The following is a 144179-nucleotide window of genomic DNA, read 5'->3' on the forward strand; positions in this document are numbered from 1 at the left end:
AGCAGAAATTGCTGCTGCTAAAGCTAGACATGCTATTGAGGGGAAAAATAATGTTTTACATAGAGACTTCATGAATAACGTTAACTATGAGTCCTGCTGATTTGTTGAGCAATGCTGCGTTTCCATCAGCTAATCTAATTACGCAAAGCCTTCTGTATTAGAATCAGCCAAATCACAACAATCACATTTCAAATGCACACGATGTGTTTATAACTCTCGTGAGACATGCTGTCCACTCCATTAAAAATAACAACCTTTGTAGTTATGCATGCTAAAGTATCAGTAATCAAATCTCATGCTTCATGGTGTAAGATGATCACTAGAAGTGTCAGGAAGAAATTATTCCCCTAAGAGATAGCACAGCAAAATATGTTTGTTGCCTTTGAATCATCCCATGTTGTCAGTAACAGCATACTTGCGTGTTAGATCATCATTCCAACAATTTGTTATAGCAAATTCTATAATCTGATGTTCTGCAAATCAATCAATTCAAGACAACCAAGATATAAATCTGCTTTCCTCACAAAGTAACCAGCCCTAAACTTTGAAGCAGCGAGGAATGCACATCTGGCTCCAGAACAGGTTTTGAAGGATGTACTTATAGAAATGGCTAAATCAAAACTCCTGATCTAAAATCTCCGCTGGTTTGTGGGCACCAAGATTTGGCTCTGAAATATGCTGCTTGCGGCTGATCTCTCTCCATGCAATCTAAGTTTTCTGTAACACTTTAAAGCTGCCCAAGAAAAGCACAAAACCCTCCAGGGCAACTATATTGGAGCAATTTGAACTTGTATGGATGAATTAATTTGTGTCCACTGCTCTTGTGATGGTTTCTAGGGAAATTAAATGCAGCAGAACTGACTGGCCCCGTACAGCAGCTGGAACTGGCGAGGGGAAGGACTGCTGGCCCTGTGGCGTACTTCACACCTCGCATTAGCCTCGTTTGCCACCAATGGGCTTTCGGTAACTGCAAGAGGGGAGAGATGATCTGTAGTTGATGGGATCCTTCCCAACAGATGAAGACAGCAATAACAAAGATGCATGATTTTTGTCGCCCAAACACGGATGCTAGTTTCTGGTGCCATCTGTGCATTAATCCTACTGTAAGTCTGGTATCTTAAATTACTCAAAGAATATTTCTGGAAGAAGAGATACAGAGCATTGGCTCTTTGGTAGATCCATCCCAGAGCTTTAGAAATTACCCTCACAGAACTGTCAAATGTCTTAAAATTAAAATAAATTGCTTATTCCTGGAAATGCCTTCAGAAGCAGCATTTTATCATCAAACTGGCACTTCTTGCTCAAGCTGGCTGCTGTTCAAAATCGCCTTGGCACCAGAGCCCTGGCCAGGCTGCAGTTTCAAATCACCTGGCACCAGCAACCTAGAAAGTGTCCTTTGAGATAAACGACCTCCGTGTAAAATAGTGGCATAAAACTGGACGATAAAATGTTTTCCCTTAGAGAAATAACTCTGATACTGTGAAGTGTCACAATTTCTCCCCCTCCCCTCCTGCCGGCTCCCCACAACCTGCCTGAGACCCCTCTCCTCACAGGAGAGACCTCTTGTGGGGCCGAAGGCTCCCTGCCCTCAGGACAAAGGTACCAAAGGTGCCGGCCCCCTGGTGCTGTCCTGCTCACGTGTGGCAGAGAAGCCCTGGGACTTGGCTGTCAGAAGATGGCAGAGGGGCTTCCTTCTGTCCCAGCTGTCCAACAAAACGCACCCTGCACTTGGCTCTTGTCAACCCCCCCAGCCCTGCAGCAAGGGGAAATCCTCTCATCCCTTCTAGATTCCGGCTCTGGAGTGTGGGCTAACGTGCATTCTGCTGTCTTGCCTGCAGTTTTAAATTCTTTGGCTGCAAGGAAAAGGAGAAAAATCACAGGTTTTGTATCCCAACCAAATGAGCAGACGTCACCCGGATTATAAAGCATTAAGAAGCTGTTATGCAGGGACCTGTCGCATTGGCTCATTTTCACTCTTTTTAAGATCTCACAAAGACTAAGCTTGTTCTCAGGAGCTCTTTGGAAACCCAGAAAAGCCAGCAAGGGCTGGAAACAAACGACAACAACAACAAAAAAGGACAGATGCAGGAGGGTTTGTCTATTCTGAGACACCGGTGTCCTCAGTTCTGGCTGCTGGCACACGAACTGATGCTGTGGGCACTCGCAGGCTCTGCAGGGGCCGTGGAGCAGCCAGCACATTTTACACACAGCTCTCAAAGAAGCCTTGTACAATAGGTGACAATAAATAACATCATCCTTCGGGGGGAACAGCCAACAAAAGCCAGGGCTTCCACATTCAATTCCCAAGTACGGGTACAGGTGCCAGACACGTAATCATTCCCAGGAGCTGTGGGCACACAGGGTTTCTGGAAGCACAGCCACTCGGGTCAGTGCAGCATGGCTTCACACCCCCAGCCCCGAGCCCTGCTCTGCTGGCACCGCTGCTGCCATCCCGGGGCTGGGCACGGCGGGGGGGACCGCAGAGCCTTCGTCAGCCCACCCACGCTAGCCAGAGCTAGCAGTTATGTTGTTGATACAAAATACCTTTTGATTAATGGTTAGAGAAAGGAAAACTCTAACATATGTTGTTCTCTGTATAAATTCCTGAGTGTGTCAGGTTTATAGTGCATCTGGCCAGGACAGGGGGTACAAAGATGTATTCCTTCTACTATGCCCCATCCCCTCCCCATTTCAGCCTGAGGCCCCCCAGTCATTCTGCCTATAACACTCATCAGACTCAGAAGACATCTAAGCCTGTTTTGCCCCTCAGATGCAGCCAGGACATCAGAAAGCCCTGCGACAAAGGCAGGCTCAGCAGACCAAGCAGTGCATCTGCAGCAGAGCCGGGGGCTGCCCGGCCAAGGCCCCGCAGGCAGCAGCGGGTGGGGATGTCAGAAGAGGTTCTGGTTTCCCTCCTCCTGGAGGGACACCTCCGCTCCACTGGGGAGGGCTGGAAAAGGCCCAACCTGCACATGGGACTGGGCACACAAGTGATGCAAGGTGCTGCCACCCTCTGTTCTGTGGGCACCTGTCCCAAGTGGGTCTTGTGGGAAGACACAGGGAGACTGCCACACGTGGATGGAGGTGACCAGGTCTTCTCGTCCCTGGTTAAGACAGCTCAGACAACAGGGAGAGCTCAGCACCTCACCAGTACTCATACTTTCTCAGACATTTTCCAGAAGTCTTTTATTGTAACACCAGCTCCCATGGCATTCTCACAGAGGTACTTCTCCCTGGAAAGGGGCTTACATACCAAAAGGCTTTTTTTTTTTTTTTTTTTTTTTTTTTTAAATAATATATATATATATATTCTAATGAATCAGGGGGTCTAATAAAAGCTATTACCCCTCTCTGGTAATTTTATCTCAGTTATAAATAAGTCATTGGGCCAGATTCTCAGCTGGTATAAATTTTGGGTTGCTGAAGCAAAGCCCAATGGAGTTGCACCAATCTGGGCTATTGTCTGTAATGCAGATGAATAGAGGAACAGGACTCTGAACCACCTAGCTGTAGCCAAACCACAATTTCAGGCACTTCCTTGCCAGCTCCTTGTGCCTGGGGCCATAGATCACAAAGTCACAATACAGACCAGAAAAAAAGCCTGAATCTACGGACAGCCCACACATTTTAAGTTTTGAACAAATCCGTATAATAATGAACAGAAGCAGCCTGAGGAGGAACAAAGAATGAGCAATATCCATTAGCAGTGAAAAATTCAAATACACAACAAAGTTAGGACCAAAAAGATCCTGCCCATTCCCTGGGGAAACAGCATTTATCAGCAAACTTCCAGAAATGGTGCTTCAGAGATCCACATGCCCTTTCTGTAAGGCAGAAGCCCTGTTAAACTGCTCAGCCTAAGAGAATAGAAACAAAAGCCAGTGAAAATGAGGGGATAGAAGTAAAGCCAAACAGCAAACACACACATACTCAAGCTACAGCCTAGAGAGAATAAAATAAAGGCCTGTATCAACCCCTAACATGTTCCACTATGCGCGATTGCTCTGCCAGGGCCCATTAACAACTCATAACAGTAAGCCAGCACCCACAGAAAGAATTATATTTTCATATCAAACAACACAACCAACCCATAAGAGGAAGTCTCCTCTCTGGGGCTGCATGCCTTGTTGACCGTGGGACTGCAGCAGGGGGTGAGACCAGAACAGACCTAGGAGCAACTACAGCGGAGCTCAAGGGCTCATTGAGAGAGGTAGCAGCCTCTACCAGCACGCTAATTCTGACCCAGCAGGCTATTTCTTCACTTAACTAAAGCTTTTTCCTGGGTGTTTTCTAGAACTATCCTTTCTGATGGTGCAGTTTAGCATCTTGTTCAGCATCTCTAGTTCTTGTCCAGAGGGGTCCTGAACATCAGTATTTGTACAGAGGTTTGAATGCCTCCGAATTTGGGATCCTTGCAGCAGATGCTCTCTCTTGAGGACTGAGCCAGGGTAAGATCTCTGTCAGAAGAGAAGCCAGTGAATTCATGTTTATGGTGAATTGCCCTGTGCAGGCTGAATTCACATTAGCTTGTCACAGACACTTCATTACTCATGGCTGGGCTAGGGGCCCACCAAACAGTTGAGGAGTTGCTGGCCTTTAGTAAGGCCATTAAAAAGGAACAGTACTAATAAATTCTCCTGTTGTTATGCTTCGAGAGAGCCCAAAGGTTAAATGTACTGGGAATCTTCCTCCTTCTCTGACCAAGGATCCTCCAGATCACGATGGACACTGGAAGAGAACTGATGGAAGGAGCCTGCCAACTAGGCGGTGCCTTTCTAGGGAATGCTGACAAAAGTAATGATCAATTTGCTCAGTTTTTCTGTGAAACGTTAAGGTTGTTGTAGAGTATAAAAGCAATGGGACAGTGAAGGCAGTGACTTTGAAAGGCATTTACTTAAAAAATCTTGTTAATTCTAGAAAAAAATGGGTTTTATTCACACCACCTAAACTCATTGCAGAAAACCAAGGTACTACCATCAGACTGATCTCTGGCTAAGTGGTGGCAATAACAAACACATTTTAAGAACAGGAAGTCCAGCAGCCCTAGGCAAATGCTCTAGTATCCTGGCTACTCTCATTTGTTTAACATCACCTCAGCATTCAAACCTCCTCCATCTGGCTTTAAAGTGGGAGCTACCTGTGCAGTCACAAGGCCTTTGATCTAGAGGTAAATGAAGGTTTACTTTATTCCAGACCGCTTCTGGCCAGTGCTGCAGAAGACAGAGGTCTCCCCAAGCAGCATGGCTGGTAGGAGAGGGGCAGCTGTAATGGTCAACAAGAGCTGAGCTCAAATGCTAAGAAGCAGGGTTACTCTGCCAGGGAGCACGTAGACAGCTTTTATTGTAGCACTGAATTATAAAAAGGTCAGTCTTCCTGAAAGTGGCTGGGGATGGAAGCAGGCCAGCCTGCAGACTTGTGCAGTAATGGGCATGCCTGGAAAAGGGCCAGAAACATCCACTGTGGCCACTCAAACCACAACACATGCGTTAGAAGCACAGGGGACCAAGAGGTTCCCATGCTCCTCCGAATGCCGATCGTAGTGATTTATAAGCTGGCCTCTGCTGTGGTGGTCACTGCTTACTGACTGCACTGATTCAATATCACAGAATGGCCTGTATATCTTGTTGCATCTCAGTTTTTTTCTCCCCTTTCTTTTTTTCAAGGAAAGGAAAGAGGTAAAAAATAGAGATAAGACCATAGGCACTACTAGCCATTTCACCATAGATTTGTATCACCTAACAGAGCTCACACCTTTTATTCTCAGAGCTCTGATCTGCACTCCTCTCCGAAAGCAGTCAATTTGTGTAGCAGTTAATCTTTATCACACTCATTGCTGCTCATACATTTTAAAATCTAATTCAAAAAAAAAAAACACCAGCCAATTACAGATATCCCGTGGGCAAGAATACTCCAGACAATTTCTGCACATTGTTTTACAAGCTAGTCTGCAGGTCTACATTAAAATAAACAACCTATGGAAAAAAATATCTTAGAAGTACGTTGATTTATGAAAAACTCATCCCAGATATAAGCCAGATAGAGGGGTCTTTCTAATCTAGAACTAAGACAGAGAGAAGAGGTGTGGAGCTGAGATACACTTCTTTGCAAGCACACTGCTCAGAGGAGCCGAGCGCTTTCAAAGTTTGAGCTCAGCCCCAGATCAATATGCCCTGTTTCTCAGTGGTACTGAGATCACAGCTCTCTCACCACGAATCCCACCCCACCTGCTGCAGTTTCCCAGACTCTTTCACAATGCCCAGGCCACATTCCCTCCCATTTTTGATCTTTGCACATCATTTACTGACTTTGTTGGGAGACCAAGTTCAAGGAAAAAAAAGCAAACATCTTTAAATAGCCTCTTGCTGTACATCAATTTGTTGTTTAGAAAAAAAAAAAAAAAAAAAGAGCTACCAGTCTGGACTGTGTTATTAGAGGATGGAAATCACAGCAGAAGTACAGCTCTGTGCCAGAAGTAATTCCTGTCTAAAAAACGCAAACACAACCAAAGGTAGCAATTTCTGGCAAGCAGCATGGACTTTGCAAATACTGTACGAGGCAGAGAATTTGCTCTAGGCAAATTTCTAGGCATTTACACATCCTGGGTATAGCACTTACGAACATTTGACCACAAATGTGCCTATACTCACTATAGCATTCAGCTTAATTCAGCTGGGTTCACACACTTGCTTTGCGAATGCCCTGTGTTTTGGTGCACAGAGCCTCGTTTTGACAGCTGCAGGTGTATCAGGTACATCAGATGCATCTTTAGAAATATAACTGCACAGACTGGAATAGCCTAATTTCAAGCTTAGTTGCATTCCTAAACTGCATATTTTGATCCAAAGTCTTACCCAATATACATTTGTACCATTTTTCGTCAACTACCACTAAGGGCTTGCCAAGTCTGTAGCAAAACCTGCTTAGTCTTAGAAGAGAAACAAGCACACATTGCAACAGACAGTGATGAGCTTAAATTGGATTTGGCGAGCTTAAATTTGAGATAATTGTATTTCCTTTTTTTTTTTTTTTTTTTGTATGCAAAGTGATCAGTATGGACGTTGGCATCTGTCTTCATTTTTAATCTGTTTAAAACTTTATTGGCACGTTCATATGAGGTAAGTAAATATTTTTTTCATGAGCCTATAAAACATCATTAGTTTATTTTTTCGTCCTGTCAGCTTGGATAAGTATCTCATGGTGCCTGTACATCTTCATGAGGATTTTATTATTTATTTTGATTTAGACTAAACTAAAACGAAGACCTGTCCCAAAGCCCTGGGCTTCTCTGACAGTCTTTAAAATATACAGCAATAAAAGTGAATTAGCAGGCTCTCAGTGGCTTCCAGATGGCAATGCACTGGTAACAGCAGAGAAGTCACCAGAGCATTAGCCCGCCCCATTCCTGCCCCAGCACTGCAGCAGACATCTTCTGCATCTCTCCCGCCCCAGCGCCGAAGGGCTGGAGGGCAGCAGGCATGGGGTGGCACAAATGGCACCCTGCTGTCAGCACAGTACCCTGCCCACACTCAAATGCCAGAAGGGAACATTGCCTTTGCAGACTACTGCTCAACTGTGCAATTTTTGAGAAACAATAGCTCCAGGACAGTTCATTTTGCATTTTAACCGCATAGAGGCGTTAGCACAGTAAGTTGGACAATGAATTAGCAACACAATGATTGCCTTACTCTAGCTAAACTACATTAATTCTCCCCATGGATTATGTTGATGTGAATTAAAACCACCAAGTACACAGCTTATCCCAGATTTGAGGAGAGAAGGGTCTGCACTAGGAGAATCAGGAAACATGAGCACAGATCTGTCGTAGGTTCATTCTCCATTCTCCAGCTGATGAAGCACAAATGCTTCTACAGAGGACAGTCCTGGCTCGGGACTCTTCATTGTAAATCTCATCTTCCATACAACTGAAATAACCTAAACCATTTCCTTTCAGCTTTGTAAACTGGGCAAAAGGGATAAATTGTTTTCTTTGAATTAATCAAATGCCAGGAGAACCAGTGATAGAGGAGAATGTTGTCTGCATGAGAAAGTGACACAACTTTACCAGTGCAGACCCAATTAATGTCCCTGTCATCCAAAAAGAAATCTGCCAACAGGCACCCAGAAATTGTTTCTGCTGCTGTAACCTACATAAAAAACTCAGAATACAGTACTAGCTGCTACAGTATAAAAATAAGGCAATTTTCATTTGCAAACAGGTGAAAAATTTATTTTTGTGCTTGAAAGCAGCCATAGTGTCTATGACTGAGGTGACTAGCTTTGCTAGCCACACATAGATGGCAGTGCTATGGATTAGAGCAGCATGATGGTGAGACGTAGGTTTGATCTATTACAATTTGTAGCTAAATAAGTTTTCTAAAGTCAGGTTTCCACTCCACCCAGGTGATTTGTTCTTTTGCATCTATGGCAAACACATTATTCATCCCTATTGAGTACAAGATTTACCTCACCTACTTAAAGACTTCCCTGCCCTGCCATAGCCTTTATCTCCTTCCTCACACAGCACACTGGAAAATGCTCTTTTACAGGAACTACTGCTCCCTCTGCGCAAAGAAAAGTCATGCAGAAGAATCCAGAAAAGAAAAAAGGGTTCTCCCTCTTCACCCTAGGAGGTCCTGAAGTGAAAGGGAAGACCCTCTATTTTACCTTCTGTGAAGTCAAGCAATACGCATCAATGAGATCAACAGGTAACGTAACTCAGTATAATCTAAAAGGTTCACTCCTGCTGCCACTGTTACTGAAGCAGGGAGAAGTCTGCTCTGAACATTAAGCCTGGCTAGTTAAATAGTTTTCCATGTTTGATTTCCTTCCCTAAAGAATCTCACTTCTCAAGAAAAAGCATCTCTGCCTCCTTTTCTGCCCACAAAAGCAACTTGCTGATGCCCCAAGTCCACTGCCCAGCCAGGCCCATTCCCCCAGCACCTGCACACAGCACCCTCCCCTGCATTTATCCCCTCTCCTTGTGCCCCAGCTGCCTGCTGCTGATTACAGCACATCACAGGTGTGAGTGCCCATATGGCTGCAGAGTGGGACACAAGGGGGTTGCTGCAGGGAAGGTTTCCATTTTGATGCATTGTGACCTGCAGCCCTCACCCCGGTGCTGTGTGCAGCGTGCCCTGAGGGACCGGCTCTCTGCCAACATCCATGCCCAGGACGGTGGTGGGGGGTCCCCACCTTGTGCAGCTGCCTCCCTGCCAGGGCTGGGGAGGTTCAGCAGCTGCAGGGGGACACCCTCACACCAGGGCAGGGGCCTGAGGCTCCCTCCCCTGCAGTGGAATACCTCTGGGCAGCCCCGTGTGGTTCTGGTGCCAGATGGTGGTGAAGCAGGGAGCTATAACAAGCTCTGCGGTTTCCTTTTACCACTCTATTCACCCTGATTTCTCCACAGCATCCTGGAATCTAAGAGCATCAAACGCGCAAGCCACCACCGCAGTTTGGAAAAGCATAAGTAAATATAACTCAGTTGTACCAATAAAATTGAAAACAGAGAAATGACATAAAAGAATGTACATTATTTTAAATTGCAATTTTTTATATGTTCACTTTTATTGCCTCAGCCTTTAAAATAAATCCAGGACCTGGTTTACTTTAATAAAAGTTTAATTTTGCATCTTGGTTTCAGTTCTGTACTCTTAATTTACTTTGTGACCAGCCTTCTGACAGGAAAGGAGCTCGAGCAGCTGGGAAGTTTTACAGGCAGGTTCTACCCAAGTCACAGTAATACTGTGGTTAAGAGCAAATTCAATTGCAGCTTCCACTATATAGGAATTTTTGTTGGTGTTGTTTTTGGTTATTGTTTTGTATTTCCATACATATTGTTTTCAAAAAGCAGCGAAGGCTGAAATGGAGCAGTCTTTCAGATCCATGTGAGCATGTGCCACCAAAATTTCACAATCACACATTTCAAAGTCAACAGAAGTGGACTACAAAAGAGGTATATTAAAAACCAAAGCAGAAATACATCACACACAAACAACATAGCACGGCAGGAGCCTCCTGCTTTCAGTAGACCAGGCAAAATTTAGATTCTTTTATTAAAAAAAAAAAAAAAAACTTCTTCCAAAAATCACCAAGCAATTTCAGAGCACAAGTAGTAATTTCTCCACAGGAGAGAAACTGCTTTCCTCAAGCTCATCACCAACCTAAAGGCAAGTGCCAGGAACACAACAGCAGCCCTCTTTCTCGCCCAGCAGCCTGTGGCTGGGCACTGCCACACACCCTGCCTGGGCCCACAGCACCACCCCACTACCAGGCACCAGATTTGGGGCACTCTTGTGGTGCCAGGGGGATATTTTAGCAGGGACCCACTGCCATGCTCAGTCCCCTCAGCCCTCTGCTGCATGGGAACAGGGATTTCATGCTTGTCTGGAGCCACGTGTGAAACAAGAGCCAGAGCTGGGAAACAACCACCAACGTGCAGATACACCACAGGGGAAGGCACCGGGCACCCACGCTTTCTGAATCCCCATTTCCTCACACACTGCCACTGCCGCAAGGGGACACCTGGCTCTGCCAAGCAGGGCAGGGGCTCCCCAGCCTCTACAGGCCAGTCCCTGGGTGGCACAGCTCGTGTGGGGACCTGATGTGCCTGTCCCCAGCCCCCTCGCCCCAAGGCTCCCCTCAGGCCACCATGTTTGGCCACGGCAGCCATTACACATCTCTCCCTTCACGCCTCCCCCTCTCTGCAGCCCACACTGGGCACCCGCTCCAAGCCCTCACCTTAGTAACAGCAAACGTTTAGAAAACGTGTTTTTTTGTTTGTTTGTTTGTTTTTTAAAAAAAGACATTAAAATAATTTTTGTCCTCACAAGCGCAGCTTTCTTATCATGAGGGAGCCCCTGCCCGCTCTGCTGTGCCACGCTGCTCTGGAGAGTGCCTCAGGACTGCAGCCCCACCACAGCCCTCGCACCTGGGGTGGGGCCGTGAGGGAGCAACGGGTGCAGGTGTGCAGGGCCCAGCCTGCAGCCCCCTCCCGCCCTGTGAGGAGGGCAGGTGAGGCTTGCTTGGGCAAGCCTGGGAGGGAAGCACCAAAATACAGCTAGACAGAGCAAAGAGGGTCCACTTGGAATAAAGCTGACAAACATTTTCAGCTGTAGGGAATGAAAGTAGTCCTCATGAGGTGTTTCACTAAGCTCTCTCTGTTAAATGTCCACCACAGACCAGCCTTTGGCCTATGTTTCAAAAACCCTGGGCTGTCTCTTCATGTTCTCTTCATAGGATGCCCTAGTCAGCCTCACAGGGCTACACGGTGCCATTTTGTTTCTGAGGAGTTTGTTTGCAAGGCCATAAGCAAAGCTTGTCCCTTACACTTGGGGCAGAAGTGTACCCCAGAAGATTGGTTCACCTCACACAGCACCCACACCACACACAGAGCTTTCCTCACAGGGGCTGGTGGATGTAGGCAACGTTGTTTCTGGACAGTGTTTCCTGCTCTAGCTTGTTGTTAAGGAAATTTGCTTTTAATTTCAACAGTGAAAACTCAGGCTTTAGCTGAAGATCTTGCTGATTGCAAGTGTCTCTGCAATTGTGTTACTCATTACCAATGCATTATTCATTACAAGGTTTGCTACCCCACCACTCACAGCTGTTTCAACTTTACTTTGGGCTGCCTGGCCTACAGCTGTAGCGTATCAGCATGTGTTTTTAAAACAAACAGAACAACAACAAAAATCTAAAGCAAAGCTTTTGCTTTTCTATTTTTTTTTGGAGGAGTAGATAAAAATCAGTCTATCTGTTCTGTGACAGGTATAAGGATAGATTTGGGCATAGCAAAGGAAAAATTGTGCTTAGAGATGAGTTGGAAGGACCCAAAGCACTGTAGGAGGCTGTCCTGCTCAGCTATGCAAGCGCTCAGCTGTGAACACCTGAGTGCTGACTGCTCAAGCCCAGATACGTAGCGGTGTTTTACAAGAGCTACCAGAAAGAACAGGAAATAATGTCGTGTTTTATGCATGTCCACAGAGCAGCGCACAGTTCTATGAATGGAGAGATAGTGATTTCTTCTCACCAGGCTCAAAAAACTACTAAGTTGTAACTAAGTCAGCAGATTTGTTACCATCCTAAATTTATTGTTTCTCTATAGCAACCAGGTCCCTACTGCTTGGCTGTTGCTGCCAGATGTTCATTTCAAGGCAATTTAGCCATAGACACAAGACACTGTCTTTGCACTGCCTTCATTCTGTTTTCTCCGTTAGTAATTCTCTTGCTTCCTGGTCACTATTTCATGAGTAATAAGTCCTGCAACAGACAGGCAAAGCTGTACAAAGAAGTTTTTATTAAGCGTGCTGATGGACTGTGCTGCCTGCTGAAACTTTACAGATGGAAAGCCTTTATGCTCCAGGTTGCAATGCTAACCTTCATACCACACAAAAGCTCTTCTCGAAAACCTTTCTCCACCTCCTCTGGTGCAGCAGTCACTCATCTCCTCCACCTAAAACTGTAAACCCTGCTTCTTTAACCACATGCTGGGTAACAACATGGAAGATCTCCATACCTGTAAAGCTTGCATAACTTTTCATCATAACGGCTAGGACTCCATTAACACACATACAGAATCAGCTTATTGCTGTCTTCTTCCAGTGTCTTTTCTCTCTCCCCAACCTCTTTTCACAGCTTGTTCTTGTCCCCTGTAGTCTGCTTTAATGCTATGCTAAAGGGATCTGCCCTCTGAAGGAGAAGACTTTCAACTAAGATCCTTCCAAAGCACTTCTGCACATTTAAACCAAGCTCTAATACAGCTTCAAGGAAACCAGTTAGCTTCCGTATTAGTCCTATGCAGAACTAAAATTGAGGACTTGGTCATAGTATAGTTACAAGCATAAACAAAGACAGGCAAAATGACTATTTATTGAAAACATCTTGGAACAAAAAAGCTAACTGGAAGAACAGTGCTATTCTGTATCTCCTGAAACAGCAGTAAAGAACAGATTGCACTGTGGCTGACTCACTCATTAAAGTATTTTAAGGGTTCAAGAAGAACCGCAAAGCAGAGCACACTGACCTTCTGAAGGGATGTATAACAACTAACATTCATTTTTCTACCAGACAGATTTTCTTGTATTACCAAAGGCTGAGCTAACATTTCAGCTTTTATCTTGCCAACACAAAATAAAAGTTGCTGTTTTTCACAAAAGCATCTAGGAACTTAATACATTGAGACTTCTACCCTATTGAAGTTTTGCTGAAGCCTTTCCTTTCACAAAGCTCAAAATCTTTGGTTGGGAACAAAAGTAGAAAAAAGAGGAGTAAACTAAGCAGTAAAAAGATTGTATTTACTTTTACTTTCTTAGGAAACTTGGCTAAACACAGATTTCTGTCATAGGCAAGTCAAGGAAAAAAAAAGCTTTGAATATATTTAGGACTATGCTCTAGATCTGTAACATGGTCAGTATCACACACAATTCTTGTCAACAAATGTCATTCTAAACCTGAGGTTTTCATGCAGCATTCAGCTCACCCATGTCTTCCTTACATTTGCTTTCTAACATTAGCCAGATTTACTCCCCTTAATGACTGGCTTTTATTGCCTCATCTCCACATGTATTTACCCAGCTGCTATGTATTTGCTAGGTGAGCATGTGTATCACTTCATGTTTCAGAAGGGCTTTTAACCCTTGCCTCTGGGCAGCCAGGATTTCCTGTTCAGCAGCAGTAATAGAGTGAAACAGGAAATACTCATGGCTGCTGCCACTGGGTGGAAGGAAAAAAGGTCAACTGCTGTATTTGTACCTTCTCATTACTCCCATATCCTCAGACCTGTGGCTATTCAGGATTGCTGTTCAACCATTTATCAATGCCACAATCAATAATCAATTTATGACTAATTAAATTAGTCCAATTGTCCTGCCTGTGCACAGATCTATCCAAGTCAACTTTTCATCTTTTCAATATTTGCAGAACTTCACTCGAGTACATTACATCAATGCCATTCATTGTCTTTAAACTGCTTTGAACATTTACTTTACTGAACAAGCACTGAGTGGTACGATAGCAACACCCAATGCCCACACACTCAGTGTCTGTGTTATCCATGGGAATAGAGCCAAGCCCTTCCAGTAGCCTGAAATAGGAATACTTTTATCAAGACCTTGTCTTGAGTCTGTGTCCATTTTGTATTTTCCTCTGTAGTAGTAAGCCAAGTGATATTGAAATGAAGTGCAAAATTTGGAAAGTCATTTGTCATTCTTCATCATTAGAAAAATAAGGTATTTAAAATGATTTTTTAAAGGAATTTTAAACCTTTTTTTTTTTTTTTTTCTTTTTTCTAATTTGAAGTCCTAGAAGCAGCAGCAGCTTACATCTCACATGATAAGGTACATCATGGGGTTTTGTCCATAATCTTCTTGCATACATGTAGCTTCATTGCTGTGACCAGCACTTCCATTTTTATCCTTTAGAAGGCTACTAAGAGATATTTTACAGTACTACAATAAATACATTCATTTAAAAGCTGTTAAATCCCAACACTTTCACCATTAAAATAGAAATAGATGGGATGCTCCTCAAATAGGAATATCACACTGGAGTTTCTGAACTGTCAATTGAAATAAATTTCGCTTTATTCTGAATCAAAATTAAACATTTATAAAGCTTCCCATAAAAAAAAGTTCAATACTTTGTTTTTCACACACACCCCCAAACAACTCCATAAGTGAGACATTTCTCAGCATTTCAGTAAAGGTTCCTCTTATTGCAACTTGCACTAGTAAATACAATACTTTAAATCTTACTTGCAGGATTCATATATTTTTGAAACCAAGTTGTTAATTTCAAACTGACAGCACTGATATTTTTCAGAAACAGTATTGCAAATATTTTTAAATTATCTCTGACCACCATGTCAGACCTTAAAGCTGAATGTGAACAGAGCAAACATTTGACAATTCTGCTCTGCATGAAGAGCCTAACAGTAATTGATGGCTTTCCCTAAAGGTAACATGAACTGAGAATCAGTAGTGGGACTACAAAACCCCATAAACAACAAGCCTTTAATATCTACACAGCTGCCAGTTCAGGTCCAACTTTTATAAAACTTAAATGAAGAGAACACCAATGGGATCTGAATGTCATCCTGAGACAAGTATATCAGCATCTAAGATCTCCTTCGTATTAAGTCTGTCTAGACCGAAATAACAAATGCTGCATTTTATGCTGCTAATAAGAGGAAAACATGTCATGAAAGCATTTAATTTGTAAGTTTTTTTCCTTCCTGTGAGCAAGGACACTGGAAATTTCAGATAATATTGAGAAATTTTTATAGTTCTACAAATGAAACCATGTCATTAAGACTCCTGTCCCCTGCATACTACGTCTTACAATTTTTGAATAATGCGCATTGAATAAACTGCATTAACACAAAACAACTCAACCGATCTTTCAAGCAAGATGCAACTTCCACCCGTTTTAGCTCAAAGGGCATACAAATTTTATAGCAACAATGCAGATAACTGAGAAATCTCTCTTCTGCATTTGTAGACACAGCACTTTCAAACAGATTCCAGGACCTTTACCAAGTAGTTTTTAAATCATTTATGCACACAACAGAAGGAAACCTAATACCTTTTCAATAGTTTAACACAACAGGTAGGGTAAGATGAGGTATGCTCCTGTATCATATTGACAGAGCACTGGAAGGTGGCTTTGTTGCTCAAACAAGAAAAAACAAGGAAGAGAAATTTCTGAACTGTGTAGGCTAAGGTGTTCAAGTGTTGTTTTACCCTTTCTTCGCTGAAATCTTCTCACATGCCTATTTTGGAACACAAAAGTAGTGCTTCTATTAGCATATATTTAAAAATTCATCCTCCTTTCTCTCAAAAGGTGCCCAAACCTTCCTAGTATTATTCCTTAGGAAATAGTTTACCACCAAATTAAAACAAACCAAAGATGACAAGCTCGGTGAATATACTTGTTCAGCTTCAGCACAAAAACACATACTGGTTTAGGCCCATTTTCCTTTTATTAATAATATAAGGTTCTATAATCTCTTAACATTACAACTGAAAGTTTTACAGTTAATCTCACACTAAAGTGACAAACACTGTTTGGCTTTATTTGCAGAAAGTTGAATTACAACCTCGATAAACATACATTTCCAAGATTGAGAAATGACTTGTGTTTTCTGGATTTCAGTGCTCATGTATCCCTGCCTTTGAAGCTGGTTTCAGTTAATTAAAATTGATATGGAAGAACTATTTGGCCTGGCCTCTGTTCACAGCTGTAAGGCAAAGATGACATCTCTAATGCAACCACTATACTGTAAGTCAAGTCAAGAAGAGACAAGTTTTTCTTAGACTAAGACGTAGACCCTGTGGCAATTTTTAATTTATTTTCTTCTATGATACCCCCCTCAAAACTTTTAGAAAGCTCTCTCCAGTAAAAATACATTTAGTGGTCACACTATACTCACTCTGCACTTTCTTCCTTCCAAGGGAACAGACGCTGTGTAATAGAAAGTCATGATAATCTTAATTAAAACTGCTTGTAACTTACATATAGCCAAAATAGTCAACCAAAGAAGTGTTATGCCAAGATACCCTTCTGATCTGCACAGATCAAGCTCCATCTCTGAACAGGCTGCAGCTAAGGGAAACTAAGTCTTCATAAACAAAGAGAGGATTAAGAAAGAAATAGTGGAAGACTACTAGTACTAGAAGAGGGAAGATTTCTTTTAAACAGGCTCTCGAACTTGCATTACACTTCCCTGTTTTCATTAGATATTTAAATGTGAAAGAATTGAAGACCATCAGTAATACATGCATTTCAACCATGATTTCACGAAACTCAGACTAGTTTCTAAGATAGAAAAAATATTTAGGAAGACAACTATCAGGTGGCCATTAGAAAAAAAAAAAAGTGTCTGTTACACTCATAGTCAATCTTTCCCTCAGAGCTATGCAGTGACATAGCTTTGGGACCCTTATAACCTGTTATTTCACCTTCCCGTAGGACAATTGATGTGCAGTAAAAATCTTTACTGCATTTTAAATCACTTCAGCAGCCAGTGGCTATTTAAGGATTGGAAATAGAAAGCATAAAGAGGTTTTGCCTGTGTAACTTCAATAAAACAAGGGATGGGGAAGCCATAGTCAAAGTTAAGAGTCAGGGAGGAAGTTGTAGAGCTGTATAGTACTTCAAGTCAAAATCTAAAGACAGGTATTACTGCACTATATGGACTTGTTCTAATTATATTTGTGCTGTCATTCTGCAAAAAGGCTTCACACACTTTCCTTCAAAATTGATTCTTCATAGTTAAACAAACACTTTCATTGAGGCACATAATAAAACACCCTTCATATTTACCAGCTCCTTGAAAGGTTTCTATTTGAGAGTGATACTAGTCATCTGCAAGAGTCCAGCTGTGGCCAAGTAGCCACCACTGTGCAGCACGTGAGATGAGGAATTCCCCTGCATAAACATGTACAGATTCACTTTGCTGAGACACTTTGAGTATGAAACAATTAAGGAACACTTAACCACAGTGCGAAAAGTCAGTTTTCTAAAACAGACTACACCCATTGTTTTGGTTGCTGCTGAAATATGAACTCTATGGGCCGAGAACAAAAATACAAAAGACTAGGTCATGTTGAAATGTTGTGAAACAGCATTAGAAATAAAGCTAGCCGCATTACTAACATCACACTAACATCTCATTTTATGACCTGCAGATCATAAAAAAAGTTTCCTTTAGTATGTTGACAGCATACATTTTAAAGTGATGTTTTGCATATTCATCGGCTTTTGATCATTTTAACTACAGAATTGAAATTGATCTTCAAACAAGTCCAAAGTTTTGTCTGATATGCAGTACTTTGAGCATTTTATACTCTTTTTGGTGTATTACCAAGTTTGAGAGCTAATTAGACAGTATCCTGAAGTAGTTTAAAAATAAATGTGCAATTTCATCTTTTTCTTCTTGTTAAGGGCAGTACTAAAAAAAAGGTGTCCAAACTGACACTACAGAGCTGTGAAGCAGTTGGCTAGAGAGACCTTGTGTCCTCAAAGGATAGTCCTTATTTTTTTCTATCCTATGCAGTAATTATCAAAAAGTTTGATAACTTGCTTTAAGAAAAGAACCCACCTTAAAAATGGATCATGAGTATTGACAAATACTTTTAGTTTGTTTTACGGATTAAGACTCAAGTTTCAATGTAAAAATGCTTACATACCGTACTGATCAAGAAAATATCTCATTTTTGTAGTTAAATGGACAATTATAGTTGTTGCTACTAGTGAAGTAGATAAATGATTCATCAAGGCCATAGGAAATTGTACAAAACTAAAAAGGGAAACCTCACTTTTAGGATGACAGTATGTTGTCCACTTTAGTTTTATTAAACGGTTGAGACTGTTTCAAAAGACAGTGCTGGGCAGTTTCACTTGAAAAGCCAAAATTATTATTATTATTTTTTTACTGAAAAAGATATTTTGCATCTCTGCAAAACAAACAAAAACAGAAGCAAACCCATACACACTAGGACTGTAGTACAGATGAAAGCAAAGTTTTGTAACAAACCTGTTTTCAACATACAGTGAGAAATGTCCTTTGTACAAAACTTATAGTGACTAACCTACGATTAATTTAAGATTATCCCAGCAATGCAAATACAACTCAGAACAGCTCAATTGTTTATGATTTTCCAATAATATTAAGGTGGGAAACTACTGAGTTTTCAGAAGTGTTTTGACTTGCATTGTGTTTTTTTTGATCAAAATCTACATTTGTGCTTTAAGTTTTTGCTGGTTACAGGTCTGTTACATACCTAATCCTTCAGCACAGAGACGTACTCCTTGATGTAATCTCATCTGTCTCCTAGCAGCTTTCCTGTAGCAAGAGGCTGGGCTGAGCAGCTGCTTCTGTAGAAAACACTGTTGTCAGTCTTTGTTCTTGCAGGGGATGCTTTAGTAAGAAACAGCTGGCTGTATCCAGCATTGAAAATACCATCAGCTGTGTTGCCTAAACCAAACTTGGAAAACCAAATTTGCATTTCCTGGTTGGTAACATACTTTGTGCCCACCTGGTTGTTTAAGAGTTTAAGACCATTGTAAGTAAAAATCCATAAACATTAACAGTGATGTTTACACTTTATTGGGGGGAGGGGGTGGCAAAATCAGTGTAAGATACTAGTTTTAAAGTTTAGGCTATGTTATATTTGATTACTGGGATATCAGTACAATGAAAGTCGCGGAATTTCAACAGTAATTTTGAAGAAGTTTTAGTACATCATATTGTGCAGGGTTTTATAAAAGATTCTTGTTTCCAAAGATGTTATTGGGGTCCACATATTCTTTAACAGATCTCAGCATTCCCAGGCCAACATCAGAGATGCTCTCCTTCATCCAGCGCTTCCGCAATTTGCCTACTGGAAAAACAAAAACAAAGCGTTTCAATATATGGCAGGATTCTAGGAGCCAATCAATCTTGTGACCATGAATGAATAAACACTGTGTGATAAATGCTTTTATTCAAAAATGAGAAATGTTTTGCTTTATTTGATTTATTGAGCCCACCAGACTATCAAGCTCATTAAGCTCAGCATACTCCCAGAGGAAGACTGTGTTCCACACTGTCTACTTTCTTTAGAAACTATGAAATTTAGATGAAGCTTAGGCTGAAATTACATGTTCTATTAAAATAGCAACTTGGCAGTAAGTCTTGAAAAGCTACCAAACTAATCTTTTGAAGTAGAAAACCAAAGATGAGATTGCTAAAAAGAAGAACCCTCATGCCTCTCAACTGCTTTAAAGTAAGAATGTTCTCAAAAATCAGGAACAACCTTAAAACAGCATTGGTTTAAATAATCAAAATTTATTTTCTGAAGAGAAGGCCTAAAGTCTAGTTTTCAGACAACAGAATATCTTATTTTATTCCAAAACTTCTACACGGGCTGGCACTCGCACATGCTATCACACAAAAGCTTACTTTCCATGTTAAAAATGTATATTCACAACACACAGCAATTACAAAGCAAAGCTGAAGCACTAGCCATTTAAGAACTCATTTCACTAAATTCCCACAATAGTTCTGTTAAATGGCCAAGTGTTCATATACTAATTAACCAAGTCATCAACTCTGATTTAACAGATCATGCAAAATAAAGGCCATTCTTTCATTAAACACAGTATAGCATTTAGCTTGTCAGCCTAAACCACAATCCATTTATCAGTATGATGTGATATAGTAAAGGTTTGAGAGGCAGATGCTTTAAGAATATCTGAAGCTAAATTCAAGCCATCTTTTGTGCCCTGTTCTCAGGGTAACCATCAAACTGTCATCAGAATAATAAATTACAGGGACACCTCTGGAGAGCAGAGTATATTTGTTTATACCTTAAGGGATGAGCTAGTTACAACGCCAACTGAAAAAGCAAATAACGTGAGAAAGAGTGAAATTTGCAGTTTAGTAAGAAAACAACTACTACCAGCATACATGTCAAGAGCAAAGATCATAACCGAAGGACAAAAGCATTTTTCATGCAATAGGAACTGTGGCTGTATTTTGAAGCTTGGCTCAGAAAATATCCCCATCTGTAAGAAAAACATCTCTACAATTAGACTGACCAAGTTGATGCAGTTGCATTTTATCTGGGAATACTCTGATTCTAATACTACCAACACGCACAAAAAATAAACCACCACACCCATACATATACAAACAACCAGAGATAGATGGATGGGGTCTGACCATCACCTCAAGTCACTTACACTGGCTCATACACAGGCAGCTGAAGAACAGTCATTACCATTCTCAACTGTTATCTGTAATATAGTTTCAGTGAATGTGTCCTGTGGTTATGGATGTAATTGTCCTGAAAAGACTGCAAACAACTGCTCCAACAAGATGGAGCACATTAGAATCACAGCAGGATGCCCAACAGCTAGCATGCCTGCCTCTTTTACACCTCCAGTAATAATGCAATTCCACAAGGAACTGAACTACTGTCTGAGCAGCACCAAACAGTCGTTGCATATTTAATGAAGTCGCTCACCAAGTGCTGGAAAACAGAAGGTGCTTGGAGTGCATCATTAGTTCTGTCAAAGTGATAATTTACACATCTATCTTGTCAAATTTTCTATGGTTTATACTTTTGCAATAATAAATCTAACATACATTTGATTAGTGAACTGGAAAGAAAAAAAAAAAGCTGTACTACAGTTACCAGTGGTCCTTCACAAACATGTTCAATGAGAAGATTTTAACCCCTTGATAACAGCAGGTTGAGCCCCTGCTCCTAATATTCTTACCACTAAGATATATGTGGATTTTTCAGCTACTCCAAGTTCTTGTACCAGAATTAAAAAATAATCTGAAAAGCAAAATTGCTTCAGCTTTTATGTAATTGGATGGACCTGCTTAGAAAACAGACTGAATGAAAGAACAGATTTGTGCAGATGACAGTAATACAAAGAAAAACATCATAGCTTGTTTCACTTCAGGTTCGTTCTGCCTTTTGAATATTCTTTTCCTCCTCCGTTGAAGGATAGATACAGTTAAGTAATTCTAAGAAGCAAAATCACTTAACTCCACTCTAAGCCTTGCCAGAGAACGGCTTTGGGCTCAAAGAAGATACAACCTCTCCAATAATAAAAGGTCTCAGTTAAGCCTGATTTTTCCATGGACTAGATAAAACCTTTCAGTTTCTACCTACAGAAAGTAGACCATTTAGTTTTAAGGCCTGGATGATGCCATTTATCTAGAACTGACAGGAGACAAAATTCACATGATTTTATATGCTACATCACAACGGAATTAGTAAGGTTCTCAAATCAGCGTAACATTGTGCAGGCACTGTAAACTGAGCATACAAGTTACTCAGCTATATACACCATTATACACACAATATTTGTTGAAGCAACTGGCAACATATAAAGTCTTACATACTTCCATCTTTTTCTTCTGAAGACACCTAATTTGGCATCTTAATTACCCAAAATGAATTATGACAAAGTTAGTTTTCAAGTTTTAAGCCTATAAAGTACTCTGTTCCTGAGGTGTGCTACACAGACAGCCACCCCATAAAACATTAATTGCTAGGAAGCCAGAAAGTGTGTTAAGTAGGCAACAGGACTGAGACAAGCCAAATTCAATGTAAAGCCTAGCTTGTATTACATAGAGTGCAAACACCCTAGCATGACAAAGAATCCACTTCAAACAAATCAAGTACCTCGGACCAGAAAGTCAACAAGTTTGTTCAGTAGCAGCTTGAAAAAGACAGTCCACGACCTATTTTTGCAGTTAATTTTCAGGTTTTATTATCATTATGGTCCATACATGAAACAAACATGTAATCTGAAAAAAATAAATTATTGTCCAGCCCATAGCTGGTTTTATTAGAGAAGTTGTTCATGCTTTTAGGAAATAAAATGCCCCTTGGTGAAGTGAAGCCACGTACTGCTCCCATAGAAGTACTAACATTACATTCTCTGCCAAAAATGAGTTTCCTATGTGCATGAGTTTTTAAAGAGAAGTGCATTAGATGGACAGCACATACCTGCTGGCCACAAAGGAAGCTAAAATGGGAGAAAAGCTCTACTGGCTCATAAAGGCTATGCTTGTTTGTCTTTGAAGATGCATCTGGATGGCTGCAAAAAATCTGGCTGTGAGTGGAGCTAGCAAACAGCAGGCAGCAATCAGTTTTCTCACTTTAGGAAAATCAAGTACATGAACACACAAATGGTCTTCTAAAGGAAGTTTTAGTGTAGCTGATGGATCCCAGGAATAACTCTACCCCTCGTGCAGATGAAATTTATAGCAGTGTGTGGTCCCAGAGGAAATAGGCTCTAGGGCCATGAGCAGTGCCACTAGGCTTCCTCTGCTCCAGTCCTTCCAACTTAAAGAGGCTGTTAGTGGAAAACAATAGCTCCGCAGAAGGAGAAACAGTAACATAGGTCATAAGAAGGACGAGGCTCTTCCAGCTGTTGAATGCTCTTCCTGAAGCTGGTTGTCTCTATGGGAAGCATCTTTCCTCTCCTAGAAGTTGCTTAACAGGTTATTACTCTTCCAGAGAGAGCTCTGGAAGAGAGCTGAGAAAGGTCAGTGCATTAATCTAATACTTCAGTAGAAATGGAGTACATTGCACCAGCATACTTGGAGTATGCTACATAATTAACACTTCCCATCACTGTCCAACATCTGGCACACTTTCACACGATGCCTGAACAACTCAAGTTCTTTCAAGTTCTGTGCTGAAGAATCAGAAAGCCTTTGTGTTTATTTGGTGAAAAGGAGCACTGAAAATAACAATACCATTTAGACTTTCTACAGACTACGGAAGAAAATACAACTGATTATACTATTTCATGATAGTGTTACTTCAGGTCTGACAATTGTCAGAATTTAAGCTTCTCATTCTAATTAACAAGTAAGCTCTTAATTTATAAAATGACGGTATGGTCAGTCTCCAGAGCTTAACTTAAAGCTAAGAGGATTTTTTTCATGTGTAAAGAAAAGAAGGCTGTGTCCAATTCCACCCTCCTGCCCCCCAAGGAAGTTTTATAATTGCAGATTTTGTAGTTTGTGTGGATTACTGTGCTATACGCCTTCAGCCATGGCCTCTTAATGATACCAAAGAATTGCAATGTCAAACATGCAACTGAAGGCACATCAGTTTTACCACTTTTTTTTTCGCCTAAATTTTTCTACATAAACTGCCAGGAAATTGATAGTATACCTAAACCTGTGGAGCCTGAGCTATATTAACCTCTATTCTAGTCAATCTGTCTAGAAAGTGGAAGAAAATTAGTTCTATTATGTTAAGTATCTAAATGGAGTCATTTTGCTCAAACCCACAAACTGATAATTGTTTCCTTACGTAACCAGTTGTTAGTTAGAACATTCCCCTCAATGGAAACAATCTATTTTTATTTTTACAGAAGTGCTTAGATTGGTAATACAGAAGGAATCAAGCCCAAATCCAGATAGCTCCCTTCAGATGGCATACTCCAAAGCAAATACTATATATATATAAATATTATCTATATAATATTTATAAACCAGTCCTACCTAGTTATTATTTCCTCAACATGTTATTTTATATGTACAAAAAAAGCATACATTTTATTAAAACAGGGATTCAAGAATGCAAGGAGTGACATCATATGGGCAGTCAGTCTTAGGACTTGCCATTAGAAAAATTGTTTACCTAAACTTAAACTTGTATCTACATTAGGTTGTCATTTCTAATGCTGCATTGAAAATGCTGAGTTTTAGGTGCTAACTGACTCTAGCAACCTGTACATACAGGACTTTCAAGTCTAAGGACGCTCATTGGCCAGAAAAATGAAAGGATTAAAGCTGTGTTCAAAGACGTACATAATCACTTCCTAAGTGCATGGCATAGTAAAGGCAAGGTGAAAACCACAGTCAAGACTGTAAAAACTTATGTGGGAAAAGAAAATAAGAAATGATACAACTTATACATCTAATACCTTTCAAAAATGTTTTAGTTAATGGCATATTATGCCATAGCATTGGCTAAAAGAGACAAAGAAAGCATAAGAAACCACTTCAAAGTCACATTAAAAACTCCTTTAAAACCTGTAAAAAAAAATTCAGCAGTTTGTTCACAAAAAACTAGCAAGAAACAGACCTACAACATTTAGACAAGATTGCTGGGATCGTGAAAAATCTGATAACCTGCTCTACAAGGGATCAATTCCTGATGCACTGGAGTATGGCTAAGTTTCCCCAGCATAAGAAATGTTTGCTTGGTCAGCTACTTATTTTGGGTGCATTTTTATAGCAACGCACGCGCCTTAGATTGCTCATAAATGCAAGTTCTGTACATTACATAATCCAGAAACACTAAGTGGAAAAAAAACAATTCTGACATTTAGTGATTAGATGTAAATATTTGAAAGTCAAGAGTGAGGAAGTTAATCAAGTCATTGTTTCTTTTTTGAAAAGAAAAAGGTCATTTTTAAATTGCAGCATAATAGAAATAATATTCAGATATTATCCAGAAGTCTGGATTCTCCACCCCAAAATACAGGTTATTGTTATATTGAAAGGGCAAGTTCATTACACTAATGTGTATGTCTGGCTTCACTAGAATGACTTGTGTCCCTAAGATGCTTGCTTTAAGAGGCTGGTATGGATACACTTCTGCGATTTCTTTACAGGAATGTTCTTCCACTTACATATTGCGAAGTGTGATCTGAAGTGTAATCCATTAACAAATTGCAGTTATGCTTCTTTTAAGTTTTAAACCTCAAAAGGTATCATGGAGGGGATCAGGAAATACTCTCAGAGCATTGCTAACTGAGTCCTGCCTAGAAGCTAGGATATTTTTCATTAGCTTGGGGGAGGAGGGGAAGAGAAGAGCTATTGGGATTAATTTTCTGAAGTTAATCCTTATAAAATTAAGAGCATCACTATTTTAGTTTTCATTACACAACAGCTACCATGGGTATCCTGCAGTTAGTACTTTTCCAGATGTAAAGTAATTTAGAGCTTTACACATCTCAAGCTGTCATATATGACCACTTCTTCACTCAGAGTGGATGAAGATTGACTTAAGCAGGCTTTGTATTTCCTATAGCCTCAAGTCCCAGACTACATCTGTTTTCTTTGATACACAAAACCAGAGTTAAAATAGCTCCATTTATCACAGCATGATTGTAGGCAGACAAACCAGCCTGTCTGTTTCCAGATAGTGAAAACAACTGTTATTAATCACAATTACAAGACAAATACTAAAAGAAATTGCACCACTATTTTCTTTTACCCCACACAATAGACTGGCCTTAGCAGTGCTAGGAATGACAAGGCCTGAAGGTCAGTAAATAAAATTGATACCATTAGGCTAATTTTCAGCAGCACATATACAAAGAACAGGGTAAAAAATGGATCTTGTGTATCATACACCACCTTGCACTGCCAGAAAAAAGACACTTAAAGCAGAAAATATTTATCAAGAATTAGGCAGTCATGTATCCAACACAAGTATGAGAAGTCTGATAGAAACCAAATTTTCTGAATCTGTGGAGCCAAAAAGTAAGTATGTAAGTGTGTGAAAATGCTACAGAAGTATTTTTTTTGTTGTTGCTCGACATGCTGTAAACAAGATTTCATATGGTGAGGGCAAATACATCCAATCGTGACAAGCTACAGCTGCTTCTGAGTTAACGGATGAAATGCTAGTCACAGTAAATCATGGCTGCCACAGCAGGAGAGAGCACACTAGTAGATCATGAGGGCAATTCCACATCCATGTGTGAGAACTGACCAGTCCACCAGAATAACATTAAAAAAATCAGTGGACAATAAAAGCATATTAGAAAAAATATTGAAACCATTTCCACTCGTGTTATCACTTATCTACATGTCTTCCAATATCCTGATATTGCTGAAGCAGACAATTGCAATTTCTATCACAAAGATGTATGCCTGAACACAGACCTAGATTTAAGTTTCAAGCCCAGGAAATCAGCAACATGTTTTAAAACATTGCTCCTACAAAATTTTGATTTAAATTTTACACCATTAGAATTCTTCCCTCTGCTCTTATTTCTGTGGTCAGGCAATGCCAAGACAGTTGAGAGAAGAAATGTATTTTAAACTGAATAATTTGAAGAAGTTAGCTACACAAATCAAACCAAATTTAAAACAAATCTTCCTGACACTTGAGTTTATATCATTATATAGGGCACATGCAATCAAAATTATTAGGCTACCTGAATATGTGGAAGAAACCTATTTAAATTATCAGGGTAACACTTATACATGGCATTGGTTCTTAACATTATTATTGGTTCTTAACATTTAACTATTTAAAGTGCAAAAATAGTTTGCAAAGAGACTAACTTATGACAAATTGTTTCCAAACCACAAGAGAAGAAACCAAATAATCAGAAGTTAGCAGACAGGAAGACAGTACTGTCAATACTTGCATAACATCGATTATGCAACAGATAGTAACCTACAACATAGTCCAGTTAAAGTCTCCAACTCTTTTAGGCAGATACTTTCACTAAATGCTCTGGAAATAGGGCTACCAGTGTTCATCTAGCCACAGGGGACATTAAATTGCTTCTCTTAGAATTATGAAACTGGTATTCTAGTCTACACAAGTGAATGTGCCTTTGTTTGCACAAGGTTCAGTAGAAGCTTATTACTACCGTTTCAGGTTCTCAGACAGTCTTTAGACTTCATATCAAAGGTTGGCATTCATATATATACACCATATTGTGTGACTGGACATCAAGCAAACTGGGTCTAGTGACATTTCCCCTAAAAGTCTTTTAAAGGAATAGAAAGTTCCTTGAAAGACTTACAAAATATTTTTCCAGTAATTTCAATTCATATCTGTGAAATATTTTTCAAAATTCTATTGAAAAGTGTTTGATGTACTCGTGAATATTTACCAGTATAGAAAAAATTAACATTAGACTGAGAACAAGAACAATACCTCCATGATGATGTGACAAACTTCCTCCATTGGCAAGTATTTCTTCTCTAGCAGCCCTCTAGATGTGAAAGATAAGGTATTCAACATTAAATGCACAAGACATTTGGTTTTAGTGAAATGCTTGCTATGGTACTCATTTGAACAGGTATATGAAAAAATTCAGAAACATTTAGGGTACACACTAAAGGTGAACACTTTAGTTTAAGTCTGCATATATTAATATAAGTAGGGATTTTCAAAACAAATATTACTAAAACCAAGACATTTCAAAGCACATCTGTTAGAATAAAGCTATTTTTCCAGAATGGAATCACTTTCCCCTTGCCAAAATGAAAATAATCTAGTGGGCTGGGGAGCTCATCCAGAAGACGGGTATGTGCCTACTGAAAAGAAACCTAAAAAAGAGAAAAGTTTGAAAACAAAAATCCCCAGTGTGACTGAAGTTCTTTATTCAGGCTAGAGTTTAGACCAAGATTTTCAAGATTTTGGGGTCACAACTGACTACTCTGCTGCGTGTAAAGCTTTTGGCAGAAAGCAAAATTTAAATTTTTATGTTGATGAAGAAATATTCAAATACTTTCAAGCTAAAACACTCATCTTGCAGTCTTTCTACTACTTGGTGCACTGTTGAGGTGTACCTAACTAATGATCAAAGCTTTATTAACAGACTTTTGTGATCTTTCCTGCAAAATTCTGTTAACTTGGCCAAAGGGTCTGGCATATGCTAGAGAACATCAGCTTCAACCCTCCCCCTTAACTGTTGTTCTCGTATACATTACCTCAATTTCTTCATAGACATGAATAGGATCACTAATTCCTCTGTAGTTAAAGGCAAAGTAGAAGTAGACACATGCACCCGCATCGTAAGTCTGTGTGACCCTGTTGAAGAGAACTGTATTACAAACAAAACTTTATGGTATTAATCCAACCCCTATGTCTTACTACACAATCCATAATGTTACTCATTTTATTTTAAAAGGTAGCTTTTTTTGTTTGTTTGTTTTAAGAGTTTTGTTTCCTTTTTGCTCCTACCTCATAGGAGCAAATCTGAATCAAGGCTATCACTTTCAAAGAGCTGAAGCTCTTAAATTAATCCTGGTTTGCTTGTAGGCACCAGAGAGTAAAGTGTAAGTGTCAAGACTAATAAAGTGCCACTATTCCCTTGAAATAAGTACTCTTATATGTAACCTACTTGCAGGTTAAAGAGAAAGGTCACGATCAGTAGTGTTTCTACTATCACTAATAGATGCACTTTAAAATATCTAAGTAGCAAGTTTAACAACTTCTTCTGTAGTTCTGTTACTAATAAAAGATCCAGAAAAAGTGAATATTTAAGTTGTTGAATAGCTTACCTGCAGGTGGAAAAGGGAGCAAACTGAACACCCTTCTCTTTGCATTCTCTTACTATCCTTTCCTTTACATTCCTACAGAGGTCTAAAACTCTGCAAAAGAAAGCACATTAAAATATAAAATCTTAATACATGATTTTATACCACTTCCTAAAGAAAAATGTAACTTCAACATTGGTAAACCTTATACCTTTAAAAAAAAATCTAACAAAAAGAAAACTGCCGCATTCTAAAACTAGTTTTAACCACTTCATATTTTATTCTAAGAATAAAGCAGTCCTCCATCAAGACTTCACCAGCATACCGCTCCTGAATAGCGAATCTACTCTGAAGTACAGCAAGGAATGAAGGCTCTTTTCCATAAGGAATAGAAGGCAAAAAGAATTCAGCAGGAAATACAGGTTGCCCATTTCTTTCTTTATTTTCTCAGCAAAATAGCCTCAAACGTAGCTCACAAACACAACAACCCATAGTAGAAAGCTTGCAAATTGTAAGACCTTGTATACTTGGCTAACACCATAGCTTTAATATGTTGCAAGGCAAGAACTAGAGACTCCAGCTATACTCTGCCAGCTTGAAACATTATAGTCTTAATATGGTAGTGAGCCATTAAAGCTTGTCATAAGCCATATTTATTTTGCTTTTAGTGATTTGTCTTTCCCTCCCCACCTCAGCAGACCTGCCAGGTACATTCAAAGCACTAGAGCAATTTAAAGAAAGCATTTTTCAAATTGCTATTTCTTTAGTATCGTATTCTCCCACAAAGGTCTGCAACACTATCCATCCTGTGCAGTTCAGATTTTTAAACATTTATTGCAGATTTAAAGCTACTTTTCCAGCTGACAGGAGTAATATATATGAGAAATTTATCCGTTTAGTGGATGAGCAAGTCAAGCTAAATATTTTATTCAAGTATCTTCAACCAGTCAGGCAGAGTAACTGACTGATTTGTGGAAAACTGCATAGCTCTTATGAGTCAAAGTAGAAAAAAGTTTTGAAAGCAGTTGCTTTGGTAAGCACAATTTAAGAAAAGCATTTGAAATTTTTACAAAAAAACTCATTCTCTCAGGTAAAACCAAAATAAACTGGTAACTAACCAGTTAACATACTTCAAGATCTATAAAGCTAAACCAAAATAAACAGCAATTTTGCTTTAAAAATCAACCTCTTCAAATCTCTCCTACCCACTGGCTTACCAGCTTACATCACACTTTCCATAAATTCTACTTTACATCAAAAAATGTCAAGTTTAACTTAAAATCAGTTCAGATCCTGGTTTAAGAGGTTTCTGGCTTACCAAATGGACAGAAGCGACCAAAATCATTTTCTATGTTAAATTTTGCTATGGTCAAGAGTTTCTCAGCTACAGGTAACAGATAAAGTAACTTTTGCTCAGGATTAAGATATTTATACCAAGTTTATCTTTTTTGTTCTTTCATTTCCCTGCATTTCTGGGTTGAAAAACAACTTTTAAACATATCTAAATATTCTTGTGAGCTTCATTATAAACTTTTCTGCTTGAAATACACTGCTGATCCCATACATGCGGCTGCTTACCCCACAATACTGCTATTGAAACCATTACCCGACTTAGAAAGCTGGGCAATTTCAAGTCCTGGATTTGTTACAGTAAGTTAACCTAAACAAAAATATTACTGAATGCTTTCCTACATTGTATTTAGAAAACTGAGACATAATTTACCAGCAGCTTTAGCAAAAGCACAGCTGCAAGATTTGAGGCACATCAGGGAGCCTCTAATACACATAAGGCCTAAATTAAATTAAGTTTCCTCATGAGCAAGCATGAGTTAGGAATAATTTGAATGAAATCAGGTACAAGGTTTTAAGCAACTCTGAAGAATAGTCAGTTTACCTATCCCAAGGAACAGATGTCTCAAATGATTCTCCTATTACATAGTAATCCAGGCCCAGGTCCTAATAAATACAGAAAGGAAATTATCAGTAACATTCAGCACCAACATCTGGGATTCCAGTGTAGGCTACACAGCTAGCAGTTGAGCAACTTGAGATAGAACTGAATGAGAACAACACAGAAAGACGATTTAGTAAAAACAGCCATCTGTCCTAGTGACATTAGTTTATAGTTATGGATGTAGAGCAGATCTTCCAAGACACAGACAACAAACATTTTGATGTCATGGCTATAAGAAGACAGCTTGCCAGAGTGTCAGTACACTTGCACTAATCAAATATTTGCACCACTAGCATCAATCCAAGGGCTGCACTGTTCTAACCAGCAACATAACTAAATTTCAAATAAATATTTTCTATTAAGTTCTAGGTATGAAGAAAAAAGACAAGAAATAGTCTGCCCGTTTTACCTATAGCCTGCTGAAATAAAAAGAAATTAAGAGCCTGCTGAAATAAAAAGAAATTAAGTGATTTGTCCCAAACTATACAAGCCAAGTAAAAAGTAGCACTCAGGATATATATAGCATTCCGAAAAAATCTCTTAAATCCACTAAGACTGAAGTTCATAAAAACAGCTGCAGCAGTTCAGACTAAGATCCATTTGTCCTGGAATTCTGATTCAAACCATGACCATAAGTGTATGTCCAAAGAGAAAGAACTGAGAGTATGTGCATATTTTGAGTATTCTCCCAGGCTCAGATTACTTTCAACCTGTAGATTTTTAAGTCTGATCTGGTTTATTTAGCTGCTGCCAGTAGATCCTCCTTCAAACTCGTTTTTTTTCTAACCTGTATCGGTAACTATTTTCTTAAGTGTTCAAATTAATGCTTTTAAGGTATTTTGCCGACAAAATTCTATGACATGGAAAAGATACAATCCTCTGGTGACAAGTTTAAGAGATCATTCAAGGCAACCTAAATACAGAATTCAGAGAGGATCTTCAAAAAGACATGTTTGGGTGTGTTTGTTTGTTTGTTTTGCGTTTTTTTTTTTATTATTATTAAATTAATATAAGTTTCAGCAGGAAGGCAAGAGGTGACCTACCCGAATGTAAGCAATGACAAATGTCAGCATATATCCTCTCTGTCCATTATCTTCTCCAGCTGCCAAGCCACTGCAATTAAAGAATTTAATTAAACTTTCCAGCAGAGTATACACAGGTTTCCAAAAATAATTAGAAAAAAAATATACTTTGATTATAAAAAAATATGTGCAAGTTTAGCTGTTTCTAAATTGTGTTACAATAGCCAATAGTCATAGCATCTCTGTAAATAAAATCATGTTTTCCACACTTTGAGATGTTCATAAAGAAGAAAGTTGGGCAGAACAAGAAACAAATCAGTGAAAAAAGTCAATTCTCATAGGAATAACTTCATAGTTTAGTCATTCATTAGGCAACATCCTCCAGACTGTTCCTTTCTACCAGCTCAGCGAAGATGTCAAAACTAAGCTGAGGCCTTCAAACATCACAAAAAAACACAAAGGAAACAGACATAGTACATCCCAGATGTTCCTGTAAATGAACGTTTGTTCAAACTGTTTCTAAGTGCATGTTGGATTTGTGCACCTGTGTTCTTACATAATAGCAAGACTACTGGCTTAAGATCCCAAAAGTTTGTGTGATGGGTGGATGAAAAGGATTGAGCCCTAAAAACAAAAAGGAAGCCCTATTTTCACTAACCTACCAAATTAAGAGCATTATGAAAGTCTTTTTCGTTTGCTTTTAAGTACTGGCTTTTTAGAACAAGAAAGGGCAGTATATCTAAACTGTCTTCCTAGAAGTTCCTAGGAATCTGACATGTAGGGACATCCAGACAACTTTAAGGAAGATAAAACATTTGCCTTTTAGACACAAAACTAGAAAGTTAAACCATTAAACAACTAATAGTCTGAAATAGTGTAGCACAGACAGCACCCTCTAACAAGCCTTTAACAGCCAAATTTCCATCCCTTACCAGTACTTTGTCTTGAATTACCCAAATACAAGAGAACTTGTAGTTGAAGCCTCTTCTTGCACACATTAAAACTGAAGTGCCCTTTAAAATGAAGGGCAATGTTTTGTCACTGAAAGGTGACAAAACAGGCTCACATTTCATGTGAGGAAGCAAGCTGCTCACGTGAAATCCCATTTTTTTTAAAGTGGAAAATTCAAAGCACAAATTTCAGAAGTTATAGCCTTGAATTGGATTTGACATATTTTTGAGAAGCTGAGACTAATACAAGCAATAACTTTCTTAAAAAGAAAATCGTGCATTTTTGATATATCACCTTTAATGATAGTTTTCATCACTGTTGTAATCAAAGCAGATAAGCAGAAACTCAGCCTACTGCTACAGCGAAGTATTTTCTGTTCCTTTGTAAGAACAGAAAACAGCCTGTAGGACACAGAAAATCAGCACATTCCTGTAACTACATGAATGCGTCTTTTAAACAAGCTTTGTGTATTCATTTGCTCACATCAGCCATGCAAAGACTTAAGTCCTAATACCCTTATGATTTTGTCTTTCTATCCTCCATTTAAAAATATATAATCTAGTTGTGCAAAGCATATAGCCTCCAGGCCCGTAAGCAATTACAAGGGGTAGTTTCCATTCTAGTAACATCAATTCTGTACTTAGTCAAATACTCATTTTGATGTAGTATATAGACAGCTGAAGTTTTTCTTTAAAGCTACCTATTAAGAATTAACACAAGACTTATTTATCAAAGTGAACACTCAGTACCTCATCAATTATTCCCACTTCAAACTAGTAAATTGAGAACAGATCTACACAGTAATTGCAACAAAAATGGTAACCTTGTTTTCTCCTGGACAGTTAACTCTCAGTTTCATGTGAAAAAAAATCTTTGAAAAGCATACCCAAACTTGGTGGCAATGTCATAGACTTGTTTTTCATGCTGAAGAACCTTCTCTCTGTCACCCTCGAAGAGCAAGGTAGCTACACACAGTATGTTGGGATCAAATCCTTTAAACTGCAAAGAAAAAATCATTGCATTATGTCATAGCTTTCGTGGTAGAATGCAATCAACAAGTTTTTGCTTTTCAAATACACAGTGTACCCTCTGGTTGGTAGGTGTAACTAAGAGGAAAGACTAGGGAAAAACATCTTTCAAAAAATCACCCTAAAAGCAAGTAAGTTTTTTCTTTACAGGACAAATATTTACAAGCCCACTGAAGTAATCTGTCACATTTTTTTCCTCCTGTCAAAAAAAAAAAAAAGGCAAGATAGACAACAGCTGTCTATCTACTCCTGAAGAAAGAACAGCTCATAAATGATTTGAGCAGTAAGGAGACATTTATATTCTATCAACTATTCCTTTATTAAAGCATGCGGATGACCATGACAACAACGTCACTGCTCTCAAAACAGTTGTATTAGTGGTGTACCACAGAAAATCTCTAAGCTTGGGCAAGTCCTACTGAGTGAAAATAACTTTTAAACTCATGGCAGGGAGCATAGCCCAGTGAAAATTAGAAAACAAAAGTTGTAACAGTAATGTAGTCAGAATGCCTGTTTGGCTTTCTTTCAGTAAAAAGTTGAAAAAGCAAGAGCCAAATCTGGAGGTGACACTAGTTAAAAGCATCCAAGTTAGAATTTCTAAAAATGATCCTACCACCCCAGGAAAACACCATGAACACAAATATGAAACTACACATCTTCCTAGGCAAAGAATCTGTCTCATTCATTAGTCCTACAAAGCCAGCATAGCTAACATAATTAGAAAGAAATACTGCTACTACAGTGATAAACTCAAATCCCAGGAACAGAAGTCTATTAAAATGCCATTCACTGTCCTTTCTCATTCTAGAACTATTTGTATTTCATCTAGAGTGAATCCTTCCTTCTGTTCTACTGTCTCAACTGTAATGCTCAGGAAGCACCTTACAGTTCTCTTGAAGAGGCACCAGAGGAACTAGCTACAGCATGATCTGGTAAACACAAACAATACCTAAAGCATTTGTTTATCAGTGAGGAGTCGCCAGCAATATGAAGGAATAAACCGGAAAGACTCTGTCCCTATTCTTGTAAGTGGTATCTGTTAAACAACTCTTCCATTCAATAAAAAGAATAGTGTTAGTCTAATGCGTTCTGTATTCTGATGTTTACTTTTCTTTAAGCTTAACTTAAAGTACTAGAGCCAACGTAATCAATGGTATATTCAAGCAAGAAACCAAGACACATGACAGAATCTTCATATGGCAAGAGATCTCAGAGGTTGCCACTATCCATGAGTCACAACGTGAATTAGGAGGAGCAATTCATAGATGAAGTGAATACGTGAAAATTTGAGTACCTTGGTCCCAGTACACCTGCCATATCAATCTCACAGTCATTAAAAATGCTTTCTCTACTCCCAGCTGGGAGTATCACTGTGCTATATAGTACTATATAATACTGTACCCAACTGGGAGAATCTCTGAAGTGCAAGTTGCTTACACACATCAGGAGACTGAGCCCTAGCTCCAGATGTGTCACCAGCTTGGAGCCTCTGTCAGTATTACATAGCATTTCTCTCATTTCTTGAAATGTTCTTTTCTACTTGCAGAGCTGGAAGGACTGGAATTGCAGTGGACTGTAAGCTGGCTAAATTGGTTCCAGTCTCGCTCTGTCACTGCCTTACTGTTAAGGCAAGACACACTAACCTCATCTACACATGTGAAAGGTGAAAACATCTGTGAGAATCTCTCATGGAGTAACTCCTCAAACAGAATATTATTTTGGATTAAACCACCCTGAGATTCTCTAACTAATCCTACAATCTGTTAGACAAACTCAGAGCTGCATGAGACGAAATACCCACAGTCTTGAATTCTAAGGATAGCATGCAAAGTTCCAAGCAGTATTAAACCCTAAAACAGTTACCTTTGTGATGTAGAATTTTTTCAGTCCATCCAAAAATGATGTAAAAATGGAAGCAACTTGTGGTTTAAGAGCATGACCTTTGGCAAGAAGTAGAAAAAAATGTGTTAAGATTATCAGTGCTCTTAAAATCCTAACTTCAAGGAACCAAAAAAAATAGCTTGACACATAAAATTGCAAGAATTATTTGGAGCACTATCACAATCAAAGGGACCTTTCTCTTTAGAAGATTTGGGAAAAGGTTTTTTTATTAATTTTTGAGAGGCATACATACAACTGCGCACAAATATTCCATTTGACACTTTAATTAAGGCTGTCGTAGTTTAGATCTTCACAAGTATATTGCACATGGAAAATTTTGAAAGAACACTTCATTAGTTTTATACTATAAAACTAAGCAAAACCACTGACCTTTTTAAAGTTATGCCAAAACCACTGAAACCAATAGCCAAAAAATGGTGCAAGTTAAAGAGTTAAGCAGTTTTTTCCTTAATGGTTATGTCACTTGCACAAAATTTTCTACATAAAGCTAGTAATTGCTTCCTTAATCACATACGGAGAACTAAAATTACCAGGATATATAAATGGTGTCTTGGAGTCTGTTAAATTAACATCTCTGCCTCAGGACTGGATTTAATTGAGATGAAAGCCTTTTACTGTTTGTTCCATTGTTTTCAGTCACAAGCAACTTCTGAACTCCCATTACTGCTTCATTTTTACAGTCTTGCATCTGGCCTACACGCTGTGAGCCCAATTCATAAAAAAAGTTATGCACCATTTACACGATACTTCCTTCTAAAATACTTCACGAAGTATTTCCTCCTGAATAAAGCATGAACTTCAGTAATTCATTTGCCTCCTTCCCTCTTCTGTAAAGAGGTACTCTCCTTGCAGATATGAGAAAACGCCAAGGAATAGGCCTCCAAGTACACTTAAGTGAGGATACAAAAGCAGCAGATAACACAAGGACATTAATTTATTAAACCACAATCTGTAAAAACTAGTGGAGTTAAGCCTACTTAAGAAAACCACAAGAAAAACTCCTCTTTTTCACCTTTTGCAGATGATTGTATAAGCTGCAACATCAGATCAAAGCCAAAGAAAAGATCTACTTATCTAGGGTTGGATTTAAAGCTTATAATTGGTCAAGTTTTCTCCCAAATAAAAATAAAGAACTGCATCTGCCTTCTGTTGTACACGTTTGTGAGAGAGTACAACACAGTGATGACCAAAGCAAGATGCAATGCTTGCTGGGCTCTCAGGTGTTAGAGATACTAACTTAGTTCAAAAAACAAAGCTCAGCTTTCTCATCTCCAGATTAATGCCATTTAAAGTCAAGATTCATTACTGAGGCTTTTCTTCAAACCAGGTATCAGATTCTGACTTGTTCTTGTAGTATTAACATATAGGTTTTCAAGGTCAATCACAATTCATTTTTTCATCTTCTGTGAATAATCAAAATCGCATGGTCTTAGCAAGTGCTTCGAGTCCTATGAAGTACTAGTTGTGTGTTGTGCAACTTTAGGTTCTCTTGAAGAGTGCCCTGAGCCAGAACACATCTCTTGCCAAAGTTTCTACCGTTAAAATGACAGCTTTCCATAAGAAGGGTTCAAAAATGATTGATTTTCATGTCTGACGTTGTCCTATTTATGTAATGTCTAGGTTTAGTAATACTCCAGTAGCTTTACTGACTTTCTATACTTTCTATATTTAAAAAATAAAAAAGCCAACAGCTTAATTCTGTTTGCATACAGTTATGGTATTTACCACGTCTGAACTTTTTTAAAAACAAAAGCCAGACAGCTCATTTTTGACGTGTCATTGCCTCACCCCCACCCAAAACAATCACTACCACATTAGAATATTTTCAAAATAAACTGCTACTTCTCAGGAATCTGTACACAGACTGTGATGCTCTTAGGAAATTTACATCAACCAATTTACCTTCAAAGTAAGATGCCTGCATTCCGAATCTCCCCTGCACTCTGATACCTGACTACTTGTTAATATTCTTCACAACCAAATGTTTCAAGGACTATATTTACAAAACTATCATTTCCACGCCTTCAATAGCAAAAGAGAGGCAGTGCCTCCAGTTTTTCAAAATTCCCAGAAGACTACATGCTGTTAAATGGAAAGGTTGCAAAAAATCTTACACATCTATATGCAGAGCAAAGCTCTTTACTGACTATTGTAGTTGACAGCGTTTTTCCAGAGGCAAAGACAGATTTCTGTTTCTGAAAGTACGTATTACAGTACTACCTGGAATTTGAACGTAGGGATCGTTGCCTTTGTTGTCTGGTTTTGAGCAAAAGAATTCCCAGATGATACAAACTTCAAATACTAAGATAATCAAAGCTCTTGGGAACAGGTATCCATCTGAGAAAATCTACCTACTTACCAAACTGGAACTGTGCATTGTCAACAAGGCGAATTGATGCAGGAGCACATCTCTTGGAGGCAGAGTTAGGGGCGTTGGAGGAAGGAAGAATAAAAGATTTATGAACAGGTATGCCAAAAATCATGACAGTGACATTTTCATTTAAAAAGAGCATAGAAGAAGCAAACTTAACATCAGAGACCTATGGCCATTATCATCATTGAAAATTGGTGATGATAAACTTGTTTTCATTTGAGAAGCAACATCTATTAGGCATGTCTAAACATATCGCATAGAGAATTTTCAGTTTACACTCAAGGCAACACAGGCACAGTCCCATGATCTTTAACCTTCAAGTACTGAATGTTTTTCTATAAAGTAGCCATATTGCCATAATGCACTAAAGATACCATATTTGATAAGAGTATTGAGCTTAAAAATCCATTGAAAAGAGACTAACTGTTGTGCCTTAGCCCCAGTATGCAGTTAAGTACCACACAGCTGCTCACTCACTTTCCTCCAGTGGGGTGGAGGAAGAGAACCAGAAAGGCAGAAGTGAGAAAACTTACAGGTTGAGATAAAGGCAGATGAACAGGTAAAAGGGAAAAAAATAAAAATGAAAACAAGTAATGCAAAAGCAATTACTCACCACCAACCAACCAATGCCCAGCTAGTTCCCAAGCAATGGTAACTCCTGAGAAAATTCCCTCAGCTTTATTGCTGAGCTTGACATCATTTGGTATGGAATCTTTCTTTGGTTGATTTGGTCCAACCATACCAGTTGCATTACCTACAAACTTTTTGCCCACCCCCTAACTACTAGGGGAACAGAGTAGTAAATGTAGAAAGCCTCGTCACTGCATAAACACTGTTCAGCAACAGATAAAACCTTAGCGTGTATCACTGTTTTGGTCACAAATCCAAACAGAGCATCATATGGGCTGCTACAATGAAAATAACCACCCAGACCTGGTACACTAACATTCTGTCATCAGATCACAATTAAAATCCATGCCTGGGTCCAATCTAGTCTATGCACTACACAGAAGTCTGAAAAACAGTAAGAATAGCTGTCTTCTGCTAAGCAAGCTTCTAGGTCATACACATGCTTATAACATGCCATCTATGATGGCTGTGTCCAGTCATGTAGTGAAATATATAGCTAGAGGAATACGACAAAGCATGGATTTTAGGCTAGCCTCAACCTAATCACAAAGATATAGAAGTATTCCTCTATCACTTAATCTGATGCATGTTCACCCTCTATTACATTGACGATGTACATTTTGTCACACAACAGGAAAAAGGGCAGAAGGAAAAAATAAAATAATATCTCACCAGGCAGGTTGACAGAAAAAGGCTGAATGAGTGGTTCTAATGACAGCAACCCAGTATACAACCTGCAGGTAGCTTTTTCTTACATAAAAATAGAGTAATAAATACAAAAAATAGCTTTTCTGTTAGAGATCTTTGTAATTGCTAAAAAGATTGATGTGAGCAGCACCAAAAGAAAAGAATAAGTAGTTCAGGCTTTAGAAAGCAGTGAAACAGAAGTAGCAACAGAAGCTTAGAAATGGAACAATGTAAGCGGCTAATATTGTGTTTTTTTTTCCTCTTCTAAACCCATAGTTAGGGAATAGACACTAGTTCCCTAATTGACTTAAAATGTTGATCAGCCATTCAATTAAGCATTCCCAAACAGTCTGCTTAGATACCTTTAATAGGAAGAACAAGCACTAGCAGTAGAAGCATGTGACAGAAGAACTGGCAAGTGCTGCTGACTAGCATATACATGTCATTCACATACCGGTTTGAACATCTGGCTTGGAACATTAAGTCATTAATTTAGACCCATCACTGGAAAAATGTAAAGCTGTATTTAGTTTGGCATTAATTAAAACATTTCTGAAATTACTTCCCCAATTCAGGATATACAGTCCTCCTTTCACAGAAGTGATTTGGTATGTTTTGCACAGTGCCAAGGAAAGTTAGCCTAGGATGATAAAGAAAGAAGCTAGCCAGTGTAAGATTTGCTTGGAAGCAGAGCCATCAGGAAAAACATTACAATTTGTATACCCGTGTCCAAGTTCTGTTACTTGAAATCCACTTCCCTGTTGTCTGATCATGCTACTCAGAAGGCTCTACCTAAATACTAAGACATAAGTACAATTCCACCTTAAAACATCCAGCTCACCCAAATACATTTCTGTGCTTCAGGTAGTGCTTTCTACCCCCTGCAAACACAGGTCACATCCTTCCACTGCATGACTTTTGTTCCTTTTCACTTTAGAACCATGAATTCAACTGTCCTTTACTTGTATGCTGCAACTGAATTCCTCTAAATACTGGTCACTTTCTACATAGCCTTAAATGACTCTCAGGATAAAACTCTCCTTTGAGGGAGATAGAGAGCCAAAATCTCTGTGCTGAGATATGCTAACAACTCCCACTTTTTTTAAAAGAAGCCATCAGAAGGCATATCCACAATTTGGCTAAGAATGCCAAGCAAATGATGGTCATGATCAATCATCCATCGCATCATTTCCAAAAGCCTCATTGGCCATATATACTTATGAGGTTCATATCCTCTTAACTCCTTTCCAGTAATTGATAATTAAGACTAGAGCATCAGCATACTCCTAGCCCTAGATCCTGGACTAGGTTAGAACCAGCATTCTTGCATGAATTCAGCATAAAGCTTCTCCTTACCTGCTTTGCCACTTCCCTCAAGCAGGCCACCCCTCGTTCAAAGTTGGGGAAGACCACAGAGCCATACTTCTGGTATTCAGGGAGTGGGCGAATCTTTATTGTAACTTCAGTGACCACTCCCAACGTTCCTTCAGAAAAAAAGGAAAACTCAGTAGTAAAGTCCTGCAGGATAGAATTCTTGCAAATCACACAACTCAACCAGTGTTTACCATAGCGTTATAAAGTACCGTAAGTCAGAAAAATTCAAAATTTCAGTATTCAAAAAATATTCAAAAAGTATTGAAAAATCCAAAATTCAAAAATTCAGTACTGCAGTCGTAAGCAATTTATTCCTGACAATTTACATGGTGAATTCTTACAAAACCCCTCTAACTCATGATGTGTACAGTAGATGTGTACAGTAACTCCACAGATCTGTTTTAAGCACTTTTCAGAGTTGCGTAACTTCAGTCCTAAAAAAGTCTCAATGTATCATCCTAACACAAAAATTCACGCCTGCAGAATGCCACCCATAGACACACCAGAAGCGACAGCATTACATATATTCAAACCATCAAGCCATTACAGAAAATGAATTCAGATGCACTTATCACAGAATTCTCCAGGCTGGAAGAGACCTCAAGGTCATCGAGTCCAACCTCTGACCCAACGCCAACAGCCCTCCACTAAACCATATCCCTAAGCTCTACATCTAAACGTCTTTTGAAGACTTCCAGGGATGGTGACTCCATCACTTCCCTGGGCAGCCTGTTCCAGTGCCTCACAACCCTTTCAGTGAAGAAGTTCTTCCTAACATCTAACCTAAAACTCCCCTGGCTCAACTTAAGCCCATTCCCCCTCGTCCTGTCACCAGGCACGTGGGAGAACAGGCCAACCCCCACCTCGCTACAGCCTCCCTTGAGGTACCTAAAAAGAGCGATAAGGTCACCCCTGAGAGCGATAAGGTCACCCCTTATGTGAAGTTACTGAGTTTATACCTTCAGATCCCATAATGAAGTGATGGATATCAGGTCCTGTTGACATGCGAGGTACTTGACAGTTTTTTTCAACTATTCCTCTGGGAGTTACCATTTTTATATGAATCACCTGTTTAAACAATATACAATAACTATACATACCAGCATTAAGTACAGATTTTTCTGTATAATATTTATTTTCTATCAAGCATGACATGCATTTTATACAGTTCAGTTCTGCAGACTTCATACTTTCTGTAGGCAGCCCCAAAAGAACTTTCGGAATAACCTCAGGACTGTTACAATTATCTCTAATGCAGCATGGTTTGCCCACACAACAGATTGCTCCAAGTTCTATGCCAAATCCAATCAATTGTTGGCCACAAGCAGACAGTACCAGTTAAGGCTGTTTTGTTTCTCAGTGTAGACAGTGCTCACCATGAATACTAGCGTTTAAATTCAGAACACGCACAATACTTCAGAGAGGAAAAAAGAGATGGCTTGCAGCAGAAGAAATGTTATTTCTTGCTTAAGTTTTGCTTTAGAACTGTTGCTTGATAAAGCTAATTTAATTTAGTCATCAGCTGATACAGAAATACTTCTACTAGGAAGAAATAAAACAGTGAAATACTCTGTCAATATTAAGTCTTCAGTAAGACTCATACATATTTAAGATTTTGTTTTTATTCTGTACTAATTTCTTTCCAAAAAAATCCTTCTTTGGTGCAGGTGAAGCTTTCAACTACAGTAAAATTACTGCATTTCAAACAGTGGCACTAAAAATTTCAGGCACATGTACCTAAGTAATTTTCATCCTGTTCTGTTCAAGAATTTTGTTATATGCATTTTATGAACTGGTGATTCTGTAACAAGTGGATTTTAGGCAGCTTATATAACACACTATTTCTAGATGTAAGATTTTCTCAGAAAGTAAACACCTCCCTAAAACTTCTCACTGTGACATCAGGAAATTCCTGAACGTTTCTGAATCAACTTTCAAACCTATTTCCTCCTAATGAAAATTTCAGAAGCTACATTTTAGTCTGAAGTTATGCTCTTGTGATAGAAAAGCCTTCTGCTTCACATCTCCCAGTCCAAGAAAAACAACACCAGACAGCAACACTTCAGGCAGTAGGGTACAGATGATACTTAACAAGTGCTAGCAGTTTTAGTTCAACAAGACCTACTGAATAAAAACTACTTATTTGCTGCCAAGCTCATTCGCTGATAGTCAAGTGTTTGTTCTGTGCACAGAACAGATGTGTTTGTGAACTACAAGATGATGAAAAAGCCTGAGGTGATAAAGATACAACTCAAGAAAGTGTGCTGCAGGAAAGGGAAGGGAGAAATAGCTAAGAAAGGGCTATTATGAGAAGAGCTAGAAGTTCAAAGCAAGGAGGCAGGATTTGACTTCGGTATACTCACTAAAAAGTATGTTTTTAATTCAAAATGCTTTAGGAAACAATTTACCTGGGTTAATATGAAGATGAACCATTTTAATGCTTAAAATAGATTTAAGAGTAGAATAATGCCATTCCCAGTCCCTTGCTTCCTTCCTCATTGCCCCCATATACCGTGCAGTGGGATTACAATTCACTGTTGTGTGCACACAGGATCAATTAGATCAGTGTGCTGGTTTGAAGAAAAACAATCTACAAGCCTATGGAAGTGGGAAGGCAGATCAAACTAGCTTGCTGTCAACATGTAGTGATTCCACCAGACAACTTCAAGAAAGCACAACAGGTAGGAGAGAGCGTGCACCTTTTGAAACAACCCTACAAATTTAACAGAATTATTACACTGGATTAATAGAAAGCATCAAAAAAGTGGAAGAAGGCCGCAAGGACAGGATAAGACAACACAATTCCTGAAGTTAGTCAGTGAGTACCAAAATGAAAACTGTATCACTTGTTAACAGACTTGCAGTTTATTCTTCCTTCTCCCTCTCACTTCATGTCATTACATAAATTAAACCACCAATCAAAAGAATAATTAATTAGAACAAGTATTAAAAATATTTACCAGATCTTCAATGTTTCCATAGATGTTTTTTTTCATGCCTGATGCTCGTGTTGCTACCCATCCTCCTAGTGAACTGAACTCCATGGAGTCTGGTTCATGGCCTGTACAGAAGCCACTTTCACCAAGCTAAAGAAAGTAAAAATACGTTCTACAGAGCTTGCATTAGCTTAATATTGAATATTTTAGGTTTATTTTATTTAAAAAAGCAAATATCCTGATAACACACACAATTATTCTGGCACAAATTTTGCATTTCATTTATATATCAAAGACAAATTGATTCTGCTTCTCCTGTGTATATGTTGTGCTATATATCAACCTATAATACTCCTCCCCCATATTTTAAAACTAAGACCTCTATTGTTTGTAAGAAGGTGAGAATTCAGATACATACAGAAAAAAATTATAACTAAGTAACTGCCAACTTTGCACAAATGCTGCCAATAAATAAGGCACTTAATCTCTTGTTCTTTCCATTCTAATGTGATATGCAGCAGGTCTGCAGAAAATGTGAGCAAATTGCCTGTACTTAATTCTCTCAAGGAGTGATGTGTTTTAATATACAGCCATCTGGTTGGGCTTCCTGTATGCAATGCTGTCAACTATTTGTGAGGCAGATCATGCATTCCTGTACATTAAGTAGTCACTTGTTTCTCATTTTTCTGTATTAGCTTGGCTTTGCCATCTGCACAGCACCTGAGGTTGATTGGATGCCCTTCGAATTGCAATACCAAAGCTGTTGGACAGAAAGAATTAAAGACCCAGCACTTTCACGTTAAGTGATAACTGTGTTAGTGTTTGAGATGATCAATTTGCAGTGGGCAACTGAAATACCCACATCCAACTAGATACCACATAATGTGGGTTATTAACTATGTTCTGTAGCACAACGTGATTCTAACTTTAGTGACTGTTTATGTCTATGTAATGGCTACGTGACTCATCTAGCTTGTGGTCCTTTCTCTTACTGGAAGAGCTTGTGACTTTAAGTGCTTCCTGATGACGTTAGGGAAGTGCTGAAGCCTTGTCATACCCGCAGAGGACAAGAAATTTGCTTCACTCACAGCTTACAGATTTCTACAAGTTGTACAAACATAAGCACAGCAAGAGACCATGTTTTTGAATACTTGTAACTGACTGGGCATGCACAAAGCAGTAGATCCAAACACTGTGAATAGTGTTGTATAAAATAGGACGTGCTACAGACAGAATAGAGCAGAGATTGTGTTATATACTTTTCAGATGAAAGAGATAGCCAGCATGGCCTGCTTATCCACAATTTGTATATACTAGCCTTTCCTATCGAATCACAATAGGATTCATAATACTCCTTACCAAAATAAATAAAAATAATATATATTGTTCTATCTTTATTATCCTTTTGTCACCTTTGATTCTTTCCTGTTGGCTATTAATCCACATCCTATTATTCTGAGAAAAGCAAGCAATTCAAGGCTCCTCGATAGAGTCCACTACAATATCTGGAATTATGAATCTATCTTCTCATCTCACATAAAATGGCGTCTTAATCACATGACTATCACATGTAATTTTAGCTAGTGTAGTGATCATTTATTTTGAATGCCCCATTCAAAAACAGCCTAATTTTTCATCAGTGTCTGTTATTTGTTTAGAATTCAGCTCCTGATTTTAGTTAGTGTTGTAAGGTTCAAAATAACTGTTAGTGAGGAAGCCTACTAAGGAAGATCAGCACCCAAAAAAAAAGTGTGGTGGCTTTTAACCTGTATGATTTTCACAGCACAGTTTCTAGATAATGCCGGTAAATTCAGTTATGAAAACTGAAGTTGGATTTTTTTTTCCTTGTATGCTCACCAAAATTTCATGTCAGTACTATCTCCTAGAAGACAAGGAGGAACAGAACTAAGATGCTTTACTCCTGCTGCTAATACAGTCCAACCTTAAAGTAAAATTCATTTTACTCTTGCATTTACTGTTACTCCAGCAGGGACTCATGAGAATTACACATTCCACCTACCTGCCACCAGAACTCAATTTCTTCCCTCCAAGCCTTGCCTGTTTCATATACCTGTACTTACCACATGTTCATAGTATTGACCTTTGAGGTTTTTTTGTTTGTTTGTTTTTTGTTGTTTTGTGTTTTTTCTTTTTTTTTTTTTTTTTTACCCTACTCATCTCTATCTTGCTTATGCTGCCCTCATGTGAAAATCCCTCTGTACTCTAGTTAACACTAGCAAGCTGCAAAACAGTCTTTCAAGCAGTTCCCTTTGCTGCACTGTCCAAATGAATATGTGCATTCTGTCTGTATTTCAGTGGAAGTCTGCACTGGCATTAATCACAGTACTCAAATTGTACTACACAAAACAAGCACGTGTCACACCTGGCAACCACTAGAGTGTATCCAAGGTCTGAAGTAGAAAGCATAGTGACAATTCATAGGATGTAACAACTTAGCGTACATGTATTTTACAGCTATATCTAAAAGAAAAATTGTTATTTAAAAATGTGTATCAAACAGCATCCGATGTGGTTCTTAACTATGCACATAATGTTCATAACCATGTATGTAATGCAGCAATTTAGACAAGATATGAGGAACAACAAAGAATGTTATGGAGAAATACTAAATGCTTGACAAGTTAAAAAATACCTGTTTTTCCAAATCTTGTCCAACAATGCCAGCTTCCACACACGCTGTTAAGTTTTTCTCATCTATCCAGAGAATCCGATTCTGTTGGAAAGCCAATCAAAAGTAAGAATATATTAACATGACAACATAGAAATGAAAATAATAGTATGTGTACTATGTACTATGTCTGTCTTCCTGAATAAAGCTAATATCACTCATTTTCAACAACAATTACTATCTGAAGGACCACAAGAGCCACACGTTTACATTTATATATACTACCATATACTAAGTGTAGATATTACACATTCACACAGTGACTTGGTAGGAAAACTGCTGGCAGTTTGGTTATTCAACTTCAGTATCTTTCAGAAGCCTTAATTATTATACAGAACTTAAGCCTTGACTTGTTGACAAAAAAATACATCAAGCTTCATTAGCCAAAACAACACTGTCCAACCTTCTTCAGATTTCTGGATACAGTTCTTCTACAGTCATTTATGCAGTTTCCATTTAGTACAGTTAAAAACTCACTATTTCTTAACGCTTATAGTATTTATGCTTTGAACTACGTGCTGCGTGTTGCATTAGAACTGTCTACTGCAGCAGAAGACTGCTGATTCACCTTTTACTCAAAGACAGATTTTGTTTTTATATGTATGCCCAAATTGACGTCAGATGAGAAGTTTATTATTGAAATCAACAAATTTCATGACAATGAAGAGATACAGGGAGCTCCTGCAAGTGCTCCAAATCACTTCTATGGCACTTGTATAATTTTGCATTATTATATTACATAGAAGGAGAACAGCTCTAGCTTCAGTTTGCCTTGCTTTCTGAAGTGGCAAATTTTGTAGTCCAGCTTAAACTATGAACAATTAACTTTAAAACAATTATTTCCCCTCAATAGCCAGCTGTTTTTACTCAGAAAACACTTTCAGTTTCAACATGGACTACTTAACTGATCTGAGATGCTATATAAACGAGATTTTATGCAACACAGACCCTACATGTAAGACAAAGATAACCATTAACTGCGTATTAAAACAGTAAAATTTGTCTGATCAACTTAATTGCCCTGGGAGTGCTTTCCACCCTAGTTTCTTTATTTTCACTCCACATCAATGACCACAAAAATTGCTTGGCAGCATTATTCAAGAAGCATTCAAAAAAGCGGTCTGTTTCCTGACCTGATATATATAATTACATGTCTAGCCAACACAAAAGGACGATAGCAGGAGTTTAGTACATTCCTTTCCCACCCCCAAACCAGACATTAGTCAAAGCTGTGGGCGATGAGTCAGTAAGTTCAAACAAAGGCCTGAACCAATATTGTACTCCGGATTTCACCCCATAGGCGCATGAAGAGTTTCCTTCAATGCACAACTGCCTTGTAGAAGAAAAGTCACTTTGTAGCCAGAAACACTCAGAAGCTACTAACTTAACTTCATGGAATAAACAGAGAAAAGGGAGCCAAAACCCAGGTACTACCTTCAAGGACAAAGGAGTTAATAAGCATTGCAGGTGCTAGGAAACAGTACAGAATTACATTAAAAGATACAGAGCTGCTTCTGAAGCATCTCATTACTATGTAACCATGAAATAACCACAAAATGGTCATTTTATAACTACAAAGGTTCTTTATAAAGGAAAGCGGAGTACTAGGACTAAATTTTACAAAACTTAATTTCTGGAATGCCATAGAACTTCATGTTCTTGCGATGCTATCTACACAAAACCCACCTTTTTATTTTATTTCTTAAAAAAGTTAATACTGCAGGTTGACTTATAGATATTACACCATCTTATCAGCCTTCACTGTTGAAGTATATTTTTAGGTCTGTAAAAAACAGTATAATTTTCAAGAACAAACAGCTTCCTCCTAGACTTTCACTTAATTCAGACAATTCTGATATAGAAAAATAGCACCTTCTTCTGATTTTGATTTAAGGAAAGCTGCCGTAAGAAGGTTCAACAGTAGGATTTTTTTTTCTTACTCTAAGTAAGAAGTAAGGTCATATAAAGTACAGGGCTAGCTTAAACAAAATATCACTGTAACTGAAGGAGCACTAATTTAATCATACATGGTACAAGTTAATACTTCCATCGTATATTTGTTCTTCAACAAAGAAAGAAATTTCAACTATTTTTTTCCCCCTAGAAGAGAGACATACCATTTGTGATGTATCCAGTGAGATAATTGTTCTTTTTTCTTCTTCAGGGCATTCAAGGGCACTAGAGACACTTGTTCCTCCTGAAAATATGCAAGGCATATTGCAATTGAAAAATTCACAGGTAACCTTTTCCCCACATACCCATCCTTCTCTCCCTCATTTGTAACATCGAGCTTAATAAAATAAGATCACTGAAATTACCCGTTTGAAGCTAATGATTAATATTCTAAAGCTATCCTGGTCAATTGAGAGTTTCACAAAATCAAGGCAACACTAGCAAACAGAAGGCTTTAACAGCACTTGATAACAAGCCATGAAATTGTGACCATCTCATCTGCTGCTCTAAAGCCTGGAGCAGAATTTACAAGCAGGGAGGGATAAGAAATGAAACCACCCAAGAAAGAGATAGCCGTTTCTATGTATTCTTCTGAGAGCACTACAAAGGGCACTACAGCCCACTTTCTAGGTGGAAGTGAAGAGGTCTACTTAATTTAGGAATGCAAGACTTACCTGAAAGCAAGAAACAAACTGGAAGAGTGTAACTATAAATATGGATGAATAAAAACAAATACCAAACTTTTCTGGCGGTTTCTAGTGCATCTTCATTGCATGTTGCAGAACAGCGTCCAAGAAGCCTTTGGCTTCTCAAAGACTTCAAATGCCATAAGAAAAAAGAGACTAGAACACTACAGAGAAGAACAAGCAGTGGCAAGTACAGAGATGATGCCAGCTAATAAAACACCAGTACTCTTCAGGTGCAGCAAGACACGTCATCTTTGTTTCCAATAATAGGAAAGACGATATTTTAATACCAACCCCTACAATAGCTTCAGAAGTTGACCGTAGTTAAATATACCAGATTGGACAAAACCTGAAGATCTTCCTGTATCCCGGTCAGTGAACATGAGCTAGTCAATGTTGCTGCTCTCACCTATACTCATTTACTGGTACCAAAGATGATTTGTAGCAGTCATACAGCTCTCCAAGTGTATCTGGCAAGCGTTTTAGGGAGAAACAAGCATCATATCAAACTAATGGAGCTGAAATGACATGTTTATATTCTCAAATAGTAAACATCCTTCCTAAATGGGCCTGCAGCACAAGCACAAAGGCACAGACTTATCACACAGAATTCTTAACAAAACACTTCTTACAGAAATAAGCTTGCGAGAGCCAACATCCCATGTTACCTGCTGTCCAAGTCAAAAACAGGTAACTCACACTACCTCTGCAGGTTTAGAGGAAAAACCATGCACAATTAATAAAGTGAACTTCCTCAGAAATTATTTAGACTGAGAAAGACCCAGATTATACAGGCTTTTGCTTATGTTCTACAAAACCCAGAACGTTTCCTGAAAACTCCTTACAAGAGAAACATCTACTCTAACTTCCAAGTTGATCAGTGTCTAAAAGGAAATTAGAATTATGGTTCACGATTTTGCAAAATCGCGTCTGACAACTATCCTCCACGGACCTATGAGATTCAACAATACACTGCACTCTGATGAACAAACTAATTTACAGGTGTTTTTGGGAACAGAGCACAAGAAATGTATCCAAAAAATACCTTCAACATAAAAGACTTGCAAGCACAGAGGTAGATTTTAACCTCTTATGATCTCTCCTCTTGCACCCCTAATATTCATGGTTTTTACACTTCTACTAACTTGTGCTAAACTAAATAGATCAGCTTTTAATGCTGCAAGATAAGAAAATTGACAGCACTCAATGTACTAATAGATCTAACTTTTGAACTATAGATACAATATATTACTAAAACCACAGATTTAATTGAACTGCAGTAGAATACTTTTGCACTGGTGATGTTAAACAGATCTGAGATTTAGTAATACTTACCACCAAATGGTATTATGCAGAGATTATGTTTACATGCTAATTCCACAATTTTAACAACGTCTTCATGGCAAACTAAAAACAAATAACAAACAGTTAAAAAGAGGATTTGTGCTTCTTACTGTTGCTTAAAAATCAGAGTCTAGATACTTAGCAGCTCCTTTTCTGACACCAGAAAGGAAAACATTTCAAAGATTTAGACACTAAAGGGATGGACCAAAAATTAGCAAAGCTCTACAGTAAATGTAGACGTTCCGTTTCAGAAGTAGACCTACTGGTCAAATTTACTTTTTCAGAATGTATTGTACATCAGGTCAAGGGTAGAAGCAGACACGCATGTGCACAGGGAAGGAGAAGGACCATCAAATAAAGATCAGCTGCTACATGCACTTGAATTTTTGCAAACAGCAGAGAATAAGCAGACCTGACTGCATAGGCTTACAAACTCTGGCCATACAGATCAGCTCTAAACCAATATAGTCATTTTACTTCATTTGCTTTCAGAGCTGCACAAAATAAAGTGGAGTGGTAATGAACACTGTTCATAGTCACCAACGCTGTCATGTCAGTAACTGTCCTCAAATATTCAGAAGCATCTTATAGCGTCTCTTTTTATCCTTCCCATGCAATTTTGTTTTCCTAAATAAAGTATGAAAACTGAGCTAAGACTGATCTTGGGGTCTCTAATACAGTGCAGCTATTGAAATTTCAGAAAATAATAAAAGGAAAAAAAAAAAAAAAGTTGGATTCATACAGCTTAGGTACTTAGACCTGATGCCTTTTTCATTAGCTACTGAAGAACAGCACATGGAAAGTAGGTCCCAGTGACCTGAGAAATATGACTTGCAAATAGAAAATTCACACAAGTGAGCACAAAGTTTTATCAGTTTAAATATTTGTCTTCTACTAGATAAAATCAAGCATTATTTTCTGCTACATGTTCTTACCTACAACAGCATTAGTGATTATTCTATTTAAAATGGGTCTAGCCCGTACTCAGATTGCACTGCCATTTCTTCAAGTCAATGCTCCTTTGTAAAGTGTTCTGATTGGAGTTACAGGTGTCATACTTTTTTAATTACTTCTGAAGAACTGCATGTCATAAGACCAAATTCTTTACTACAAACATTTTACTACCTTCATATCATCACGTTCTCCTTTAGAAACAAGATTTAGGCTGTCATTTAGACAACTGTTCTTGCTGCACACACAAGTTCACAATATGCTGTGGTTACTCAAGTCAAAAATTCAGCCTTCATCTGAAACTTCAACTATATTTAATAACGAATTCAACTTCCTCATGAAGTGAATCCTTTAGGCTCTCTGAAGACGAGTGAAGTCAATGAACAAAGATAGCTTCCCCATGACAAGAAAGCACAAGAATTCATAAACAGTTAAGAAGGAAGAAGAAAAAAATAGTTAAGCTTACCAGGCCATACAACTATATCAGGAATTCGCTTAAACATTCCTTCCCTGAGAACAAATATCTCATGTAGGCAGTGACCTGAAATACAAACAGTAAGTTAACAAGTTGAAACAGGAAGCATCTGAAGTACACTTATATAAATGAAGTTCTCTTACCATGAGCTCTGAATACCCTATCTTCTGCATCCTGTGAATATGAGATATTAGTGGCTCTAAGATCCTGAAGAAATTCTTCATTTACAATGGATGGAGGTACATCATTAACATTTAAGGATGCCTATGATACAAGAAGACATGTTCATTAAGGGTAGGCTCCCTATTATCACATTTCTGTACAAAATAAAAAAATAAAAACAGTTTGCCACTAACTGATACCAAAATGTAGCTATTTAAGATTAGAAATACAGAAGTTCTTTTCCTCGTCTTCAGCCATTGATCCCATTTGTCCTGCTTGGTATTCAGCTGACTAGATGCACACAAAGTTTTATTCCAGTAGTGCATTCTTACCCTTTTTCTTCCTAACAGATTTGGGGAAATGAACTAGCTTATGAGGGCATTTTAGACAAAATACTTTGTTTTACAGAATTCAAGAAAAACAACTGCCTGAATAGGACTAAAGACTCTCCTGTTGAGAAAGGATAAGGTCAAAATTCCTTTTTGAACATAAATTCCTCCTACAATACAGAGAAATACATACTAAAGCCACCATATACTATCCAGATTCCAGTACTTCCAGTTCTGTTTCTACCAACCTACTTCCCCTCCTTCTGTCACATACCAGAAATTTAAGTGTGATTGATCTAATATAACAGGAATGCTTTAAGCAGACCTCACACATCAGCAAGACTTCATAAAATCCTAGTGCAATCATTAACATGCAGGTGTTTTCAGAAAACCTCTAGATAGAGGTCCTGATCAGCTCCTTGGAAAAAAAAAGTTTTTCAGCCTTTCACATATAAAAATATATATTATTATTATATATAAATATATCCACACATCCAAGTTTCCTTTCCTGGAATAGAGAGTTTCACTCCTCTTTGTTCTGCATATAGCCTCCAGAAGTGCTCATACTTTTTGCCAACATGTAACTGGTGGCTTGCTAAAATAAAAGCTTAGAAGATAGCACCAGTTACCAAGCTAACAGTGAGAGGGGAAAAAAAAGATTATAGTCTCACATCTGCCAGTGTGGCAGTCTGTTCTGAACGGGATGGGTCACAGAGCAGTGAGATCTGAAGAAACGACAATTTAACCTTCACAAGGAGAATTTTCAAGTAATGAGATGCATAGGTTGCCTACCAGGGTCCACCTCAGAAGAAAGTACATAAGGTTACACAGAAATTAAGAGTACTTATAGGGATCACTTAGGAAAGAATATTTGCATTAGTTAGGTTCATGTCTGATGGCTCACGAAGCCTCAGGGGCACAAAATGATAGCCAAGTCTTTGTTTTAACATTCTTCATACGGGGCACATGACCTAATGAAAATACAGTTTTAATAATGATTTACTTCTGGGAAAAGAGAGAGGTGCTGTTTTGAGTGGCTTTTTAAGGGTGATAATATACTTGAATTAAGGTGTCAGACATCTGAGGAAAGGGTTTTATCTGAGAAAAAGGCTTTTCCCTCCAACCTATTCACACTGTCACCTACAAATATAGAAGCTAGTGATTGTGCTGTTCAGGTGAGAGGCATGCAGCTCTTAAGAGATCATGATTTTAGGGGCCAGTCAGAATAAACACAGGGGAAGTCAGGTCTTGGATTGCTGCTCTTAGCTCCTGCTAGTCTGCTATTAATGCAGATTCACGCAGCACTGCTTACTAACCCAAGGAGCAGAACTCTTAACAAACTTGGAAAACATGAGAAACAAACCAATATGAAATGAACAAAGACCTTTAAGCCGCTTTGGTAAAGAAAATCCCTGCTAGCTCTGTTTACATTTTCTAGTTTAAACTTGTTTCTTCATGGATTTTTGTAGACAGAACCATTTTGTTTCGTTTCAAGTTGAACATCAAATGCTGGAATATCTCGGTTTTCAACAGGAGGAAGATGAACTACTTAAAGCTATTGCATTTCCCCATGGATAACTAGGTACCTTGATTTTTCCTTTTTTTGCAAGCATTCTAGTCCTCTAATTTTTCACCTTCAAGACTGAAAATTTAATATTCATATAAATCCTATGCAGAATGCCAGGCAAAAATAATTTTATTTATTCTTATGGGACTGAGATATTTTAAAGATTTATACACTTAACGGCTTGACAGGAAATCTACGTGAACCAGGTCTAAACTGCTGTATGTAATAAGCCTAGACTGAAAAGGAAAAAATGTCATCTCGCCTTGAGCATCAGAAAAGCAAGTACATTTACTACTGTTAATTACAACAGAAAGGTTGCATGCAACAGGGAACCCTGCAGTCCTACTGCACAGAGGCAGGAAGAGTTGAGACAGAAAGACATATGGGCCAAGAGATCCTTTTCCTGCTGTTGTTCCTATACCTGAGCTCCTTTATGCTCTGATGACAATAGATGGTGAGAACCAGTACAGTATGACAACCTGAAATATAAACCAGGAGCTATCAGAAAGACATGAAAATGGGACCTGCAGTAGTACCTGAGCATAGCTATGAGAAGTTAGATACGAGAAGTCCAGATACACACTGCTGGCAGGTATCCTGTGAACTAGCTCTTCAGGATGTGTTGTAGAATCAAGATAATATTCAAGAATCTGCCCTAGTCCCCCAGTTCTGCTTATTCTGTATCTTCTATACATGTAGGAAGGGAACAACTGCCCTCAGGACCACTGGTCACAGTGAATTAAAGCAATTTTGCTCCGAGCACCTGCCAGTCAAGACCAACCTCAGTCAAGGAAAACAATCCCATCAAGACAAACATTTCTGAAATATATTGTCACATGGGAAGACCTCAAGTCATAACAGATGAAAGAATGGCTTGACTAGCAGAAGACTGAAGTGCTCAAGTTTTCAGGCCCAATGAGATGACCTGCTTCAGGGAAAACAAAATCTTGAACTCAAGTTACTCAAGTAATGGCTAAAAAAACGTTACTGAAGCAGTATCACTGCAGTCACTGTGCAGTCATCATACAAGCATACAGCACAGCCTGCTTCCCATGCTGCTTAGGCAGTTACCGAGTCAGAAGCCTGCAGCCTCAAAGGAATTCTTCCTAAAATGACCTCACTCCAAGTTGAGTTATTCTTTTTGAAAAGCATAATATGTATACTTCAGAAAACCCAGAATATTCTGATTTTTTTTTTAAACATTCAGTTCAATCTTAGGTATTCTGGTAGTCAGTTTTCAGCATCCAGATGTGGAAAAATATTACTGTCAAATAAGAACTTGGATAACATTAAATACACTAAAAACACCATACAATTGAATGTTACTGTATCTTCCACCTTTGTCATCACAAAGGGTGATTACAGTTGCATAAACAATAATTCCATCTAGGCTAACAGTTTCTACAATCTTGAAAAGCAGCCTACAAACAAGAACTAAAACCTCTCTGTGTAGGAGACATTTAGTCCAATTAAAGTACTACCAGTTGATGTAGGATGACAAGTCAAGCTAAATCACTGAAAGTTTCATGTAATATTTCTACACCAAACAGCAACTCTGAAGCGTTACAATACACTATTTAAATAAATTATATAGGAGGCAATCTTCAGGACGAACAGCTGAATCATCTTTAACAATCTGTTTTTGACAATCACCACAATTAACGTTCAAAGGAACTGGTTCAGCTATTTACTTACTCTAGAGGTAGTTTTGTGCTCCAGACTTGCTCCAAAGGTTTTTTCTATCCATTCCTTAAAAGTAGGTAATACCATACCACCTAATCTGTACCTGAAAATTCAATATTACACAGGGTCATTTTCAATTAAAAGAATGTATGTCAGATACACTTCTTTTGATTCTACATAAGCACAAATACTAAGTTAGATGAAAAAATGGATTTAAAGAAGTCTGCAAAGCTTCTGCTCATTTAGTTTTCATGCAACTGCGTATTTTTATTTATGTTCTATACTTCACACAAAAATCAAAGAAAATGTCAACAACTTAGAAATTATGTTCCTTTGTGATATTTGGGAATTGTAGCATGTGGCTTTTCAGACATTCCACCCCGCCCATCTTCATTTTTAAGAAAGATCTCCCAGTAATGTAGAAAAGTGTCATAGTTTACAAATCAGTTACAGACAGAGGGCATGTATGTACAGACACATTGCAATGTAAACCAAAGCAACCTCAGACACACAAACCCAGCTCAATATACCTTAGAATGGTTTCAAGAAAAACAGAGTCAAAGGTTCCTCTCTCATCCTCAAAATGCATCAAAACCCATCAAGTGCCATGAATGTGTCTGTCACAACCCCTCGGCAAGAGCTTAGCCATGTGACAGATGAAGAGTTAGTTACAAGACAAGAGACAGAGGAGCTGTTTATAGTCATGCATATCAAATGAAAGAACAAGTGAGGCTGGGCCCATACTCAAACCCTAGTGAGGTAGCAACTTAATTGCATACATCTGCACACCTTGTCCATGTTTACGATATATGCACAAGCACTCTCTGAAAAAAGGAAAACAAAGCCCCTCCTTTTGTATGAAGAGTTTTCAGCAGTTGACTATCCTATAGTATATAACATCACTGCATTAGGCCCCATGGATCTTTCCTCCAGGATTATTTAATTACCATGACTATCCAGTTATGACCTTGTCCTTCTCAGCTACAATTAAGTCACCAATTGTGCGAGGAGAACAATTCCTTTTGTTTCCTCATCTTAACTACCTTCCAGCTCACCTCGTTGGGATAAACAAACAAACAAAAAAGTATTCCTAGAGATGAAAGGCTACAACTATATCTTAATTCAGCTGGACTCTTCAGCTTGGAAGACTATTTTCTGTGATCCCTCCTGTGACTGCTGTTATGTATCATCATATCCATATAGAACAGGTAAGTGAATTCTGTAGACAGAAAAGCACAACAAGCAACAAATGTATACGACAAAAGTTTAACGTAAATTGTGAGTCTGCAGTGGTACAGAGCACTTTGTCTCAGCTTGGCGTTTCTTCTCTAGACATAGTTTTTGGTGTTGCCCACCTATTGCTACAACTAGCTTACAAAGGTAATCTTACCTTTAATTTGTCCTTGAGTAAGTTCAAACAGAAATCTAACAACTAACTCAAGACAGACAAAAGTCCCAGGAGAGAGAGTGTTAGTGAATTTACTGCACAAAACACAATTACGATTTGTTACTCAGGGGTAAGCTTTGTACATATGTTGATTGTGCAAGAAGTCCCTGAAAACACAAAACAAAAAGACACCTTACTTTCCTCCCTGGAAAAACAGGTTTATTTGTTCAGACAAGTATCTTCTACCTCTGCTGAGATAGTAGAGCCAGTAATAAAGATCATTTGACAGGTAGATAAGCATGGTCTATTGGGACAGTCAGCACAACTTCCATAAAGAAAATTCCTGTTTCACTAACCCCTCGAGCTCTATGACCACGTGAAAAGAAAGTGAATAATGGGGATGCAGTGAACACACTCCTCTGGATTTCCACAGGGGTTCTACCTCAATTGCTACTAAAGAAAATACATTGCTACAGAACTGAAGGAAAGGTTCTTCTTCAGGCTGAAGGGTCAGGGCTTATTGAGCCCTGAGTCCAAGAGAGACTCAGGAGTGCAACTAGCTACACACTGGCCACACACTGGTCCAGTTTATATAATTCCTGCATCAGTGATCTGGAACGAACAGTGGACTCTCCAAACAGGTGAATGATACTAAGGTCTTTCACGTAGACATAGCACACTGATGGTATTTTTAAAGTTCCAAGCTCCTTCCTAACTGAGCAGACAAATGAAGAATGATGAGCTGTGATGTAACCACAAGAACAAAAAAATAAACAAATAAAGTGTTACATGCATATTTTGCTGAACTAGACTAGTAGTCAGTACAGGAAAAAAAAAAATCAAGGCATCTTCATTTATACATCATCAAGGCAGGTATGAGAAACAAGACAGATTATTTTTTTACACTGATCTGCAGAACCCTGGTGCATCCCCATCTTGAGTGTTGTGCACATTTTTGGCTCTGCATTTCCAAAAATATGTCAAAGAGCTGGAGAAGTTTCAGAGAACAGCCACTGTAAAGACCAAAGGGCCTTACAAGCACAGACTAGAAAGGGCCCAGGACTCCTCACAGCATGGAAGGAAGGTAGAGGAGGGGATACAACTGAGTCTTGTGCAAACAGCAAGAGTAGATACTAAAAGGCATCTCCAACGTAATCTTCACAGATGCTACTGGATTAAAATCGCAATTGATCACCAGAAGCCAGGCTCCTATTCTTTCTTTAAACAGCCCCACCTTTCTTTCACCACTGAGAGGAACTACTCCATGAAAACTACACTGGTGGGGGCCAACAAGGCCTTTCTAATACTTTCTCATACAGTTAGAGAAAATGCAGGTGGGGGAAAAAAACACCATTCTCCCCTACACCTAGCCCTACACCTTTACCTCTTTCAAATCACCCTGATAAATTCTTCCTCTGCAGCGTAACCTACCCCAGATAAACTGAAGATATCAGATGAAAGCATGACTGACAGAGTAACAAGGGCTAGAATCCTGGCAAAAGGAGAGATCGCCACGATCTCCCTGAATAGCATACAGTGAACTCATGCCTTAGTTAAGGCTTTGCATTTTAACCTGGGCCTGAAAATTAAGAGATTCAGCATTAGTATTCAACACCAGAGATAGATTTTTGCAGCAATTCAAACTAGCTAATGCTAGTTTACAGAAACTCAAAGAACAAGGAGGAGCTTTTCTGAAGGACAGTACCCTAGCAAACTTATTGATCTTCCTTATCATTATCATCATTATTTTTACTCTTACTGAAAGCATATTTATTATTTTTTTAAACTAAAAAGACTGCAAGACTCCTTTCCTTTCAGGCAAAAGGGAATAATAAGATACCAGGTGACAGACTTAAAATACACTGGAATAAAGTAAAGAGATCTTGAAGTAGAATTAATGCTGTATTTACTGAAATGGATATTTCTCAGAAAAACAAACCTGCTCTATAAAGGGCTAGCAGGCAATAGATCAAAAATGTATGCTGCCACCACAAAACACACAGCTGTAGAGGAATTTTTGTTTTTAAAACTAGGAGGATGGAGTAGCTCCATGCACAAAGTTTAAGAAACCTAAAACAAATCAAAAGTTAAAGTAAAATAACTTGCTGACTTTCATGAGATTCTCAAAACTGGCACAACTCCACAGAACTGCTGCATGTTTTCCTAAATCTTTAGGTGGTGGTGCAGATTCTTGGTCTGATTACACTCCTCCAGGGGAAGTTTCACTGCTGCGTGTAAAATTCAGTAAACCTGTTAAATGCAGAACTAATGACCTATTCTATGAGATAGAGGAAGCTTTCTGTTGCTTTCAGCTTAACTGAACAGTGCAGTTTTTAACCTCTTTTCAAAAAAAAAAATAATAATAATTTACTACATTAAATATTTTACTCCAGTGATATAAGTTTCCAGCTTACCTTTTCCCTGTAAATTCTGCTTGACCCTTCTTATTGAATATGAATTTTGAGTCATTATATCCCCATCCATTCCACTTCAGAAGTTCTTGCCTTAAAGGAGAAAAAATATTTATATAAATAAGAGTGTTAGCATACTGACAATGATCAGTGATGACTATTTCAAAAAACAAACAAACAAAAAAAAACTGCAACTCAAAGAAACCTCTGCCTCAAGGCAGTTTTAATTCCAGCTTTACATGCAAGGTAACTGGGTGCTGATCAATTACCAAGGGCATTCATTACAGAGATAACACTAACATGTGCTGCTGACGTACTACAGGTGCTGTAATTAGACTTGCCTTAATCAAAGCCCATTTTCTTCAAACTGCCTGTACACATGGCCTTTAAGGAATCAAATGGAAGAAAACACGCACACTTAGTACAGCTGTTTGAAACCGACATTTCAACAAGCCTTTGACAAGCTTAGCACTTCTTAAGCAAGCTTTACAGGGAACTTCAAGTACTTCGTAACTGATACGTTTTTGTCAAACAGCCAGTGCACGTTGCTCCTACATGCTGAGGAATTGACTAAAATTGCAGCCAAATTAAACTGTTTGATGAAACAGTGTCTAGGACTGCAGTCTTTGTCAAGGCAAGATTTCTCCCTCTGGTGACTGAATGGAGTATTTCTATACACCCGACCTCTTTGGTTTATCAAATTATGTAAAGTCAGAACAGACTTGATATTAATAAACCAAATTTGACAAAGGCTTATGCAGCTTCTCCCTATTTTTGAAGGGTGGCTCCTTCAAGGCAGTGCTGCTAAGCTGCTAAGTGTGATACATGGAACAGGGCAGAGAAAGCAGCAACAAAGCTAAAGATGATCAGACAGATCAAGACACAAAGGACCAGGCTCTAAAGGAATGCCAACATATGATAAACCAAATAAGTGCAGCTTTGAAACTACCACCAGTCCTGATGTCTGTATGGACAGACACCTCTCCCCAAATTCAGGGGAGGCACTATTAGGGCCCTGAGCAGAGATCCACGTAGGAGCTCTTTCTGCTAAGCTGACTTTGTTCCCTGTTCCTTGCCCTTCCTGCAGCCCTGCTTTCCTAGGTTGGTGTTAAAGCACCTGGTGCTTTCATCAGGTTTTAAAATACCAAACGGAGGTTAAGAAGTCAAATTTTGTAAGTTTTCAGGATCAACTATTCCTGAATGAAATAAGCATATAATGGTTTCCTCTGAAAGACAACACAACTCGTTAGTGGTGTGTTGAGAGTAATTACATAAAACTAACACAACAGTTAACATGTTTGCAAAACAGCAGGTTCTGAAACATCTCAGCTACCTCCTACCACAAGGTCGGGCATTCCCCCCGACATAATGGACGGCTTTGTACCACCTCACAGGTAAACACAATAGGAAGTTCATTGCAAACATCTAATTTTTACATTCGGTGCTATACCAAGCAATTCCGAGGTTTCTGTTTGGAGGCAGCAAGGGCTGTTTTGTACTGAGTCATCTGGCATTTATTTCCTCCTTTGATCCATCACACCAGGGAGCACTGCCAATCTGGGAACCGCTATCTGATTTACGTATAGTGGTTCCTAGCACCTCACGCCTACGCTGCACGGAGTTAGAGGAAATACTGCATGTGGCTTCCTAAAGAAGAAGCCTACAAAACCAGAATATAAAAGGAAAGTGTCTGATTACTCAGCTCCAATTCATAAATGACAGGGCCTCTGGTAAGCAACATGGCCTCTCTCTAACACTTGTCATTATTCTTGTTTTAAACTCAGTGCTGCTAAGCTTTATATCGTGCCCAAGCTGTCTCATTTAAAGATGACAGCTTTCCTGTTCAGGTACATTGACTTCAACAAAAAGTCAAGCTCATTAACCCTACTTTTGTCTTTGACATATATGGACTATTTTAGCCAGAAGTGTTAGAAAGTGACCCGTTCTTCCTTGCCTTCTAACTTTGAAATGATAATTTCAGTACAGAAATGGATGAAGTGCTCAACATGTCAAAAGCAAGCTTTGGTTTACATTTTTGGTATTGTATATACACACTTACATATTACACACACATAATATATGTGTAAAATAAGTAATGATATTGCCTGAAAGGAAAAAACCTGAAAGAAAAAAGTTACCATGGAAACAGTGACAACAGGAGCAAGTGTTGCGGAAACAACTTGCTTAGGTTAACTGAATTTAAACATTCCACTTTCATTACAATGGGCAGCATTGAAATACTAGTTTGACTCCATGTAATAAGAATTTATATATATTTACATTTTAACAGCAACGTCTTTTCAACAAATAAAATATCTCTTCGCTTTTCTGAAGAACTGCCTATTGAATAACCACAGAGACGCGAGGCAAGAAGCTGTGCAGACCACAGCACACACAATAAATAAAATAAAGGCGTTGAAAAATCGCACAGAAGCCCACGAGGTGGCAGCCTTCCCCCAGCCGGGGCAGGCTGAATCCTCCAGACCCAAGCATTTGAACTAAAACATCTGCCAGCCCTCTCCAAATCTCATGTTTTAGTGACAGGCACTATGACTGCTTGAAAATGTTTTCCTTTCCCTAGAAAGCTTAAGCAGCAGCACAGGGCCTCCAGCAGGTACAGAAGCTGAGCATCCAAAAGTTTAATTCCCATGGAAATTACAACATTGATGCAATCTTTTAGTAGTTCCAAATTCATGCCATAATTATACACCAAATAATTACACACACAATGCAGAGAACTGACAGTCGAGGAGTTTTTACTTTTAAAAGAAAAAATATCACCAACAGTTATTATAGCCTTTTATCTTCCAGGGTAGGTTTAAAACACGTTGATAACATCAGAAGCAGGCATTTTTTCCACTTATGGTGAAGTTACAAGATTATGTTCAGTGAAATACTGGAACCAAGTTAAAGTAATCAATGAATTTTACTTCAGTAGCAGCAGGTGATTTAATGAAGAATGCCAATGCCGAACTTGTTATACAGATACGCTGTCCAAGCACACAAACCTCAACAGAACTCCCTCGGCCTTCTACCAAAGAACTTGAAGATCTGGTGCTTTCTGTTCCAAACTGAAACAGGCTACTTTGCTAAATGGGCAATGATCATTTCTCTTATTTTCTTCAGTGCAGCCATCCTACAGCAGTATGGAAGACGGTGCCATCCAACCCATCAATGCAACTCGGCGGGAGCAGAGCCAAAACGCCCACAGTGATTTCCCCACAATACCCACCAGGGTTTTCAATTCAATCATTAGGTGACGCCTTGCCTTTAAGCACCACTCCTATTGTGCTGCCCAAGAGCCAGCAGATCTTGGGAACAGGACTGAAGCAGCAGCTGGAAGGGCTCGCACGGGCTGCTTGCCTCACGTCGCCACACGAACGCACACGTCCTCCTGGCTGTGGTGCTCTTGCGAGGCCGGGAGCAGGTGTGTGGTGTTACAGTGCTGTGTAAGGAGTTGCAAGGCAGGACGTTACCCAAACAGCAACTCAAGGCTCACCTCAGCTGGACTTCCGGCTACCAACTCGGAACACCTACAGGAGAGGGTTCTGAACCTCCTGAGGTGACCGCATAAGGTTGCCCTCCCTCTGCTGTGGGGCACGGGCCTGTGTGGGTCACACAGGCACACCTCTCAACCACTACGCCGGCAAGCCGCTCCAGAGAGCTTCTGGAGACAGCAGTAAATTAGGATTAGGTGTCTGGAAATTATGAAAGGGAACGTAGCCCAAGGAACCACTTCAAGAACTGCTTTGTGAAAGCATTATTTATCCGGAGAAGAATGACAGGCTGCAGGCAGGGAATATCTGCTGTGCTCGTCATACTTCTGCCCTCTCACCGAGCCTTCCCCTGCAGCAAACCAGAAGTAGCCACTCTCAAGTCAAATAAAATGCCTGTTTTTATAAATTGAGAAACACTGAGGTTCTGCAGCCTGCACTCCAGATAAACCCCTGCACTTGCACATACACATAATACAGCTGCTATTCTGTTTGCTAAATACCTGGTACAGCAACATGAACCTGGGTTCACATTTACAGTAGTTTAGATCTACCATAAGCTGAAACTGTAGACAAAATTTTAGGCATAAAAGACTTGAAGGAACCAGGTACTCCAGAGTAGTGTTGTGTGTTTTTTTTTTTATTTGTTTAAAACTGTTCTGACCAAAAAAAAGGAGATACTAGCCTCAACTACTTCATTACTCCACATTTCACCATGTTTTAATTAGCAAAGCCCCAAGGAACAAGGAAATTGGTGTTTCTCCACTGTTCTCTTGTAGAAAGCTTATGTCGTTTAGTGAATTAAGTGAATTAATCTTTAATCAGTATGAAGAAAGTCAAGATATTATGCCTATACTACTCAGTACGCACTTAGCCAAATGATGATTCTTATGCAAGGGACTACCTTAAAGGAGCTATTTCTATTCCATATACATGTACTACTTCAGTCAATACCAGTTTCATATTTATCTTTCAAGGGACTGCTCTACTGCAAAAATACGTGCACATGGCTACTTCCAGGCAGTAAAGGAATAACCACTTAAACGCTTTTCAAACAAATGAACAGTATGCTGTTTATTTTTTCAAGTAAAACAAACTCAGATCCTGGACAAGACTGTTTTATCCATCACATAGAGGATTTTTAGCATGCTCTATAGCAAATGCATCAGATAACCACTAAAGAATACTTTTTGGCCTATACAATCAACCCAGAAGGCTTGCATACAAGAACAACTTTTGGATGTAACAAGGCCATGGAGACATCCATCAAGCTTGTCCACCACATTGAACCGACAACTGATTTTTAGTATTTCACATTATTTATTCTCTACTAAGATGTATAGCAACATTACAGTAAATTCCTGTTGACTGCAACTCTTACACACACGGCAGATGTCTTTAGTTTACTCCTGGTCAAAGTAGTTTCTAGGAAGTCAAAGTAATTATTGTTGTCTATTGTGTCAGCAAAGACTGTTCTACTCAACTTACGCAAATCTTAGGTTTAACTACATAGCTATGTACATTCAATTTCTTGTACAGGAGTTCAGACCTCAGTAGATATCAAGAAGTTGATCTACAAAATTCTGCTTTTCAGAAGTAGCTACTTATTTTCCCATAATAATCTATATTGTACTTTAATATGTTGAGCATGTTTTACACTTTTATTTGCATGTTTTTTCTAGTAAAATTTAACCAATTAATACATTCACTTTGGTTTACTTGATATAATAACTATTCTGTTGGATCTTTTGATTTTTAAATTAATTCAATCCTGACATTTCTTACATGCCATCTGCTCAAAGACATGACTACTTAGATAACAGATAGCAGTTGAAGGCAAATGCAACTTCATATGCAACAGCAAATGACATCTTTAATCAGGCTAGTGTTTCCGTGAGAGAATCAGATTACCTTATCTGTTCCTATACTTCAAGCAATAACCTTAACAAGCAATTACCTGCTTTGATGTAATCACAAAAGCCTCCTGTGAACTGCCACACCTTCCTCAATGCAACAGGCTTGTGCACTTTGATTTAAGACTCTAGAGGGATCAGCCCTTTCCTTCTTTGCCTAAAGTTTCCACTACCTTAAGCTCAGAAGCCAGCTATGTTAGGATTTAGCTTAATGTCAAGTTTTGCTTAAAAAACACTGTTTCCTAAAAAGCTAGTGCCATTACAAACACGTAACAAGTCACATATGGAATCTAACCTTTCAAACAAAATTTTGATGCTGCTTACTGAACTTCAGATACCTACAGAAGAAAAGCTGAATCTAAGAAACATTCCCTCGACTCCCCAGACTTCCTTCAACCTCTGTTGCTAACCTTACACTTTGGTGTTATCAGTCTCAAATCTAAATAGATTTGAGTCTTCAGTCTCCAATCTAAATAGACCATGAATTTAGCTCAGAATAAAAACTGTTATACAAGAAGTCTTTAGAAGTTTTAAAGTACTCATAAGAGCATAGATGTGTATTCCTGTGAATACCAGGAATTCCTCTTTACCAACTGCAGTGAACTATCCTAAGGAATGCAGTAACCATGAAATCACAAATCAAGCCCTTCATTCAGGGTAGGTTTCATAGAACAGCACTTACAGATGAACTAGAATAATGCACGTTTACCTCATCAATTATAAACTAGCATTTGCACTAGACATCATTTAAATTTACATGACACAAAAAGCATACTGCAAAGAAGTGTCTCAGTATTGTTGATGATATGATCCCTCTTTGAAGTTACTTGTTAAGAAGCATCTTTATACATTGATTCACGTTCTGCTTGGCATTGTCATTACTGTTATCAGCAAGAATTGCAGAAGTCTAGATAAAGGCATGTTGATGTTAACAAGTTACCTTGAGCAGCCTGGGTTTTAACTTGCTAAAGGGCAGATGGCTGCCTGTACGTTCACCCCTTGGCTTATTCTAGTTAACAGTGTGCCTGTAACAACCATAAGAGAGCCACAAACCTCTCTTCATCACACCGGAGAAAAGCTTCCCCACTAAGAGATGGGAAAGTCAGTGCTTTTTTTGCTCCATTTGCTAAATTTTTAGCATAAGTCTCACCAGGAAAATGGACTTAGCAGTCACCAAAAGTCAACAGTATAACGTAAAGTTTTGAAAAAACACTTAAGGAAGAATTCTTTTCCAATTCAAGATTTTATTAATTTTTTTAGTAGGCCCATCAACTTTTTAAAGCTTAGACACACAGCAATTTATAACTGTGACCCCCACTTTTCACTGCAGCACTGAATTAATAAAATTCAAACCAGGAATGGTACAAAGAAGTAACATCTCTCCACTCTTGCTGTGCATAAGGCTCTCCACTCATACAGCACACTTACAGTGCATCCTTCCTTCAAGAGGATGCTCCTCTAAGCATAATGTAGCTTATATTTTCTGATTTTTTTTCCTTTTGATAATAGTAATTTTATAAAATAAGAAGCATGCTGTAATCTTTAAACACATCAACTTGCAAACATATTGGTTTGCCTTCACGGGCATTTTTATTTTGAAGCAGGGACAATTAGGTGAACACCCACAGAAACTCAGATACTCTCCTTCCTATCCTCACTGGTGATGAAAAATGGCTGGGTAAGGTCCTTATCAGCATGGTCTTCAGACTGTCAACAAGAAAGCAGTGTTTCTACAGGTCAGTGTCTAGTGACTACAGGATAAGTATCAGAACAGTTTTTTTTAGTCATAGCAAGTTTTCTACTTTGCAGAAGAAATACAACACAAGGAGAGTGTTGTATATAGATCTGGTGTAAGTGTCTGTCAAAAGCTTTGACTATTTCAAACACTACAGGAAAGATGCAACCGGCCTAAAGAACACAGAGAATTTTGATTAAGGTACCTAGGCTGAAGCTTTGCTAGGAAAAATTAAACTGATAGCTCAAAAAGAGGTAGAAAAGCTGAAGCATCATAGGCAGATTTAATAGGAGACCACAGGAAGAAAGCATCTGGGTTTGGATTGTCGTAATATTGCTTAAAGACACACAGCATCACTGTACCATCTCTAGGTCAGTTATGCTTACCAGATTTTTCAGTCGAGCTTTTCAGTAACTTATGAAAACATTGTCTTCAGGATATTCCTAACACAGGATGTCACATTAGTTTCTGAAATTCTCATTATTCTTCTCCTGAGACGTAGGAAAAGTAGCTGCCAAGTTCAATATTGTGTCTCTCTCAAGTTGCAATTATGCAAAGATATACACTTAAGCCCTATTAAACTGAATAGACTGCAAAAAAATATATATTAATTCGATATCAATATAAAATTTGGTACATATTAACTTGTTTCAAGCCTAAAGGTAACTTACAACTTGGTGCAATAATTGCACACTTGGGAAGTGTGAATATCCATACAGACCAAATATTTTCCAGAAGCAGTTCACAAGTTTCAAGCTTTATTTTAAACAGTTTCAGGACCTTTTAACCTGCTTGAAGACCTAAAGACACAACTCTGACAAAGTTAAAGTACTTAGGTGTCTTCTGTTATTTGAAAGATCAGCTTCACTGGGGTCTAGACACCTTTGAATTGAAATAAAGAAGCGTTTCCAGAGCATGTCAAGCACAGAACATGGCACAATCCCTTTTCAGTAAAATATAATTAACCAAAGAACCCAACCTCCTTAGACTTGGTTTTACACTTCAAAGACCTATTGTATTTAACTGGCTTATCTTCTGCATGCTCCATTGCTCAGTACTCACAGCCTGAAATGCAAGTTCAGCTATTAACCTTTCAGGTCTAACACATTTTCTACAGCTTGTATACACTCAAACAAGTGCTCTAGCACTCAAGTTTCTTTATGCCTGATCACCACCTCAAAACCCCCGCAGGAGCTCCAGGCCTAGCCTCTTACACCCGACACATGACCTCAGAGGTCAGGCTGTCTCCCTGCCTGATTCTCCAAGCTTTCATTTAAGAGGTGCTTTTTTGTTGTTGTTATCAGTTTTGCTTAGGGACTTATATCAGTGTATATTCAAACAAGGACTGTTAATTATACTTTTGCCAAATATTTCTGTCCATACAAAGAACTCTGGAAAAAATTTCATTGCATCCATCATAGCCCCTAGCCTTATACAAGTGTCTTTGCACTACCCAAGTAAAACTACCACACAGGTAAAAGTGAGCTTACCTAAATGCTGAGAGAGTCCAGTACTAAACCTCTCACTAACTGAACAAAGCTAATAAGCTGATTTTAAAAAATTCCTTACTTTCAGCAAGCTTCAGGTATTTGTTATAGTCAGTCTGTAGCATTCTTCAATTCCATCCCAGTAATTTACCTTCTCATTCAAGCAAGAGCACCTTTGTTAGAATTTAATGTTTTTAAGGTGAACAACTTCAGAAACCATGTTATTTTTTCAACATAGTTTAACTTCCATCTTGAAATCTTACCCTATCCCTCCCACGTCCTCTCAACTCCCTTATCAGCCTTCAATTTATAAGGCCTCACAGACCTTCCCACCTGTCCATGGATATTCCAGACCCCCTAGACCTTCTCCATCTTCACCAAGTAATCTCAGCCACCAAGACAGCCACTCAGACCCACCTATAACTGACAAGAATTCTGGCCCAGTACGTTCCCGATCTTCTGAATGGGTCAGCCAGCTCCGGATCAGCTGGAAGTCGCTGGAACAGGACTCTGGCATTCATCACTTACCACCTCCGAATCACTACAGGCAACAGAATCATCTCCACCCTATCCCTACCCTCCCATCACTCACTTCAAAACTCATTATCTTGAAATAAAAACTCCACCTAGATCCTCATACCCAAGCTAATATTTAAGTATCACAAACTTTTTAACACCTACCACCTGAAATACGTTTCAGCTAGATCTCATATTCAGAGTGAACACCTAAAAATAAGAGGTACAGATCCTGCAAGGTTCTATTTCCATACATACAAAAAATGCTGAGCTCTAGATATATCAAGACAGCTGCACCTATGATGGGCATCAAACTTTCTAGCAGCTTCTTTACACCCTCACAACAAAGCATCCTGCAGTTGTTTCACTTTGATCATAAATTCCTTGAAGCAACATAACATTACTAATCTAGAACAAGTTGTATGGTGCAGAAATATCAGTTCTTCACGTTCCTACAGTGAATAGCAGTATGGGAGGCCAACGTCCTTAACTTGTAGAAGAAGTACAGGTGTAAGGTCACCATGCCTGCGTTTCCACAAAAGAAGCTATCTTTAGGGTCATATGCATCTTCACAAAAGCATGTTTCTGCCGCTCTTCAAGGATGCAGGAACTGGCTGTAGAAATTACATGAGAATTCATTTAAAGTAAATCCATTAGAACTAGCTAAACTGGCATTTTTCAGAAACAATGATTTCTTCCTAAGCTCAAACCAAAGAAAAACTCGACCTGGAATCCAACGATTTTGGCACAACCCATTTCTCTTGGTGAGCAGTGCTCTTGATGCATCTCCTGCAAGAACATCAAATCCCCTCAGCAGGAGGGGATATCAAAGGCTTTCAAACTTTGTCATAGGCATGAAGTCAAATGTTACATCCCAGTTGTCTCAAAGCAGCAAGCTCAGCTTGGGCCACTAATGATCTGTTAAAATAATTCAGATCACCCCTTGATCTTTGATCCCTTGATCAAAGCTTGCTTGAGAAAAGAGGTTCATAGCAAATCATGGGCTGAAGGGATTTTCCTCAAAGGAACATCAACTCTCTTACCCGCTGCTTGCCCTGCCTGCCTCCTGACCACCTCCATAGGCTACCGGAGCAGACCAGTGCCTGCGCACAGCCTGATGGAGAGGAACAGGTTGGCTACAACCCAGACCGAAGATGCTCCTGTGGGACTGCAAGCCAACACGTGCACAGGAAATCCACATCTGAAAACGGGGAAATCGTGAAATAAACACGAGACCATCCTGAGAGGCGAGCCTCACCATGGCAAGTTACACGCACCTGTACCACGGTTACGGTGCCGTGGTACTCAACTTACCAGCGAAATGAACCCCAGAGCTGCCGTTCGCCCTGCCGTGAGCCGAGCTGCTGGGCTCCCAGGTGCCACCGGGCACGCAAGGCGCTCGCAGCCCAAACTTCGGGCAGGGCCGGCACACGCCGGGTCTCCAGCCGGGCTCACAGGGCCCCTTCGCCGCCCGCCCCCCGCGGAGCCCCCCGCGCCCCCGCCCCGCCGCCCGCAGCGGGCAGCCCGCGGCTCGCCGCCCGCACCCACCGCTTCTTGGGGATGGAGCCGGCGGCCGGCCCGGCGGGGCCGCCCTGCGCCTTGCAGGGGCTGGGGGACAGCGCGGCGCGGCCCGAGCCCCGCAGGTGCCCGGAGATGATGCGCAGCCGCCGCCGGGCGGAGGACGGGGACCCGCCGCCGCTTCCCGCCGCCTCCGCCGCCATGGCGCTTCCGTGTTGTGCCGCCGAGCGCTGCCGGGTGAGGGGTCAGGCGGGCGGAAGGCGCCGAGCCCCGCTCCCCGCCGAGCCCGGGGGCCGGGGGCGGCCCGCGGGGTCCCCGCCAGGCTCCTCCCGGCAGCCCCGCGCCGGGTGCCCGCTCCCCGCAGCGGGGATCGCCTCAGCTCGTTACGAAACGCTCCGTGGTGGCGTTGGCGTGGGTGGGGTGCCGAAGGCGCTGGTTAGTGGGGTGACAGGGCGCTGCCTCCTGCGTACTCCCCTCAGCTTACAGGTGCCTTGCTGACAGGGGCAGGGAGCCCGCGCCTCAGCACCTCTATCTGCGCTGAGCACCAACAGCTAAAACTGCGAGATAGGGCTTCAGTATGTGCATGTGTCAGGCTGCTTTCCAATAGCAGTGAAAATGAAGAGCAGAATGAAGTCACCCCCATCAGCTTTAAGGACAGACAGCACACCTGCTACCAGAGACGGCTCCGGTGTGACCAGACCCGCGCAGGGCAATGCAGGGGTGGGCTGGCGACCTGCTCAGAGTAACTCCAACTTCGTGAAGTGCCATACCTTGCACAGTTGAGGCCTACTTTGTTATCACACACAACCTACTTTCGTGATGAGCTTTTGCAGGTTGATGGCACCAGTCAGCTTTATGGAAATCTTGAAGTGGAACACTGCTATCTGTGTGATTATTAATACTTTCATAATGATCTTTTGCCTATCACTGCTGGTTTATTTGCTCATTCCTTCCTCGTGCACCCCTATGCTTGTTCTGTCGTGTATATGAAATAAAATCACATGAAAATTCATAAAACTCTTACCTTATCCTCTTTCAAATCCCTTTCAAGGACCTATTTCTCCCTTGATAGTTCGGTGTGATACCTTTCCATTAGCTAAGTAACTAGCAGAAAGTTCTCTAGGGAGCAGCAACTAGCAGAAAGTTCTCTGGGGAGCAGTATGTAGTGCACAAGCAGAGAGACTTTGGTTCAGTTCCCTACTTCACATGCAATATCGGTGTCTCTTTGAGTCATAGCTCTCCATAAAGAAACCAGGGATAACAGTATCTCCCTGCAGAAATTGACCAGAAGATAAATACACTAAGGTCTGTGTGACAGTATAGGATCAACCACTGTAAGGCCTTCTGATTGAAAGCTGTACATAAAAGCCAGGTATTGTTACTATTTGTTTTGCTTTTATTCTCACCATGGCTAATTCATCTCACACCTTTTGTGTACTTTGACTGGAAAATGGCCTGTAATTTTCCTGGGGCAGGAATTGCACTAGTTGCAATGTGGTCTCAGCTTTAGGTTAGGTTTCTGGTATTACTGCGATACAAACAGCTGTTCCGGCAGTTTGATAGTTTGGTTATGGAGTTAAATTTCCCCCTGTGAGTAATTTGTATACTACTTTCTGAATTAACTCATGCATATCTGCATTTAACTATCTGCTGCTGTGGAGGCAGTCTTTAGGGAACAAACACGGATCTCTCGACTGAGTTTTCATTCACATTGTTCACTGAAGTGCTGGATATAGCTGGAGGGATTTTAAGTCACTGTTATCTAAACCATTCCACATTGTGGAAGGTTGGCAGACAGATATTACGTTCATTGTAGTAGGCTTCAGATTTTGCTAGGCTCTTTCTCTGCATTGCACTCATTGGTAAGGAACAATCATTTGTAACGGGCTCATTTATTTGATCCTAATCATAGGAGGTTGCAAGTTAAAAATAGAATCTAGTATCTGATGAGAAACATTTATCACTACCTCAGAACCTGACTCTCCAAAAAGTTCCCTATTAGTTTTCAGTGTGCGCACCTGGAGATTTAACTGAGGGCAGTAAGGGCATGATACTGTGGTTCTTAAGCCAGAGACAACCCTTCCAGAGAATGGAGGTATAGCTAAAGGACACCTCAGTTCTGTGCAAGAGACGGGTCTTTTCTTACTGTGAGAATAAAGAGTTCCTGGCAGCACTGTGAGTGCATTCCTCAGCTCCCTTTTGGAGGACGGCAATCTTCATGAAAAGGAGTAGGAACATAATGTGTTGGCAGATCATGAGCCTGCTCTTTCTCACCATTTGCCTGAAGCGAACCACTGACGTATTTTCCCAAAAAAATGTCTAATTGGTTTGTATAAAGTCTAACTGATCAGTAGAAGTGCTAAAAAGAAAACTTAGCCAGCACAACAATGTTGAAAGTAATGTAATTGTGCCAACAAAGGGAAATACAATTTCAGTAAAAAATCCAGCAGATCTACAGGGTGGAAGTTTGAAGCCTGCTAATTGTTGCCAAGCCAAAGCATCAGGATTTACTGTTCCGTGAGCTTTCTTTCCCACACACCTGAGTGAATCTAAAAGTGTGAGTGGGATGCAAACTGCATTGCAAAAGCAATGAGAAAAGCAACCTAAAGAATCCTCTGTTTTCTAGAAAACACTCTGAGCTTTAACTTTTAATTGCCAAGATTTCAGCAGGTGAAGAGCAAAAATCATGGAGCAGTTTACAAACAGATTACAAACAGTAACTTCAGTTTACAAACTTCAGTTTACAAACAGATAAACTTTAATTTAAAAGACTTGAATGACCAAGAAAAATGTTGACAATACCCAAGGAAAAAGCTATGTGAGTACAAGGGGTACTAACAGACCTCACTGGCCCTGACCAGCCTCACTTTGCCTGTTTAGGAAAATCCCTAAAATGAAAATGATTAGGTAATGGCAGAATATCAGGGGGAAATATCACACATGCTTTATCTGTTCTGATTCTTCCAGTTGTCTGTTTGTGGCCCGCATCAGAGATGCAATACTCTGCAGGATGGACTGTGGTCTGAAGCAGCACGGGGATTCTTCAGTCCTTATCCCTGACAGGTTTTTAAATGTTAGCTTAAATATTTCATGTAATGCCATCAGTAAAATGCCATTTTTCTCCTAGATACACTAACTGAAAAATACCATTTTGAATCAACTTCCAAAGGAACACCGCTACATTTTTCTGTACGTTGTTTGGAATGACTATACCCTAATTAAAATGATCTTTCTTAGTTCTTTAGTGTACAGCAAAAGTAAGGGATCTCTTCATAACAGATAAGCAGGACATGAACAGAGCAAAAGAACTTTTTTTTCAAGATTCATTTTGTGGAGCTACTTGCAAAGTTAAAACAGAAAAAAACGCCTACTGGAATAAGGTGTGTTTTAGAGGTTTCTTTCTCCAGTCCAATTCAGATGTGATTGACACTAATGTATGAGGAACACCTTTTTGTTCTGTATTTCTACAACCTTGTACAATAAGCCAGCACCTACAGAAAAGGTGGGGTTTTGGCTGTCCTAGGAACAGGATGGGTGTGGAACATCCACAACTGAATCATGAGCTCAAAAGAGGCTTATGAGGCAAGAGATGGAGTAAAAGGGCATAAGCCTTTGAGCTCCCCTCTGGATTAGTCATTTTATTCACCAGAAATGAAGAAAGTTTACACCTGTTGATGAACATGTCATTCAACACCAAGTCATTCATGCCCTGGGAGGAGCATTGTTAATATTTTAATGAGCCCATAAGTTTTTCTGAAAGGAAACAATTTGTCCAAGATTTATTAGGTTTTGTGCCATTTTTACAGTCAACAGAGAGCCTGAGGGAAAGGCAAAGCATCCATCCACCCATCCATCTACTACCAGCTTATGACAAGAGGAGGCTCAGGTGGCTGAACAGCCTAGAAACATGTCTGTATTTGAACAAGAGCTGATCATTGAGAAGCAAGTGTTAAGTCCTTATCAATGATATATTAAAAAATGCATATTGTGAAACTGCTGCAACTTCACTAAGTCCTCCGTTATGACCCAGGGCAGAGTTAGTAACAGTATACTGTTGTTATACATATTTGAATAATATATCTGGATCTATTTTGTGTATATTGTATTTTGCACACAAGAAAAATCCTTGCTAAATAATTAAATATATGCGTGGATGAGTTCATGCATCAATTGTTTCAAGGCAGGCCATTGCAAACGGAATTAGAGACATTTCTACTATGTTAGCTTCTGGTAGTAAATCCAGCTAAACACCACTGGTAACAAGAGTGGCAGATAAGTTTGTAAGTTTACATGCGCTGGAAGTTCCCAATGAATTCTTATTTCACTTTCTTCATTCTACTGTAATGACAGTCCTGATAGCATCCAGATAACTGAAGAGAATAAGGGCAAACTTCCTAGAAAACTGTGTGGAGATGTGTATCCCTGCCCCGTTTCAACCCTTCCACAATGCGTGTCAAAAGCCTGTCAAAAGAAAATGCTTTTGTATTTGTTTACTGAGGCAATTCAGTAAAACCAAACATAGTTACCATGTACGGCTTCCTGTGGCTTTGTTGGTAAAAGTAAGCATAATTTGACATTTACAGACGTTTAGCTCTCAAGGTGTGCATCCCAAAGAAGCTCAAGTGTGGTTTCCATGCTCTTTTTTATTGCCCCAAGACTTTCTCTCCTTCTCCTTCCTTAACAGAGCTGTCAATTAAAGTGAAATGCAACTGCCCAGCATGACAAGGGAGCCTCTATGGAAACTATTTGCCTCCTCTATGCTTTCTTGGCTGTTGCAGCTCTCGTACACCTGCATTTCATCTTGTGACTTCATTTAGTAACTTTTCTCAGTTCCCTTTATTTGCTTCCAGAACATCCATTTTTCATTCCAGCTTTACGCCCTTTTTTGGAAGAGTCTGACAGGAAGTGTGAAAATCCATTTTTGAGAATGAGCATTTCATAGCTTATGAATTTCTCCTGAATAGAGTTGGCATTAATTCATAAAATGATGAGTCTCTCCTCATTCAAGTAGTTGTTTGTGTTTGGAAAGGAAATATGCCTTCCTTCCTGTGTTTTTCTAAAACGTATTGCTTTGTTAGCAGACAGTTGAGAAATGTTCCAGAGAAAGGTAGAATTGATGCAGGAGAAACTGGACGTAGTGCACACTAACCATGTTCAACAATGTGCCCTGACCATCCTGTATCCTGGCACTCTCCTGTCACCTACATTCTGAGGAGTATGGACTGTGAGATAACTCAGGATACAGCTGGGATCACACCTTTAGGGGAGACACTGGAAGCTAGGTTGCATTATAGCACTTTGTTAAATAATCCACTCTAAGTATGCAGTTGGATGCACTAAAATTCTCTCAATCTGCTACAATTTCTCAGAACTTCCAAAAAAGAGAAATTGCCTAATAACGGCACATACTTAATTCTGTATCTCCTTTGCTTATATCCCTAAGCATACTGTTGTTCCAAAAAAACATTGTTTTACCTCCTCAGGCTATGCAGCATACAAACTGTACTGTGGAAGGGAATGTTGTGTATGTTTTAAATAGAAAGTCAATTCTCATGTATCTTTTTGAGAAGTCTGTAGGTATGACAAAAGCTCTACTATGCCTGGGTGAGAAATAACACCTCAGGAAGAGGAGAAATACAAGGGTATAGAAAGGGCTGATGGTGCTGGAATGCAATTTAAGTCTGTTGGATTTTTACTTGTTTAATTAAAATACAAAAAAAAGTGCTGATGGAAAGTCTAGTATATTTGTGCAGCTCTTGACTGAGTCTTAGCACAGAATTCTGTACTGTAGAAAATTAACATTTGCCAGATAACTGTAAAAATTTTTGACATATTTCAGTTAAAGATACAACACTTAACTGTTGTGGCTAACTCAAAAAAAAAAAAAAAAAGGCAATGAAAACACTTCCTAGATCAGATAGTAAGGGAGCTAAACAAACAAGTCAGCTACTGCAAATCCAAATTCAGAGTTTAATGAGAAGGAACAATTTCTTCTAGTGTCTATTACATTTTAAGACAATTACCTGAGTGTGCTCTAGGGAATACCAAGGTATACAACATCAGACACACAATTAAGCAGTGTAATTGTGTAAACACCATATTTGGGACAGGAGAAGTGTTTGAATACACCATGCAAAAACTACTCCCAAATGGAGGCTGATGAGTAATCATGTGAGTCTTTAAAATAAAATAAAATAAAATAAAATAAAATAAAATAAAATAAAATAAAATAAATTATGTTAGCTGTATTTGAATTAAGTGTTTGATTCTGTCAGGGTTCCCTTCACATAATTCACAAAAAGTTTTAGCCACTTTCCACTTTTTATGTGAGACAATTGATATTTTCTCCCTCTGCTTAAAATCCAAGTTTTTTCCATGATCTTTATGGAAAGAGATATCAAAGGAGAATTAAGCATCTGCAGCTTAGAATAAGAGAAAACTGTTAACATCGTCTCAATATTATCTATATTCTTCTCATATGCTCCTATATTTCTCCATAATTATCTCCCACACAATAGTACAATTGTCCTATAAAGGTAGTTACTAATGGAAAGTTAAGCTTTTATAACTAATAAAAAATAATGTTATTAAACATGTGAATTTCACAGTGCACCTTGTGAAAATTGTAAGGACAGAATACTACTACCCTGAAGCCTCTGCATTTGTTCTTACAGATGTAAGCACCCATATCCTTTTATACTTCAGATCCATAGTCTTTCAACACACAGCTGGGAGCAAATATAATCCCTGCCATTAAGGTCTGCTGCAGTGCTAGGGGCATGGGTAAAGCTGTGTCCTAACATCCTATAGTAGATTTGCAGTTTATGCAGTGAGCTATATGCACTCTTATCCATACAGCCACAATTATCCTAACCCACTGTAGCTGTATACATATATATACATATACATATATACTGCAAAGTATCCTGCAATGTCATATCTTCCCTCAGTGTTCATGCAGTAATTTCCTGTCCAGCCTTCTTTCTAGATTAACCCAGTTTATTTTTGCATTGCTACATCAGAGATGTAGCAACACAAATTTCTCTTATTCTATTTTCCTGGTAAATCAAAGATGCTTTCCCAGCATGCACTAACTAGATATAGGGGAATAATACATTTTCTGTTCATTTTTAGAGACATACTTCAGGACTATAATTTTAAAAACATATTCAAGAATATATGCAAAAGATGATGAGAGTCGATCAGGCAAGTCAGGAAGAGTGTGTATGGAAACAGGTGGTAGCACTGGGCATCTAATGGTCTCTCTTCATGTGCTGTCCCAAGAGTGGATCAAGAGGACCTGGAGGCACAAAGCTGCAAACAAGGAACCTAACCACAGCTGGTGAGTGCAGTCCACAGCATGGTGTTGCACTTGTGGCAAACCACAGCAGAGAGAGGGAATTTCCTAGTTTACATTCAGATACATTATCATTATACCAGTAGCGTACCATTTGACTTTTGCTTTGAGCAGAAATACACAGCATTCACACCTTATTTTCATCCTGCTTTTCCTGGACTTGTATCCAAGCTCTTCAGTTTTGCCCTATCTGAGGAACAAAAACAAGGAGGAGGAGACAGGCTGAAATAGTAATAATGAGATCAAGAAGTAAATCAAGTTCCTCCTATGAAACAAAACAGATGTTGATTCAACCATAATTTAGACTGGGGAGTGAAGGGCAGCTGAACAGAACATTTGTATGAGTGAAAGCAACATTGCTGCTCAGAGGCAAATCTGCTGCAGTTTTTAAAATACACTTTTAGCATCAGAGATGCTAGTGAAAAGAGATGATTTTCGGGATTTTGCAAATTACAGCACAGTATATTAAGAGGAATGAGTGGCAATTTATCTGAATATGCTAGGCTATAAACTGAAGCTGTTCAGCAGCTGCTCCACAGGCAGTGAAATTGTCTTTGTGATGACAGTGAGAGCCTCCTGGAGAAGGGCAGGGTGGACATTCATGGGTAGGAACCATTAAAAAGCATCATTACCTATAAGTAAGCAAGTGCTGCTAAAGCATACTGAACCATATGAGCCACTAAGGCAGTCTGGAAGGCCATCTCCCTTTCACTTTAGGAATTATTGAGTATTTGTTGGTTTAACTTTAAAAATTTTTATTTAGTTCCTTACTATAATGTGATTTTAATTCTTCTGCATATTGTAGAAATTTAATTAAGTATATAAAATTAAAGCATAGCTTCAACTTGTACTGTTGAATGTGCACCAGCAGGACACCTTAAACACTCTTACTGCTGCTGCTTTGCCAGACCTGAGGACTCCAGTCTCAGGCACTGTCAAGCCAATGCTGTTCACCAGTGCTTTGTTTCAACAGAGAAATGTGGTGCATACAAGGGATAACAAAGGCAGCTCCTTTTTCTGAAGAACACAAAATAGATTAAGCTGGTCTCAGCTGAAAAGGATGCCATCAATTTAGACAGCAGCCTGCTCTTTCAGCTGAAAACATGGGAAATGGAGCAGCACAAATGGGTGAACTGCTTGATTCTCCAAAATATTTGTGAGATAATTAATCTCTACTGCTTTCTCTGTGTGATAGGGGACCAGCTTACTGCTCCATTACATGCAATGATATCGTTGAAGAAGGTAGGCACTTTCAAATGAGTAAGAAAAAACAGAATTTATTTTCTCTGTAACACAATGCTCTTTGTATGTTGAGAAGTTGAAAAACAAACTGTCCTTGTGTGCATGGCTCCGCAGCGCAGGAAGCTTAGGGGCAAAGGAACAACTGGAAAACAGAAAGTGGGGGTAAAGAAAGCAGTGCCAAACTTAGAGGGAGAAAGTACTACTGTAAATATACCTAATGACTAGGCATAAAAAGAAGTACTGAGTGACTCCTCGTGTTCTTGTGAGCTGGAAGCAGCTTGGTGAGAAACCTCAGGGCAATCATTCCCAAGCCTGCTGGAACAGGGCCTGTTAAGACTCCAGGATAATAGTGTTGGCTCCCCTACTGGAGCACTCCCTCCTGGCTAATGTATGGATTAGTTGGAAGAGGGCAGTTAAGGATAATGGTACAGCCCTGAGACTGAGGGAGGAATAAAATCGTGATAATAAATTCAGCCGAGGGAGAGTTAGAAAACTGAAACATTTATCAAGATGATTGTCTTGCTGTGACAATAGCAGGACTTGCCCTGGATATCATGACATGAAGCAGCTTGGGCAAGAGCATTAAAACTGCCCTAAAACATCAAATCTTAGCTGGAATGGAGAGAGAGAGACTTCTGGTACACAGGACAGCAAGACACCACTGATATGCCTATTCTTGAGTCACTAATCCGAATTTTTCTTATGTGCTTATGGCTAGAGAACATTGCAGTCATTCCTCCAATAAGATGTTTAGATTTCCTCATGTACTGCTCAGTACGTCACTCAAACTCTCCAACAAAAGGATCCCTGCTGAAAGCACTGCTTTGTCATGCTGGATCTTTGATGCAGGCCTCTCTGATCTCAGAGCAGGAATGCACAGACATAGCATGTTTCTTCTGTAGAAAGCTTTTTAGCAATTGTTTGTTAATTAACTGAAGTGTGTATTTGTTTATTAGTATTTTAAAACTTTATAACTTTAAACCATTTTTTTTTACTTTAAACTTTTGTTATAACGTCAAAATATATTTTAATGTAGCTTCTAACCAGTTTCTAAATGTTGTTAAAAAAATTAAAAAGGAAAAACTAAGGGCCTCAGGGTTCTTTTTCTGGTCATAATATGTATCCCATAATGTATCCTGCAATTCCTAAGCATCCCTGGACACAAACATCTCCCAGACTTCTGGAGTGCTGAACTGATTTGAATCAACGTTCAATCAATGCTGTGAACTACTGATGCCCTCTCCTCAGTCCTGCAAATCCCTGCAGCAGGATCAGTGGTTCTGTCAGACTTTGCTGCCTTCAAATCCAGTACCAAAATGCTCTCTGAGGACTACAGATGCTTGCTTGCAGATGTGCCCGCCTTGAGTAGCTGATGGATTCTGTCAGCCACGTGCACTAACAGCCAGCTTCTGGCTGCGGAAGACAAATGGTCCTAGCCCAGGACCTGGGACCCCCTGGTAGCGTGGGCATCCCTGCCTCATGCACCAGCATGCAGGGCCTGAAGCTGTACCCCAAAATCTCATCTTTTCATATCTCCAACTGCATCTAAGGGCAGCAATAATCTTATATAGGCAGCATCTCTATGGGAACAGCATTTCAAATGGCACAATACTGAATTCTGACCTAAGGAGATCTGGTAAACTCAGCAGGGTGTTTTTTTTTTCTTTTCTTATCATTTATATGTCATAATCAGTAAGTCATTTTCTTATCAGAAAGAAATTACATGGCCCAAATGTATAATTTGCAAGGACTGTGTGGTATTTGTAACCTTTGCTTCCAAATGCAACAAGGCACAGCTTTCTTTTTACCCAGCAGATGGCCAACTGCTCTTGGTTAGAGAAAATAAAACCTTAGCAGAAGCTTTCTCACTAACATTTATAGCCCTGCAGATGGACACATTGCAGAAAAGGCAGCTTTGTTAATAAATCAAAAAAACTACAATAACTTTAAGTTCAAGGCCTAATCAATATTTTTTTTTTCTTTAGACGACTTTTCTTGAGCAGTAAAATACATGCAAGGCCTCAGGGAGCTCAGGGCCTTGTTGTGTGCTCCAGGGATGTATGGTATTTTACTGCCCTAAGGAGTATGAAAGGCTGAAGTAACAGAAATGATATCCTTTGTACCACTGAAAAAAAAAATCAGAAATATAAACCTTAATTACAGGAGAAAATATAAGTAAATGCTTTGAAGTTTTGCTCAATACAACTCTAGCCACCATGCCCTGATCTTGTTCCCTGAAAGTTCCCTTTATTCACCAGGGCATTGAAGATTTGGGTAGTCCCACCTGCATTTGGTGACTGCAGTTCTGTACAACGCCTGTGACTCTAGATGAAGTCAGAGGGTATTCCTAGAAAGGAACTTGGAAATCTAAACTTGATCTAGTATTTTCTCCAAAATTCACATTCTGGATTAACCCAGCAGTTCAGAGATGGTGTTAGTACGTACAAACACTCATCCTTAGGTGACAAGCTCATCTTGCATAATGAGAGTTACCCCTAATGTTTAGTCTCTCACTATCAACTTTTAGGCAGTAGGTAGTTACCAGCATAGGCAGACTGGCAGGCACCTACCAGCATCAGTAAAGGTCTCACAATGACAAAATGGACTAGTTAATGGAAGAACAAACTTTCATCCACACCCAGGACACCACACAGTCTAATCTAGCATAGCAACCACTAGCAGACACTCAAAACCCTGGGCATGGGACGCTCAAAAGGCTTAAACTGACCCCGGTCACAGGCTTTGTCCACCCATATCTCCAGGAACTGAGGACAGAGTAGATGCCTGTTCTCTTCCCAGAGTTGCTCTACTCGCAGTAGTTTTCCCCCTTCTGCTTTTCCCCCGACCACAGAGCTGTTATAGTGATATTTGATCACCAGGGAGGTGTATGTATGCCCCATCAGAGATTACTGCACTAATCTCTGTAGTGCAGAGATTACAGATAAATTTCCTGCTTTAGTAGATACAATTTTCAGCAAAATTTGAGTTACTGTTTTATTATTCTTACATACAGCCAATTATTTTTTTCTGTCTAAGAATCTTTCAGATGGCAACACAGCAAAGAATACAGAGTGAGACAGTATGACTGTACGTTAGGAAACTAAGAAAATTAGCAGGACTCGTACAGGCAGATAAAGTAAATAAAATAGCATTAACACTCTTAGCGAAGCATTACAGACTTTGAAATGACAAAGTCCTTTTCAATAAGCTTTGTATTACTTACACACCAATGCAACGTGTTGTGCAAACAGTTTTAACTCTAATCTTACTGAAACAGGAGATTAAGTAACCAGGCCACAATGCACACATGGCCTTTTGAAGGGAAGTGTAAAAGGCAGTAAAGTATTATGAAAGTGTTGTTACAGGAGTAAAAGCTCTTTAGAATCATTCTAACTCCTCCTTTCACAAGAGAAGGAGGTTGTTTCAACTCTGTGCTGTGGTATATTATGCATTTAAGCCATAAAAATAAACTTTGGGAGATAGATATTGCATGCACAAGTCATAAAGGGTGCCATAATCATTTGCCTTTCAGAGGTGGAAAATTATATTGAAAGTTATACAAAAGTATGTGCAAATGGGATAAGGAATGCCAAACAGGAAGAATGAAAGGTTTCTGGAAAGCAACTAACCCGATGGGAACTTCTGCACAAGTAAGGTCAAGCGTGCTTCCCCACTCTGCCTCCTGCTAATGTTCTCTGCCATTCTGCCCTTCTACCACAGCATCTGTTACCATGATAGGATTTTACTGTTTCTTGCCCTGCCCCTCGTCTCTAAACTTAGTTATTGATTTTTGGCACCCTTTTTCCTTTCATGCTTATGTTTGTTTCAGGCAACAGCAGCTGCATGGAATAAATCCTTTGGGTTTTATAGAGCCATTGTTCAAAGCTGTTTTAAGAGTGTTACTACATGTTTGCAATAGTAAACAACAACATAAAGAAACTGGAATTAATAAAAAACATCATAAAAAAGCAGAGCTATATATTGCTATACAGTGAAAACAATTAGAAGTATGCATGTACAAATACACTTCTTCGATTAGCATGTCATGAAGGAATCATCATTTTTAGAGGAAGCATGCAACACTTATTTCATCCACCAGGATGTGTCATTGCTTTTTAAGATTTGGAACCATTTTTGAATAAGCACCACAGGGCAGAGACGTTAGATTCTCTTTCTTCATTTTGTAAATAAATGTCACCTTAGGTCCTCTTTCAACCAATTAGCCAGTACTCTGTTGTGTACTGGAACAACCACTGGGATGATCTAGCTATGTTCAGAAGACAATTGTTCTGAAGGGAGAGATATTCCAGCTAAGAATACAATCTACCTTCCTTTCTATTATATACCCTTCCTGCAGAAAAGTGTTTGGCAGACAACTACTCGGGGATCACTATACCAGCTCAAAGGCTGCCTTACAACACAGTTATACCTGGAAGTCCATATTGAACCTCACTGCTGGAAAAGGAGAATGGCTTGGCTGTACCAGAATTTTCTCTGTTTTTTTTTTTTTTTTTTTTTTTTTTGACTGGGTTAGCCAAAAATTACTTTATTGTTATTTATTTTTTTTATTACTTTATTTATATATTTATTTTATTTATTACTTTATTTATTTTATTAAAATAGTTAAAAGAAATGTATTCATTTCTTTTAAGAATTCAGAGTTATCAGTGAGATTTGCTATTTTAAGGACTGTTCACCATTTTACAAGAAAGAAAATAAAATGACAATAAATATCTTTTGATAACCTTGCATATTCCACTAACATAGCCAATTCCTATTTTGAGAAAAGCTGCAGTATATAGTGTGCATTTTTGTATTAGCTAGAACTTCAGAACACAAGATGGCAGTGTACATTGCAGTGAATTCAGGCTTCTAGCTGCTCCTGTTACTCAAACAGAACATATAACATTTTATTCTGTCACATATTAATCTGATCGTGTAATTGCAGTATTAGAAATAAACCTAAAAGTATTTATCAACGGTAGAAACAAATGCAATTTGCCAATAAATGAATATTGCATGAACAAGTGTTAGGTAAAGCTTAATTCAAGCTTTTATCGTACATAACAATGCTCTGGAGACATTAAAGCCTCTTATGGAACTCCTCAATTGCAATAACAAGAGAGTATCCCTTTATGAAGGAATGGAAGCTGGCTCAGTCATAAGAGCTTCAGAGCAAAATTGGCTGCTGGGGAAAAGAACATAAGAGAGCTGGCAGTCTAAAATATGTAAAAAGCTCAGGGCTCTCTGAGGAGCACTGCAGACCACTGAAATGGAACAGACTGAACAGTATCTAAAATTGAACAGGTGCCTTTCCATGAAAAAAAAAAAAAAAAAAGTGGACAACTGTTTGGCATGACAATTCAGAAAAAAAATCCACTGAGAAGCACTGAATTAGAGGAATAAGTCTCTGTCTGAGGACAAAATTTCTTTAACAGATACAAGGAGTCAGACCTCTCTGTACACAACTTCAGTTATGCAAAGTCTCCCTGAGTACAAGTGGCCAAACAGAACTGCAAAAACAAACTTTCGCTGTAACTACTCACTACTCTCTCTTCTGAGGTTGAGTTGAATGTCAGAGTCAGCAGGTATAGCTTGAAAGTTGTCTTAGCTGTCTTTCTGAACTGAATTACTAGCATTTGGTTATACACATGTCAATGTATTAGAAAGGCTTGCTACATAGTAAAAAAAGCCCTAAGGAAAAATAGCAGCATTTCAGAGTATAAAATCATCACAGAAGGCATTATCCCGGGCAGATGTGTAACACTGACAAAATTCCAGGCAGCCCTGCTCTCTCCATAGGTGCTGCTCAGGTTACCTTACCTCCCTACATCTGAACTCACAGTGCTAATGACAAGTGAAACCGAGCTGGATCATCAAAACTCAACACCATTGGTTTTATTTCAAGACTTTTTTTCCTCTCTCTTTCTGAATTTGCATAAGATTGCATTTGGCATTGATTCAAGTCAAATAATTCAAACATCATTTTTTGCCTGGTATTTAAACTAAGGCTGGGTGTGGGCTCATGACTAAAATAAAGTGTCTAACCTAGCTGTTTCAGTCACTTGGTCTATTTATCACAGTAGATTACAGTATGTGTGGTATGCACAGAATTATGCATGTATTTCTCAGCCATCTAAAATGGAGGATAAATTGAATGTGTCATGGTTTTAGGGCAGTAATTTATATTGAGTACACGGCCGACAATGGACCTGAGCCAAAACCTCAGATCTAAATTACCTTGAGTTCCAGGGAAATTTTAATCCAAATAAAAACTTCACAGCTGCTCATTATATAATTAAGTGAACCAACAAAAGGCCATTTCTCAGCACTCTCAAACATTTACATCCACATTTAAACTCTGTGGCTTCATTCATGGATGCCCTATACTGACCCTCATCATGGAAGTTCTTGTATGTAATTAGTGCCTCTCAGATTCTGCTGTCTGATACAACCATTCTGAATGTTTCTGCTGGCTTTGAGAAGTTACACCATTATGTATATTAGTCTTTAACCTAAAGGTATTTCCTCTCTGAGAGTATGTTACAACGATTCACAAATTAAATATTTTTCATGTATGAACTATTGAAGTTGGTCTCACGGCCTCCTTTTCATTTCAGGTTCTTATTCAAGATTTGATTTTCAAGAGTACGTCTTCCTTTAGCAACCATGGGAATTAACTTCTGAGTTTCTGTGAATGCACTTGGGTTGTCCCGTCTGGAGAAAAGGAGGCTGAGAGCCGTCTTCGCTGCTGTCTGCAACTTCCTGAGGACAGGAAGCAGAGAGGGAGGTGCAGCTTCTGCTCCTTGGGAACAGATGGCAGGATGCACAGCAAAGGCACAAAGCTGAGCCAGGGAAGAGTATTCCACCCCATCCCATCCCACCCCACCCCACCCCACCCCATCCCATCCCATCCCATCCCATCCCACCCCACCCCACCCCACCCCACCCCATCCCATCCCATCCCATCCCACCCCACCCCATCCCATCCCATCCCATCCCATCCCATCCCATCCCATCCCACTCCACTCCATTCCATTTTATGTTATTTGTCAGCCCACATAGACATACAGTGAAATTTCTTCTTTAGGTAAAATAGTTCTTACTTTTCTATTCAGAACAAATCCTAAACTAACCTTCTTGTGCGAGGTATAACCAATTTTGATTTCTGATTATAGGGAACTATAATCAGAGATAACTTCCACTCCCCTCACAATAAAATTTTGCTCTAAGAGCCTGCCCCATGAATGATCCATTCCTCCCCGGACTTTCACAAAATCATCTCTTTGACGTAGCCCTACATAAATCAAAATTAATTTGTTTCCTGGAGTCCAAAACAACTTCTTCCCTCCAAAATAAATACTTCTCTGAACATTAAATCCTGATTACACTTGCGAATTCAGGAAGCTGTGGTGCAGCAGAATGATAGCAGTCCTACAGGCACTGTAACCTGTTCATTTACTGAAAGCATCATCTCTCTGCCTTTCATCAACTCATAATGTGAAAGACTAGGTCTGGTCTATGAGGGCATGGAGCAGGAAATGTGAGTGGGCAGAAGACTGCTACCTTTTGGTCCAGCAAGAGGCACCCAGGCTCCAGCTGGGGCTGCAGAATTTAGAGCTGTCGGGGCAGGGGGTGGATGGAAGAAAGGATGCTGGGGGTTAGTGCTGCCCCAACATTCCCCAAGTAAGCACTGATTGTAATAATTGTTAAAAGTAAAAGGCAATACATTTAAAATTGGCAAAAGTAATATGCCTATGAAACATGCTGGCAAATGGTATCGCTGAGGCCAAGTGCTTAGCAGGATTTAGTAAAAGGTTATACATACATATTCATACATTTATGTGGGGAATTAGATTGGACCCGATAAAAATTCATAATGGATATAAATGTTCACAGTTCAGGGCATAAATCAGCCACCAGCCTGAGGTTAGAAAATAACTTCCCCTATAGTCAGGTTGTTATATAATTATCCATTATAGTGGTGGAGGGGGGGGGAAGAGGTTGAAGAATAGGGCAATTTCCTCAGCGACATCTGGGAATTACTATTGTCAGACAACTAATTTAGATTTGATCTGGTATGGAAGTTCTTATTACATCAAATAATGTAATTTAGAATTAAAGAATATGATTTATTTTTTATTTCTTACTCTTTATGTAATCAAGTTCATGCCTGAGGGTAACTGCAAGCCTTTCCCATATAGCAGGCCAAAGTTAGTGAAATGTATTCTGCTGTGTTTTCTCACAGAACCTCCTTAAAAACAGCTTCAAATTTTCCAAGGAAGTCAGGCAGAGTCCCAGGAATTCAGTTTGTTGAGATGCTAGCCAACTAATATAGCCAACTTACTGGCTATATTAGAAGAGACAAATTTCTGTGCTTGAGCTACAGTAAAAATCTCACATCCTGAAAAGTTCTTATTTTTGTTAAATTTGTTAAATTCACAAAATAACATAAAAAAACTGGCAGAGCTCCCGAACATCACAAATTATAGCACTTAGGCTACTTTGTGCCTGTTTTTTCTACTTGGTATTGTCAGCACACCTAAGTAAATCATACACGTTCCTATGGACTTGTTTACATGAAGCAATGTCTCTTCAGCTCTCTTGTTGAACTTACAAACTGTGAAAGCTAACATAACACACACTACACTCTAATAGAAACATCCTTTGTGACCTTGAAAACAGATGGTTTGATTGAAGATGGTTTGATTAAGAATTTACGAATGAATACAGGAAAACATTCCTGTGCAGGAAGTCAGTGGAAGAGTCAAGGAATATTGGCTGCATTCTGCTACCGTTTCTAGAATGTATGTGCTACACCTACTGCAATTGTAGCATAAATTAGCAACACAATAGATGTGTGAAACTACGGGACATTTATTAACAACACATCTCACAAATTTTCAGAGAAAAAAAGTGTGATACTTGGCATCAGTCTCTTAGAGTTTCTGTTCCTAGTGAAGTAATACTAGAAACACTAGACAGCACTCACACTCTGGAAGGTTCAGGACCACAAGCAAGAAACATTTTGGTTTTATGAAATAAAAATCTTTCTGTGCAAACTTGTGATCTGTTCAGATAGATTTATAGAAGGAATAGCTGAAGAGAAGGCAGCAGATGTAGCATAGCAGATTTTTTTTTAGTTTCCGTGTTCCATAAAAATCTTAGTTGAAAAATTAATTCAAACTGGCTTTGATAAGAAAGCCATAACTTGGCTTGCTGCTACAGACCACCTGTCCCCTGAATGCAGGCAAGCAGGCGTCTCCTATCAGCCGGGGTCCCCCCAGCTCCATGCCAAGCGCCGTAGGTGTTGCTGGCACAGCACTTTGCAGGCTCTAGTTACCAGGGTGTCCTCATTTAACACACAGGGTCTGCAGAAGCAATGTGGCTGCTTTATGGCTTTCTCAGAACAAATAGGGCAGCTCCCTTAAGCACAATTAACTCTTAACAGTGGCAGCATTACCAGCCCTGCAGATGAAACCCAAACGAGGGTTATGACAGTATTGGGTGGGTCTTGTTGGGGCCGTTTGACACCAGTCCTCTGCCAGTCACATATGCAGTTTTGTTGTGTCTCCTGCCTCCTTATGTCCTCCTGCTGCCACTAATGACACCCTGCCAGCAGCAAGCTATTTCCCTGTGAAGCTCCCAGGCTGTTTATAACCCAGCTGCCTCATCCTGCCAGCCACCAAACTGCTGCTTCTGCTCTCGTGTAGGGTTCTCCCTTTGGAACTTGGCTCACAGTACACTGGAAACCCCAGCACAGACTGGGAACCTCAATACAGTGTGGCTAAGACGTAGGATATGTTGAACTGTGAGGAGGTGTTTGTGGTGTGACAGATATGGGTGTGAGGTCTCATTTTCTTAAATGTCTTTGCTGGGAAAATAAAGCACACTCTAGTTTCAAACACCGGTGAAGAGAGAATTATAGATGAGGTGTAAAGAAATTAACACCCAAAAAGTAATAGTTTTGATCTACAATAAGGCAAACTGATAAATATTGTACAAAAAATCCAAATAGTATTCCAGTGGAAGAAATAACCTCAAAAAAGCATGAATTGGAAAAGAGAACGATGGGAAACTCTCCTTTTTCTCCCCCAGCAACTACAAGCAAGTTTGCACAGGATATGGCAAGGCAAAAGAACAATATAATTTTGGCTCCATATGAGAAGCTGTAACAGCAGAAGGTTAAGTCATTTTCCTTATGATTTTGGCCTTAAATATTCAGTTCCATCCACAGCACTATCAAAGAGACAAAGATAAATGAGAAAGAGTTATGAAAAAAGCCAGGAAAATAATCAGTGGCTAGAGGGCCAGATTTACTTGGAAATGTGTGCATATGTTTAACTTGTCCAAGCCTTTAAGGGTGGTTAAGGCGAACTCATATTGGACAACTTCTTCTGGAACAGAGCACTTAGAAATACAAAGTTAAAAAAAAAAAAAAAAAAAAAAAAAAAAGGTTAGCTGATAGTGGACTGCCAGAGATCCCAATACTGCTTTATTAGCTGCTGCTTCTGAGCAGCCACCAAATCACTCTAGTAGCAAATCCCAAAACAATGCATAAAAATAAGGGTTGCATTTGTATTCTGAGAAACAAGTTTAGTTTTTATTTCCTCAGAAACTCACTTTTGGAGACAAACCTCCCTGTCTCTACCTTATGCTTAAATAAGTAGTAGGCGTGCGCACACACACTCCAGTATAGTGCTGAGGATCACGTTGACGGCTTGATATTACTTGGCATTCAAAACACAGTCCTCACTCATACCAAGGCCTATGTGTTACACTCTCCATATAGCACACTAACAGAAGATGCTGATGAGTAGCAACACCACCTACGTAATAACATATTTAGGCCAGGACAAAAAGATGTACCTTAAGATAAAGAAAGGTTTAAAAAAAAAAAAAGAGAGAGAGAGAACTATGCAAAACACGTCATGAAAACATCAAGAAACGTCATGACTCCAAGTATTCTGCATTTCTAACCACTTTTTTCAGACAAAGGCATGGAGAACACACTGATGCTGGAAGCAAGTCTATGCAACTTGTTCAGGCTATTACCTACACTGCCTAGCTCAGAGTGAGACTGGAAAAGCATTCTTGGGCAGAACAGCAGTCTGCTCTCCTGTCTGTGCCAACCTTCACAAATACGAGCATGTTTAGAAGTCTGTACTCCACCAGATCCATCAGGATAGTCTTGCCACAGACAGCTGCTGATAGTTAACAGGCTGTCTGCATAACAGTCCTGCGGACAAGAAGCAGAGCATCCTGTGCATGTGGCTGCTCCAAGAGCAGCTCTTTCGGAACAGCGTGAATAGTCAGCAGGCTGCTTTTATTTGAAACATAGTAGGTAAGGATTGCTTGCTGGATTAGCAGAACACATGGGGCATGACAAGAGGGTGCAGTAGTGAACAACAGATCATATTCCCACATAGTACGACTATCAGGAGGAAAAAAAAAGGGGGCTACAGAACACCCAGATTCTCCCTTTCCATCTGAAAACTGGAACAGTAAATAACTTGGATTTTGCCCTATTTAGCAAACACTTTTGTTACAGCAGGGGATATACTGAGTTTAGAGAATAAGATCTTATCTAGGAAAGGATTATGAATATTATCACAGATTAAACACTATTTGCTATTTCTATAGACACATCCAGTATACTAAAATACTTTGATAGGGCAGATATTCTAACCAATGCTTATCTTGTCTTTGGCATCACAAAATGCAAGTCAAATTGAACTCAGTACTGTTCTTACTTTCACATTTTCTATTTTTGGGGAGTGGAAGGTGCCACAAAAAAAAATCATGAACAATTATAGTGTGCATTTGTGAGATGCCTAGGCTCTCTGAGTTCCTGAGAACACGTGAAAATTGAAAGGGAAAGATGGGCAGCAACTAGGTCAGTACACTTATGACATAAAGGTATTCAGACTTTGAGGATGGTGGCGAGTTCAATAACTTATCAAACATGGGAGTCCTACTACAAAGCACGTGCTACCCTTCAAACTCTTCGTAATATGTTTATTTATAGTTAGGTCAGTTTCAGCAGTTGATGTTGCAAAACCTAGCCTTTCAAAACTATTTGGAATACATTAATTGAAATACAGGTTGAAAAAGTTCCTAGTCATGGAAGTTAATTTGGATTTTAAGTTGCTATATATACATGGTTATTCATTCTGGAATAAGTTCCTTCACCTATTTTAGCTTACTTCAGTATTTAATTCTGGGACAGTTATTCTGTTCTGGATTTATTCCAGAATTGTCTTGGCTCCAGAAAGTCATGAAGCATCTTTCATCAGACACACCTATAAAGCAGTATGCCCTGGGTAAAACAAGAATTAGGATTCTAGTTGAGTTAGGAGTGCAGATCACATAATTTATCATCTACAGATGCCAGGACGCTAAAACTTTCAATTGTTTTCCCACCAAACTGAATGAGGCAGTTCGTTAATACAACTACATCTGTATAATTGGAAAATAAATCAATGACGACTGCATGATTTGGATATTACTTTAAATAATTTCACTTTTATTATGCTATTTTGTTTTACATTGTACCACCAAATAGCTTATTCATTTTCCTGCTGCCTGTGATCTGAGCTTGTGCTTTTCTTTAAGGAAGAAGCAGCACATTTTCAACCTTTCTAATTTTCTGGGATACATAACGCATTGCTTTTAATTATTTAGTCTGATACACATTAACACTAAAAGTTCATAGTGCACAGTGAGATAAGCAGGCAAGAAGAACTGGGTGGACTGTAACTGACCCAAGAAGTAGAGTGAGTACCAGCAGTCTCAGGCAACACCCTTGCAGGAAAACAGGAATTTGGGGTAGACAACCAATGCAGAGCTTTAGTACTGGGAAGGAGCTCCCGTACTTTCAGAGTGGCCCTAATCACTGCCTGTTAATTCTTTTGGAAAGACACAGCTTTAAAGTATTTGGACAGGTAACAGGAAGAAAGGCCACAGGCTACTTATTCTGCCACAATGGGTCTTCTAGGAGAGCTTTGATGGTTTGTTTGTCTTCTCCCACAAATTCAATGCTCAGTTCCTGACTCTGTAGATTTTCCCTGATCTGTAGAGGAGTTAGAGAGCAATGCAAGATAGCTGAACAATTTTTAGCCTGACTAGGCTAAAAGTACCATGGAAATTAAATTAAAAAAAAAAAAAAAGTTTCATTGACCTTTCCCAAAAATATGCTTTTCACTGTATAAAAGACATAATAAGCCCAAAGTCTACGAAATGTCCTTTATTTTGCTTTTTATCAAGCTAACTTAAAACTTTTATGGTATAACATTGTTAAAACGTGCACCCAGAACTGCATGTCCATAAGCATTACAAAAAAGTCTTCCGAGTATTGTTATCTGCTGAGTAGATCTGCCTGATGTAGCAAAATTAAGTACAACTGAGTGATATTGTCACAACAGCAGGCCTTCTCCACTGTGAATGGAAAAGGGGGGTCCTCCAGATCAAAGTCTTCTAAAATACTAAATCAAAATGGCCAAATTGTCCTTACAAGCTCTTTTATCTGTTTTAAACACATTATTTTCAAGAATTTCTCAACCTGAAAGGAATTTAATTTCTAAGTTTAAGCCATCAAGCCTTAATAAAATAGAAATTCTGACCATCATGAATTCAAAGCATTACAGTGTCAGTTTATTCTACAGTACAGACAAGTACTACTACAGACAAGTACCAGCAGAAGATAAAACATTTCTGACTCCTTGAACCTGAATTGTAAATTGAGCCTTCCTCAGGAAGAAAAAGCAAAGGTCTGTACTCTGCTTGTTCATACTCATGTACAAAGTCCTATGACTTCTCTTATTACCACGGCTGCAGGGAATGAAATCATAGCCAAAAGTTTAGGGCACAGAAAAAGGTTATAGGTATACAGTTACTTTTCTGGTAACCACGGAGATAGAGTCTTCTTTGAGAAGTGAAGAAAGAACCAGATACTGTACTTTGAACAGGACATTAACTTCATCTAACTTTTAGATGGTAAGGGTTAGGGAAGATGAATTCCAGCCACCATGGCTGGGGACATACCAGCTCTTCTGTCAACAACCAAGCGCTGATCCATGGTCCATCTTATGGCTTTATAATCTAGGACAGGAATGGAGCTTGTGGCACATATGCTCATTCCAGGTCCTCGGTTTACATCTCATGCAGACCTCTACAAAACAGAGAGGATGTGTCCCTATCACTGAAAGATGAAAGATCACTCTCGGTTGAAAATAAATTTTGTTTCACTGAACCCTTCCATCCATGTTTTTCTAGTTTCATCATGGGGACTAATATTAAAATGAAAGTCCTTGTTAAGAACATAACATCAGAAAAAGTTCTAGCACAAAATCCCAGATCCTGAAAGTCATTTCTCTGTACAGCCTCAGTCAGAATAGTCACCGATTCAAAGCTCAGAAATTTAGTGTGACTGAAATTCACTCAACAAATCAGCTTCTCCAACATTTTTTGGATGTTTGAAAGATAACAACAGAATAAAATTTTCCTCCAGTGCCCTTTTACTTGAAGATACCCAAACTAGCAAGGTTTTAAACATTTCAACGGTAGGTGGCACTGTGAAGTTTCTAGCTTCATAATTATTCTAATATAAAATTATATAAAATGTTATACAGATATGTTAGAAAGAGCTTCATCAAAATGTTAATAGTCCTCCATCTAAAAACACTACCCAAACTTTCGTTTTTCCTTTCATTTTAAAAAGAACAGGAAGACATTTTAAATTCTGATAACAAAATAAATGCTTTTCTGAATATTGACAGAAATTCTAAAACAAGAATAGGAATAACAAGAATGTCACATATAAAAACAGGCAACTAATAAAATTTAAAATGTCATAAAAATATCCTCTATGCTCTTTGTTACTCTTCAGTAAAGTACCACTATGGTTTGCTTTTAAATACAATTAGCTCATGTACTGAGCTACTTCAAATTTCCTGGAAATTATATATATCTTAGTGTATGAACTATAATATCACAATAATGAGTGTCAAGGTAGATGAACATAGAGTAACAGGAATATCTCAAATGGAGACCAAAGCATTATATGTAGGCCCACAATCCTCTTTATATACAATATGATGATGCTACTATATACCAAAACAACTCCCAGATCAGACACATGCAATATTGATTGACAATATTTTTTTCAAAACCTTACCATGCTAAAAGCTATGAAGGGCAACTAACAAACAAGCATGTGTTTCCAGGTATTTCAGATCGTCTAAACAAATTAAAACAACAATACGGTAAATGAATTGCTTACATTGATTCAGAAAGCTCTGAATGCCATACACCCAGCTCAGTGGTGGTGTAGGGGAGGAACAGTGCAGCAAGATACAGCATTTTCATTAAGATGAGTTTTGGATGGCTGCCTTGCTCATCAGAAATGATACACTGGTCTGCCTAAGCTCAGGGTATGAAGATAAGGAAAGGAGAAAAGAAATTAAGCAAGGAACACAAATGAAATATATAGTCAATACTCTTTTATCTGGCCTGGCCAGCAAGAGTCCTTGCTTTTTTTTCACTCCAGGCTCCAAGCAAGCTGCTTAGCTTTGCATGGAATTTCTGCACTGCGATACAATCTACACCAGCGCCTAAGATTCCTGTTTGGTTTTATTTTGTTTTCTATTAAATAAAACATGTAGAAAAGACACCTTTATAGCTTCAGGGCAATTTTTCATTAACTGACATTGTGTATTACTCGTTTTATATGAATGCGATCTGTCTTCTGATTGCTGTTTCTTTTATAATACTGAAAAAAATCAAAAGACATCATTTGCAAGGAGCCCTGAGCTGGGAGCAGCTCTACCCAAAAGGTGTTTTTAAACTGTGACAGCCAAATTGTGTTTTAGAGGCCTGTTTCTCCAGAGTCTCCAATACGTTTTTTTCAGTTGGATTCTGTAGGGTTCACTTATAGACCATATAATAAATTGGTAGTACAAAAATAATAAACAGAAATATACTTAAATTTTTGCTGCTGGTTCTTCATTATGGATGATTTATTGTTGCCATGCATTATCCCTCCATGGAATTGAGGACACAGTATCAGAAGAGCTACTTCAGTATGCCTAGTCCGTTCAGTCATGCAACACGTGTTCTGCTTGGACCTCCACAAGATATTTAGTGGCTCTATGTATGTGTTTTAGCTAAACTTTCATTGTAAAGCAAGTGTTTCCACTGTATCTGGTACAGTTATCAAACATGCTTCTTATAAATCTACCGATATCACAGGTTCTTTCTACAAATGGATTTTAATTTTGCATAATTGCAGCAAGCACCTTCTATATTTTTGGGTAAACACCCACCTTCAACATGCTGGTGCTAAGAATTTTTAAAAAATTATTACATATTTATCAAATGTATATATATATATATTAATACTAGCCCTGTTTTACATTGGCAAGCGGAACTAACGCAGCTCAAGCATTGTGAATACCCAATGCAGGAGTTTTGCACCAGTGTGAAGTAACACCCAGGCTTCAAGCCACAGAAGCTAAATAATTGCCTGCAGTGGAATAGTTAGATTTTTTATTAAAGATCGTAAGCATCCCAATTTCATCTTATTTGGTTATATTAGATCATTGAAAGGAACCTCAAAAATGGGCACAAAGGATGATCCAAGGATCATTTGAAAGTTGTACACGTAAAACTTTGGGAAGGCGTTTTTTCAAAATGTGCTTTGGAATGAAAAATTGCTGACACTTAATTTATTACTCCCAAATTAATACTTCCTGAGAAAATACTCCCTGGGGAACCTGCTGCAGGTGTTGTAACATCTTGAGCAGGGCATTGGACCAGACAACCTTCAGAGGTCCCTGCCAACCTCACCCTTTGTGCAACGTACTGCAGGGCAGCCTGCAAACACAATGGCAGTGGCCGTGCCATTTCAGACCCATATTGAGAGCACTGAACTGATCAAGCATTTGACTGCCACTTGAATTTCCAGGAAGAATTCAGCTTGCGTTCTGATGCATGTCATTTGTCAAGCATAGCAGGTTATTTAAGATAAAACACTCCAATAATTTGGTAACTACGACACAGCAGGGATGGAAGCCTGTGGCCCACTAGCTCTAAAGCATTCCCCCGCCACACTTTTAGGTGTGTTGCTCCTCCCAAGATATACTATATGCTCTTGAATGTTCATTAAACAGCTGTAGAAGTCAAATCCTTGACGTGTTTGACAGGGACGTTATCAGCACCGCTGACATTACTGCAGTGTGGGGGACAGAGTCTAAAGGTATAAATTCAAAACAATTTGTGTGTATCAAACCCTTGATTTCTTATCTCTCTTTTGGCTGGTTTGCAAGTGTGGTCACTTGTTTGGAATTCTCCTACCATGAGGAAGGAGGCTGATATGTAAGCAGGTCTGCAATGCCATTAGTGTTGTTCCAGCTTTGTGATTCTTAACAAACCTCCCCACAGTTAAACACCAGCAGCTGTAGGTTACGTCTGGCTTGCATGGGGCTTCAATGTGACTTCCATCTTTCCTCTGCCAGGGCTGAACTCGTTGTACAACTGGACACTGCGGGCACTTAGCAAGTGCTACATGAGCGTACATAGAGGTGTACCCACAGGTACACAGCTGTGCTAAGGCCAAGAACCTGCTAATGAAAGACTGAATAGGGTATATAGTGATGAAGTTTTCTCCTAATCTGATCCATGCCAACTGAACACCTGGCTGATGAACACTGGGACTGAATGCCGCGAGCATTCCTATTACATCTATCCGGAAAATACTATGTGGGAGATTCAAGTGTGTAAGTCAACCCACCGTAACAGTTACACCACACCTGTAGCATTGGCCGGGGCCGTAATACAAGCACCAGGGGAGACGAGGGCGTGGGGGCACCCTCAGAGGAGACATTACCTCGACACACAGGGGCAGGGCACGCAGACAGCCGGAGCAGCCCGCAAGCCGTGAGCCTGCAGCCCCTCCTTCCCGCCGGGCCCCCCGGGGCCGGGCCGGGCCGCGTTCCCGTCAGGGCCGGCGCTGCCGGGAAGGAGCCGCCCCCTGGGCTCCCGCCGCCGCTGAGTGGCCAGGCCACGGCGGGGCGGGGAGGGGGGCGGCCCCCGGCTGGGCTCGGCCCGGCCCGGCTCTGCCCTGCCCTGCCCGGCCCGGGCCGCCCCCGTCCCCGAAGGGCGCCGCAGCGATCGGGCGGGCGGTGCCGGCCGAGCCGCGATCGCACCGCACCGGCTTCCTCCTTCTCCTTCTCCCCGTGCCCGCGCCGCCGCCGCCGCTTCCCCCCCGCGCGATGGAGATCGAGCGGCCGCCCGCCGCACAGGTGAGGCGGGAGCGGGGCCGCGCCGGGGGCCGGGGGGGAGCGGGGGCAGCGGGGGGGCCGGGGCGGGGCGGTCACGCGGGCGGCGGAGCACATGGCACCGCCCCGCCCCGGGCCCGCTGAGTCACGGCGGGGGCGGCGCTTGCGGCCCCCCCCGAGGTCTGTCTGTCCGTCCGTCCGTCCGTCCGACCTGCGTGGGCGGCCCCGCCCGCCCGCCCGCCCGTTCCCCCCGGGATGCCCGGTAAGGAGCCCGAAGCGGCGCGGCCGAGGGGCTGCCCTCGTGTGTGTGACCCCACGCGTGCCCGGCGCCTCCTCGGGGCGCTTTGGGGTCGGAAGGGGGCTGTGAGGTCGCCTGGTCAGACCGGGGGCAGCACCGCGTGGCACCAGAGGGATCTGAGAGGTCAGCTTGTGTGACCCCCGGTCTTCTCGGGCTCGGGGGCGGGCAGCGGACCCCATCAGCGGGTGTCAGGTCTCACGATGGGTGCTGGCAGCTGCAGCGTGAGCGGTGTTCCTCTGTAGTACTGCAAACCTGGAGAGCTCTGGGGTTCCTTCAGCGCATATCTGTGCAGTAGGTGCCACACCGCGCTTTGTAACACCAAGTGTACTTCCAGCATACCGTCTGCCCTGCCTTTAGGGTAACGTGAGTGGTTCCTGCAGGCGGTGTCTCCCTAACAGTGCCATGTGAACCCCATGCAGCTCGCTGAATACCACTGCCTGCCCTAGGCCGTGGCGGTGCCACCTGCCAGCAGGTTTCTCTGCCCCAGGTGGCGCAGTCCGGGCCTGCGCCTCCACTCAATGGCTTCTGGGAATATACAACAGCAAAAGTCAAACCCATGGGCTGGATTCCTCATTAATTTATTCTTGCCCATACCATCCAGCCACAGCAAGTTTGTTCTCACTTCTGACATAATCTTGATGCTGCTGATTGCCATGTACCTGCTTTTGTACCACCTTGCCCCATCTACCAGGAGTTCTCTGCCAGCACACCTAGACTTTGTCACTCATTTGCCTGGTTTATCAAACTCTTTACAGAGCCACCCGTTACGACTTTCCTCCCTGAGTTCAAGAGTTGGTGGCTTCTCCTCTCAAATGCATTCTGAAAAGGCAGTGTATTTTTTGGGTGGTGAATGGGTTAACTTCTTTTAGATATAACTTAAAATGTATCTGTTAAATGGGGAATTCAAATATATTTTCTTATAAATTGTTCCCTTAGAATGAAAGACAGGGAACACCGTGTTTAGTCCTTCAGATGTGGCAAGGCAGTGACTGGGAGGGGTGTGCGCTACTACAAACACCGTGCTGGCCCTTCGTCTTTCGTGTGCGTGGCAGCAGTTGTCATAGCACTGAAGGTGAACGTGGAGGACTGGGACTGCTCTAGCTCTGTAACCAGAATGTAATATTGCTGGTTTTTTGCTACATGCCTCAGTGGGAGTTAGCACAACTGCAATACCCTTGGGTGTGAATACTCCTGTTGTAGCGCTTTTCTTGTAAATAGGGCACATCTCTGTGTGCTGAGCTGAAGTGGGATGTTGCCTAGTACACACTAGTAATGCAGGTGTCGAAACACTTAAGAAAAAATGCACAGGAACGTGTGTCAAGATGTTTCAAACCAAGTTTGTAAAACCATTATGTTCTCATAGTAGTTGTTTCCCTCTTCAGTAAACTTGAAGTTACTGAAATTGCTATGCGTGCTGCTTTTAACCTTGTAAGACAGAGCAACGAGCTTATCGGTTATCATTCAGTGCTGAGCCTTGTCAGAAGAACAGACCAAAAAGAACTTACTTTCCAACACAAAGAATGAAGCTATGAGCTGCGTTTACACTGAAGTAACACCAAATGTATGACATAACCAAGCAAGCGAGTAATTGAGTATATATACTTAGGGTTTTCCTACCTACAGAACTGCCCAAAGAGTCTCTAGTGCAATTAGTGAACTCTTCAGTCTAGAGGGCTTTAAGCAGATATTACACACGTGTTTTTATTTATGATGTGCTACATTAAGTTGTCAAGTGAATGGGTTTATTTTTGACTCCCTAATGGCCTATCATTTCCACATGACACAGATTATGTAGGCAATGACAAACAAGTGTACTGATCAGGCCTGGCAACAAGCCTTTGATTTTTTTGTTGTTTCTTAATAATGAGATTGAATAGAAGCATTGATTGATAGATGAAGATATCTGTAGAAATATCTATTATCATAGATATTATCTATTATTCTCTGAAGGAACTGAAGGCACGGGGGCTGTTTAGTCTGGAGAAAATGAGGCTGAGGGGAGACGTTATTGCTCTCTACTGAAAGGAGGTTGTGATTGAGAGGAGGGTGTTGGCCTCTTTTCCCAGGTGACAAGTGATAGGATGTGAGGCAAAGGCCTCAAGTTACACCAGGGGAGGTTTAGATTGGGTATCAGCAAATTCAGGGAAAGGGTGGTTAGGCCTTGGAGTGGGCTGCCAAGGGAGGTGCTGGGAGTCACCCCCCTAGATGTATTTAAGAGAGAGGTGGATGTGGTGCTTAGGGACATGGTTTAGTGGTGGACTTGGGTGGATGGTGGGAATTGATGGTTTTAAAGGTCTTTTTCCAAGATAAATGATTCTGTGATTCTTAAAATTACAGACAAGTGTGGCTGAGGAGGTAGATGAGAGCATCACGAGCTCTGTCCTAACTATGAATGCATTTATTCAGACCCTCTCAGTTCTTATGTGCTTAACCTTGGCGTGATGCTGCACCAAAAAAGGTTTCAGCAAAACCCACAAAACAATGCCTTTCAGTTAAACTAGTGGTAGATGTAATGCAATGCAGTATGTTCAGCTGAAACAAATGTAGAATAATAGGAGATGACCATGGCAATTCTTTCAGGAGAACAACTAATTGGGTATTTTTTGTAACTGTAATAAATGTCCATCATATGGACACTCTTCTGCATGCTCTCTTTGAAATGAGCTAAGAATTTACAGTTATATTGGAAATTGGTGGTAGTGCAAGAAGTTAGCTGAGTCAGAAAATGAGACGTGAAGAAGCTTGTGGTTAGAACCCAAAGTTGGAGAAGACTTTGGCTTTGGAAGTTTGCTTGAAAAATATGTGAAAGAGACCAAACTGGAACGAAAAAGAACATTCAGTATAAGCAGAGAGCAGCTGGATGATTTCGTGTGCTTTAAAGAACTTTAGACGTTTTTATAGGACTATGTGGGTGGTTAGGAAGGTTTGTGTACATTTCCCACCAGCATTCATGGGCAAAAATAAATTTTATCTCTCTGTCCATAACTTTTTTTAATTGAGAAAATAAAGATGGTACAACATTTATCTTAAGTAAGAATGCAGCAGGCTATATATACTCCTGAAAGCCAATGATATTGTGAAAATCATGTTAGATTATTATAGGTGTTGTTGCCCTTGAATACCCTTTTGATTTCTCCTAGTTCTTTTTTCCTTAAGGTCTATATCTTAAATTTGCAAAGCAAAATACTACTTGGTTGATAGGCATGCTACTTCTGTGATCCTGACTAAAATTAGTGTAGCAATAGTGCATTAAATGTACTTTGTTAAAGAAGTCTCTGGTACCTTTGTGGAATATGCTGGGGTTTGTGAGATGATGAGGAGCACTAGTCCAATTTCAGGAGTTGGACTTGATGATCCTTATGGGTCCCTTCCAACTCGGGATATTCTATGATTCTATCCTAGAAGTGGAAGGAGCTAAATGAAATACTTCTTAATTCAATTTCTCAGCCAAAGCAATTTGTATTCTTGGTTAATATCATTTTTTCCTATATATAGTAGTCAAATTTTGTTAGATTTGGTCCTTCAAAGTAAACAACCCCCAAAACAGCATATCCTGCCACAACTTGTCATTGAAAAATGTTTGCAGTGCATTGATTTTTTTTTTTTGAAGGAGGGTGAAAGAAGTTGATTGCAGGTCCAGAAAAGGGTGAGCTTACACAGGGGAGCAGGAAATCTTGTAGAAAATTCAGAAGAGAAGAGTCATGATACCGCGTGCATGTTCATAGCACTAGATGCATCCTTCATTGAAAAGGAGGAGTTTGTTTTTTGTATCTAGAACATTGCTTCTTTCCCTTTTTCTTTGAAATTAATAAAGATAAGCTCTATGGTGACTAAACCATTCACTAAAATTAGGCCAATTTGTGAAAGTGTGTTGTATTTACAGTAATTGTGCTGGCTGAGGCTAGTGCAGAACAAGTCTAGGCAGTAACCTGTTGGCATGGATTAAATATTAATCCCCTGATGCTGTGGTTGAATTCCAGCCAGCAAAAAGCCCTCCAGAGTCTCCAGGTTAATCACCTAGTTAAAGTTTGTTTTGGCCTCCATCTCACTCCAACCCTAAGTAACCTGTTATTCTAATACAACACATTCCTAGAGAACTTAACTGAACTGACAGCAAACTGCTTTTTCTGCTACAGGATATTATATCCAAGTTGGACTTTGTGCTATGGAATTCAACTTATGGTGAAGGGAAAATACAACACATTGGTCAGCTTAGTTGTTTTTCTGCAATAATCTAGTTTAACTGGTTTTGGAAACAATTCATCTGCTACTTGCGCAAGTCTTTTTCCATAAACCAATGAGAAGTCTGGTGGGAGTAGTTGGAAGTCATGACTTTAATGCTGTGTTATCCAGAGATGACTGATATACAGTGGTAAACTGAAATCCTGTTCAGTGTTGCTCAACAATAATAGCTTTATGGCATATTTGTTGATGAAGGTAAACAATTAAAGCATCCAATAAGAAATGAAGCCAGCAAAATTATCTGTAGTGTATAAAACTGTTAAAACATGAAAGGCTTATTTGAAACAGATATGGGCAATTGCAATTCAAGTAAAGACAGTCGTTTACTTTTTTGCTTTCCTACCCAGTACCTGCTTTCTGCACAGGAAAAGCAGTAGTAGTAGTACTTGCTAACTAATAGGATAGTGTGTGAGCTTTTCTACGGTGCAAGAACAGTGCTGGTACTCCGTGTAGCACAGTACTCAGTCAAGCACAGGGGCAGTTCTGTCCCTGGATTTCTTTGCTGTGGAGGTTTTTAGATATAAATTTCAAGTTTTTTCTTTACCACCTCTAGAAAAAGAAAAAAAATACATTTCCCAGCAGAGTGTGCCATTTTAATATTAATTTAGTTTTACCATGATATACATAGCCCATCAGTGCGCGTTTCAAATAGAAGCAAACTCTCTCAATCTAAATTGGCACCATATATTTAAATATTAATTTGGATAACCAAGAAATGTATAACAATGTCAAGTAAGGAGAAAAATATTAAGTGTATTTGACTCCTTCAGCGAAGAGGATTTGTCTTCATGTTATCACACAGAATCACACAGAATGAAGCGTGTTCTGTTCTCTGTCCTCAGCCCTTTTGAATACTTGGTAAAATGTTTGGTCAGTTTTCTGTAGCAGATCCTGACTTTTGCATCAAGTGTTGTGTTTATGCATGAGCTTTGTGTTCAGCTGCTAATTTCTACTTTAATATTCAGTTTAAAAGAGTTAAAATATTTCAGTATGTTGACCATAGAAATGTTGGAAAGCTTACAGGAGCTATTAAGAGTATTAAGAGCTCTTAAAGTTAAGTTAGCATTGTTTTATCAGCAGAGTATAAATGCTCCTTCGTGGTGTATTGGTAATCCCCAGCGCAAATACGGATTGGCAAAATGGTATTTGAGAAAAATAGTTAGTGGGTACAATTTATATACTACAGATATGTTTGAAGTCTTTCATTACCTTAGCTTTTTTTATTTCTGATTTTGGCCTGATTAGCTGCAATTTTTGCTTGGGAAGAAGGAATATATAATAACGTTTATTTTTAGTAAAGTAATTGGAAAAGCAGTATAAGTGACTGTTAATGTCTCCTATCTTTCCAGCTAAACTAAATCACTTCAATAATTATGTCTTTGTTTTTGATGCTATTACAGTAGTGAGGGAGTTGAGACCACCCAACTTTGCACTTGTTTTGCAGAGTATTAAGACTTTTAATCCCACTTCTGCAGTATTACTATAAGCAGTGAAATTAAAAAAGACGAGAAAGGAAAAACTTCTCTTAAGTTTGATGTTTTAGGAACAAGTTGTGTACGATCAGTTTGAAATGATCGCTTTCAAACCTTTTAAGGAAGTATCTTCTGTATGGCTATGAAACATAAAAATAACAAACTTTTCTCCGTTGGCCTCACCTCTGTCTTGTAGTTTCAAAGTTTTATTGCTGTTTGCTGTATTAGTATTACATGCTGTCTCTTGTAAGTATGAAAAAACCCACTCATGGAGACCGCTTGCAAAACAAAGTTTGCATACTTGAGAAATTGACTCAGAAGGAGCTTGGTTGATAGCCTGCCTTTGAGAAGTTTGTTTTGTGTTTAAGGGTGTGCCTATTTGCTGTGTTTGAAATTAATTCCCATTAAATACTGAAGCAGCTACTTTTCTACGACTGAGTTACACGAAAAGTTGCTGTGACTTCGATTTGCTTCCTGCTCAGGTTATCACTGTGTGAAGCCATAAAGAGCTATGATAAAAAGATCCCCAGGAGGGTTGCTTGTTTGAACTCTTAGGGTAAAATTAGTATCTCCCTACTTACTGCTATAATTAGAGTGGAGCAATTCCTGTACTGCTTTGGCTGTTTGAAGATCCCTGCCGTGAATTCACAGGCAGCACGTGGCTGATGCATGTCTGCTGGTCCCACGTAAAATGGCGGCCTTTGCTCCACAGCTGGTATTTGCTTCTGTGCCACCCGGGCACTCGGCCATTTCTTCTTTCTGTCTTCAGGAATTGTGTCCTTGAGTTGTGCCCTGTTGGGTAAGAAGGGTGAGTTCTGTCCTAAAACAGGGTATTTCCAGTTAGATCGTGTGCAGTTGTATGACCAGACACAAGTTCCCCAGTCAGTTGGGTAATAAAGTGAGGGGCAAATGTGGGTGGTGGGGTTGGGCAGGCAGCTTTGAGGGTTGATGCAGCTCAGCTGGGTAAGATTTCCAGGAGCTTCATCAACAGGAGAACATGGGAACCTTAGAGGCAGAGGCCATGGTGTCAAGGTGAGTGCACCCCACCCTAGCTTCTTACACTAATACTCATCTTCACCAGTATCACAGAAGTAGTGACAGATAAATCCCAGTGCAGATAATGCAGCCATTAAGTGGACTGTAGGTCCTGGTGCAGTTGTCTGTGATTTATTTAATGCGAGGTGCATGGACACATTTGCTTAAAGCTGTTTTATAATGCTGAGTTTTTATTGGCAAATTATTTTTTTTTCTGCTATAGTTGGGCTTCAAGCAGGTCTGTGTGTCAGCTGTGGAATTTCTGGGAGATTGTCCTGCTGATACTTTTAAAAACAAAACTTGTTTCAGAAGTTTCAATTTTTTTTTTTTGATTTAAGATACTTAAGGATAAGGATGTTTAGGTGTCTCATACCTGCGTGTGCTGAAACACAGTAACTTCTGATACTATACTTTGTAATTTGTTTTGGCTATTTGAACTAGAATATAATACAGTATTATTGGGTTGATTCTTCAGCTTGTATAAGGTGTTGTGACTCTGGACTTCTGTGGTTCTGTGGAATGTTTTCCAGCTTGATTTGTGATCCTTTGTGATCTGCCACATTAAAAATATAGGCTGCACAAATTCCACTTGGGAATCTTTGCTGATCTGATAACCAGTGTGAACATCTCTAGATATCTATCATGATCTCTGTTTCTTTTTGCTGGTAAACTGAAGAATGAAATCTAATTAATGAAACTGTTAAGGGAGATACAAGAAATCACTGAAGTACTTTAAATTATTCTGAAAAATGGCGTGCTGCTAGGATTAGAGCCATAGAATTATTTTAAATTCAAAATGAAGCTTGGGATGAGAGTTTTTGATAAATTGTGCATGTATGTGGCAGAGATGATGAACAAGGTCTTATAAAATGCAAGTAGTAATGACAGAATTAACACTGAATATCTGACTTTGTGAGTAATGATTTACCCTAACAAGATAGCAGTCTCTCATTGTCTGAATTATTTCTGGTGTAGAGAAATTGTGGTCTTGCCTTCTTTTTTTTTTTTTTTTTTTTTTTTTTTACAGGCAGTTTGCTGTAATCTGGTTTTCCCAGTAGTTACTGAGGCATAAGGAAGTAAAGAAGGAAGTAAAGTGTTTTGGTCAAAGACTAAAAACTGTTTGAGATCCAAACCTGACGCTTTCTTTGAATTCCATGTTTTCATGTGTTTGAAGTGATCTGCATTTTTCCTTTTTGCTTAACAAATGGATTTCAATTATATCTGGAAAGCAATTAAATCTTCTGTAATTTCTACCAGAAAAAAAGTCACCTGTAAATGCTGATTTTAGAAACAGGGTGCTAAATAAACTTATTTTGTTTAACTGGGGGACTTGGCATGAAAATTCCAGTTTGGCGGCAGATATGCAGGACAGTTACTTATTTTCTATTTGACACACCAACCGGTTGCTGCCCTTCAGCTGCTGATAGATACGCCTGCAGTGTGCAGGGATGTTTCACCCTGCCTTTAGAGATTAGACACTTTCTTCAGAGGCAGCAAGGTAAGTCAGTTTCTTCTCAACCTCTTCTGCCATCAAAATGGGATCGTTGTTAAGGATTTCCTTTTCATTTTATTATGCTGGTTAGAGTGACTTTTACAACAAAAAACGTGTCTTACTCGAATGGCGTTAGTGTAGTTTACCCCAAAGCCCAGCTGCAGAAGATGGCATACAGAAACTTAGAGGCAAAAATAGGCAAGATACCTCCTTGGACCCACAGCTCCAAGGAAGAAAGTCCTTCTTCTGCAAAGCAAGGAAAACAGAAGGAACACATGGAATGAATTAAGAACTTTGAACATTGTCTCTGGGGTTGGTCTGCTGTTGGGACGGCTCTGCCTTGACTCACCACCACCTCCTTCTGTGCCGATCTGGGAATACCTTGATGGCAGAGTAGAGGAACAGAGAGCAAAGGTATCTTCGGTTCATGTTACAGGAGACGTTAAAGAATTCACGAGGGCATTTGATATAAACTTCAGTAATTTTTGTTGTGATGATGCAGGTGGAGGGGAAAGGACACAGGTAGTTTGGATACTTAAGCCAAGGATATGAAAATAGTTTATTTTCAACTGTTTGCTTTTGTTCCAGGATAAAAGATTTACTATGCTGCTTCATTGGATACAGAGTAATTGAAAGTGTAGAACTTTTCTGAAGGAAAAAGGAAGTTTAGCACTCTCCCTAATACTCTTGGCAACCTGTTTTCTTTATCAGAGTTCAACATTCTCCTTTCAGAAGCTGCAGTGGAATGCCTTATCAGGCCGCAGCTTGTGGGCATGGGAGATAAAACTTTGCAGCTCTAGAAAATATCTAAAATGCTCTGTGTTGCCCTCCAAACTGTTTGTACAGAGCACCCCACCAGCACATGCTTAAGGTTTTAACTAAAATAATATTTATTATGTAAATATATTTCTTTATAAATGTTCAAAAGATCAGTTTTTGTTGTTTTTTTGTTTGTTTGTTTGTTTGTTTGTTTTTCAGATAACAAACCCAGTTATCAACTAAAAATAAATGTTTAATGGGCAACACTGAATGGCTTTGAATTTAAAAGTTCTTGATTTTCTTGCAAGCTGAATAGCTATCTCCTCTGCCCTTCATCCTCCCAAATATTTAATGTTTGTTAATCAGGAGCATGTTTGCTTATAGGTGGTAGAGGTGTATCGATGTTTATTATTCAAGACAAACAGTCTTGTTTTGGTCATTGTAGCTGCTGGTAGAGGGTATGAGGCAAAATGTGTCAGGGATTGGCACCCACCTTGGTTTCTCAGGTACATCTATTTGATCAGAAGGCTGAAGGAGGCAGCCCTGTTAAAGCTGGCTGTATGGGCTGAGAGCCAGTGAGTTGTTGGTCTGGGTGGAAGGACAGAATTATCGATGGCTGTGTTTGGGGGGGAGGGGTAGGAGGGGGTGTTCTTCGAGGGCATGAAGAATTATTGTGTTTATAGTGTTTGGTAAGAGCTTTAAAACCGTTTACCTTTTCTGGTTCACGTCCTGGAAGATGAATTAGCTCCTCTTGCTTTCAGAGTTTATAACGTGAGGACTACACAGGAATTTAAAAAGTGAGGGGTGGATTGCACAGCACAGATAGCTTTACTTTCTTGTACAGTGTTCAGTTCCTCAGTGTTTACCTTGTTTAAGCAAAAGCCATCCTTGTGTTCAAAAATGATAAATCGTCACATGGACGTGTGGCATGGTGGCCCTTCTTGGCATTTCTTGTTTTAGTTGTTTAATGGTGTAAGACCTTCAGGTTGGAAGAGTTTTCAGAAACCTTCATAGGGATTAGTGATTTTTAGAGGATTGCTTTTTGTTGAGAGATATCAATGACAGTGCTTAAGAAAATGAGCAAATAAACACATCCTTGCCTCATTCTGTGGGAAAACAGTTCCCGTCATGCATCTCTGTGGCTGAAGGAGGGGGAAAAGCTGTACTAACTCTTCATGCAAATTTAATCACAATTTCTATGATGTCTTGTAAATTTGGAGAAGGCATTTTTGGTCATCAGCATGCAGTTGAGCTATATTGTTATTTACTGAAACTTCAGTGTGTCATTAATGAAGGTTGTGCATGGTGTCAAATACACCATTTAACCGTGAATTACTTCGTTGGAAAGGTAAAGTGTTACCACAGAAAAGCTTGCCATGCTGGGCTCCCTTTCTCAAATCTGTCGCGATCCTGTTGTTCCCAGTGGTGAGCAGTTGCATAGCAATGTATTTTGGCCTTTTCTGTCTTTTTGTTCCCTCACAGAAACTAAATTGCCTTTCCAAGTATATTTGACCCACAAAGGTGTTTTGTACCTGTGCCCCGTAGAGTTCAGTGGGAGGCAGGCATTGAAGCACTGCCAGATGTGGGGTGCTGTGTATGATATGGAGCACGGTGTAGCTCAACGCCTCTGCAGCAGCGTAACTGTGTGGGTGCTGAGTGTTACTGTCTGCTGTGTGTGGGCACGCTGGGCATTACTGTGTTCTGATTGACGTGTTTTCTGGAACTGTAACTTAAATATAAAAAGGAAGAAGCAACAAGACAAGAACAATGTAGAGCTTTGAACTGGGAAGGCAATACAGAGAGTGGGTCTGGTCAGGCTTGGGTGCTATTGGGCAGTACTGTTGTACAAGTCGTCTGAGATCACAGAGAACATCTTGGTAACTTCCAAAGCAGTGAATTTACTTGGCAATTACCAATCTCAACAGAACAGCAAAAGCTCTTGCTTTGTGTCCAGGCTATTCCTGCAGGCTGCTCTGAGGATGAGGCTGACAGATCAGTCCTGCCTCAGAAATAGGGGACTGGGATCCTGTGAGTTGTGGCAGGCTTCTTTCTGTCCAGTTAATGTTTTTGTTACTTAGTCCTTAAAAGTGTACAGTGCCTCATTAATATTCTCTTAATGGAGTATTTTTAACGTAAAACAATCTCTTATTTTTTGTTTACCTTTGAATTATTACTTTTTATTCTCAGGCTCATATTCTTAAGGCATGACTTCTAGGTTGATGAGCTGTTTGTGTGGTTGAGTTCTCTGAGTTTGAAGGCATCCTTGCTCTTTCCTCATTGGCTAGGTTTGGAAGCATGGAGGAGTTTTTGTGATGTAGCCCTACGGGGTCAATTTCTGAAGGAGGGCTGATGGATGTGTGCCGGCAGTGCAGTTAGTGAACCTCCTTGCTTTTCTAACCCACACAGATATCCCAGTTGTTTGCCCTTCTAGTTTGGCCCATAAACAACGACAAAGTTGCTTATGAGATCAATGGAGTGAAACTTGGTGAGACAAGCTTCTTGTAATACTAGAGCATACAGTTTCCATATCCAGGCTGTTGTGTAGCTGTAAAAACCCATCTGGTGCCTGTCCCCATAACTTGCCCAGCCATCAGAAAAATGACAGCTTAGTGTGGGCCTAACAGTAAGATTGCTTTTGAGTAAAAACTTACAGCTCAAGAAAGAGTATAAGTAATTCTTGAGAGTATTTTGACCCATAACAGATACTGTGTTCTCATGTTTGGCTTGAAACACACTTTTCCAAAAAATTTAATCCTAGTGAAAGCAAAATAGTGGCTAATAGTTTATAACCTGAGGTTAATACAACCTTATAAATGTTATTTACAGTTTAATTAGGTTCTTTTCTCCATTTCTGTGTCCATGTTTTCTTACTTCCTGATTAGTTTCATTGGACATAAGAGCATGTTATAATTTGACTGGGTTGGGTTTCCCAGATGACTGAGCCATTATTATAAGCAAATCCTCTCCTAGATAAACTAATGAGTAGCCTGTGGCAGTGTCCGCTCACAGTACATGCCTGGCTGGGAACAGCAGGATAGCTTGAAGATAATTGTTTAACAGGTAATTGTTTTCCAAGTACTGTAGGTTCCATATACAAAATGAATCGGGACACAAAGACTTCTCTGTTACTATGGTTGAAAGATCAGCAGTACTTTCAGATGCTGTTTATTTTTTTTTTTTTTTTACATTATTTGTTACTTTTATGTTTGTTTACCTGTTAAGGGTATTTTTGCTGTATGAATGAGAAAATCCATCAAATGCCTTTTTCTTTTTTTTTTTTTTTTTACGGTAAAGTTTTTAACTTGTGGGAAAAAAAGCAAAGCTATTAGGACCAGCTTTTCCTGAAATGAAATAGACTTCTGGCTGGCTGCTATTTGAATGTCTTTCAAAATGGGGTTACGTGGTGCAGTACATGGTGATTAGACAGCAGCTAGAAATTAAGCCACAACAGAATCACTCATTTTACTTGCTGGGGCAGCAGAACAGAGTTTTGTTGATGGATCAAGCATGTAAAAACAAATACACAGCCTAACCCACTCTTTTATAAAACAATCCATTTTTTTTCCCAGCCTCATTATGCAACTTGTGCAATGGATTGTAACTTGTATACATACTTTGTGTGCTTATTGACTTAATCATTTTGTAATGCTGCTGGTGAAAGAGTAAAGAAATTGCAAGTAAATGGCTCTGTTAAGTTGAAAGGGATTCACAATTTGAGTAGAGGGGGCAACAACACTGGTATACCAGCCAAATACACTGCAGAAAAGTGAAATTTAGATGAACACAATGTAATTATGATCTAAAGGGGGAAAAGGGAAGAATGGAAACCATCTGACTGAAACAGCAGAGCAAAGAGAACATGTCAGATTCATTGCTTTAGACACTCATGTTCCAGAAAGCAGAGTGGGACTCCAAGAGATTTAGGATGAAGTTTGAAGAAGCTGGATGACACCCATAACCACTTTTGGCTTTTGCTTCGTAGCCAGGGTAGTACTTATAAATATGAGCATAGTTAGAGTTAGTAAGAAAAGTTTATTGTCATCAGCTTACAACATTAGACCTCACTCTGTCATTTCCTTTAGGCTAGGCAGAAATAAGGGGATAGAATGCAAGACAGATTTGGCCATGAATACTAGAGAATAACTTTGATATCACTCCTTATTTTGTTTGTATAATATCTGATTTTTCAGATTAAGACTCTGTGTGCTGCAAGCCATGGAAATGAGTGTGCTTGGACAATCTTTTTTCTTGAAATTTCAAAGATTTTGAGGGATGATCAGTATTGGGATAATTCAGCCCCTGGAAATCTCATCCTCTATATTAAATTCAATTAATGTAAAGCTACTTCCTAAAAATTGACTAGACAACTTAGAAAAACACAGACGCTTCTGGAGCGTGCAAGAAAGAGTACCAAATATCTCCAGCAAGGAGATCTGCAGTGCTGAGGAAGACTCCCCTCAGCTGTTGTACCAGAGATGGCCACCTCAAGGCGGACCAGGCATGGGGAGCAAAGGATGCGTGTGTGTTTGTGACCATGGAAGTGGATGAGCTGGAGAGGAGGATGCCACCACTCCTCCTGCTGCTGGGCACTGGACTGTGAAGGGGTGCCAGCGGCCTTCTGTGTGTGTTCAGTGTTTTAAGGAGGGGCATGGAGGTGGGGGTGGATGGATTTTGCAGAAGAGAAAGCTATCGTTGAAGTAAACTGCTATGTATGCCCCTTCTCCTTCTCTTTGCTGTCTTTGTGATGTGATTTTCATCACTGGTGGGCTTGCTCTACTGCTTGCGTTAGGAGTGTGCAGCTTTTGGGGTTAGAATGAAGGTAGACCTGGCCTATGCATTAATGACCATAAACATCCTAAAACAGCTATTCTTTATGGCAGTTGCATTCTTGCTTGTTTTACATTCTTCAGGCTTAAAGAAAGCTAGCTGTATTTTCACAACTGTTGGAGAATATATAAGGTATGTTTTGTTCCTAACAGTTTGGAAAACTTGCTTGCCATAGCATGTATCATATGGGAAAACCATCACGTTGACAGCTGTAAGCAAAACCAGGTCTTACAATCGTTGCCTTTGTTGTTACCATTCTTGCGAGAAGGCACTTCAGGTGAAATATATAAATCATCCACTTTTCAGAGGAGTTATTTCTGGAGCAAGGGTGGCAGGGCCAGGGGTGGTACAGGGGCAGTGGCCGAGTATCGTTTGCAGAGGCAGATTGTTCTGCCTGCCTGTCTGAACCTCTCCTGGTCTGTGTCAGAAGAATCCCAAGACAACACTCACTGAAGCTTTCTTAAGAACGCTGGGCAATCTAGCAGAGTAGTTTTTCAAGTGATTTAATTTATAAGAGTATATTCTGCTGATTTGGCATTTATTAGGAAAGCTTGCTCGAGTACAGTGGGAACTACAGTCTGAAATACGAGATGTATGTTAGGAGAAGACAGAGGCTAAACACTTCTAGCTAATGAAATACCAGAACTTCTTGTGTTCCTGGCCTGGCAAAGCACTCTAGAGCTTTCTTCAGTAAGAAAATGAAATTTGTGTACAAACATTTATGTTTCAGGGACTGAGCTTATTTCATCTGTCTCTGTTGGGGCAGAAGAATGTCGCAAGAAACATGGCCAGCATTTTTCAATGGGCTTGCTTATATAGACATGGAATGGAAATTCTCTTACAGCACTTGTTCTTTAAAGCTGTGGCTTTCCAATCCTTTTAGAGTAATTTTTTTTTCCAGGTAAGCCAGCCTTCTGGGGCGTAGATCTTGGTCAGCAAACTCTTTTTAAGGCAGCCAAAGATTAATGAGGGCTAGGAAGACAAATGGGCATCAAGAAGCTGATGCAGGCAATACCTGAGATGTACTGGTTTAGTGTTGGGCATACTAGTAGTGCTAGCGGCACAGGTATGAAGGACAGAAGAAGGACCACTCCTACCCAAGCATGCGGTTTGCTCCTACGCTGCCTGGAAAAAGGTCTTGGTGAAGAATGTGGGACAGCAGGCAGTTCCACAGGGTGGTCAGGGACTTGACCTTGTGGATTCACGAATCACAGGTTGCTGTCATGTGGCATTCTTTGGCAGCTGTCTGTCCTGTCACGTTCCCAAATCCTAAATCTAGACATCTAAAATTGATATTGTCCCTCTGCCCTCCAGCATAAATAGCTTCTGCCATTCTTTTCCCCATTTTTAAGTGCTGTTTTTTTTCATGTCTCAAATTAACTTCTGTTCTTCATGCTTCCAGTTGTAAGGCATTGAAAATTTTGGGTTAGCTTTCAAAACTCATTGTTCGTAAAAACTGAAAGTGTTGGGGTAACTTTATCTGCTTTCTGTGTTTTCTCTGAGTCATGGGGCTTGTGTGTCCAGGGTTTTTTTTCTGTAATTGACTTGCAATTAACTAAGTAGTTTAACTCAGTGAAGAACTGCCAGACTGGAAGATCTGGAATATAGAAAAACAAATTGGTAATTATAGTGATTTTGGAGGCCATATGAAAACATCAAATGATTTATAAACCATCCTTAAAACCTACTTGAGCAAAATCAGTTCCTCTTGAGGATAATGAAAGGAAGATGTTCAGCCATTGCTCCCACTGCTTTTTTTGAGTGAATGCTCAAGAAGAATGCTTCCAGCTCTGTCTCTTGGACTTGCATTGTTACCTAATCCCCTCCCTTTCATTCTTGTCTTGAAGTATTTCAGGACTTTGATCTTTACTTCCTAAACAGTGTTTTGAATACAGCAAAAATTTAACATGCTTTCTGTTTGTTCCTTTCCCTTTCTGGAAAGCAAATGGAAAATGGGTTATATGTTGCCAAGCTCTTTCTGTGAATAAGCTGTAGGAGTGTTTTCTTGCTTCTTCTGGGATCTTCTGAGCTCCCTGCTGGATGCAATATCCATCAATTCTATTGCTCTTTCTATTTATTCATGCTGGTATGTGAATTTTTCTCTTATAGTTAGGTGCTAAGGGATCATGGGAAAGAAAAAACATCTTTGTCTGTTGAGAGCTGTTGCTAATGTCCCAGTTTATATTGCAAGAGGCATGACTTCAAAAAGTAAATGTGCCAAACCCATGGATGTGCTCTGTATTAAGGGGATAGTGAACAGGTTGAAAGCTCTGTCAGAGATAGCAGATTTTCTCTACTGACGCTTGGGCCGCTGGATGTTTCCGCCTTGATGACTACCTGTAAGTGGCTTATAGTCCAAACAAAAATGAAACCAGCCAGATAAAGCAAACAGGCATGAAATGGAAAGATTAGCATTTTATTTTAAACCACAAAAGTAAGTCTAAGAAAAAAAAAACAAAAAACACAGGGTCCCTTTGTTTTGTTTACTCATACTGCAAGTATGTTTTCTTAGGAGCAATAAGAGTTAATTGTCAAACTTTACAACGTAGTCAGAGATTTTCTCATAAAATGTATAACAGACTCTGCCCAGATGGCAAATGCTGATATGTAAATCTAAAACATGAAAATTTCCATTGGGGGCCAGATGGTGGCTTAATGTGAATTGTTTAACATTTATGTTTATCTTATTAAAACTGCCTTTATAAGTCCAAACTAAGCTATCAATGTGGTGGGAAGAGCATATCACTAAATGAACAAAAAAGCAAACCATGAGTTCGAGGCACCTCTTATGTGGATCACAGGAAAGCAAAACGTGTCCTCCTCTGCTGAGAGGTGGTCGTCTTCCGTTTACAAAATTGTGAAGAAAACACTAGAAATAAAATCACTGCTCATCTGCACAGGAAAAATATTAAGCACATGTTATTCTCCCAGAAGATAGGAATAGTGGGCAGCAGTAAGTGCATTAAATACCCTCATGTGTTTCTCCTCAGAACCTGGGGCTCAGGGGGAAGGAGCCGAGCTGTGGTGCAGGGGGAAGCAGTGCGGCCGAACCACCGCTCCTCGTGCTGGGGAGGGCCGGCTGTTCCCGGGCCTCCTTTGGCTCCTGCCAAAACAACCACTTCCTCTGATGCAATTCAAGAAATTACACAACGGAGGAAAGAACAAACGGGCACTTGTGGACTAAGTCACATGAGGGGCTGCTGGCGCCTTTACAGTAAATACGTGGGATATTCAGGAAAGTGGTGAGCGGGGCTTCGCAGTACAGTAGCCAGCAGCTGTTCAGGTAAATCCTCCACAGAATTCCTCGTGCACACGCTGAGCTGGGCTACAAACCTCTGCTGGGGTTTCCTTCCCTGTGAATCTTCTTGAGCCCAGCACCTCATGTTGAGTCATCCAAAAATCAGAAGGCAGCTGTTGCACAGGCAAGAACTAAAACACCTCTTACTGGCTTTAGTTAACCACTAAATACAGTAACGGGCATCGAATACACGGTCACTTCTGTGATGCTTTCACGGTGAAAGGCTACAAATGCTTCAGTGATAACCTAAAATAGGGTGCCTGCATAATGCGGGTACATCTGTGTGTGTGTGAGTTCTCAACAAGGCTGAGAAATAACTGGAAGTGGAAGGCTGTGGGAGGCCGAAGGAACAAAATTGCAAAATATTTTCTTCAGACTGCAATTTCTTTTTTAGTTCTTTGCCATCACCTCATGCTGGGGGTGGTGAGTCACCCATCAATGAATCACTGGTCAATGTTGACTCCATTAACTTTGACCTGGGGCTTTGGCCTAGTGCCCAGAATTTTTTATTTTCTTGAAAGGGCTAAAATCATTGGCTGAAATTATAGATAAGTGTTAGATGACAGGTTATATTTAAATCAATTTGATGATTTTAAATATTAGCTTTCTGAGCAGTAGAACACTTCCTCCATGCAACCCATTCATGTGAAGAGTAATGACTCGCACTATTAGAATTCAAGGCCAATGTTGCTGTATCTGTGTAGAACTCTCCAAGATGGAAACAGCAGGACTTGTTTCCAGTTATAAGGTGATCATTAAAAGCAAACAAACCTTTTTGGTCTAAGTGCCACAAGAAGAAATACATTTAAAAAAAAAAATAAAAAAAATGCTTCTGACAGTCATCTTTCTGAAGTGCAGAGCCACGGCGCTGCTTAGCAAAGCTCTGAGATTAGCCAGAGTTTTGATACTGAGCTTCGTACGGGGCCTTGAAGGGCGGCAATACAAGTTGGTCAGTGCTGTGACATTCCTCAGACAACAGCCTTGGGTCCTGAAGAGAGACAAGCGTGCTTGCTTCCTTCCCTCAGTTCCAGGACAGTGCTGAGCACGGTGCTGCAGCTTTCCAGGGGCGGCGTGCAGCTGCACCATTCCACTTGTCCAGCTGCCGTCTGCAGAGTGCTCTCACCCCCCGACAAGGCAGCCCCTAGAGCTCCTTATTTTGCTAATGAATGCATCCAGTAGCTCCTAAATCCTTCAGCCATGCTGTGCCTTAAGGTTTTGTATTAAGGCAATGTGGTTTTCTTAAGGAAAACATGCTATGCCTTCTGTACCTCTTTTTTGATCGCTTGTGTGTTTTGTGATTTAAAGTGAAACTGCACAGCAGTTCTGCTATTTTTGTGCAGTAGTCTGTTGCAACTCAGAGAAAAACAGCTCCTTTAATTCACAACCTCATGCATTATACACGCACACACGCACAAATCTTTTGAGTCACATTTGTAATGGTGCCTTGTAAATGAATAATTCAGAAGTGAGCCCTAAAATCCAGATCCTGCAGTTTTATCCAGAACATATTGCAAATGCTCTGAGCCTAGGAAACAGTTTTGAATCTGCTGCAGAAGGAGACAGTGAACAGCTGGTAAACTACTGGCCCTTAATGAAGCTATACCATATTGTAGCATCTCCAATTACTGCAGAACTTAATTAGTTCATTTTACCCTGCCAATCTGGAGAGACCAAACATTGTCTTGGGCAGCCACTGCAATTATTTCAGCTTCTTCATGGCTGGCCATTAAGTTTGGTCTCTCCCAGCAAGGTATATTAAATATGTCTTAGATTTGAGAATTGCATTGTTTCATAGATACTCTACATAACTGCCTGATTTTAGAGAAAAGTCATTTTTTAATAACTGATGGAATAATTCATGTGACGTGTACACACGAGTGTTAGTGGTACAGACTTTGTAATGAAGAAAAGATTGCCTTGGTTTGTAACTCTTGTATAGAAGTGGTCATTTCAGATGGCAGCATGGCGTGACACTTAGGTCGCTTGGCTTCTCTACTTGAAAATACTCTTGAGAGAAGAGAATGTTTTAGTTTGATACGGTGGCAAAATTAAATCTCTTGTTAGTATAAAACTGTTAACTGGGTCAGTAAAGTTCTGTTCAAATGAAATATGCAAGGAGGGTGTTGGTCCCTCTTCTCTGGTGACAAGTGATAGGATGCAAGGAATTGGCCTCAAGTCGCACCAGGGGAGGTGTAGATTGGACAGTAAGAAGAATTTCTTCACTGAGAGGGTGGCCAAGTGTTGGAATAGGCTTGGCTGCTGTCATGTTTTTGGCTGGAATCGAATTAATTTTCTTTGTAGCTGCTGTGTTTTGGATTTTTGATGAAAGTTGCAGTGATAACAGCGATGTTTTTCGTTGTTGCAGAGCAGTGCTTACACAGAGCTGAGGACTTTCCTGCTTCTCGTGGAAGGGAAGTGGAGGAGTCCACTGGAGGTGTTTAAGAGACACGTGGTCCTGGCACTAAGGGACATGGTTTAGTGATAGGACTTGGTAGGTCAGGTTCATGGTTGGATTTGATGATCATGAGAGTCTTTTCCAACATAGATGATTCTGTATTATTTGTAGTGTACTAACCCGGTAAGAATGCCTGAGACTAAACATTTTTGTGCGTTGCTGCTAAAGGGTAATTTTAAGAATAACAAATTATGCCAAAAAATCAATGTTGCAGGCACCAGCTAGATTTTCTTGTCATTTACCTAAATGACAAATGTGGCTACCAAGTATTAAAATTTTCTATCAGCTAACATCCAGATTAATGATTTCTGAATGTTGTTTTTACCTTGCAGAAGAAAGTAGTCCAAACATCGGCCCTTAACAATACTGAGCTCTTAAACAGTTCAAGAAAAAAATAATAAATTGGACAGAGCCCAGTTGATTAACAAAATTTGACACCAGGTTTATACTCAGCTCCAAACCAACCACACTTACAAGGTCAATTTAGACTAAGCTTTAAACTACAAATTTTTAGTAATAGTGTTATTAATGGTGTTTAATTTTACTGTGATAGTATGTCAAGTGGTGACTTTGAAACCAGGTTATTCTCCAACTTTGTAGCCCTGTTCTGTTGATCTTTGAGATTAATACTTAATACCAGCATCAAACATAAATATTTTAAAATGTGTTTTGCAGTATGGTTATTATAGCTACTTCAGACAGCCCCCTATAATGTTTTTAATCAGTTTTTACTATTTCATTAGATAGTGCTGAAAAAAAATTACACGGGCAAACTTTTTAATTTATATTTCTTTGTCTTTTTTTTTTTTTTTAACTTTGTTAATGTGACGTAATTCCTCCTATAGTTTCATGTTTCCTATAAGATAATGTATTAAAGAAGAATGTATTTATCCTCTGGCTAGTTTGTGTATCACCTTATCTGTTTTAACAAATTGCTTAGTTTCCGTGAGCCTGTGTGGGGGCCACCGCAACCAAATCATCAGTTCACACAGTTAAGGTCATATAGAGACATCTTTTATTTAGATAAATTTTTAGGATTAAGAGAATAAATCTCGGATACATGAGTCTACATGTTTAATACAGAATTTAAAAGCTTTCTTATTGTTCTAAATGAGTTCTTCTGGGGAGGAGGCTTGCTTCAAAAAAGCATTTCTATTACAGGACATGAACTTGATTGACATCCTTTGGAGGCAAGATATAGACCTTGGGGCAAGGCGTGAAGTTTTTGATTTTAGTCAACGACAGAAGGAGTATGAACTCGAGAAACAGAAGAAACTTGAAAAGGAAAGAGAAGAACAGCTCCAGAAGGAGCAGGAGAAAGCCTTGCTGGCTCAGCTGGAGTTAGACGAGGAGACAGGTGAATTTGTTCCAGTTCAGCCAGCTCAGCGCATTCAGTCAGAAAACACTGAGCCACCAATCACTTTTTCACAGGTAAACTCTAATTGTGTTTGTGAGTGTGTTTCAATCTCTTTCCATCCACAGGAAGACGTAATGGTAATGGTTACCTAAAATGAATTTGCATTCGTTGGTGTAATGGAAGATTCTTCAGTTATTCAAAGATAGTGACATGTTTTTTCATAACTTTCCTATTTAGAGCACGCATACTTCAAAACCAGAAGCAGAGGCCTTGTCCTTTGATGACTGCATGCAGCTCTTGGCAGAAGCATTCCCGTTTATAGATGATAATGAGGTAAATGCTCACTACAGCGGTTTCGTGGGTGGTCTTCTAGGGGATCAGTTTCACATTTTGTCTTCACTGTAATATTATTTTGTGATATGATTTGTTTTGTCCCCAGCCAACTCCGACTAGAATAAAGCAGCGAAGTAGGCTTAAACTAGGGCTGTATCAGGCGCGGGTGGCATGGTGCTGTTGTGCTCACTGAGTCCTACTGCCAGGATTCAGTGTATAGTACCAGCTGATGGCAGTCATGTCAGTTACTGCAAATAACAATAGCAGTTTTGCAGCTTGTTGCAGCGAGCTTAGTTCAGCTCTCTGAAGTTAGTGTATTTGGGTTGCTGTATTTTGATGTACTGACCCGGACTATATGATGTGTAAAGATAAGTCCTTCATTGGTCAATTTGTACTTTTTTCCCGTTTTTGTCTTTAATGTAAAATCTGTCACAGAAATACTTTTATATTACCCCATTATTTACAATAAATGCTTTTGTTAAGAAACACCTGTCTATTCTGCAGAAATGGCTGAACAGCAAAACCAGATTTTTGTTTGGGGAAATTCTAAATGTATGTGTGTTTGTTCAATGCTCCAGGCTTCTTCAGCTGCATTTCAGTCAATGGTTCCTGCTCAGATTGATAGTGACCCAGAGTTTATTTCCTCTAATCAAACTCAGCCACCTGAATCACCTGGTATAGTTCCACTTACTGATGCGGAGAATATGCAGAACATAGAGCAAGTCTGGGAAGAATTATTGTCCCTTCCAGAGTTACAGGTAAAAGTTTAGTATGATACGCATCTGAAAAAAATTGCAGGTTATTGCAATAGAGTATGGTATGTCAGATAATACAGTAAAATAGCATCTTAAGCTGTGGTGGTTATGGCTAACGTGTTGCACCCTATACTTGTAGGATGTCTGTAACTGAATATGAGCTTTAATTTTAAAAAATAAATTGAAGAATTTATAGGGCAAAGGAAATAGTGTTTCATCAGAAGGCCTTAATAAAACACAATATATCTTCCCAGCCAGAACTTCCCCATATTTGACAAACCCTTGTTTGCATCTATAAGCAAGCTATTATTGCACAATCATAATTGAAATTTCAGCTGCTTAAAAAGGAACATTTTTGAATTACAGAATGTGAATTGTTTCTGCAAGCATTACTGTAAATGTCTTTTTTTTCCAGTGTTTAAGTAGATTGAATGCAGAAATAACCGTAAATGATTTACACAACCTTTATCTAAGGAAAAGATTTTGTGAAGATAATAGAACATATAGTTAGATGTATAATTATACTTGACTCTTAACACATGTAAGCAATAGCTATATGTAATGCTAAATATAATATATATAAGCTATATAATATAAAAGCTATGTGTAACGCACATGAACTGAATATTTCAGAGGAACAACAGACAGCTAGAAAATCACTGACATTACTAAATTGTGCATTACAGAGGGCATCTAGTCTGATTTTTTTTCAGTATTTTCTATTTCTCTTTTATTTAGATTTGACTATAAAGTTGAGCAAATTTATTTTCATGTATATTATTGTAGAATATTGCCATTCTTTGGCATGATGTTGCCCTATGTTATGCTGTTATCATGAGGTGAATGCTTGGTGGAATGCCTGTGAACCCAAATTGTATTTAAATTTAGAGGAAAAAGTGATTGCAGGAACTGCATTCTTCCTGCCATCCTACATTTTCCTGTTAGTCTTTTCATATATTTCAGAAATTTCCTAGTTTTCTAATCTGCGGTAGGTTTAAAAGCCCCAGATAAGTTGCAAGAAAGGACTGGCTCTGAAGAGGCAGATGAAAATATTGTAACAAACCAAACTAAAATTGTCTGTTGTATTAATTCTGAATAGTAGTTCAATAATCTTCTGAAAGTAAGATAATTAAATTGAGGGTGTTGCCTTTATGAACTGTGTTTGAAGGGAAAAAAAGCTCTCATTCAAAACCTTAGCTTAAGCCTTGCATGATCTCTGGTTAAATAGTTGGTGTGTGGTCTCTTCTTAAAAGAAACAAACATTTGGTAGTTGCCCAATTCTTTGGGGACAGCAGGCGCACTCACTTCAGCTTCAGTTAAGAAACTGCCACGCTGTTGGAAAGAACATTGGTCTTGTAGCCAGTAAAAGCCCATTAATGTAACAGCCTTAGACACTCGCACTGACGTTAGCCAGCTTAACTAAGAGTATGTGGGGTGAGTTAATGTTTGTAAGGTTTCATGCTTTTTTTTTTTTTTTTTACTTCATGGAGAATGACATTTCTCTGCAGTGAACAGCTGCTTCATTCAGTAAATCCTAAAAGAATCTTGTCTATCAAGAAAAAGGGATCATCACATAAAATTAAGTTAAAGATTGCTAAAAATACTTTGCTACGAATGCTGAGTAAGTCTCATTCAATTATTTTATGTTTGCTTTACTGAGGCTATTATTAGCAGTGGTGCTTGTGAGAAGTTCAGACCTGACTGCCCCACAATCCCCACTGGCATCTTGCCATGACAGGAGGGCTCTGTGCAGTTTCCATACAGCAGAGTGTGTTGGGATGGATATCAGAGCCTCCATCCAGACGTTTTATTCTAAATAGTGTTGTTCAGAATAAGTTGATTCATACTCTGCTTAGGTATCTATTCTTCCTAGATTATCTCCCCACAGTACAAATACGTTCTAGTCATCTAGGTTACAGCAGTGTTACAGTACCCCATGTGCACGTTGATGGCTAAAATATTTAATGGTTGTGGATTCTGTAAAAAGATTTTATCATCAATTGGTGATGTGTTGCTCAATTCCTCTCTTACATTTCCCATGCAGTGTCTTAACATTGAAAATGATAACCTGGCTGAGGTAAGCACAATCACAAGCCCTGAAAGCAAGTCAACAGAGATGCACAACGGCTATAATTACTACAACTCATTACCCATCATGAGAAAAGATGTTAACTGTGGTCCGGATTTCCTGGAGACTGTTGAGAGCCCTTTTCCCAGCATTTTGCAAACAGAAGACAGCAGCCAGCTGGTGGTGAACTCTTTAAATAACACATCCACCTCAAGCCCTGATTTTTGTGAGGATTTCTATACCACCTTTTTGTATTCAAAGGGGGACAGTGACGTAGCAACGACAAACACTATCAGTCAATCCCTTGCAGAAATTTTAAGTGAACCTATTGATCTTTCTGATTTCTCACTGTGGAGAGCTTTTAATGATGAACACTCAGAAACTGTACCAGAATGCAATGATTCTGACTCCGGTATTTCACTGAATGCAAATTCTAGGGTAGCATCACCTGAACACTCTGTTGAATCATCTGCCTGTGGAGATAAGACTTTTGGTTGTAGTGATTCTGAAATGGAAGACGTGGATAGTTCTCCTGGAAGTGTGCCACAGAGCAATGCTAGTGTGTACCCACTGCAATTCCAGGATCAAGTACTTTCTTCCGTGGAGCCAAGCACTCGACCACCTAGCTTACAATGTACAAACACACCAAAGAAAGACCCTCCTGCTGGTCCAGGCCACCCCAAAGCACCGTTCACAAAAGATAAGCCTTCAGGCCGCCTTGAAGCTCATCTCACAAGAGATGAGCAAAGAGCAAAAGCTCTGCAGATCCCTTTTCCTGTAGAAAAAATCATCAATCTCCCTGTCGATGACTTCAATGAAATGATGTCTAAGGAGCAGTTCAGTGAAGCTCAGCTTGCTCTTATTCGAGATATACGCAGGAGAGGCAAGAATAAAGTGGCTGCTCAAAATTGCCGTAAAAGAAAACTGGAAAATATAGTGGAACTGGAGCAAGATTTGAGTAACCTAAAAGATGAGAGAGAGAAGCTGCTTAAAGAAAAAGGGGAGAATGACAAAAGCCTTCGTCAAATGAAAAAGCAACTAACCACCTTATACCTTGAGGTTTTCAGCATGCTACGTGATGAAGATGGAAAATCTTACTCTCCTAGTGAATATTCACTGCAGCAAACTAGAGATGGCAATGTCTTTCTTGTTCCTAAAAGCAAGAAGTCAGAGACTAAACTTTGAAGGGCAGCACAGCTGGCTAGTGTTCTCCGAGTTACTATTTTTGTACCATTATCCTGATAGCTTTTACTGTGAGGTGGAATGCAGAATTAGGTAATATTTTTCAAGTAATTTCTATGCAATGATGATTCTAAAATTAATAACTAAGTTTAAGGAAGATGCAAGTTTAATCGTGTAATGCAGATGGATGTATGCAAAATTTGTAATCTCACTTTTTTAACAGGCATTTCTTCCTTTTAGCACCACTTTGAGTAGTTTCCATATATGTGTAAATACTTAAAGATACCATATTTATATACTGTTTCTATCTCTTGTTATAGATTTGATATATATATATATATATAAAATGATTTTAGCCTCTGAATATAATTTCTTGCAAGACAAACAGTATGGCTTCTGACACTTTTTTAAAAAATAAATATGCAATAGTGTTTCCCCTTTTTCTTATGCATTTATATTTAAAATGATTTTAATTTAGTATAAAAGTTGATACTTAAGTGTTTGATTTTGGTTTGTCTTACCAGTTCATTAAACTTTTTTTCCACTCTACTTTGTATGCATTTATTTCCCTTATGTAGATTATTTGCTGATTCAGATACTCTCACTTGTTTTCCAAGGATAAGTCTTCTTGCAGCAACTATGCTTAATAACCAGAGATGTATCACACAACATTGTCATTGTTGTTAGTGCTTAATCATAATTTTAACTCCTGTTTGGAAGGACTGTGAAATCTAAGTTTCAAGTGTATGCTAAGTTTACATAACTTGTTTTGCTCTTTGAACACTACCTAAAAGCTCACGATGAGATCTTTCCTCCAAAGGCATTAGAAGTCATTAGAATCTGTGAAATAAACCTTGTCAGCATTATGCATTTTTCCAACTAAAAAATTCTGTATGTTTTTCAGTAATTGTTCTAGAAATACATTATGCATCTCTGATCAGCAAGCATTGTTTGTCACTGCTAGTACATTTGAGGTCATGCAAAGAGACATACTAACTTTGAGGCAACTGCACTATTTGGAACATGTTCTCAGTTAATTGAAAAAATGTTGTGGAGTTTGAAATTGAAATAAGATTAAAAATTGGTCAAATAAATATTGGTTCTTTTACCCTTCAAATAGACTCACTGTAGTTGATCATTGTAGAATTTTTTAATACAGAAAATGTGCAATTTTTAATTTAAAATACACATTGATTTGAACAATAAAAATATATCTTCATCTTTTCTGTGAAACATCTAAAAGGAACGTCTACTCTGAAATGTTTTTCTGCCACAGGTGCTCTGTATCATCTTAAGTATATTTTATATCTTAAATATTTTGCATAATTTCATTCAATAAACACCCAAGATGTTCTGCAAGCCTTGCTTGACCTATTGCACATTTTCTTAAAATGAAGATGATCATCTTTTTTTTTTTTTTTAAAGTTAAAGAGCTTTTTGAAATCAGCCAGCCTTGTTTTTCATTTGAACTTAATCTGTAACTTAAAATGAGCAACTTCAAATGCACTTGAAAGGACTTAAGTTTTCAAAGAAGAGGAAGGATGGGGGCTAGTACAGAAAGCTATAGTTTCGATGAATATTATTGTATCACGGGATGCTATGGAAGTTCTCCTTTTTTCTACTGTTCTCTGCTGGTTTTGTACAACTCCATCCAGTGACTCCAAGCCCTGTTGCCCAAATATTATGTAGTTACCAGTTTTGTTTTTCCCTTTATGCACTGAATTTCACATGGTATTTTGTCTAGTTGGTCACAGTAATATCAGTGTAACTCTTCATAGTCAGCTTTTATTTTTATTACAAGTAATTAGTCACCCGGTCATTTACCTTCCTGTTCTCATTTACAGATTCTGCCTAAGAGGCCTTTCTGCTACACACGGTCTCTGTTGTGCTTCATCTGCAGTGCAACTCTTAGCTAACCAGAGAAGAGCCAGGAGTAGGAAAGCAGATCAGTTACAGCAGCTTTACCAATAAGGTAGCTATGCAATTGCAGGAACCATGATCCTATTGACTGTGTCCTCTTTAAAAGACAAGGTAATGGCATAGCGCCAGTATGAGGAGACAGTCCTCATCACTTCAGCATGCAGCTGTCAGAGGCTCCAGTCCACCCTGTCATTAAAGATCCAGAGCACAGGTAACAGTTTCACACAACTTTTCGTACTGTGTTAGTTCAAGACTTTTAATGTAAGGTCTTGCATCTAAATGTATGTATCTGAGACAGCAAGACACAGGGGTCATGAAGGGGTCAATAGATATGCAAGAAAAACTGCCTTCCTTGAAATCTTATTTTACAAATTATTTAAAAATCTGGAAATTCAACTTAATGCTATGAAAACAGGTAGTGCCATTTTATCAAACTAACCTAAATTCTGCTTTGGTGTTGTAACAGCAGCAGATGAATCCAAACACATCAACTGCGTTAGTACTTTATCATGTTCGTCAAAACTTCTGCTAGAAAACAATGATTTCACTTGTTACATCCATGATCTTTACCACTGTGACTGCAGGCAGCGGGAAGGGTAGTCCTTGAGCAAAAACAATGGTAGTTTCACTCTGCATTATTTATAAAAAGGGGAAGAATAACTAATTCTCAAAAGCACCTCTGGGAAGTTCAAAACTGGAGGGAAGAAAAACACTATCATAAGTCTTAATCTCATGTAACACAGCTAAAGAATAGCATAGAGTATCCCAACAGGTATCTGTCTTTTTTCATCCTACAGAACAGAAGCTATTAAGCCCTGAATAACTGTACTGGCAAAATGCTCTCGTTCAGTTGGGTCTCCAAGCAAAGCAGCTTTGGAGAGGCCTGGCTGCTCTGGTCAGACACTCCAGGCTTACCCAACTGCAGAGATTTTCTGTGGCCATTTCCTGCAGTACTTAGCAAACCTTTGCAACACTCTGCAGTTCCTTGAAATGGCACAACTTGATCTAACAGCTCACTGCTACCAAAAGGGGAAGAACTGGCTTCCATCCCTCTCCTCAGTGATGGCTGCATGTTCCCAGTTTCATGCTAACTAGAGTTTGTTAGATGTTGAGTTGGGTTACTAACTCTCCAGAAGGCTACACTGGTGGAGCAAAGCAGACAGTCCTTACACATACTGCAACAATTGCAAGCTCATACAACCATACATAGAAAGCAGGAAAGACAAGACTTCTTTTGTAGTAATGTGAGGGCACTGAGACAGTTCAGTCATGTGCAAAAACAAGGGAAATCTAGGTGACCTAACTGGCACTTTGAGGCTACTTACCTTTACCAACCTTCTTCCTTGTTAACAGCATGTCAGTCCATCCCACTGCACAGTCCTTGACATACTCCAAACACAAGACTACTCTTTTTTGGAGCACATGGTTAATTACCAATGGTTGAAAACAAAACAGCATTTAGATTTGATAGATGAAGCAGCTTTATTTGCTCCAGATAGCACAGCCAGTCACCAGATTAAATCAAAGATACTGCAGCAGTGAGGGGTGTTTTTCTTGCTCCTGTTGTTCAAGTGCGTCTGTGTTTGCTTTGCACTCAACACTGCCTAGGAAAGCAGGAAGAGACTGCTAGCAGTTACCAAGCCTGTCTGAAACACTAGAGGAATGTGAGATTCCAGTGCCATTTAAAGCAAGACAATCTAAAATTTGTCATTCTTAACGTGTTAGAGCATAAGCATTGAGGAAAAAGCACGCTGAGCTATGGCCCTGAACCATCTTTCAATAGTGATACACAGCAGCTCTAACACACAGCTACATTTGGCAGCCTAAAAAGGAAAATATTCCACACACACAGCCATTAACTAAGCTATATCTTCATCTTGTAGAGAAAATGTTTTCTCTACATACCATATAAATTCACAAATTAGGTATAAACCAGCCCTTGGTAAAACCCTGCCCCCAATTTTAATTTGGTATTTATTTTAGCACTAACACAGAAGCCTATGGCAAACACGCTTGCAGCCTTTGCGGAGGCTGCTGTATTTGTACTCCACACATTTATAAAATAATGTAGGGATACTTACTCCATTACCAACATGAAAAGAGCAATAAATATATATATATATATATATCCCCAAACTGCTGCTAATGCAGAAGACTTGTTTGAATTCCACCTGGTAAAGAATCAGTCTTAACTCAAGACTGCAACAACATGCATGCAGTTGAAAGCAGTACTTTTCATATGAACACAAAGTTGGTTGTACTTGCATCCAAACATCCAACATCATTAAAGAAGTATTCCACATTAATCATTTTGGTATACATGACAATATCAGCTGGTGAACTGTAGCCTTCATTTTATTACTACAACTAATGTACAATGTGTTCCCAAACCTGGGAAAGACCAGTGACATTGCCAAGTCCTGTAAGTTGTAATGCACCCCAGTGCTGCCCTCATACACTGACATGTGCAAACCATTTATTTCTTTATTAAACCATTCAGTTGTGAAGCTGCTAGAACTAAAGTTCAGGAGCTGGGTTGAATCAAGGTTAACTTCTGACTTGCAGTTCCCAGTTGGAAAGATGATCCTGCCACTGTGTTGCAATTTAAGATCAGTTTGTGCTCTTCACAGCACTAAACAAAAAAAGGTGATGGCAACACATTTTAGATTTTAAGTCATTTGACAATGTACACTTTATTTTGATACAAAAGTGAAATAGTTTTAAACAAATTCCAATCCATTATGGACTATATTGAAATTTTTAAATTCCATATTTTTAAACTTGTTTAACCACAAGTTGTAAGATTTCACCATACTAGCACCATTGCTCTTCAAGTCTTTGCCAGTTATTAAAATGTTATTCTGTTTCCAATCTTGCGATATTATCTTCTACATGAAGGTCATTTGTCTTCTACGGAGATACTTGGATTACTTTAGTTGAGGAAAAAGCTAATCTTAGATAGAGATGTCAACCTGTAGTACCCACAGCAGAAAAAGAATCATCCATCAGATATCTGAATTTTAGTGATACTCAAGATCTTTCATGCTCCACACAAGATACACACATTTGTCAGAGATCACAGATTGATATGTAAGTGAATATTCCATTGCAGTATAGACAGTATATGAATAAAAGTTAATGTTAAAAAAAAGTTAATACAGGAACCAAAGACAGCAGCAAGTCAGTATATCACACAAGCGATACTTGAAAGACCAGGAGCATTCCCCTTCCCACACCTTAAAATATTCGAAGGATATCCAAGTTAAGATACTATGATTAATTTGTTATCTAATAACAAAAGGTTTATCAAATCTGCATCAGCCTAGTAGCTCTAAGTATTAAATAGGGTCATGTAGAACTCTAGTCTGAGGACCAATGCTTTGTAATTTTATTTGCATCTCCATTTACAGCTGCTATTTTCAGTAGCAACTACTACAGAAAAACCTAGTCATTAAATAATATTCTTAACTCTTGGAAGTACCTCTTGGACAAAGATATACTTGACCAAATATTCCTCAGTATTAAGAATTAACGCTTAAGTATTCATCTTTGACAAGGTTTATTTCTGAGAGAAAAAAGTGATATAATTGAAATGAAGCAAATAAATCAGTAAGAGTTGTAAAGCCTACCGTGAAAGTAACTCTGGAAGTGAGTATCTAGTTACACACTTAGTGCAAAAAGAACCCTCTAGAGCACAGTATGTAAAGGAAATTTACACACAGGCCTCATAATGGGATACAAACCAGAAAATTTTGCTTTTAGAAAAAAAAAAAAAAAACATTCCTCCTTCCCTGCAGTACAAAAAGCATTTGCCTGTAACTGAGTAAGCATTAGCCACATAGATGCCTTTCCCTGTTACATATTTTTACCTGTACATGACTAGATGAGTTCACAAGAGCACCTCTGCATAGCCAAGGAGAAGTATTTCACCTCTGGGTGAGGAAGCAAGCTAGTAATCTAAGCAACAAGTTACCTAGTATACTACACAAAGGAGAGACTGGGACCTCACTGCAGCAGGTTTGAATTTTAGCTCAACTTTAGCTAAGTAAAAATACTTGCCAACATTTTTATTTAAGTTGGGTGTCTCACTGTGAGATTTCCGTTTAGTAAGTAGCTCCTAATTATATGAAAATTGCACATTACCATTGTAAAATACTTCAAGTTAACTTCTGATTGTACATGTTACAATGTGAAGTTTGCTTTCTAGATACTCAAAGACAGAAGTAACAAGTTTCACTAGTGAAGTCAGTCTGCAAATTTTCCTAAGGCCTAAGTTAAACTGAAATGCATGTATTCAATTTGCCTTTTTCTGAGTAACTTAAGCATAACCAACACTAAAATGGAAGCAGATTTTTGCAGGAATACTGCACAGATGTGAATATATGCTGATAATTTAAAATAGGTAACTACTATCCCAAAAGGAATGAAAATACCCCATACCTGTAATAGTCTATGATACAGAAGGAACAGCAAATACACATTCCAAGAGTTAAGAACCCATATGCATATAAAACAGATTCCATGAAAATTTATTTTATTGCCATTCATCCATATACACTTGTGCTTTCAGCTGGGTATCACTTGTCAGTATTAGCCTCCACTAAACTACCCTGAAAGCATCAAAAATCTGAACAGGAACTAGATATTTACATTTGAATACAAACTCATTTGGCAAGCTAAAATTCATTTATCAAGAGGGAAACCTGTTGTAATAAATGCAAAACGTGTTTATGGAATTACTGCAGGATCAATACAATCTGTGAATTGTGACGAGCTGCTTAAGAGTGTCATAACCTTTTCATGTCACAGTGGGTAAGGCTTCCGTTTCTGTTACATTTTTTTTTCAAAAGCAGACTGCACACTCTTCATGGTGACTAAGAGAATGTATTTCAAAACATTTATCGTTCCTTTTTGTTGATCTCTGACACACAGCAATTTGTACCTGCCAGGAAAGGAAGATTCTTGAACAGCAGTTATGTCAGCAGACACCCCTAATCCAGAACAAGAAACACTGTACGACATACACGGGAATACTTCTTCCTTTATACTTAAGGCTTTCCCTACTATCAAAAGGCTGGTAAAGGAAAGCCTAAGGAAATGAGCATTAAATGTGTTTTACTATGCACTACAAATCTTACCCAGTCAGAAACCTTCAATTGAAGAGGATGTGCAAGACATTCCCCATTTTGTCAAGCAGCAGCTTCTCATTCAACCTGAAAATTAAAGAAATTACTCTTACCTTGTTAAAAAACCTCCCAGTACTATTTTTAATTCATGAAAAATTTAAAGGCAAACCTTACCTATTCTCATTGCCCTTCCTTTCAGGTCTAAATGCTAGACCTATTGATTTTGAGTCAACTCAAGTAGCTATCACTCAAGGAGGTTCCAAAAGGTGAAGAACTCTTCCTAGACTTTCTTCTCGACATTTCAGCTGTGATAAGCGGATTTAACTAGCCTTTGGAAAGCTGCTCACTATCAGCACAGTATCTTATGCCTTCACTTTTCTGGAAGTTGAAGCTGTTGCTCCTGCTGCCTTGTCATTCTTTAATTATGCTGACTTCTCCATACTCAATAGGCTGCTGAAGTCCTGTCTTACGAGTCTCCTTAGCAAAGTATGGATCAAAGAAGTACATCCTAGGTTCTTTAAAACTGGTTAATCACTGTCCTCACAGCTTACACTTTTTCCACATCACAAACAACAGCTAAGCTACCCCAACCCACCTACAAAGCGGTCACTTACACACTCCATCTCTTAAAAGGTTGCATACAGATCTTGTTCATAAAGTTTATTATGACACTATTTTTCAAAGTTAACATTGTTGTCACAGTACAGCTACAAGAGGCCCTGTTAAAAAGAACACTGTCAATACATTCTAAAAAATTTTAGAAATACCAGATCAATTTTCAGAAGGGACATCAAACCCAACCTCCAGTTGTCCCTGCAATCAGATGCAGGCCCCAGTTACAAGTCTACACAATCTTCTAAGTGTGGTAGTATACAGAGCAGGTCAGTAGTTAGGTGTCTCACTCCCTAGTGAGATGTGTTTTGGTTTTGAATGTGTTTTCAAACTCCAAAGGGGTCATTTAAAAAAATGCCTTTATTGACATACAACCTCCCCACCCCCACCCCCACCCCCCCCCAATCCCAAATTATGTACAACAACAGAAGTGTTCACTGAATCAGCAATTCTTGCTTTAAGTTATAGTTTAAAACTCCACAGAAAAGAATAAGCAGACTTTGAAATCCAGTTTGGAGGCTACCATCTTGACAGCGGTTCCTTGTTTTAGTGTACTGCAGTCTAAATACACTCCAATAACATTGTTTAAATAACATTGTTTAATTTTTTCAAACAACACACTCATTTTTCTAATACTTCTTAAAATTATAATTAATAATTAATATGACTGATTATGCCTTGAGTCATTTCATACACCTTTGCAGATTCATTCCTACACTGGAATTGCATTTACCTTATACTGCACATTGACCCAGAAGTGAAACAGGTGTGAGTAATTCCAATATCAATCACATATTGTCAAGTGTCTGAATATTTCTTCTATTGACTGTGTCCCTACTCTTCTGATTCTGAATTGTCAGAAAGCACTGTCCTGGCAATAGTTGAGAGAAGTCACATCAGCTGACAAAAGCACGGACTGTAGTGCCTTAATTTGGAGGTCAGAAGTGAGAATCAAGTACAATTTCTAGCCATATGTGCTGATAAGATTTGCTACTCCAGTGCATCAAATCAAATTGTAAAACACTATCATTCTGTCTATGGAAACTTAAGACTGTACCATTCTATGTTGTGGGAAGTGTTTCTGGTCAGTAAAATACAACTAGATCATGTTTTGTTTCATCTTCAGGCTCTTACCTGAGCTTAGATATTCATAAGGGAAAAAGCTTGAGGACTATGCTACTTAGAGAGCCCATTGAAAATGGGCTTTTGGAACGCATTACCTGGGACTGTCAGTGATTACACCTGTGCTACCCTTGGCTCCCAGTCAGAAGAATGTGTCCAGAAAATTGCCTAGGGTGCATGCAAGAAAGTATATAGCCATTAAGTTATTTAGGAACATACCTATTACTCTCACTATGACGCCTTGTTTAATTGAAACAGTACAATCTGGTGTGAGGGAGAGGGAAATGGGGAGAAAGGAAGGGGATGAAAATTCCAAGCCACCCTCCCCAAAATATCGTTTTATTGAAACAGAGTCATTGTATATCCCAAGGAAACAGGCACTTGATTCCCACCCCACCTTAACTTCTCGGGAATTACAATAAATAAAAAGGTAAAAAGCAAGGTTCTTTTTCTCTTCACCCAGAACTTGAGCAACTGCAGTTATCCCTTACACATCTCAAAGGAGACGGGAGACAGCTTGAATGTGACTAAAGTTGGTCTTGTTAAAATATTTATCATGCCTTATTTTCTTGAAGCGCTAGTACTAATACAGAACTACAAATTAAAAAAATATGCACAAACCAAAAAGTAATTTGAAATTTTCATTTGAAGGTAAAGCTTAGTTCTATAATTCACAAACACTAATTTGAGTAACTCAATCCTAGTTATACATCTAAACAAACTATAATGCAACATACAGATGTTTTCCCTCTGTATGCCTATGTAACTCATATCAATGACAGTTACATATATACACTGAGACTAGACCCCTTTAAGACTGCAAATCAATAGGTGTTTCTATTGTTAACTTTAAATTAATACAAAATAGTAATTGAGAAATGCATTAATCCTCTCTATTAACTAACAAGGAAACACCCTAAACTACATTTTATTTCTGTTATAGAGTTCTCTGTACTAAATGTGGAAAAACTGAACTACACAAATATTGAAAAGTTAAAAATTCCTTAATTTGTTTATTCCTGGTACCACTACCACAATTTACAGGGCAATATACCTGATGTAATGGGAAAATAAAAAGAAAAAAGAAAGACAAAGCTACAACAGATAAAGACCTCAGGAATGTACATCTAATTGACACTACATTGCATTAATCAATAGCTGCACTTTTTGCAAACTGTGGCTATGACAGTCCTGAACAAGAAGGGTTTCCTGTTTAAGCTGCAGTAACTTTTCTGACTATGGATCATCGTTCCTTCTGTGGCAGATTTTACAGTTCCTCTAATGCATTTGGGACGACTGTCTCAAAGTAACCTGCAGCTTTCCTGACAACTCCTCGCTCTCTCTCCTGCTAAGAACTGTAGCCTGTTGAATACAGGATAAGAAAATTATTACTCTCAGTGAACAGTTGTACATTATTCATCATCATCATAAATATGAATTACACCTACCCTTTTTCTGGTAGCATTTTTAGAATCTTCTACCACCATAGCCCCCACTTCCACTTCCAGATCCATAACCACCTACAAAGAAAACAGGGTACATATTGAAACTTAAAGATTAATAACAAGTAGTATTAAACAAAAGAAGTATTTTCTGTACAGAATTTTATTTACCACCATAGGGACTGCCTGAACTTCTACCACCAAAGCTGCCACCACCTTTCATGGGACCATAGTTAGACTGCTGCTGTCCACTGTAATTGCCAAAATCATTGTAGTTTCCACTGCCACCATAATTACCTAAAACAAAAGCAAGTGTGTGAATTTAGTAAGTCTGTAAGATTATGAAATTTCAGTGTAATTATCATTATTTTACATCATTTTAAAATAGAACTGTGGATGCTAGCTCTACTCACAATGTGCAAGTTACACAAAACCCTTAGCATTTTTAGGATTAGAAACTGGTATTTCACTGAAAATGAGAAGTAGCAGGCTATATTAGAAAGTTCATACAGGTTTGACCAGCAGTTTGAAGTTACCCCAAGAGGACAAATTTAATGCCTCCAAACTCAGGAAAGCACAGTAGTTTCACTGCCATTCTTCCACATTGCTCAGTGCTTTGCAGGTAACCATGTAAACTACAAGCCAAACATTCAATTTATTTGCTGTAAATTGAGACAGAGCTGTATATGCGCTGCATACCCACTACATCAAAGAGTATTAATAAAATACGCAGCAGATTTTGCAGCTAAACTGCCCGAACTTCCACTAGGTCCATGGAAGTTCTCTTCTAGAATTCTTGGGGAAGAAGCAGTAAGAATCTTGTATGTTTTAGTATTTGTGGTACATTCTAATCGGAAACATCTGCCATTAAAGGTCTCTAAAGAAGTTACAACAGGTCTAAAAAAATAACCTTAGCATTCAGAAACTCCTGTAAGGAAATTAACACTGATAACACAAAACAGGAACATGTCTGAACTGATCGTTTCGCAACACATAGCTATATTTATTTTGATTTTGTTTAATGTCTTCCTTGATAGTATCTACTCACTGAGGGTTTACACTCATTAACACTGTAAAAGAGTACTGTAATGAAATGGCATCCAGTCACTCCAATTAGAATGTGTAACTGGCAAAAGAACCACTCTTATGAAAAAAATTAACCAGAGTACCTTGTTTCACAATCAAACAATAAAAAGCGTAACTTTAGACATCTAATCCTCATGAAGGACATGACCTACACGGTGTGAACAGATACCCAACAACACCACCATATTTCAAGTGGTCAAAATTTAAATTCTTCTACTCTACTTCCACACACAGGTTTACAGCAGCTGCTTTTAGAAAAATAAGTTACAGGCAAAGTAATATTCTATAGTTTAAGCAAAGCTGACCCAGATGGACGAGAATTTTCCTTGTTTAACACACTAATCTACATTAGCACCTCATTGTACAACTCATCTTATGTAGCACCATACTTCAGCCACTGTACTACTCAAACCTGACTAAAAAAGTTTTGGCTAATTACAGCTGTCATCTTACCACCTCCAAAATTTCCTCCTTCGTTGTAGCCATCATATCCTCCTCCTCCACCTCCATATCCACCACCTGGGTTTCCATATCCTGGTCCTCCACCACCACCATAACCTCCTCTGCTGCCATACCCAGGACCACCTCCATAGTTGCCACCTTTGAATATAAAAAAAGGTCAAACTAAGCACATCAAAGCTAAATACTGGTTAAAAAAAGCCCATTAACACACAAACATAACAAAAACACAAGCACACAAAAATGTCCCAGTGTTTCCCCTACTGTGTATCCATTGTGTTTGCACTATTTACCTAAACTGTTTAATCCAAACAAACAAAAAAGCATTAGCTTATGTCTACTCTCGAAGCATAATACTTGAAGTTTCCTAGCTCATGCACAGTACATAGATATACAACATGTAACAGCCGCCTCTTTGCACAAGTGGCTGTCACTACCGTGAACCATCCTCTTTAATCCTCTGAACTAAAATTACTCAGTAGACAAAGCTCTCAAAATAATTCTGGTTTATATTTTTTATCCAGACATACAATTCTATTTACACTTGTGTCTAAGCTACCAGACGCTTTTTTTCCCAAGCCACCAAGAGTACCCAAAAGACTTAATATTCCAGATATTGACTTTTTCTCAGATATATCAATGGAGTACTTGCGAACTGGGAAACAGTCCCAAAGAACTCAGGATCATTATGTGTATCTCCTTACAGAATCAGGACAAACAACTACTCGCTGCTTCCCTTATTTCCCCACACAAACACACAAAAATGCTGCTATCACAGCTGTTTGGCAGCTTCCACACTTCTTTTCAGGTGGATTTTGAATACTCACACCAACTCGATCATGAAAAGATAGTAATGAACAAGTCTTAGAGTTGACTGAAAAGACTTCTAGTATGCCAGGTGGTCACTGCTTTGTTTAGTTTTAGTAATCTCAGCTGACACCAGTATCTTCAATTTTCTCAATGACAAACAATTGCTACATGACCTCACGACATGAAGTCAAAGGGTAAATATAGGGGAGTATTTTTTCACTCATGATTTTGTAGGGAAAACAAAAATCTCAACTCTTCACAGCATTACAACGTATATTATCACTAAAGTAGAGTTGGTGTCCAAGGTGGAGGTAAGACTTCAGAGTTGGATATGCTGGCATGAAGCAGGAAGAAGGAGCAATACACTTACCATCACCAAATCCATTGTATCCGTCACCACCCCCAAAGCTTCCTCTGCTCCCACCACCGCCACCACCACCCCCATAGCCGCCTGGAACACAAAACAGATGAGATTGTTGGCTTAAACACTTAGCACGTGTTCAAGAAAAAAGACTCGGCAAATGTGAAAGTTATGTTCTACAGAAACATTCTAGTCATTTACCTCTTCCACCAAAGTTTCCTCCTCGGCCAAAGTTTCCTCCACCGCCTCCAAAATTTCCACGACCCATGAAATTGCCTGAGCCACCCCCACGACCTACAAAATATTTTGCTTAAATTACATTAAATGAAAACCAGTTATGTAACATAACCCTGCCTAACTCTAAACTTACCTCTCTGAGAGCTAGCAGTCTGCATCTCTTGTTTTGAGAGTGCTTTTTTCACTTCACAGTTATGTCCATTTATAGTATGGTATTTCTGAACTAGAGAAAAATTGAGAAAAAGGACAGCATTAGAAATTCAAATAATTGAAAGCAATATGCTGTACAACTTTCATAGAAAGCTACTGTAAGGCATGACCCCAGTTTTCAAAGGAATATTAAAGGCAACCCATTGCTCATAACAGTCAAATAGCTCATCATGCCAACGTCTTATATTGCTTGCACTACTTTTCTGAAAGCTCAAGTTACACTTTTATCCTACAAGTCATTTCTCTTTAAAGAATTACATACCAACAATTTTATCAACTGTATCATGATCATCGAAAGTTACAAAAGCGAAGCCTCTTTTCTTTCCACTTTGCCTGTCTTCCATGACTTCTATGGTTTCAATCTTCCCATATTTTTCAAAGTACTCCCTTAAGTTATATTCTTCTGTATCTTCTTTAATTCCACCAACAAATATTTTCTTTACTGTGAGATGCGCTCCAGGCTTTACAGAATCCTGCAACACCAAAAATTACATTCAGCATTTTAAATAACTAGGTAGAAATTAAGAAATAAGCTTAACTAAAACCCTAACTTACCTCCCTTGAAACTGCTCTCTTTGGTTCAACCACGCGTCCATCAACCTTATGTGGTCGAGCACTCATGGCAGCATCCACCTCTTCCACACAGGAGTAAGTCACAAAGCCAAAGCCTCTGGAACGTTTTGTTTGTGGGTCTCTCATCACCTAAAAAAAGTACACGGGGCACTCTGCATTTCTGTACTCGATTAAGTACCCATATCCTTTCAAAAGCACAAACTAATTTTGGACACTTTACCACACAGTCCGTGAGCGTGCCCCATTTTTCAAAGTGTTCTCTCAAGCTATCATCTGTTGTTTCAAAGCTCAGACCTCCAATGAACAGCTTTCTCAACTGCTCTGGCTCCTTAGGCTCATGGCCCTACAAAATCAAAAATCAAATACATATTTTGAATACAAACCACAGAATTAACATTTCACAGATTTACTAAAGCTTATCTGTGCACATAACTACAAATAGGTGGAACACATTTACATAAAAACAATGTCTTCTAATGGTTGTAGACAGCAGCATAATAAGCTTAACAACTAATGAGGTGTGATTTTAATTAAACAGTAACTAACTAACAACTTAAGAATGCTCAAATGCAAACAACAGTAAAGAGATTTCAATCTACTAAATAGTTTGGTTGCTTACTTTCCTCCTCTCCAAGAAGTGCATTTGTTTTATGCTCATTTTATGTTCGAGTTGCATATTGCTCTGTAGGGATTAGCAATGAAGCACTCCTAGATAAAAGGACGTTCTAACACTTAATGAAGCACAATCATAAGGAACAATCAAAAAATTAGGCGCATAGTATGCAAATAGCAAAAAAAGGTTACTGACCAAATCAAGCACTTAAGTCTTTTGGACTATCTGATTTAAAACTATTTTAAAAGTTTATTTTTATGCATTTTAAAGAAAATGTATAAATTCCAAATTATTTAATAATGCAAATTTGTACTTGGATAAATTTGTAAGTTAAGCACACATAATCAAGAAAGTGGAAGTACCAATCTGGTTTTCAGTGTTGTGGACAATACCTCTTACATCTGAATTAACAAGGATTTACGTCTTACAGAAAAAATATCTTGAATGATGATTAATCAATGACCAGGAATAGGGATAACTACTAGAATAAGACTTGTAACTTAACGAGCAAACTTAAAACTTCAGTTTAATTGAAGCTCTTCAGAATATCAAAAAGGTATCTTTACAGAACAAATAAAGTGGGCTTAAAAATGCATTAGTGTTTCTGCTCTGTTACATATTTTATTCAGTGTGCATTTAAAAGGACCTTGCCAAAAATCATTTTACAACTTTCTCCCATCCCCAAGAGAGGGGAGTCTTCTTCTAACAAGCAACCATATTAGGATCTTATTTTACAATCTGGTACTTTTGCGAGTGTAAGACATCCTGCAACAAAGTGCTGGCCAGCTACGTCACATATGACTTCAATTCTGCTGCAGGAATGAACAATGGGCTTCACTGTTTCTGCTGTGCTGTGTTAAGAAGCACAAACCTTAGAGCTGAGCTACATAAAACCAGCTGCAGACTTCTACATATAGATGCCTTGCTTCAAGCCTGCAGGTGAAATGCTTTAGCTTCTACAAGTTTAAATAAATGTGGTGGTAGTGCTAGTGTTGGTCAGGAAAGTGTATATTCCTTTGAGTACTACACAACCACCCTACAGAGCAATAAATACTGTGATGTGATACATAATAAAAGAACATTTTGGAATTCTATGCTGCTTTAGATATCCATTGGTTTGTAACTTCTGGGTTGAACTACAGGAAACAATGCCTAAGATTATGAGAAGTTGGCTGGGACAAATCCTCACTCTTATTTATACCTTCTAAACTGAGCAAGAGCTAGCCCCAGCATTTTTAGTAACAATTTTTTATTTAAGGCACTAACTGCATTACTACAGGATTATCTGATAGTCAATGGCACCATGACTAAAATAAAACTTCTTTTCCATGGTCTCCTAAGTGGTTTGAACTACAGAAGTATTATTAAAAAATCTCCTTTTTGTATTACATGTAAACTTAAAATTTTAAAGGGTTAATACACTTACTGTATATAGAAACTGTTTTAGGTTCAGTAAAATATTATTTCCCGTTGCTAACTTAATTTTTTTAATTTACTTACACTACTTACTTTTTAGCTGGTTACGTTAAAGCTGGGAATGCTGACTCTTTTAAACTCTCCTATTCTTAATCAAAGGAATCTATTATGACTTTACTATTATTATTGTATTTAGACTTCTCCAAAACCAGGAACCTAGGAAAAAAATTCTTTTTATTGCTCTCTAATGCTCCTTAAGTCTGTGGCGTTGTCAATTAGCAAGTCAGACTGAATTTCCATTTAAAGAATGACCCCAGAACTCTTCAGGTCACTCCTGAAAGGAAAAGAGAAGTCCTTTTCCACTTATTACACGCACACGAACTTCAGTTCTCATATTAGAAGAAAAACACTTAATGTTACAACTTCTCTCTTCCATCAGAAATGATTATCCTCAGAACACATCTATGTTATAGGAAATTCTCCAGACAAATAGAAGGTGGTACTTTGTTAGGAACAAGTTATTTTTCAAGCATTTTGTTTTCGCTGGGGATAAGCATCTCTAGGGCTTTCAGAGTGCTCTTCTGTCACACAGGATGCTGTTTCTCAATCCTTCCGCTGCAAACTAGTTACAGCAACAGCCTTTCCTGTGCAGCAAGCCCTGCACAGCACGATGGCTTTTCCTCTCCCTAGCCTAACTATGACACTGCCTCAGCAGGATCAGCAGGCTCCCTCCCACTCGAGGCTGGGGGCCAGCACGCCATTTTGCAGCGCTCCATCCGGGGCCGGGGGGGAGGGAGGAGAAGCGGGTCAGTAATTCCCTGCCTGCTTGCAGCCAGCAAGCTGGAGGAAGACTACGTTCCTCCCCTTAAGCATTTTAAATGCTTTCCCAAATGTATTAATAGGTTCTGCGGAGGCGGGGAGCTTTTCTTCCTGCCGTGGCTAGCTAATTCCTTCTGAAGCCAAAGCCCCGCGCGGCACAGACCGCCTCCATTTTGTGAGCGATCCGATCTTGTCTCCTCCACACTCAATATGGAGCCGGAGGGGTGGGGCCACGGCAGAGCGGGATCGCGCACACCAGCAGCCCCTGGCCACGACCCAGCGCCGCAGTGGCGCCGCAGGAGCAGCCCTGCAGCCCCCGCCTGGCCTGATGGGGCGGGGTGGGGGGGGGGGGCACGTTACGGCCAGCAGGGCAGCTGGCGGCAAGGCCAGCATCTTGGGGCTGCGCCTGGTTCTCTCGGCACCACCCTTTCTCACAATCGAAATCAGACTACAGGCTTCTATATCCTACCTAAAACCCCGAATGCTCGGTTTAGTCTGCCTGTACCTCTCTTAGAAGAGGAGGAATAAAAGGCAGCTAGCACTCGCATGTGATTCCCATAAAAATCACAGTCTGGGCAAAAATCAGATCTTTTTGACAATACTGCTGCAGATACGCACTGCCTTTATTCAGAGTTTGCAAGAAACTCCACCTTCATGTGGCAGGGGTTTTGCATGATCAGCATTTTGAAGTTGCAGCATTTCTCTCTAAAGGCCCTGTTTTGACATGAAGTCCTGCCATGCACTGTATCTTTAGGAACAAGCTAATCCCAAAACGCCTGTCACTGTGGCTAAGTTTATGTGCAGCTAAACCCTAGACTGACTTCTGGAGCTCAAAAGCTTGCAGACAACTGGGGTTAATCAACTTTCTCTGTGAAATATTTTCTCTACAAACTTAATAGCATTTATGTGGATTCCAGGCCAAGCTACTTCAGTAAACTACAAAAGCTCCTTTTGCAGCAGCTGAGGAACCCCAGTTACATTCTAGCCGAAGTCCAAGGGCAGCGAAACGGTTGAAACATTTGTTTGCAAGAGAACTTTACACACATTTCTTCAATACAAAGTAACCATAACCTACTGGATACATGCAACTCAAGAAAAGGTTTGTTCTTAGCTCTAAGGCTCTGGCACTACAGCTGTGTATGATCGCCAGAGAAAGATGGGCTTAAATAGCTAAAATATTCAGGCATCCTGGAAAAGTAATGTTAGATAGCAAATAAATCAAAGTATACAATAAGACAGTGTCTCAATTACAAGGCATACAAGCATAGTTAATACCCTCTTTGCTAATCTTAAAATTGAGTTTATACTCTGAAGGGTATCAAGACTTTTCCCCCCTCCCACTTCCACACCCTGCCCCAAAGTAACTAGCTCCCATCCTCCCAGAACAGCCCCACCATCTTCTCTATACTACGCACCTTATTCAGTCTACGGTATTTCTGCTAGAAGCAAAAGAAAACAGTTATTTTTACTTAGTACAGCCTCGCTTTCATTTGCAGTGACTATTAGGCAACCATTTTTTATTAAAAAAGAACCTGTCTTCATTCCCACTAAAAAAAAGATTGTGAAAATAGGAAAGAATCGAGTTCCTGCCAATATTCTGAGGATGCATCTATTTCTTTAAAAGAAAAATAATTACACCTTTAGTCACAAACATACATTTACACATTTAGTTATAACAGAAAACTATGCAAGCAAAGTTTCCCCACTATACTTAACATCCCACCCCTTAAAATTGTAACTACTATACAGCACTTTAAAGTTATTCTGCTACTATGGGGATGAAGAAGGTAGAAAAAAAAAATTCTGAATTAATGCATCAGATAGAAACAGTTAAGTATTACTATTTTTATTGATCTCTTCCCCTTAAAGCTACTTGTTTTTCATTAAAAAAAGCAATTCTCTCACCTGTGAGGATCGTCTTCCTTTTCTCTTGTAGTCTTCCACCTCTCTCTCTTCCTTAATAGCAGCCATTTTGGAAGGGTACTCTAACTCGGCCTTTCTTTTAGATTTAGGAAACCTAGAAAACAGGTTGGATAAGTCAGTACTTACCCCAATTCCTATGAAGTAGGGCCTTTCTCTGGCTGCAATGCACAGGTGTGGCTTTACAGAAGGGGAAAGGGGCAATGAAAGTATAAAAAAAAAAAAAAAAAAAAAAGTATTTCGAAGGGTAAAAATCCTCAGCCTATTTTGCCCAAGAGTTGCTGCACAAAAAGAACATCTGCTACCAGGTCAAAGTGTTGGAATAACTTGGTACAATCTTAAATTATAATCTGCAGAGCAACTTATTCCACATATTGCCTGTCATGTAACTATCATGAATACGATCTGTACATAATAAGAAAAAATCAAATTCTACTTCTCCAGATTTAAAATCCAAAATTTTTGCAAAAAAGGTAATTTGAATAAGCATTATTTGCAAAATGTTTATGTGTAACCTACTGAAACCAGTAATCCAGCAGACTACAAACTGGAATATTATAGGATGTGAAATGTTTTCTGTACTGAAAAATATTTTCTACTAACACCAGTGGAAGGACCCTTTAGTGATTCTGTTCTTGCCTAACTAGAAATTTTAACACTTGAACCCTAGCAATCTGTAGCACTGGTCATTTGTGTTACCTTTCCTTGCAAATTATTTATTCCATTACTACTTTGTACTCTATTTATGTGCCCAATTTTTATTAATGAATATTTATGAAGTTTTAAGAAGTATTTCACAAGATAAACTCAGTCAATGCATCCATATATAAGCATTCAAACAAAAAAATATATATTTGCTTTCACTTCTTTTTTTTTAAATCAAGTTTCCTAAAAACATTGTTACGTGATTTCTTATTATGTTGTATTACTATCTTTGGAAACAATTCACTATTAGTTCAGGTGTTTCTTGAAAATCATTACAGTAGTCAAAGTAGTCAACTAAATAATACGATACTGTAAAATTGCATTTGTACTGCATTAAAATAATTGATATTTACAAGATTAAGTGTATTGTTTTTAATTTTTTGTTTTTGAAGTTCTATTGCATAGGCAAAGACAGGTAGTGTGACTCATTTATTCAAAGTTAAATAATATAATTCCATGTTTAAATTCAAATTAAGGTTCAAATTAAGACCTACATATTAAAGAGCTGTGACATCATGAGTATCATGATTGAAGGTGTTACGAATCTTAAAGGTTTTATGAACTAATGCTAAGGTATTTGTATTATCTTCAGTTCTTCTCTATGCCATATTAACCTGCTCTTGAAATCCTTCAAATAAAATTTAGGTTGACTTAGCTGAAGGACTTAGTATCCTAATACCTCCTGAACTGTTCACTTCCTCAAATCACACAGCAGTCAAGGGCTTTTAAAAAAAAAAATGTTGCTGTATGGTGAAATAAATCTTTTGGAATTATTAGGGGGGGAAGGGCTAGGCCTAGATACCCTTTTAAGTAATGAAAAGTATGCAAACACTCTCTGATTTCATCACCTGCTGCTTTCCCCAGTGGGGCTCCATACTGGCCACCATAAAGCTTGTAGGCATGGTCTCTGCCATGATGGCATCTGAAGGCCATGACGCACAAAAAAGAGCTGTTTCATTACTGATGAGTACCATCAGCTAAAGCAGTACACAGCCCTGTGCAGCTTTGTTCCTACTTTGTTTTGCAGGAAGCTTAAACAACTGTAAATACCAGCATTTTTATGATTTTTATCAACAACATATTGTTTTTCGCTTTGATTTAAAATATTCAAATATCAATTGAGGTTAACTAGCATTGAAGCAGTTGTATATTGCAACTTAAATGACAGAAAGGAAAGCAATCAGAAAAATTTGTTGGCTGTAATGGACAGAAAGTTCCCAGGAACTACCTAGTTACTACAATGCTACTCTGTCTCTTAGAGAGACAAGAAGTGCTGGTTGAGGGGAAACTGACATTCCCAAGATGGAAATTTACTTGTCCATTCAGAGAATACTCTGGAGATGTATTGATCTTTTCTGTAAAAAGACAAAGTTGGACCTAATGTGCACATAGCTTATCTAGCCAAATGTAAGATTTAAAGCGCCAGAATAATAGGTTTTCAGCTCTAAGTGCATTTGCAGTTTATTCCCAACACCAACAGGAACATTTCCTGGGAAGAAAAAACAATATATTAGCTTAGTAACTTATGTGATGGGTTACCAAACTTGACTGAAGCATGTTCAAATTCTTTGAATTCATCCTCCCTCCAGTTTGTCAGTGTTCAACAACCCTGAAGCAACTAAGACAATTGCTTACGTGGAAAACAGAGCTATTTTTAGCTGTTTTGCTTAGGGATCCAGTTTCTTCTCGACTTTTAATGGAACAGAAACTAGTGTGAGCGGTCACGTCTCTGTTCTCAGTCCTACAAGGCCTGAGGAAGGGTCACAAAACCCAGGAAGAACACTGCACCGTTTTTACTCACCATACTTTGAGCATTTCAACTTACTTTGAAATGCTTAAAAAAAAAAAAAAAAAAAAAAAAAAAAGTTTTGAAAAGAGATGGAAAGGAAGCAAGAGGGGGATGTGACTGCGACATTTCTCCCCGGATAGGGCACAGACGATTGCCCCGGCCTGAGTTTGATTTTGGTTTGGTTCCCGCTGGGGAAGCTCTGAGGCGAGGCCTGCGCGCGGGGCCGCTCCTTTGTGCTTCCCCCCAGGGCCGCGGGGACAACGCCGAGCCCCCCGTGCACGGTGCGGCTGCGGGCGTGGCAGCAGGGCAGCAGGAAGCCATCCGGGCTGCCTCGCCCCGCTCCCGGCCATGAGGGGCCCCACGCGTGCCGGCGGCAGCGCCGCTACGTGCAGCGGGGCACGGCACCCAGCGCCCCCCCCCCCCTCCAGCTGCGCACGAAATGGCGGCCGCAGCCTCGGCGCCCGCGGGGCCTCGCGGCGGAAGCGCGGCCTCCCCCCCCGCTCCCCCCCCCCTTTCCTGCCCGCGCCACGCCGCAGGGAGGCGGCGAGGAGCGCGGCGCGGCCGCCATTACGCGAGCCCGCTCTGCAGCGCGGCGTGCAGCAGC

General features: G+C 39.4%; 3 protein-coding genes and 1 long non-coding RNA gene across 47 annotated transcripts in view; 1 reads left to right on the forward strand and 3 right to left on the reverse strand.

Annotated features, from left to right (window-relative positions):
• Window positions 1-18311: 18311 nt before the first annotated feature.
• On the reverse strand, window positions 18312-70160 carry AGPS (alkylglycerone phosphate synthase). 2 transcript variants are annotated; one of them, XM_084524588.1, is made up of 20 exons: window positions 69939-70160; window positions 59249-59338; window positions 55460-55550; window positions 51850-51970; window positions 51698-51772; window positions 50272-50343; window positions 48415-48494; window positions 46262-46342; window positions 43633-43758; window positions 41632-41740; window positions 40655-40782; window positions 37967-38018; window positions 35569-35645; window positions 33564-33676; window positions 31748-31817; window positions 30645-30706; window positions 28775-28864; window positions 28202-28301; window positions 27423-27480; window positions 18312-19376 (listed from the first exon to the last, which is right to left on the reverse strand). In XM_084524588.1, exons 1-20 carry the CDS (start codon window positions 70109-70111, stop codon window positions 19255-19257), a joined length of 1890 nt encoding a protein of 629 aa, XP_084380714.1. In that variant the 5' UTR covers window positions 70112-70160; the 3' UTR covers window positions 18312-19254. The 2 variants fall into 2 exon arrangements, with proteins under 2 accessions (XP_084380714.1, XP_084380715.1); XM_084524589.1 differs by lacking the exon at window positions 69939-70160 and adding an exon at window positions 66774-66834.
• Window positions 70161-96605: 26445 nt separating this feature from the next.
• NFE2L2 (NFE2 like bZIP transcription factor 2) lies at window positions 96606-123472 on the forward strand. Of its 7 annotated transcripts, none has more exons than XM_084523090.1 (5): window positions 96606-96806; window positions 117822-118091; window positions 118255-118350; window positions 118929-119108; window positions 121150-123472. In XM_084523090.1, exons 1-5 carry the CDS (start codon window positions 96777-96779, stop codon window positions 122356-122358), a joined length of 1785 nt encoding a protein of 594 aa, XP_084379216.1. In that variant the 5' UTR covers window positions 96606-96776; the 3' UTR covers window positions 122359-123472. The 7 variants fall into 7 exon arrangements, with proteins under 7 accessions (XP_084379216.1, XP_084379213.1, XP_084379219.1 ...); XM_084523087.1 differs by lacking the exon at window positions 96606-96806 and adding an exon at window positions 96897-97044; XM_084523093.1 differs by lacking the exon at window positions 96606-96806 and adding an exon at window positions 97066-97203.
• Window positions 101396-105990, reverse strand: LOC311438587. The gene is made up of 3 exons (XR_014694190.1): window positions 105671-105990; window positions 105529-105567; window positions 101396-103586 (listed from the first exon to the last, which is right to left on the reverse strand). It is a non-coding gene; the product is annotated as an uncharacterized lncRNA (long non-coding RNA).
• A 3463-nt stretch (window positions 123473-126935) lies between the features above and the next one.
• The window catches only part of HNRNPA3 (heterogeneous nuclear ribonucleoprotein A3), a 17859-nt gene continuing 615 nt past the window's right edge, over window positions 126936-144179 (reverse strand). For 5 of the 37 annotated variants that reach the window (XM_084523107.1, XM_084523105.1, XM_084523109.1 and 2 more), the window contains exons 2-13: window positions 141067-141178; window positions 140577-140597; window positions 136534-136656; window positions 136296-136442; window positions 136003-136213; window positions 135664-135753; window positions 135495-135602; window positions 135303-135383; window positions 134117-134263; window positions 132749-132874; window positions 132584-132655; window positions 131653-132497 (exon numbers count right to left, since the gene is read on the reverse strand). In XM_084523107.1, coding sequence (XP_084379233.1) covers window positions 132603-132655; window positions 132749-132874; window positions 134117-134263; window positions 135303-135383; window positions 135495-135602; window positions 135664-135753; window positions 136003-136213; window positions 136296-136442; window positions 136534-136656; window positions 140577-140597; window positions 141067-141132 — 1173 coding nt within the window. In that variant the 5' untranslated portion in view covers window positions 141133-141178 and the 3' untranslated portion in view covers window positions 131653-132497; window positions 132584-132602. Of the gene's footprint in view, window positions 129489-131652; window positions 132498-132583; window positions 132656-132748; window positions 132875-134116; window positions 134264-135302; window positions 135384-135494; window positions 135603-135663; window positions 135754-136002; window positions 136214-136295; window positions 136443-136533; window positions 136657-140576; window positions 140601-141066; window positions 141179-144179 lie in introns of those variants that run through there. The other 32 variants (XM_084523102.1, XM_084523101.1, XM_084523104.1 and 29 more) reach the window with 13 other exon arrangements.

Source organism: Aythya ferina (assembly GCF_964211825.1).
Source record: "Aythya ferina genome assembly, chromosome: 6".
NCBI lineage: Eukaryota > Metazoa > Chordata > Aves > Anseriformes > Anatidae > Aythya > Aythya ferina.

Excerpts from the sequence above, each read along its gene's own strand:
- AGPS (XM_084524588.1), bottom strand. The coding sequence starts at position 70,111 with ATGGCGGCGGAGGCGGCGGGAAGCGGCGGCGGGTCCCCGTCCTCCGCC. Across the intron at positions 46,343-48,414 it reads CACTGGATACATCACAAATG|AATCGGATTCTCTGGATAGA; the intron begins GTATGTCTCTCT and ends GCTTTCCAACAG. Across the intron at positions 28,302-28,774 it reads GCTCCCTTTTCCACCTGCAG|GGTCACACAGACTTACGATG; the intron begins GTAAGCTATTCA and ends TCTCTTCAACAG.
- NFE2L2 (XM_084523087.1), top strand. The coding sequence starts at position 96,898 with ATGGCACCGCCCCGCCCCGGGCCCGCTGAGTCACGGCGGGGGCGGCGC. Across the intron at positions 118,351-118,928 it reads CGTTTATAGATGATAATGAG|GCTTCTTCAGCTGCATTTCA; the intron begins GTAAATGCTCAC and ends TCAATGCTCCAG. Across the intron at positions 119,109-121,149 it reads TGTCCCTTCCAGAGTTACAG|TGTCTTAACATTGAAAATGA; the intron begins GTAAAAGTTTAG and ends TTTCCCATGCAG.